The sequence below is a fragment of the Salvia splendens genome, chromosome 8 (genome assembly GCF_004379255.2).
Source record: "Salvia splendens isolate huo1 chromosome 8, SspV2, whole genome shotgun sequence".
NCBI classification, from domain to species: Eukaryota; Viridiplantae; Streptophyta; class Magnoliopsida; order Lamiales; family Lamiaceae; genus Salvia; species Salvia splendens.
This window is the reverse complement of record NC_056039.1, coordinates 32,916,452-33,037,145: the sequence shown is the minus strand read 5'-3', so window position 1 is coordinate 33,037,145 and position 120,694 is coordinate 32,916,452. Positions and strand designations below refer to the sequence as shown.

Below are 120,694 nucleotides of genomic sequence, written 5' to 3'. Positions count from 1 at the left end.
TGAGCTTTTGGGTTGAAAGAGAGTGTATTGGATGATTCTCTTTTATAGCTACATGTTCTTGGATGTGTTGCTCTTTCTTTCAATGTGGGATAAAACTCCTTATTTATTATAACTACATGATACATCTCCATCATCTTTGTTTATATTAGTTTATATCCTAACTATCTTCTATTATTATAACTTAACAACAAATATAATTATATAAAGTATTATTCTTTAATTCTTTATCATTATCGATTTGTTTGTGTATACGTTTATGTGTATATTAACTAATAAATACCATTATAATTTATACACATTGAGAGAATAATTATTATACAAATTGTATTAATCTAGTGATAACTATAATATGAAGAATTATATATCTATATACAAATCATATTACTCAATAATTGTTTATTCTTATCTATCAAGAATATATTCACAAATAATAATTTTATTTATATAAATTATACTACATCTATTAGAATAACAACTATTATACAAAATCATACTATTAGTCTACTACTAATATATAAACTATATTATACCACTAAAAAAATCATTCTTTAGTTATCTATTTTTATCATTATTATACCAATTATATTAATTGTTATTTTTTCACATTTTAATCAATATATTGAGAAAAATTAACAACATACTTACATTTAAATCCAATTATTTGAACACGTCCACATTCTATAAATATACAAATTATTAGCAACATGTAACATTCAAATTTAATTAAACTATTCTAGTTGATGCTATTATTATCTATAAATTTGTCTTAGAAAAAGAATCATAACAAAAATAAAGATAAAGTTAGTGACTAATAAAATGTAGTAACAAATAAAGAAAAGTAGAAAACAATAAAAGTTTTGTATCCCACATTGGAAAAAAGATAAATGAATGATCTAAACATTTAGTTATAAAAGAAAATACTTCAACATATTTTGTCCCACATTGAAAGTGAAATACAAAATATTCAAGTATGTCTCTATAAAAGAGAAACAACTAAGAATGGTTTTTTAGAATTCTTAAAAGTGAGCACATTTAAATCCAATTATTATTATTTGAACACATCCACATTCTATAAATATAGAAATTATGAGCAACATGCAACATTCAAATTTAATTGAACTATTCTATTTCATTCTATCATTATCTATAAATTTGTCTTAGAAAATGAATCATAACAAAAATAAAGATAAAGTTAGTGAATAAAAAAATGTAGTAAAAAATAAAGAAAAGTAGAAAACAAATGAAAGTTTTGTATCCCACATTGGAAAAAGATGAATGAATGAATGATCTAAACATGTACTTATAAGAGAAAATAATTCAACATATTTTGTCTCACATCGAAAGTGAAACATAAAATATTCAAGGATGTCTCTATAAAAGAGAAACAACCAAGAATGGTTTCTTAGAATCATAGGCCCAACAAATAAAGATGGGCTGTTATGAAATTATTGTATTTATTTATTTATGAAAATTGATTTTTATATATAAAAATTGATTTTGTAAATAATAAATTTTTTTAAATTTTATTGAACCGGCGGTTCGAACCGGTGAACCGCCGGTTACGGTTCCTGATATTTCCGAACCTGAACTGGCCCGCTTGAACCGCCGCCGCCGGTTCCAGTTCCGGTTCATGAACCAGCGGTTAACCGGTGGTCCGGTTCGGTTTGTGCATGCCTACATATGCATGTGTAAGATGTTGTCGGGTTTAGTGGTCATTGGATGTGAGATTATGGTCCCTCTTTATTTTCTGTTATTTTGAATTTCCCCATGTCTGATCGGATCTGCATTATTAATCTGTTTGTTCTTTTCAAGAAAAGGAAAAGGAGCAAATACCATATTCATATATTTTATCTTTGACTGTAATTATCAAACTGAAACCTCTTTATTAATGGCAATATTCTACTATTGTATTAATTCATATTAAATCTCAATGTTTGACACTCCTTTTTTATGCTATCAGGTACAGTAATAAATTTGCTACCTACATAAGTAGAGTACTATCAGTCTATCAACCTGTAAAATCTAAAGATAAGATAGCCTACATATAGTGATAGAAGTACAAACAAAACAAAACAAAACAAAATATAGTGATAGAAGCAACAAGTCCAAAACTTTGAAAAAAAACACATAATCTCTCAATTACAAATTAAACTCAAATATATTTCACCAAACATATTCTTTGAACGTTTGTTGTTTTGTGACTAGTGAAAAAAATGTTGCATAGAAAATATGGGAGAATCAAAGTTGAAACAATGAAGATAACTACATAGCGAATCCATAGTTGAACTTTGCAGCTTAGCCCAATGAGTTCTTATATAGGGCATCACAACCCAACCCAACCCAAATTTACAATTAGACTGTTTATATTTATCTGTCATAAAACAAGTATAAACTACTACTATGCAACAAAAAATTTAGAAACATCTGTATTATTTTTTATTAATTTTATATTTTATATTTCTAATTAAATTATGAATTTTCTAAGTTCAAATACATCATTACTTCCGATGTCCCTTTGTAGTTGAGTCGTATTCCTTTTTAGGTTGTCCCACTGTAGTTGAGTTATCTCTTCTTTTGGCAAAAAGTAAACATATTTCTCCTCTCTTACTTTATTCTATCTAATTTTATTCTCTCTTCGTCTCTTTACTTTTTTCATTTTCTACTTTATTCTCCCTACACTTAACTCACTTTTAACACAATTTCTTAAATCTCATGCTGAAATGAAACGCTTCTACTATAGAGGGACAAGTGAGTACAATTTTAAATTTACATAATAAAAATTTCAAAAATTAGTAAATTACATAATTGAAAGAAAATAAAATTGCATCATTAAATTTAATTTATACTCAACAAAAGAAGAAAACAAATACTACTATGAATGTTGTGAAATTTGGTATGACATACATATGAAGATTTCCATAGAAATAATATAGTAATTCGTATTAACGTAGTTTTTCATTAAGTAATGTAGACAGTATTGATAAAAAAGAAAAATAAAAGAAACAAAAAAGGAAAACGAATGACAAAATGGAAAAAAGGTGAAAAAAATAAAACGAACATCTATCTCCCTTTGATGCAACATCAAAAGCAAGATGCTTTTGTTGAAGAGATGTGATGGAGAAAGCAATTGATGATTGTTGATTTGATCAAAGAAAGTATAGCATCTACATGAGCTAATTTGAAACCTCTTGCACTTAGATTAGTTGACCAATGTTGATTTGATGTTGTTAAGGAACCACATAGGTGTCCTGTGAATTTGTTATGTTGATACTTGTTTCCTATATGTGAGATGACTCCCATTTAGGACACTCGTAATCGAATTTTGAAAAAAAATCTGAGTATTGTCACATGTCATACAGCTTTTTAGACGTGACGGAAAAAATCCAAAATTTAGGTTAGCCCCGCACTATTCATGGATCCACCATTATTCATGGGGCATGACGGCTTAGGGGTCCTTTTAGGCAGATTGAGTCGCGGTCCGTGGGCTAGATCTATATGCTACTACGATTCATGAACCTCGAAGCAATTCATTAAAAGTAGTAGCTAGTACAAGAATTTCATAATTTTTTTAAGACAATAGAACAATGTGTTGCGGGATTGCGGCTCATGAACCTTAGTGCGGTTCGATCTCCAACTCTATCTTCCATACGGACGATAAGCCCTCGAGTTAAGCAGGCAGGCGACTTGGCCACGGGCCGGCGTTGCTCATGCTCTTAGTCCAGTCAAATGATGTTGGCCCATGGGTTTTACTTTGTGGGTCAAATTTTATTGCACCAAATTTCGGAGGAATATTATATTAATAGGAATATTTGTTCTGTGTGGGCATAGTCAAATGATAAAAATAATAATTCAATTGGAATAGGAATATTTGATTTTTTAGCACACTTTTCCAGATTTGGAGAGGAGTAAAAATTCGACTTCTGAAAGTGAAAACTGATACGGCCAATCACATTTACGTTTAGAATGTACAGTTTCATTCATTTGAAATTATAATTGTAGAACTAATGACATCAATAATAGGAGTAATTTTTAGAGGTATTAATGTATTATATTCAAAATAAATCAAATAATGCTAGCGTAAATTAAATAATTCTCACTAATACTACTTGCATAATAGTAAGATTTCTCTCAAATTGATATCTAAGTTTTAAAATTAGTGAAAATATTAATGTGGGCAGCTAAATTTCTTCAATATATACATAGTAAATTTATTAGAAAGTGAGAACCCATAATTAATATCTAGTCAACTTCTTTATATCAATTCTTTTTAGCCACATAATTAACTTAGTTCTTATCCAAGAGACATAAATATATGTCAAATATGACAGTTGAGCTTAGTGGTACAGTTAAAATTCCATTTTTGATGGTGCAAATCGGTTTAATTTATTAATTGCTTGTTTGTTATACTAAAACTCGAAAGAAAAAAATAACGTTACTTTTCTGAAATATATTTAGTCGATATTGAAAAAATGCTTTTACAGATATTTAAAAATGTGAAAAAATCATGTCATCGGTTTAACAATTTCATCGATAAAGTTTTCCTTAAAATTAAAATATAATTTAAACTTAATCTTAGACATCCAAAAATCCTATTCTTTTACAACTTCTTGATATTAATCCAGCAGGAACAAAGAAGATCAAAAGGAAAATTAAACGAATTAACCATGACCTATCAATTTAAGATTAAACATGGGACAAATTTCTAAATTGTTAAATTTATCTAATTTCATAAAATTATTTAAATATGTATATTTAGAATTTTCCAAATAGTGGGAGATCATGGACCCCTACAAAATTACACGTACCTCCACCCTATAAACGTGAATGGGCTTAAATCTCTATCACACAAATTTCTTTTCCTTTTTCTCTATTACTATTAATTTTGTTGAAATTGTCAGAACTCATCTTTAGATCTTATTAAATTGACGTGGATAAATATCAATTGTCAGAGGTTTAATTAAACCAGCAGAGAAAAATTGCTGCAAAAAATTGGTTTAAGAAAGAAAGAAGTTTTCAGTGAAGAAAGTAAAAGAAAAAAAAGTTTACATAAGTTAGGTTATTGTATTGTACTCACAAATTTTAAAATGTACTACTAAATATATTATTGGTATGACTTTTTGTATTATTTTTATCTTTAATAAGTAATATATTATTTGACTATAAGAAAATAGACCTAATAAAGCTTGTACCAACATTTTTTTTTTCTGTGTCCACCCATGACATGTCAAGATCTGATAGTGGTGTTCGCCCCCCTGAATCCAAATTTTATTTAATTGTATATTTATAATTTAGCTGGTGGTTGATACTACTTTGTCCATAAAAAATAGTTAAATTTCGTTTTTTTTCATCCACCTAAAATAGTCTTTATCTATTTAGGGTAAATTTATCTATCTAATGAGATAATATACATTTTTCACTAAAAATAAACCACCTTTTCATTGTCTCTCCCTATTTTTTACTTTATTAATTATGTATTAAAACTTATACTGGCCACTACTAAGAATATATTTTGTGGAAGGAGGTAGTAAAACTTAAATTTGATTTTGAACTTGTTTTGCAGTTTTTTTTTTGTTTCATTTAATTTTCTCATTTTGTTAGGTGTCTTTTACTGTTCTAATAAGTAAATATTCAAGTACGGAGTACATCATGTTAATTATGAGAATGTAGATTTCAATAATTGAAATAGTTGAAGAGGAGTACCTTATAGTTATTTGTTCCTCTTACACATGCTCTTCAACTTATGATGCTTACAACTATATTTAAAATTCACATAATCTTTAATTTCCTAACAATCTATCATGTGGAAATAACAATATATTTTAAACACACCAATTTCAGAAGATAAAAAAATTTCGAACTTTTCTTAAATAATAATCAATGCTTATCCTATAATGGGAAATCAATCAACAGAACAGCTTGTTCTGTTATACTCCCTCCGTCCCGCACTACTTGCACTTATTTCCTTTCTGGGCGTCCCAAGTTATTTGCACTCTTTCCATTTTTAGTAACAATTTATACCTACAGCCGTAATTGTTGACTTTGTCTATCACTCATTCCTTAATCTCCGTGCCCAAAAGGAAAGGTGCGAGTAGTGCGGGACGGAGGGAGTACTACCAGTTTTGGAAATTTACTTCAAAACATAATTCATTCAGTATTATTACCCTAGCACACCTAAAATAGGCTAAAAGAGTTCATAAAAATAAAGATTCTCGCGTTAGGGTAGTGTCTATGTATAAATGAAAGGGTTAATATTTGTGTACGTATCAAAAATGAAAAAAAAAACGATTATTTTTATGGATGAAAGAAAGTAGATTATCAAATATAATTATACATTTGGTTATAAATAAAATGAAATAATAGACGTTTTTTTTGCTATATCAATCGAAAGCCTTATACGGATCAAATGAAAACATTTAATTTCTTGATATATATGAGTTTTATTTTGAACCATTAATCATTGTAATCAAATGATATACATATGCATAACTAAGATGGAATGGTTTACACAATTAGAAATACAAAAGGAAAAATTACAAGGAGCTCAAACCTTTACCAAGCTAAAGAATTTTTTATACTTTTTATAATATTTTAGAATATTTGACACTCCAACTTTTATGACATTGCACACAAACTTCTATTATGAAAGCAAATCATAGAAAATTTCCTTCTTACAACATTTTAAATGCGAAACTTAAAATACAGTTTTCCCCAAAAAAATTGTGCATCCGCCATTAGTAACATGTAAAAGCATATTCATCTTTACTACTCTTAGCAGATGAAATAAAGTGTAAACGACAAAATACACGCCAAGGAAAGCTTATCAGCTTAAGACTTCACCACAATTTATAAACCAAATTTCTGATCAAATCAAACCAACAAATGTCACAAAAATTATTGGCAGATATTAAAGAAAAAAAAATCAACAAAATTAGAAATCTATAGTAGTAGTATTTTTCAAGGACAACACAACATTCATCTTCATCTCTTTCCACACAATTATTTTCTGCTAAGCAATTCAATAAACATCGAATTCTTCTGCCACAAAAAAAGTAAAGCAATAAAATAAAATAACCTATTTATTAGAAGGCAAGAAATGAAGAAGAATTTCATTCACCGATGATTCTCCGCGGCTTCTTCCTCGCCGTAAATCCGAGCCGGTACGCGAAATCCGAGCTCGAAAGCGCTACGAGGCTGAGGCTGATGAAGATTCGGATCTTGATCGTGATGATTTGGTGGAATCAGAGGCCGTTGAGGCCTCTGATTCCACGTGTTTTCTGCGGCGTTGGACTGAAGTAGTTCCCTTTCAGAAAAGGAGGCGAAAACGGCGCCGCCGCTGCTCCAGTGGAAATTCCCTTGAAACGGGGCGGTGGGGTTCGCCCGGCTATCGGCCTGGAGCGTCTGAAGCGACAGGCCGAGGTCTCTCGTCTGAAAAGACGAGCCCTCAGAAGAATCATTGTCGAAACCTGCAAAACTGCTGGTTGGAAACAAGGACTTCATGGTGTTCATGAGATCGGCCTCGCCCATAAAGGACGAAGCCGAATTATTATTATTGTTGTTGTTGTTGCTGTTGTTATTTCTGCTGGTGTTGGGAGCGAAATTATATTCGCTCCTAACTTGAGACTGGTGCTGCTCCCTGGCAGCAGCAGCAGAGCTAGGGTTTGGCTCTGTTGCCGGGGAGTGGCTCCAGGCTGCGCCGTCGCCCCATCCGGGTTGTGGTGGCGGCAGTGGGAGGTCGTTGAGGTTGTCGATGGCCGTCTTGGCCTTCTTGATGAGCCAGTCCACGGCCTTGCTCGGCCGGTCGTAGCCGAGCCGGTCCTGGACGTCGTAGAATTGGATGGCCGTGTGCGCGGCCAGGCGAACACGGCGGTCCCTGGGCCCCTTGGCTGTGTAGACTTTGCTGTGGCGGTCTTTCCGCCCGGTGGCCCGGAGAATCTGGCCGCCCTCAACCTCCACGATCTCGCCTCCCTGCGCTGGATCTTTCATGTCTCCGGTTATTGACTCCGGTGCATGAGATATATTCCTTTTCGGGTTGATTGCGGCGGCGGAGAGAAGAGGGTTTGAGTTGGGAGAGAAATTGGTAAGAGAAATGAATGGAACAGTAAGTGGGGGTGGTGGTTGTGAGATAGATATATATGCTTTTATTAATATGAGGTTATTATTTTATGTAATTTAATTTAATTTAATTTTGGGTGAAATTAAATGATGTTGAATTTGTAGCCATCCATCTTTTTCACACTTGTTTGTTTTTGTAAAGAAAAAGGATGTGATGAATATTTTATTGACTTTAGTTTCTTTTTTATTCATTTATTGAGTTTTGTTCATCTTTATTTTCTTTTTGTGGGTTTTTGTGTCGTTTTCGTTTCTTGGAGGGCTCCATTCTCTTTTCCACTCATATCCAAGCTTGATGGGGATACCACAAGGCAAAAGCACTCATCTCTCTCACAACACACACACACACACACAACTAAACTATTTTTAATTGAAATTTTTTAATTTAGATTAATTTTTAGTTGACTTGAAGTCAATTTATATTTTAATTATCTTACGAATTAAGTGTTTTATTTAAATTATTCTTTTTAGTTGACTTCAAGTCAATTTTATAAATTTACCATATTTTGCAACTGTTCCATGAGTAATTTTTTGATGTTTATGTGTATTTATGTGGTCCTGATCTGAAAGAAAGTAAATTTCTATTCATTCCGTCCCAACAAAGATAATCATTTTTTTACAATATTTTACTTATATACTATATGGATAGAGAATAATATAGGTATAGTATTATTTTTATTTTTATAAATGGATCATTTTCATTTTGGACATATAAAAAAGAAAACGAGTTATTTTGTTGGACAATGGTAATAGTTTAATGATATTTTTTTTAATATTCCAATACATCTTTACAATGAAAAACAAACTTATTAGTAAGAAGAGTTAATATATGTTGCATCACTCGTGACTTGAGAAAAGTGGTGGGTCTATTGAATTAATAGACCTTTATTTTTTTATCTTTTCAATTCTATGTCCTTTCATATCACATTAATACTCCCAAATACAAATCAAAGTTTAAAATAATTAATATTTTTAATCCAAGATACAACTTAATGAATGGTACGTATAACAATTCACGAGATTACATTTTTTTAATTTTATGTACCAATTCAATGACGTGGAGGTAATTAAATCGGCGTTTTATGTTTAGCTCCTATTGAAATTACTTCATTTATTATTTAATTTCTATGTTCTTATTTTATGTTGAAGGATCTAGCCATGATTAGGTTAAGCTTATATTTCCTTTCAATAATCTTGTACGGGTAATTAAATTCATATAATTGCGTGATTATTCTCGAGTAGTCACCATTCCAACCAATAATGTACGTCGAAATCAATGAGCATTAAAAATTAAAACACGTTGCAAAAGGTTGTCGAAAATACCCCTACCTAGTTTATATTATGAAATATAGCACCAATAAAATTATGAGTAGAATTATTTAACCAGATTATAATTAATTATAAAGTTTTTTTCTAAAATGCGTAAATTGGAGTAATGTATGCACTCATTCAAATTCATTATCTTATTTACTATGCCACTATTAAATTACCAATATTTCAGACTCGCTATGCATGAGGCTAACTATTTTTGACACGATATACATATATACGAATTAATGATCCAATCAAACTAGCTTATCATTTCATTCCCCGTCTTCATCACCAATTCCTCAAGTCCACGCCTCCTCCATTCCTTGCCTTCACCACCACCACTACATTGTCGCTGGGTCATATCTCCTATGCAACACGGCTAAGTCGTTTCATGTAATTTTCGTATGATTGTCATGTTTGTGTTATTATCGTGCCTTGTCAAGACGAATATGATCGTGTTGCTAATAGATACTCGTCGTGCACGGGTCGTATTGGGATTTGAACGTAGCAGGTCAAGTTCGTATTCAGATTGAATGTTTCTTTAACATGTTGGGTCGTTCTCAGTTTGACTCGATAACAATCTAACTCGCATGATTTGTCAGCCCTAAGTTTGCAGCGTGTATATTGGGTTTGCAACGTGTATATTTACAAAATCTCGTCGTATTTGTTGCAAGCTACTTACCGTTAGTATTAATTGAATTTCGACGGTACATAAGATTGTGATCTAATAATCGAAATAAAGAGAAAAGACAGAGTTTTGAAATCAAAATGCAAACATAAATTTTCAAATGTGATATTTGGCTCGATGGGGTAATGTATATAGTATATAACTTCATATCTCTGGCATGTATGCATACAGCTTGCTAAAGTAGTCACAATAAATAACCTTTATTACAATGAAAGCACGAAAATAAAAGATTGTGTCCCACTTTGGCGTGAAGTTGTTGAAAGACTGCTATAGCTTTTGATGGATGAAATTGGCGGATAACGCTTGGATATGTGGTACTGTGGTACTGGAGTTTTTTTTTCATATTTTCTTGTGTTCGTCTATGGCTTTTTTCCATATTTATTTTATACTCCCTCCGTCCCAGATTAAGAGTCACTTTTTGTCATAAAAGTCCGTCCCAGTTTAAGAGTCACATTTAGAATTTTCCATATTTGGTCATGCAATTTTACCCCATTTTTCATCAAAATTACATAAAAATGCCATTATCTACATTAAAATAAACCAAAATAAAAATCAAACATTTAATTACACACTCAGCCATCTCACTTTATTTATTACACACTCCAAAAAGTCAAAAGGGACACACCTTCAACCAACTCACTTCATTTATTACACACTCTACCATCTCACTTCATTTATTACACACTCCATCATCTCACTTCATTTATTACACTCTTCAACTCTTTCTTAAAACCCGAGCCATAACAATAAGTGACTCCTAATCCGGGACAGAGGGAGTATTACCTAAGTATGTCATCTATTATGAGACAGGGGAGTAATATTTTTTGGCATGCATATATGTTAATTTATTTGTGGTGTTTTAGGCTATAAGTATATGTTAAGAGTTGGAGTCATCGAATGCAGCTTTTGTGTGGCCAGCAATTATTGAAATTATTTCTAATAATAGTAGTTCTTGCTTGCTTATATATATGGGGTATAAAATGATTGTAATTGGAGAAAAATAATTATAATCAAAACGCCAACGTCAAAATTAACTGGTATTTAGGTGGATGGCCGGTTCGTTAATATGAGGTCACATCATCACTCATTCTCTGAACATCTTACCTTTTAATGATTGGATATTGATGTTTTATAAAATTGGGTTTTTTAGTTTGTATACAAGTTTTGCACTATGCAATTTTGTTTTTTTTATGTAACCGACCACATGTTTTTTGCATGTACCAAAATAGTTTTATTTTTCAAGAAAATGTTTTCTATAAATGAAAATGCTACACGTAAAATTAGGTGTCGAGCGGAAAAATAAAAAAACCTCGTGGGTTAAGTGGAGATATAATTAAGTAAAAAGAGAAAAGATTGTAAAAAGACAAAATAGGAGTAAAGTAGGCAAATAATAATTGTTCGAGAATGTAAATGTGATATTTTTTTTGATAAAAATGAATGTTACTTTGTTAACGTGGAGCAAAGAGGGTATATTGTTAACAAATTATTTTTCTTCAATTGTTTTGGAAAAATATTACAAAAACAAAATTATTTATATTCGTTACTTACTAGTGTGTTTTAGTCATAAGTTTGCCTAACCAAAACAAAAATTTCAAGTGTTTTGGTAGGATAATGAAAAACGATAGGATCGAATATGAATTAATTCGATGCAGTCACCTAACTAATTAATTTACTCTTAGATTAGAGTGTACAAATGCTTTTATTAATGTGATAACAATAAATTTGTACACATTTTCTTTTCTGACCTGTCGCTAAAAGCCTGAAAGTGAGAAATTAAGTATAGTCAATTAATAGATGTTTTGTACAGTCTCTCTCAATCATCTTACATTTTGTGTAGCTATTAAATGGTAGTAATAAATTCACCTAATTCTAAAACAAATGGATCGTTATTATTTAATTAAGTGGAGTATAAGATTTTACAAAACTCCGATTCAAAATTAGTTAACTTTAATTGGATCAAAACCCTTATGGATTCAAAGATGAGAAACACTCATGAAGTCTTGGGTCATAACAATATTGCTTAAACATAATATTATTGATTAAACGTTTTGCTTAAGAATTCTTGAGTCATAACAAAATTGATTAAACGTTTACAATTTGAAATTCTAACTATCAATAGATAAATATCTGTAATAAATTTGTAGCATAACATACTACTCAACCATCTAGAGGATCGATATATAGCTCATTATTTATGACTACTATCGATACTTAGTCAACGCCGATATTTATATGCACAGACTGTGACAACAACAAGGGGAGGCGCCCTTCGATTTGAGTGGGCCAAGAATGGAATTAGACTCAAGTTGGCTTACTGGTCGATTATAGCCGATCAATAAATAATTACTTCGTATAACCGAACTTTTCCTTATACACTAACGGAATTCAACCGCAATTCTATTTTTCGATGATCAGTTCTATTAACCGGTAACGAACTATTACGGTTCGATTATCGAGGAAATTGGTAGCCAAAAACTGTTTATCAGCCCCACATATAGAGAGCTAGATATGAATCTTGGTGCCAACCATAGTAATAACTTTGTAGAAAGGTGTCGAAATATGTGTGGATGTGATTTGGAGCTAGGTAAGTAAGAAAACGATGCAATATTCTGACAGACGGCTTTAGAGGAAATTGTTAAATGAAAATAAATGAAATGTGACACTGAAGATAGGAGCGTGATCATTGAATACGCCAAATTATTCTGAAATCCGTATCTATTATTTATCCGCATGCAATATATGACTCCATAAAATGCTAACATGTCCCATTCATCTACGAAACAACTTGCATCATTTTTATTTCATCCACTAACATATTTTTTATTCATGTGTGTGTGTGCAAATATAAATACGTAACTAGATACATACATTTGTGAAAAATACTAGTAGTAGTATCTTATCATTAACTTAAATTCAATTTCATATCTGAAAAAAAACTAAAAATCAATTTGGATAGTTCATATATAATTTAGCGTTTTAATGGAGTGAAATATTAACACGGAGTATAATGTAGCACTCCATAAATATATCAGTGCACAAATCGCAGTGCACCTTCTGTGCGCATTGCGTGCATTGCATGACTCAGCGTCGTGTGTGCTGCAGTTTAAATATATTTCCTTTCATTTCTTTTTCTTTTCTTTCTTGTTTTTTCATTCTTTGGTGTATTTGTTTTTATGTTTCCAAATTTTCGTTTTATATTTCGTTTTCATTTCTTTTTTCTGCTTATTCACATAACTGAATTAATTATTAATTGCATGTCATTAATTTTGAAATTGTTTTTTTCATATAATTAAAGTAATTTTATTAGGATGAAAATATAAACTCAATAAACAAGACAAATAAATAAGTATATATGTTTAGAAGGTATTATGATGACCATGAGTCTATTAAAAAATAAGTTTTGGGATGTATTATTGACAAACTCATATTTTAATCGGTTTAATTGGTCTGTTGAAGTGCTAAATGTTGAGTTTATCACTCGAAATTGTCGTTGTCCAGCCAACTATTCTATCTTTTGGAGTTTTATGTGTTTGTTGAGTGTTTTGGGAAAAACATGTGGAAAAGAAGGCAAAATTAGGACTGTTGGTGTCATGCGGCATAATGGCGTCAAAAAGAAGCACCCGGCCGAGTGAATTGTTAGTTGAAAAATTCCACCCGACCGGGTAGAGCATTTCAGCAGTCAGAGTCCAGAGAGGTGTCGAAAATGACCACCCGGCCGGGTGGATTTCCAATGTAATAATCGTACCCGACCGGGTACAGTGAATTGACGCGTTTGTTAGCAGAAAACGCGATTTTTGACGTGGAAAAATGAGAAGAAAAAGCTAGGGTTCCAGGGGACGAAAATGATTCTCTACCCACCGCCTACCACACTCTCAAACACTCCCAAGAACACTTTGAAGAGAGATTTGAAGATTGAAGACTACAAATCGAGAGATTGAAGTTTCCATTCCATAGAATCGTTCCACAGGAGTATCTATTTGCTTTATTATGTATTTGATTGAATCCTTTGTTTTGGTTTTCATGAAGAACATGAGTAGCTAATTTATTGTGGAGTTTTGGTGAAGACTACAATGGATGTTTGTGATTAATTCAAGGACTTCTTTAGATTGCTTAGCTCTTGTAATTTCGTTGTTCACTCTTGTGCTTTTTAAATTCAATTGCTTAGCTACCAATTGGGTTTGTTTATCTAGATAGTAGTAATCGAGAGATACCTAACTAGGGATGATAAAAGAGTGAACATCACATTGATAATCTATACTCGAGAGAGGGGATCCTTTGTGAGGGCTTGGGTCTTTTGTTCCTTGGAGTTAATCTAAACATATTAGAAGGATACTTCAATATTAAGGGTTAATCAACGGGGTGAGTACACCCGATATGGGGCTCAACCTAGACTAGCGACTTTCCTAGTAATCCTAGAGACATAAAACGGGTAATCGAAATTGTTGAAATAATTGCACGACATTTCTATTGTAGTTGGATCCAAAGCTCTACTCTTCTCCTTGTGATACTCTTTCTTGTGTTTAATTCTCTTTTGTTATTTTTGTTTGCTTTTGCTTGTTATATGCTTTTAGTAGTGTTAAAACAAAACCAATTCCTATTCGATTGTCTAGATAGTAGTCAACGTTTGTTCGTGGTACTTGAGTTGATATAATCTTGTCTCTGTGGGCAGGGGCGGACGCATAAATTTTCGATAGTAGGGGCTATACTATATTCTCTCCATCCACAATAAAATATGCAATTTGAGAACGGCATAAATTTTAATACATAATTAATAAAGTAAGAGAATGAGAAAAAAATATAAAATAATATACTCCTCCGTTTCCGGTCACTTTTGCGCACCCATTTTATAAAAAACGACAATAAATAATTAAAGTGGAGAAATGGTAAAGTACTAGAGAAAATAATGTTGAGAGGATTATCATTTTTGTAAAACGAGTGCGTAAAAGTGACTGAAACTCTTAAAATTGGACGAAATAAATAACAAAACTCATAAATGATAAAAGTAAGAGTGAAATAGAAAATGTTTCCATAAATTAGTGTGCACTCCTAAATAAAAAGATGAATTTAATACGATGAACTTTTTAAAGCATCAGTTTTATTTAAAATACATTTGATTTTTCGGTTGGACTTTTAATTTAAAATAATAAGCTAATAAGTGAAATCATTTAATGCAACCGGTGTTTTATTAATAAAATAATATTATATTTTAATTTTTTAAAATTAAATCTCTTCTTCAACAAGACACAACTGCCATTGTTCTTTCTTTCTACCGCTGCAAATATTCAGTTCATGCCCTCTTCTTACTCAATTTCTGATGATTTACTCTTCAATAACCTAAATTTGGTGAGGGTTAATGACCGTTTTAAAAATAATTGCAAATTTTAGAAGTAGAGAAAACATAAAAGTAAGAATTTGGGGAAGGGCGTAAGCCCTCCCCTTTCCTTTACTGCGTCCGTCCATGTCTGTGGGATACGATACTCTTGCTTGTTAATTGCCACACTAGCCTCGTACACTTGCAGGTATTTCTTGTATTAAAATAAGTTGAGTTAATTATAGTCATAGATAAGTACAGAGTGCTTGTACAGTATAGTGCGCAGAGCACTTGCGTTGGTGATGCTGATTCAATAAATTATATCGTAAAATTCAAATATTAGGTTGAATTCGGCGTGATTGATAAAAGTAGAAACCTAAAGGGCAACTAGGTGTGCTGATATATACTATGATTGATTGCACATGCATCATCACGGGTTTGTACATCAATTAATTCAACTCTACAAATAGTAATACTTAATGATGATCTTTGAGTTCAAAAACTTGTACATCTCTCAATTAGATTTAGATAAGAGCTTCTTTCCATTTCCAATAGTAGACTGGCAATAAATTTATCAGAATAGCTATTTCATGTTTGTTTACTTTGAGAAATTGAAGCTTACTTGTCACTCTTATATTAGGTAATATATTAAATAATTTGTCCTTATTGAATTTGGCTATGAATAGAAAGAGCAACACAATATAAAGATACATAAGTGTGATCCGTATTTAAAACCCCACATATTAAAATCGTTGTATATTTCTAGGGCTCGTTTTGCTTTCTAGTTTTATCAAGGAAAAAAAAACCTTATAAGCTCAAAATATAGTTATAAATCTACAAAACATCTTAATTAGTAACTTGTTATATCAAGTCAAGTAAACCAAACGAGCCTTTAATCTTTTTTCACAAAAGGAACTTCAACTTGTGATATTTAGGGAAAAATATGTTTAGGTTTTCAAAATAATTAAAAGGGTCATTAAATGAATGGAGAATAATTGAACCTATATTGATTTTACAAAATAGTGATGTAAATTTTGCAGGAAATGAAAAGGCCCAATAATTAATAGTTGGACCATGTATCTGTGTTCTAGTCTTAGACCACTTTTGAGCGTGGGCTTTCAACTATTATTCATTTTATAAAAAGAAGAAAGAGTCTATTAGAATAAAAAGAATGAGTACTTATTTTCCAAAATGAATTAATTCTCATTATTTAGTTTTAACTTTCAATATTGTTTCCGAAGTTTTAAAGCTTAGCAAAATATTTTTTAAATGTACTTAGAAAATATATTTTGATTAACTATTTGAAAGTTATATTTATTATTTTATTTTAGTTTTATAGTCCGTAGTACATTTTGAAGTCCCAAATAATAATTAAGAATCATAATTTAATTAATTCAACGACGAAAAGACGCAACCGTAGCCGCAGCATTCTAAAAAGTCTCCACCGGCCATGTTTTCCATTTGAAGTCCCAAATAATAATTAAATTACTCAAACTTTATTTCCATCAAATTTAAGTGATACAATTATTTCCCTAAATTCGAAAATTTCAATCCCTAATTATTCAAACAATAGTATTGATTTTGATTCAAAGTCTCAATGTCAATCTCACAAAAACATTAAATGTATGTATATTTAAACTTCCCTCCAATTACCATTCCTTATAAAAACCCCAACCATTCTCACTTTCTTCACCATCACTACAATCACAATCAATGGAGGCAAAACAGATGCTGGAATAGTTTGGTTTAATTAAACTCGATCAAAATGTCGAAATATGCGTAACGCCTCATATTAAAGTTAATTAATTTACTCCATTTTACCATGATAAATTTATCAGTGTATCTAAAATGAATAGTACTAATAATTTAATTAATAAATATAGTTCCCTCCACTCTAAATAATTCAATTTCCCCCCAAACTCTAGAATTCTCGTCCCAAATTATTGAAACAAGATTCCCATTTTCATCAAACATAAAATAAAATTTTGAATTTCCCTCCAATTACCACTGCCTATAAAATTCCCAAACGCCCTCACTTTCTTCACCATCAAAAATCACAATCATCTTCAATGGAGGCGAAGAACATCTTTGTGTTGGACCATGACAACAAGGAGAATATCCCACCGTTTTCGATGTTGAAAAAGCCCGGCCCGAATGTGGGAAAGCCAAATTGCGCCTTGGTGAAGAAGATGAAAGGGAACAGAAGGCCATTGAGAGATGTCACAATTTTTTACAGAGCTGAATTGAGGGGATTGGATTCGAAAGCGCAATCCCCTGTTTCAGCCTCTATTTTTTCGAGTAGTAAAAAACGAAAGCTCGTTGAAGATGATGATGAAGAGCAGAGGACTTGCTCCAAGATTTTGAGAAGACAATATAGATAGATGAATCATATATTTAGAGAGATTAGCTTAGATAGTAGATACACATCATGTTTTTGATCATGTGAATTCTTGTTTCAATGATTAATAACGTAGAATTTTTTTATTGAATTGAAAATGATATTCAATAGTTTTATGTACTGATTCAATTTAGAATATTTTGTAATTCTTGTTTCGTATATATGAAAAAAAACAGATGATCAAATATTTGCTTGATTCAAACTCGATCGGGATATTTAAATGGTATTATTGAAAAAATAAACGGAGAATAAATTAAACTAGAATATGGTATAAAATGGTTCTGTAATTTTATGTAATTGATCAAGTAATACAATGGGTGAGTGTGACCCATATTATTTTATCTAGTTATTGAGCGTTTATTTTGATGAAAATTAGTAGTATTAACGTTTATTTTGATGAAGAATGATAAAAAAATTAGTAGTATTAAAATTAATCAATTACTATTTGTTTAATCGGTCATATATTTTATTATCAGTATTTTATCTCTCAAAACAATAACACCAAGCAATGATAACTCTACGAGCATATGTTTTGAAAATTTTGAAATATAATTAAAATAAGAGTAAAAGTCAATTTTAGTTCTAAAAATATGATACAAATACGAATTTGATTAAGAATATTTACTTTTTTTAAAAAAAAGTTCATAACAAATGAAAATGTCGCCGAAGTAGTTCTTTTTTTGTCGGTTCGTCAAAAAGTTAACGGTCAACGCTAATTGCACAGTGGCATGACCGTTAGTTTTTTGACGGAACCGTAAAAAAATGACCACTCCGACAAGAATTTCATTTGCTATGCACCTATTTTTCAAAAAGTGAATGTTTTGGACCAAATTCATATTTTAGTCATATATTTAAGACCAAAAATAACCTTTACTCTTAAAATAATCATCCTAATTTTAGATATCATAAAGTTACTATTCAATTGTGGAATTCAGTGCAACATGAATGATTTTTTCATTTTCCAAATAGTAGTTCCCACCCGCCATTTTCCATTTCAACCTTCCAAATTAATAATTTAATTACTAAATCTACTTCCCTCCACTCTAAATATTTCATTTTTTTCTCCCCAAATCAAAAACATTTCAATTTTTTTTCAAACTCCAAAATTCTAAAATCCCTCCATAAACCCGAAAATGCCCATTCCATTCACAATTCTCAATGTCAACCATAAATTTTCAAACTTCCCTCCAATTACCAATGCCTATAAAATTCCCCAAAACCCTCACTTTCTCCATCATCAAATCAATGGAGGTGAAGGGTATCTCTTCATTGGAGCATGACAACAAGGAAAACATCCCACCCTTTTCAATGTTGAAAAAGCCCGGCCCGAATGAGGAAAAGCCCAAATGCATGCCGGTGAAGAAGATGAAATGGATCAGAAGGCCTTTGAGGGATGTTACAAATTTTTACAGAGCATCTGAATTGAGGGGAGTGGATTTGAAGCTGCAATCCTCTGTTTCAGCCTCTGTTTTTTCAAGTAGTCGAAAACGAAAGCTTGTTGAAGATGATGATGGAGAGCAGAGGAAATGCTCCAATATTTTGAGAAGAAAATATAGATAGATAGATCATAGATGAATATATGATTTATTTAGAGAGATAGATTAGCGTAGATAATTATCATGTATTTAAAGTGAATTATTGGTTCTGTGATTGATAAAGTAGAATTTTTTTATTGAATAGGATGAAATTGAGATTCAATAGTTTCATGTATTGATTCATTTTAGTAGTTTAAAAAAACTGATGCTGGAATATTTGCTATAATTAAAGTCTAACGAAATATTGAAATGGTAATTTTAAGTTAAATAAATGGAGAGTATAGGTAGTAACTGGGATTATTCCATGTGGATACAACCCTACTTACTTTATAACATTCTCCGTTCCTTGTTAATTGGATCACTTCTTATTCGCACACATTTTGGAAAAATGATAAAGTTGAAAAAAAGTAAAATAAGAGATAATGATGTAAAGAAATAAATAGTTTTATCTACATTATTTTCTTTCTTATTTTATTTTATTCATTTTTTTATTATTTTTTACTTGATCTATTATTTCTCTTTCAATCTTTTACTTTATCAATTTTCATTAAAACTTGTGCCATTAACATATAAAACTATTTTTTTGGACGGAGAGAATAGTATTATTTATTTTGATGGATTAATTTAATTTGACTTTAGTCTATTAGCATTTTATATTTTAAATACTCATAATAAGTAATGTTACTCCTATAACTTAAAGAAAATCGATTTCAAACGATAAGTCATTTTTATTATTAAAATGACTCATGTTATTCATATTTTTGTCGGTGTCTAAGTTTGACTGGATATATAGAAGTAAATTATAGGATTGAATAGTTTTGTCTGTCAATTTTAACGGATTATATCAAAACACAAAAGTTAGAATAACACTACTTCTAGTACTCCTTTTAACAATCAAGCGACAATTCATGAATTTGAGACTTGAAGTCAAACAAAAGTGATACAGTAATAATTTTATTTTAATTTGGTATTTTTTGAAAATTCTATTTTTGATTGAAATATAATTAAATATTTATTTTTAGTATTCAAGTCAAACGCCATTAACATTTCACTGTAAACAACACAATCATACAAAAATGTGCCCTTCCAATAAATACCAAAATATTATTAATGTAACACTCCAGAATACTAAAAAATATCTGAACTCCATACATTAAGTTAAAGAATCTAGATTTTCAAAATAAAATTCAATGGAATATTTACTCAATAAATTTACAATGAAAAGGCGCCACCATTTCGTTACACGTAAAAAACTTGGCACCCGCCCTTTTCCATTTTTAGATTCCTATAAAATAGTTTAATTACTAATTCTAGTTCCCTCCACTCTAAACATTTCAATTTTCCCCCAAAACTCAAATTATTTCAACTTTTCCAATCTCCAAAATTCTAAAAGCCCTCCACCAACCCAAAAATGCCCAATTTTCATTCACAATTTCTCAATCCAAATCACAAATTTTCAAAATTCCCTCCAATTTTCAGTGCCTATAAAATTCCCCAAAACCGTCACTTCCTCACCACCATTGAATCAATGGAGGTGAAGACTATATCTCCATTGGAGCATGACAACAAGGAGAACATCCAGCCATTTCTGTCGTTGAAAAAGCCCGGCCCGAATGAAGAAAAGCCAAAATGCGCTTTGGTGAAAAAGAAGAAGAAGAAGTGGATCAGAAGGCCTTTGAGGGATGTCACCAATTTTTACAGAGCATCTGAATTGTGGGGATTGGATCCGGAGGCGCAATCCCCTGTTTCAGTCTCTGTTTATTCGAGTAGTCGAAAACGAAAGCTTGTTGATGATGACGACGACAGCGATGAAGATCAGAGGATTTGCTCCAAGATTTTGAGAAGAGAATATAGATAGATTGATAGCTAATCAAATATTTTATGTGAATTATGATTAATAAAGTAGAATTTGTGATTTTGAATAGAACGAAGTTGTGATTTGTATTGATTCAAATTAGCTATCAGATTCAATAAAACGATAACTTTTTTTTATGAAGTTGGGTATGATTTTTCAATGATGCGAAAATGTGCGTTCGTCGTTTAAAGATGTGCCCGGTGGACTGGATCCTCGATATCATGGCACGTGATGCTTCTTCGTTGATGGATTTTGCTTATAATAGTATTGATTTAGGTGTTGCCAAATGAAACAGAAATGAATTGGTTTTAAGATGAAACCTTATAAATTTATATGTTTACTCAAAATCAATGACTGACCCAGAAGAATATCTTGGTTTTTAAATTTGAGTAAATTTGCGGGTTTCAGGAATCATAAGCCTTGGAGGGTTCGACTCTCCACCGCGTCTTTGCTCGCTGCTGCAGCTCCGGCCCGATGACGAGAGTCGAGAGGTAAGTATATTTAGAGAATCAGTTGTTACAATTTTACAAACTTACATACTTATATGTAAAATGTTTCACTAAATCACCCGATTTAGAGCATCACATTTTGATTATGTTAAAAATGTTTGACTAAATCACTTAATTGTGATTTTGAAATATTACTTTGGAGATCAACAGAGTCCGATTATTTTTTAACACTGTCAATTAAATTATTTTCTTTTCATTATTTCCAGTTTTTTTCTCTTTCTCCTATAGCTATCTACAATTAAAAAAACTATATTAATTTTTTTCTTCTTCTATTTTACTAATTATACATACAAATTGGGGTTGCAAACTAATGATATTTGATAGCATACGAAAGGTGTATTACCAAATATGTTTCAGATCCGATTGACTCTGATCATTTTATTCATATCTCTTTGCCTACCATCCTTTCCTTTTTTATGGTCCATTAATTGGAAGATAAATTTCTATATTATTTCCGCCAATGATTGCTTAGTTTGATTTTATAATATATTTACATCAATACTAGTGCATTTGGAATTAGTATTTTATGGAGTACTTAAAACTATGTCACATGTGGATTATTGAAAGAAAGAATAGTTATGAAAAACAATAAGGAATTGATATAGTTTGCAAAATATTTTCTGACAATATCGTATTAAGTATTGATTACTGAATATTATTCAGAATTATTGTCGTATTTGGATATCAAATTTATACTATATATAACCTCTCCTAAGAAATGAATAACAAGAAAATCATTTCCAAACTTTTTTTCATTTTCTTTCACTTCTTGGTTATATAGTTGTAGTGCGGAAATCAATGGTTTCTTCAATTTCAGCTAAATTACTCTTTTCATGCTTGATACTACTTTATGTCGCTCCATTGATATTCTGTTCACGTTCTTTGGATAGCAAGACACTTTTTCATACACTAGGGTTTGATACTTCTACTCACGAAAAGGTCCATATTGATGTAGGTTCGTCGTTTCGTTCTGTTCCCAACTGTCCCGATCCAATCCATAATGCCGATCCTCCTATTCCACTTAACGCTCCGACTGATCATTTCACTAAGGAAGTGCCCAACATTGATGTAGGTTCGTCGTTTCGTTCTGATCCCAATGGATATGAGCATATCCATGATGGTGCTACCCCCCATGTGCTCCAATCCTCTCATGCTCACTATGCACCTAAACCTCTCTCATGATGAAACATTATTGAGTAGACTAGAGTATGAATTAAGGCAATTTAAACAAGGGTGAATAGTTGATAACAAAAGTTGTATTTATGGAAGGTGTTTCAGATCTGATTTGATTTCATTATTTTCGATCATGTATAGAAAATCCAAATAGGATTAGTTGGATTCTGTCTAAGTACGTGTAATGTTGAAATACAATTTTTAAAATATAATACTATTATTTTTTAAATTTGAGTTTGTTGAAGGTATACTGTACAAAGCATTTTGACATGTACTTATTTCGAAAATAGTATGTACACCGGTAATATATATTAATATCAAAATTAATGACATACGTATATATGATCTAATTGTAAATAACAACTAATTGAAACGCTAATTAACCATATATACTGAAAACAAAGAATTCAAATTATTACAACAATTTCTATACCAATTATGGAATTTTCTTAATGACTAGCCATATTTGATTATAACTTTACAATACAATAAATATAGCCTCTCCTATGAAATGAATAGCAACAAGAAAAACATGTGCGTTCTTCTTTTCAATTGCTTTCACTTCTTGGTTCAATGGCTTCTTCAATTTCTGCTAAATTACTATTTTCATGCTTGATTCTACTTTCTGCCGCTCCGTTGATATTGTCTTCACGTTCTTTGGAGAGCAAGGAACTTTTTCATAAATTAGGGTTTGATGCTTCCGTAGATGAAATCTTACCCTAGAACGATGTACATTCGTCGTTTCATGTTGTGCCCACTGGACCCAATCCGCTCTGTAATAGTGCTCCAAAATATACCTAAACTTCCTAGTGATCATTCCAGTCATGAAGTGCCCCGAATTGATATAGGTTCATCGTTTAGAACCATACCAAGTGGGCCCAATCCTCTCCATAATGACAATCAAGTACAGGGACGGAACTAGAAAAACAAATTAGCCGGTGCTGAAATTTCATACTCCCTCTGTCCACGAAAAATAGAGCTATTCCATTTTTATCCCTCGTTTTAGAAAAATGATAATAAATAGTTAAAGTGGATAGAAAGAAAAGTAAGAGAAAAAATAATATAGAGAAGTCTCTTGTCTATATTATTCTCTCTCTTATTTTTCTTTCTCTCCACTTTAACTATTTATTATCATTTTTTCAAAACGAGGGATAAAAATGGAATAGCCCTATTTTTCGTGGACGGAGGGAGTATATAATAAATAATATTATTAATATATTTAAAATAATATTAATAATATAAATTTATTATCATTTTTCCAAAACGAGGGATAAAAATGGAATAGCCCTATTTTTCGTGGACGGAGGGAGTATATAATAAATAATATTATTAATATATTTAAAATAATATTAATAATAGAATTTATAAATATATAATTCAATTCATTGTTTTATTCAAATTTTAAAAATCAAACCGAACTAAAAAGAAAAAGTATGCAATCAAATTTAGAAGAACCAATATTTTATTTGAAATCCAAATGTAAATGGGTATAGAGAAATATTCATCCGTACTTTAACAATAAAAACTAAATTCTATTTTAGTATGTCCATTATAATTATGCACTTTTAATTTTAAATTTTTTTTATCTCTTATGAGATGGGACATATTCACTAAACACAATTTTAATTAATTTCTCTTATTTTGTCAATTGTACATTAAGAATCCAAACTAATTTATTTGTTGGAATTTAGTTATTTATCTTTTAATTTGATTTTATTTCTTTAATTTAATAAAAAATAACTTAAATTATAAAATCTGTATAATTGATTATTAGATCGATGGAGAATGTATACAATTTGTAAACTAATTATAGTGTTGTACTTGAATTTTTTCTATGAAATATTAAGGTGAGGAGAATAAAATTTGAGTTTGTGCAAACTTTATACTCTTTTAAGAATTAAAATTTTGTTAGTATGGTGACAAGTGTCCACCCTTGCTTAAAAATTGAAAATAAAATGGGAAGTAAAAAAATAAATGAAAAGAAGAGAGGAAAATTGTTGAAATTTTTTTTCTCATCGGCGGCTTGCCATGTGGGGTTTAATTATTTAATCTTGAACTTATTTTCTTATAGTATTAAAATTCAATAGAAATACTAGCTAAATAAATACTAAAGGTTAAGGTCCACTAGAATATTAATTGAAGCCCAGCTACTATCATCATCTTCTTCCCTAATTTTCTGGGCGGCGCAACAAAACTGTAAATATTTTGGTTCGGTGCGGAGCGCCGGCGTGGAGGGTGACCAATGGTGGGAGTGTTCCGGGACCGGCCAAGCGGTGGCTTGGCCACTGTTATCTCCGTCCCTGATCAAGTACCCTCTTCTCCAAAGACGGGAGTATGAAAAATCTCAGTTGCTAATGATATGTTTTGAAGGATTATATGCTAAATTTGATATATCCATATTTACTGAATGGATACTATGATGTACGAATTGATTTGTATCGATATTATAATCGAGCTTTAATCGTTACTTCCGAATAGCAATATTATGTGTTTTCAACTCTATTTTTATTTTTATTTTTATTGATAAATGAACAAAAAATAAAGAATATGTCACGATGGACTCAAACTCAAAATATTTGGGTCATACATTTAACCATTATACCACTATATCAACATAGACAAATGCAAGGGAGTGCTTTCAATTGTTATTCGATCAATTATATTTGTCATTTAAAAAAAATATCATTCTTTCAACTTTAAGCTTAGTAGTATTTTTAAAAAAAATTTATTCATAAAGGTCCGCCTTTTTGAAGTTTTACACTTTTTTCTCTTTCCTTCAATCTTATTTCTTTTATTGTACATTTTTGTAATTTATTAATAAAAATTGCAGAATTTAAGTTTGTATTATATTTGAATATACTAAAAGGGTTCGGCGAGTACCAAAATGTTCAATTACCACTAGAATATGACCATTAGAGCATTCCCAACGGTGAGCAGCAGCTCACCGTCCGTCCTTGCCGCTGGCAAGGACGCGCTCCGCCACCATTGCGCTCTTGCTGCTGGCAGGGCGCTGCTCTATGCATAGAGCACGTCCGTGCCAGCGGCAAGAGCACAGCGCGTCGACGTGGCAGCTTCCGATTGGCCCGTTGATTTATCATTTTTTTATTTATTTTTTTAAAAAAATTGAAAAAATCTGAAAAATTCAAAATTAATAAAAAAAATATTGTCTCACTTCCTAATAAAATATATCCATTTTTTCCACACTTTTAATTTATTTTTTTCATTATTTTTACCCCAAAATTCATACTTTCATCTATAAATACTCTCATTTCAAACACAAAAAATGACACTATACTAAACAACTCTCTCAATCTCAATTTTTAGGATTTTAATTATGTAATTTTTAATTTTTAGGAGTTTAATTATGTAATTTTTAATTTTTAGTATTTTAATTATGTAATTTTTAATTTTTTAGGATTTTAATTATGTCTTTTTTATTTTATTTGTAATTTGTAATATTTATTGTGGTTTTTTAATGAATTTTAGTATTATGGAAATGTTATTGTTTAATTGAATTTTAAATTAATTGTGCTCGTCCTTGCGGAAGAGCACAGTTGTGGGTGTTGTGCTCTTGCCAGAGAGCAGGCATGAATAGTACCGCCCGGGCCCACAACCGTGCCGCTGGCAAGAGCACGGTTGTGGATGCTCTTAAACTCAATTGCCGAGCACAACACATTCTTTTTTTAAAAAAAATTAACTTCTATAATAAAGGAGGAAATTACAAATGAACTCTTATACTATACAAGGGAGGAAATTGTAACCGATGTCAAGAGAGCTCAAACTCGGCACCTCATACAATAATGTTTAAGCTTATTGCCGCTAGGAGCAAGCACAACTCATTCATCAAAGCTAATATTTCACTTGCAAAATGTCTTATATTCGTAAAAATAAAAAGTACTCCGTGATCAATAATTTCATTTGACTTTGACTATGCAGCAATTACCTTTGCACAACTGAACGAAGATATATAATGCTCAAAATTCATGTATGATTCCGTATATGACCTTTGAGAATCATCTTTCATTTGAAAATCCATATTAACTATATTTCACAATTTCGGATCAACTTCGATTTACACAAAATTTGTTAAAAATGATTAAAGTTTAATATCTGAATGTGCAGGAAAGCAACGGCGGACGCAGAAAAAATTATTGGTAGGGGTTGAACTGTATACTTCCTCGGTCCCCCAAAATAAAAACTCTTATGTGTCTGACCATGTATATATCTATATAATATGAATATAATACTTCCTCTGTCCCACTCAAGATAATTACATTTTCTTTTTAGTGTTTTTAAATCAAAATTTCAACCTTTTATATTTAGAAATAAATTCTACTTTCGATATCCTTATTAAAATAGTTAATTACATTTTTTATTGTACTTTATCACCTTTAACAACTCCACATAAAATCTTATGTTATTTATAAAAAATGATCATTTTAAATGGAACAAAGAAAATATATCATAAAAAACTCAAAGATATAAAAAGTATATAGATCTAATTCAATACATAAATTAAAATGTTACTACTATGTACTAACCGTAAAAGAAGGTAAACAATACTTAGAAATATCTTTCAAAATCGTTAATAGTATAATTATCAAAATTATAACTACTACTAACATAAGGTTATTTAATGTAAATTAAATTACCAATCGTTACACTCCCAAGCCTAAAACCAAAACTTAACAAATTAAAAGTGAATATGGAGCATTAGATATTTTAAAAGCAGTACGGCTGACACATCAAGTCAACATCTTATAAAGCATTATAATAATAAAAGTATATTAGTAGTAATTTTTAAAACGTGGACCCAATCTTCTTCTTCCTTTGATATCAAGAAAACCATTTTTACTTCTGCAGACTGTAATCACCTTTGCAATTTTTATTCCTAAATTCAATTCAGCCCCTCTTGCTATTGTAATTATGATGATTTTCTCTTCACTACTCTTATTTTGGTGAGGGCTGAATATAGTTTTCAAAATTTTTTAAAAAAAATTGTAGTAGAAAAAAACGAAAAAAAAATTCTTGGGAAGGGCTTAAGCCCCTCGCCCTCCCTTACTGTGTCCGCCACCGCAGGAAAGTATAGCATCCGCAATGGCGCCCGTAGGAGCTGAATTCCCACTGGCGTGCGGGAATTCCGTCGCTGACGTCCGCCATTGTGCATGCCCGCAACGGATACGGAATTCCCCCGAGGACATCGCAGGTCCGCGGCGTTAAGCGAAATTCCGCGGGGAATTCTGCCATTGCGTCGACTCCCGTAGAATTCCGCTTAATTTCATTTTTTTAATGTTTATATATACTGCTCGTTGAACTTCATTTCATTCGCACCACTTATTTTAACAAGTTTCTCTCTCTCTAAATTTCTTTTATATAATAGTAATGGCTGGTAGTGGTAGTGGTAGTGGTAGTGGCCATCCTGAAGACATAATGACTCCGATTTGGGCACGTGTGCTGGAGGCCGCAGCGAGGGAGGAACAAGCGGCCTCGGCGCCGACGGTGCCTTGACCCATCCATCGTCGCACTATAGTACCCCGCGACCAACTTGCTGCCCACCGTCGGTTGTACGAGGACTACTTTGCGCCGGACCCACGGTTTGGAGAGACCCTATTCCGACGACGGTTTAGGATGCAGCGGCCGCTGTTTATGCGTATCGTTGGCGCTTTGGAGCGTCGATACGGGTATTTCAGGGTGCGGGAGGGTGCAGCTGGTAAACTCGGCCACACGCCGATTCAGAAGTGCACTGCCGCAATCATGTAGTTGGCGTACGGAGGTGTGGCGGACATGTTCGACGAGTACCTCCACATCGGCGAGTCGACAGCCCGTGACTGCATGAAGTATTTTTGTCAGGGCGTTAGGGAGATATTCGAGGATAGGTATCTTCGGAAGCCTATCCCCGAAGATTGTCAGGCTCTGTTGGATATGCACGGGTCTCAACACGGCTTCCCGGGGATGCTGGGCAGCATAGATTGTATGCATTGGGAATGGAAGAACTGCCCCGCTGCCTGGAAATGGATGTACACTACCGGTTTCAAGGCCAATAATCCCATGATGATCCTTGAAGCGGTAGCTGACTACCGGTTGTGGATTTGACATGCCTATTTTGGAGTAGCCGGGGCGAACAACGACATCAACGTCCTCCAGTCGTCGCCCCTTTTCAACGACCAGTGCATGGGCGTTGGTCCGGTCGTCAACTTCGTCGCCAACGGCAACCAACACAACATGGGCTATTATTTGGCGGATGGGATCTACCCGATGTGGCCAGTCTTTATGGAGACGATCAGATGCCCAACGGATGCGAAGAAGGTATACTTTGCGCAACGTCAGGAGGCAGCTCGCAAGGATGTGGAGCGGGTATTTGGTGTGCTACAGGCTCGATGGGCGGCAGTGAAGGGTCCATCACGGCTGTGGTATGTTGACAGCATCGTCGATATCATGTACGCATGTATTATCATGCACAACATGATCGTCGAAGATGAAGGTCCAGCACTGACCGATTGGGCCAATGATGATGCTGATGCTGCGAGTCCAAGCCACGACGTGGCCACTAGCAATGTACGCATGGGGATACCCCATGACGACGTCGATCGAGTCCGTGCATTTGCCGACATGCGCCAAAAATAAGCCCATGTTCGACTCCATAACGATATTATTGAAGAAGTGTGGCAGCGTAGGGGTCGTCGTTGATGTAGTTTTTAATTATTGAAATGTATTTTTTTAATTTGGTGAAATGTACTTTTCTTTTTTAATGGAATTTTTTCCCTATTTGTGTCGAAATTTTAATTACGTAAATTGTTTACTTTCGGAAATTGTTTAATTTGTGAATTTGTGAATTTTTTTATTGTGGGAATTCCGTGGGGAATTCCGTGGGGAATTCCGCCATTGTGCAGTGGGAATTCCGTATGACGTGGCAGAGCAGTGGGAAGTTCTTATGACGTGGCAAGAGGTGTTTTTGGGAATTCCGCGGAGAATTCCGCCGGGACATCCGCACCACTGCGGATGTCCTAAACCCAATAGGCTTTGTCACAACCCAATCTATTTCTTTTTATGATACATGTACACTGGCATACTGTATTATTTATTATCATTGGTGGAGAGACCGTGCAAGACTAGGGGTGGGAAATTATACCGAAATACCGAAATACCAGACTTACTGTACCGGAAAAATATCGAAAATACCGATTTTTCGGTATACCACAGTTTCCAGTACGGTATAATATCGTACCACAGTGTTTCGGTACGATAACGGTATCAATTTTTCTATACCGCGGTATACCGGTATACCGATATCGAAAATTCGGTATGCCGCGGTATACCGATAGATTATTATGTATATATATTAATATTAAATATGTTATAATATATATATTATATTAAAAAAATTAAAAAAATAGAATTCTCTAAAATTTAAAAAAATTTAAATGTAATATTTTGGATATATATTATATTAAATTTAAAAAAATGTTTATTAAATTTATATATATTATATTTATAAATATTTTGGATACAATAGGTTTTTTTTGGTATACCGTTACCATACCGCATACCGTTATTACGGTATGGTAACGGTATCAAAAAGTATCATACCGAATTTTCGGTATACCGAAAATTCGGTACGATATCGGTATGGAATTTTGACATAACGTAATTTCCGGTACGGTATGCGGTATGACACGGTCCCGTACCGACCCACCCATATGCAAGACTGCGCATGCATGTGGTGTACATGTATGAAGCCAAATTTGACATCCTTGGCTATCGTGTAATGGAATTTATGATTGATTGGAATTGATGATTTGTGAAATTTTAACCTTTTGTAGTTTGGCTGCTTGTCAATGATTATATGTATATCGAATAAACAAAGAGACGTGGATTTCCTGTTTCTAAATATTCCAATAAAATACTTCATTCTTTTCAATTTAAGAGTCCTAATTTATTAGGGCATGGATTTTAAGAAATATAAAAAAAGTGAGTCTCACTTATATGGAGTATTACTTTTATAATAAAATGTGAGTGGAATAATTAAGTTGGTGGAATGTGGGGCTTAGTTACCACTTATAGTAAAAATAAAATATGACTCTTAAGTTGGAACGGACGGAAATGGCAAAACATGACTCTTAAGTTGGGACAGAAGAGTATTGTGGAGTGGAATCCTATTTAGGTGTTTCGAATCTGATAGAGTTGGATATAGTGAAAAAGGCCGTCATCAACGTTAGAATTCAGTAGTAGTGCATCAGTCGTCACTTCATGATGGATGAAGTTGTTGCACTGTAAGATAGTTGCAATTTAGTGAAATCCGAATTTAATGAAATTTTCGAACTAGGCCGGTGGTGACTGGTGCGGTTGATTGAAATCCTATCCCAATTCGATCTGCCATTTACCCTATGCTTATTGATCATAAACGTGGTCACAAATAATCAACTTTTATGATTTTGAAATATCACTGTGTAGATACTGGCATACTGCACTGCTGCACATGTGTGCATTTTGATTGGTTAAATTCATAATTTTGCAATACATGTTGGATACAGTGTTGTTAGATAACTTGACACTATTTCATTTTCACCAAAGAAAATACTACTATCAGCTTAATGATTTCAACTAATTAAATATAATGAAGCCTTTTATGATATAATCCATCTATCCTCTGAAATAGAGATTATGAGGAAAACTTATTTTAGTAGTACAAAATTGACAAAGTATAAGAGAGATTTTTTTTACTATTTAATGTCTAGTAGGATACATATATATCATTAATAGTATAATTACATGTGAAAAAGTTTTTAAAAATATGAGTAAGCTAATTTTGAGAGACTAACCAAAATAGTATAAAAAAATCTATTATCTCTATCTATAAAAAATAGTCTTAGTTGTGAATTGCACAAACTTTTAATACTACAAAAGATATACGGAGAGAAAATGGTTAAAATTTTATAGGGAAAATGAGATATCAACCTTATTAAATAAATAGTAAGAATTAGTACAATAAATAGATACTGATTAATTTTGATGAACGATTCAAAATGAAAAAATAAGGTTACTTTTTGTGGACGCGAAGCAATACTATTTTTTAGGACATAGAGAGTTTTAAATGTATAGAACAACAAAGAGACGTGGATTACTTCATTTACTTGTAATATTCTTCCAGTTAAACTTTCCAAGATCACATGTTGTCATTGCTCTCTTTATGAGCTGGCATGACAAGAATGTCTCAAAGAATTTATGCCCAATTTGATCTAGTGTAGCCGGGTAAGAACATAAAATAATTGCATACTGTCTATTCCATGTTAATCGTTTCTTAATCCTATTTGGAATATTTCAATGTACAATCTTGAATCATATATTTTGGAAATTTGAATTTGTTGAAATTCAGTGTTATAACAAACGCAATATGTTTGTGTGTTAAGTACTAGTGCATGTGAAAATTGAGTTGTAATTTTAAAATTTTCGACTTTCACAAGATAGATTAAGATGAAGTGAAGATCTTATTTCATCATATTCTATAAAATCTACTCGTAATTTGTATTAGAAAATAGAAAATGTAAAACAAAAATAACTTATGTTAAAACATTGGCATCAGATGGTGAAAATAGAAAATACTCCGTATATATTATGAATAACAATTTACAGAAAAGCAATAAAAAACATTGATGCCAAGATGGAGAAAACACAACATTAAATAGTGTGTGAAATAAATACTTAAAATCTTTAAAATTTGTTTGCCCTGTCTTTGCCGTATAATCAAAGGGCCACATTCTTAATTTATAATGATCATTTTGTCTGTTTATTTCATATACTGCCATACTTTAATAAAATCATCGATAAAAGTTACTAATATCTAAGAAAAAAAACAAAATATTACTATCATTCATAACGTTTGACCTTGACTATATAAACAACAAAATTAACTAGCTTGAATGTTCAACACAATAATTCTTTGCAGCCACACTAGCACCTTAGCCACGTCATCTATATATATATATATATACATCCCTTCATCAATTTTATGACACACTCCACAAATATGGGATCCTTACAAAACCAAGCCATGAACGAACCTCTTCTCCAATCCAAGACGGAAGCTAGCTCGGAGCTCGAACGAATTCTATCGGACGCCACCTCGCCCCCTTTGCTCCGCTACCAAAAAGCCCTTGTAATCGAGACGAGGTACCTTTTCCGGCTGGCTGGCCCCGCCGTCATAGTCTATTTACTAAACTTCGTTATGTCGATGTCGACGCAAGTATTCTGCGGCCACATCGGAAATATCGAGCTCGCCGCCGCCTCTCTCGGCAACGAGGGCGTCCAGCTCCTCGCCTACGGCCTCATGGTAATTTTAATTTAAGCAATTAACACTAATTTTAAATATAATTGCTCATATATAATGTGCGTGTTACACTAATTATTTTTATTTATTTTACGTGGCATGAGACCGGCTGTGTATGCTGGCCAGACACAGTTTAGCAATCTGAAATCTTATCATCTTGTTTCAATAATTTTTCATGACATTTTTAATCAGAATCAAATAATAATTTCTTCTAGAATAAAGAGCATAATTTTTACAAGATAAGTCAAGATTTAGAATATCTTATTTCATCATATACTCTAAAATCTAATTATATATTAATAAAAACGTGAACTAACAATTTTAAAAAGACCAAATAAAAACTATCATGGTCGTGAAAATAGAAAACATACTTTATGAATAATAATACTATTTTTTGTATAATAATTTAAACACAAACAAACACAGAACATTGATGTCAAAGGGCCACATTATTTATTTATAATGATCAGTTTTTATATACTCCATACGTCCGACATTAGGGGACCTATTTGAGTTTGACATGAGTTTTAAAAAGAAAAGTGAATGGAAAAATATAGCGAAATGTAAGACTCATTTTTGTATATTGGTTTTATAATAAAATGTGAGTGAGATATAGAATCTATCTATCGTTAGATTAAAAGTGAACCGTAACTCATAACAGAGAACAAACTAAAATTGTTAACCGAACACCTGATGGCAGACGGAGGGAGTATATTAAAATACTTCTATATTTTTAATAAATCATCGAAAATTAAATTTGATGAAAAAAAAGAAAAATATAATTTTCAAACATGACGTTTGACCATGACTACATAATAGTGCTACATAAACATCAAAATTTATTACCTTAAATATAGATTTACACTAATCCTTGACAGCCACTACCTCTATAACCACGTCATCTATATATACCCCTTCACCAATTTTGTAACATACTGTACCTCACAATTCACAAATATGGGCACCTTACAAAACCAATCCATCAACGAACCTCTTCTCCATTCCAAGACGCTGCCGTCTCCGCCGCCAGCGGCAGAGACGGAAGCCAGCTCGGAGCTCGAACGAATTCTATCCGATCCCACCCTGCCCCCTTCGCGCCGCTATCAAAAAGCCCTCGTAATCGAGATGAGGTACCTTTTCCGGCTGGCCGGCCCCGCCGTCGTAGTCTATTTGCTAAACAACATTACTTCCATGTCCACTCAAATATTCTGCGGCCACCTCGGTAATATCGAGCTCGCTGCCGTCTCCCTCGGCAACGAGGGCATCCAGCTCCTCACCTACGGCCTCTTGGTAATTGTAATTAACGTGACACCAGTATTTGCGTGTCACGCTAATTATTTAATTTAATTTATATTGTACCAAACAGACTGTGCTTGTTTATATACAGGCACAGTCTGTTTGGCCATAAAAGCTATTACTAATAAGTGCAGTTTAGTCTCATTCGTTGAAACTTACCTGATGAAATATTAATTATGAATGCAGCTGGGAATGGGGAGCGCGGTGGAGACCCTGTGCGGGCAGGCGTACGGGGCCCACCAGTACGGGATGCTGGGGATATATATGCAGAGATCGACGGTTCTACTGATGCTGACGGGGATTCCGCTGACGGTGGTTTACGTCTTCTCGGAGCCGATCCTGCTCTTCCTGGGGCAGGCGCCGGAGCTGGCGGCGGCGGCGGCGCTGTTCGTGTACGGGCTGATCCCGCAGATCTTCGCGTACGCGGCCAACTTCGCGATACAGAAGTTCCTGCAGGCGCAGAGCATCGTGAACCCGAGCGCATACATATCGGTGGCGGCGCTGGTGGCGCACATCGTGCTGACGTGGGCGGCGCTGTTCGTGTTCGGGTGGGGCCTGCTGGGGGCGTCGCTGGTGCTGAGCTTCTCGTGGTGGGTGATCGCGGGGGCGCAGTTCGTGTACATATTGAAGTCAGAGAGGTGCCGGATGACGTGGACCGGGTTCAGCCCGGCCGCGTTCTCTGGGTTGTGGGATTTTTTTAAGCTGTCGGCCGCGTCGGCCGTCATGCTCTGCCTTGAGACGTGGTATTTTCAAGTGCTGGTGCTCGTCGCCGGCTTGCTTCCCGACCCGGAAATCGCATTGGACTCTCTAGCTATATGGTAATTATTTTTGGTATTTCAGGACCGAAAAACTCTATTAAATTTGATTTTCAAAACTGGCCAACTATTTTTTGCGGATAACCACGTAGATCTCTGTCCAAGTATTTTGGACAAAGAGTAATTAATCAATGGAATTAGATTTTTATTTATGAGAATAAAATTTGTGTGTTAAAAGAAGTAGTATTTTGGAGAAAGAATAATTAATCAATGGAATTTTCTTTTATCTTCTACGTTTGAGATGATTTGATGCAATTCTTGAGTAGGCCATTTGATTCGTGTAGCAATCAGACAGATATGTCTTTTTTTTTTATGATGACAAAAATTGATGCATAGATATGCGTATGTTCACATCAGAGTAATCATATAGTAGTAAATGTCTAAAAATAACTTTTATTTATTTATTCTTTAGTATGGATATATATCCAATAGAAAACATATATCATTATATATTTTTTAAAATTTAGTAATTATAATTTGTTATGGTTATAAATTATTAAATGCAGTGGGACGCTTCTTGGATGGGTTTTCATGGTGTCAGTAGGCTTCAACGCTGCAGTAAGGTTTGTACTTTGTCTTAGATTGCCTGTTTATATCTATTTTTCAAATAAATATTATAGTTTTTTTTTTCACTTTTCATATGTTAAAATGCTTCTGTATTGCTACTCTGTTTGCTTTTGTATAATAGCGTGAGGGTTAGCAATGAACTTGGCGCCGGGCACCCAAGATCCGCGGCTTTTAGCGTGGTGGTGGCGACCGGAACATCACTACTCGTGGCGGCGGTATTTGCCATTGTCACTTTTTTCCTCCGCCACAAAATCAGCTATGCATTCACCTCTGGAGAAGTTGTGTCCAACGCTGTCGCGGACCTTACGCCAATCCTCGCCGGCGCCATCGTGCTCAACGGAATCCAGCCAGTTTTATCTGGTAAATATTAATCCTAAATCATCTTAGTCTTGGTCATGCATTGAATTTAATTCAATTTTTTATAACAACTTGCTAGCTTTGTGATTTCTGTAGAAGAATTTTAGTCTCAATCGATATAGACTATAAGATCTCTATATACATAGAGAAATAAAAATGTTATACAGCCTATTTTATATGAGCATTTTTAATTAAGAATTGCAAAAAAACTATTAATCTAAATTAATAATCAAAACTCTGTTTAATCTGTTCTTCATTTTTACGATATTAGAATGAAAATAAATGTGTAAAAACTAACAATATGCATCATAATATTTCTCTGTTCTTTTTCTCTCTCTATCTATATGGCTAATGCTGGAAATTATTTTTCAATATTTGAGTTAAGATTTCTATATATAGAACCCTAGGTTTCACATTTCATGAAAAAGGTATCTATGTAGAGATCTCAATAATTGACACTGGGATACATTATCTTACTTTATCAAATCTTAGATACTGAATTTGTTATATAGTAGTATTATATATAGTGTGTCGTGTGTGAGTGTGGAACTGCTAGCTCTAGTTTTAATTTTAAAAATACTACTCGTAGTAAATAATCTTCATGCACCTAACACATACCTTTATATATATATATATATATATATATATATATATAATATATATATATATATATATATATATATATATATATATATATATATATATATATTTTAAAATAATGTCGCTTTCATTTACATTTATATAGAGTCCAGAATTTCAGAGTCATTAACTTTGCACTAATTAATAGCTCAACAAGTTATATTTGTCGGGGAATATTAATATCTTAGTACTTTTATTTTGAGTCCCCAATCCAGTATCTTATTTAATACCGTATAAAAGATTAAAGCCATTAATTTGTGACATTGTATTTAATCACCAGTGTACTTGAATATTTAATTAATGAACATGTGTGACAGCCAGAACATAGAATTCACTGATTTCAAATCATGTATGCCTAAATAGAGTAATCAATCAATAATTGAAATATGCGACATGTATTGAGATATGATACGACAATCACTTTTATACAACTTAATCTATTATAGTGATAAAATAAAAATAAACCCAATCTCATGAGAGTTGAGACATATTGATTAGATATTAGTACTAATAATCTATTTTCCACTGCTTTTCTTCTATATAGTAGTTTTTTAATATTTATTATTGTTTATATATACGTTATTAATTATCTGAATCATCTAATTAGATGAAATATTTATATTAATATTTATAAAAATATTTTTTTCAAATAGAAGACATCATAACATCTAACGAGTAGTGATCTAACAATATATTTTGCCCCCATCTGTCATCCATTTCCGCACGCCTCTAACTTGTGAAGGTGAATACAATTTTTATTAACTCTCACAAATTTGAAAGGGTGGAATCTCAATTTAACAAAAGGTTTAAATGTTTATCTTGTTTTTATAGTGATTTTTTTAAAAATTAACTCCTATATAAGGGAGGAAATTACAACGAATGTCAAGAGAGCTCGAACTAGCACCTCATACAATAATGTCTAAGTTTATTGCCACTAGGACAAAGGCTCTGGACTAATTTTTTTTATAGTGATTTTGAGTACAATGTTTGTTTATATCTTGATCTCGTTGTTGTTTTTTTTCTTTCTATTTTAAAATGCTCTTGTACAACTATTTGTGGCACGTTTTATTTTTGAATCAAGCATATTATATTGTACAAATATTAACATATATGGTTGTGTTCATTTATAAAGGGGTAGCTGTTGGGTGTGGATGGCAAGCATTTGTTGCTTATGTAAATGTGGGTTGTTACTATTTTGTCGGTATCACTGTCGGAGCAGTTCTTGGCTTCACTTTCAACCTTGGTGCCAAGGTAATTAATTATTTTACTTTTTATGCTTTTTCATATTTAAGTTTATTATTAGAAAATTATATACTTATTTCAACATTTCTGAATTTACTTTTTATTAGAGAGCATACTTCAAATGGAGGCTTGTATTAAAAAAATGCTCCTAGTATATTTTATATCAAGATTTCTCGATAAATTGGATTTAATTTCAGTAGCATTGTAGAGTAATATAGTAGATAAAACCACGTGAAATAAAGATAATTACAAGCTAATATTACAGGTGGGGTAGGGGTCGACCCATCTCATCGAAAACTCTATTAAATTTGATCTTTGGAACCGCCACAAGCCCACAACCCTTCTGATTGAGATTCACTTTTATTTTTTTTATGTCCCCATTAGTGGCTTGAAGTGTTTAGGGCCTTTGAGCGCCCAAAACTTATTTTTTAAAATTTTATTTAATAGAGTTTTGAAATTTATCCAAATTATACATGAATTTTTATGCAAAAACCACTATCATTATTTAAATTTTGATTTTGCAGGGAATATGGTCAGGGATGCTAGGAGGCACGCTCATGCAAACATTGATTTTGATTTGGGTGACCGCTCGTACCGACTGGGACAAGGAGGTAATTAATTTATATCATTGCATTCTTCCAATTTCTTTATAAAAGAAATCCTCAATAATAAATATTTTTCACGGTTTGCACAAATAAATTAATCCTGAGTATTTTCTCTTAGTCCTAACTTTGATTTTTAAACATTATTCCTCAAATATGTTGATGATGCAAGAGTTATAAATAAAAAATTCTTGTTGAAAAATATTGATTATGAGATCATTTCGAATTCCTTTTCACAAAAATAGAAATTCGAAGTTGGTGAGTTTCATTATTTGTCGTACTCATAAAGTGGGGTTGGTATCGATTGAACCTTTTTTCAATCAAATCAATGAAGCGAAAATAATTTCTCTTTGTCGTTTGCTGTTACCTATTGAAAAATGAATGTTTAAACTTCAAAGCTAGACGTCAGTCACTTATATTGAATTATTTTAGGTTTCATTAAATGAATGACACCTTTACTTATTAACATGGAATTGCCTTTGATTGGAAATCACTATTATTTTTGGGAATAATTATTTGAGTGCTACTTTTAACCACCACCTCAGTATAAAGCTATATAATTCTACCCTTTTTTTAAGATAGATATCACACTTTACCGACGACACAAGATTTTAGGAACAATAAAATTGTTCTTCAAATTTTTTTAGAATTGATAAATATTTAAATAGAACACTAAAATTGTTGTTCAATATTTGCCTCTAAATTATTTTGTTAAGAAGAATGCAGAGAAATAAATCAATAATCAGAATTAGTGGGAGATGATAAGTATGTAAATGCATTTGAACATTAATTAGAATATTAATTCATTATTATTTTCATGAATATGTACTTATAACTTTATATGACTAGCTATAATGCGCCTGCATAGTTTTATTGATTGTTTATGGTATCTTAAACTAATTGTCAATTTGTGTTGAATTTCTTGAAATTTCCAGGTGGAGAAAGCTAGCGATCGAATAGATAAATGGAATAATACGAAGGAGAGATTTTTCAGTTGAATGATTAGATATATGTGATATATATTTTGTGGGATTGTAATTGTCATGTCAATTTGTCTCGAGGAATTAATTGTTTATGTTATCTACCATATGTTTATATTTGTAGACATTAAATTCTTTTTACTTATTCATGTGAGGCTTGAACCATAAGTGTCAAACGAGTGGTGAGGGAAATCTGTGTATTATTCGTTGTTTCACAAACGTACAGAGTACAACGTTATATAGGCTAGAGAATTCTACATAAGGTAACCCTAATTTACAAATAAATACTATGCTACAATTATGGAACAATATATTCCTACATTAATTCCATATATTTCCCTTGATTTTGTGTAATCTTCGTGTATCTTCTAACAATAAGAGTATATTCCATCGGTCCCAAAAGAGTATACATTGTTTCATTTTTAGTTTGTCCTACAAAAGTAATGCACTTGTTAATTTTAAAAAATATTATCGAGATGGAGCCCATAAACACCGATATAATAAATAGGAGTAGCAAATTAGAGAAAAAGTTTGTTACGGACTCAATTCCCATATCGGTTGTGAGAACAACTGATGTGGGGTATATAGACTAAATGGACTCTCTCTCCTAACAGGCTAGTCTTTTGGGATGAGTTCTCATGTTTGGTCTGTATCAGAGTTCGACATAAACACCCACATAATAAATAAGAACGCAACAAAAAGAAAACTCCTACGACGGCACAACAACATAAAAAGGGGGGCCTCCCCAAGCCTCAACCTTGGTGGAAAAACATTTCCTAAGCAAAGAAAATCAAGAACAAAAAATCTACATGGTGAGGAACAACCATTCTCAATTTCAACAACATAGTGGGAATAATAAGTTGATCATCCATGTTTCCACTTTGATCACTTTGAGGATGATGTAATTGTAAAGTAATGATGTAGTTGAATACCAAATACACACTTGTATCTTGGATTCAAGAAAAATCTATCCACATAACTTGAACAATAGGACATATATATAGTGTTACAAATTTAACGAGTAGCAAAGTCACAGTATATAAGCAGTGCAAAATAGGTAAACAAACGTTCTGCTGAAAACCAGTAGTACTACAGAAGAACTGCTGCCGACGAAGATAGGAAAATATAAATACATGGATAATATACACATTCTCATCCAACCAAATGATCTAATAAGTAATCACCACATATAGTAAAAACGGAAAAGCATGAAACATGACTTATTTCTGAAATTTCTATAATTCCAATTAATCTTTATTTCCACCCTTAGCTATCCTATATAGATTGTTAGCTATTTACATAACATTATTCATAGCAAACATGCAATCATGTAATTAACGTATTAAAATTGCTTATACTCCATCCGTCCCCCAAATATCGTCACGGTTTGACCGGGCACAAGTTTTAAGAAATGTAATGGAAAGTGGGTTGAAAAAGTTGGTAGGATGTGTATCCTACTTTTAAAGCATTAGTTTTATAACAAAATGTGTATCTCTACAAAAGATTCCTTTTCCTCTTTGATTTTGTTGAGATGTATCCTAACCAATTTTGTGTTTGTGTTGGCAGATTGTAGGAGAGACCTTGCTATATCTCTAGGAGGCTAAAAGAGTATGTGATCTCAGCCTCTGTCCTTGGAGCTTTGAGGAAAAGAAAGGGTTTGGCATTTTGTGGGTTGTAGCAGCCGAGAGAGATGTATAGGAGATTTCATGTAGATTTAGCAAATCCCACCTTTGTCTGATTCATTGAAGTGTACCTGATATGAATTTTTAACTGCAACTTTGACTGCAGTTGGGAATGGGAAGTGCGGTGGAGACCCTGTGCGGGCAGGCGTACGGGGCCCACTAGTACGAGATGCTGGGGATATATATGCAGCGATCGACGGTTCTACTGATGCTGATGGGGATTCCGCTGACGCTGGTTTACGTCTTCTCAGAGCCGATCCTGCTCTTCATGCGGCAGGCGCCGGAGCTGGAGGCGTCGGCGGCGTTGTTCGTGTACGGGCTGATCCCGTAGATCTTCGCATACACGGCCAACGTCGCGATGCAGAAGTTCCTGCAAGTGCAGAGCATCGTGAACCCGAGCGCGTACATATCGGCGGCGGCGCTGGCGTCGCACATTGTGCTGACATGGGCGGCGCTTTACGTGTTCCGGTGGGGGCGGCGCTGGTGCAGAGCCTGTCGTGGTGGGTGATCGCGGGGGCGCAGTTCGTGTACATCGTGAGGTCGGAGAGGTGCCGGAGGATGTGGACCGGGTTCAGCCCGGGTGCGTTTTCCGGGCTGTGGGAGTTTTTCAAACTGTCGGCCTCGTCCGCCATCATGCTCTGCCTTGAGACGTGGTATTTTCAGGTGATGGTGCTCATCGCCGGCTTGCTTCCCGACCCGGAAATCGCATTGGCCTCTGTAGCTATATGGTAATGTATTCTGTATCCCGGTATGATATGGCCGAAAAACTCTATCAAATTTGGGTTTTATACTAGCCAACTATACCATAGGTATGCATATAGAGATATTGAGTATAACTTAGCTAAATTTGGATCACTAGTTAATTTTTAACCTGATAAAATTACCATTCGATTAACTCACAATCTGAATAGGGCTGACCTGGAATCTGATGGGTTAAACTTAGGTGCAACTATTGTTTATTGTTCATTATGTTTGACCCTTAGTTCGACACTTTATTGTAGTTTTTTACTATAATAGTATAAATCTAAACAAAAATATAGCCTTCAGTTTTTCATATATACTTTAGATTTTATTAATATAAGTAACAGATAAATAGATTAAAATTTTGATATTCATTATAAAGCGGAGTATATTTTAATTTCTAAAACATATTTCAAAAATGCTCGTGATATGTTAATGTTTTATTTTATTTGTACAAGTCTTAAATTAATATTTAATCATGTTTGAATTTAAGTACATATATCATAATTGAATGTTTTATAATTTATAAATATGAATAATTTTTTTTTAAACCTGTTGGCCTAACCCCGGCCCACTGACATCTTATATACTTACACGCACATCAAAGTGATCTTATAAATGTCTAAAAATAACTTTTATTTATTTATTTGTGTGATGTATATATCCAATAGAAAAATATTTATATTTGTTTAGAATTCAGTAGTATAATTTTGTTGTGGTTATAAATTATCAAATTCAGTAGTATAATTGTTTAGAAGGAGCTATATTCAACGCCGCAGTAAGGTGGATATGAGTATATGTATTTTTCAAATAATCATACTACTTTCTTATGTTTATTTGTTAAACTGCAATTAATTGTACTAGTACTACTATGTTGTTAATTTCTCAATTAATTGTACTAGTACTATATAGAGTATTATGTTACCTTCTTTCTCTTTATTTATTATGTTTGCTTTTGTATAATAGTGTGAGGGTTAGCAATGAACTCGGCGCCGGGCACCCAAGATCCGCGGCTTTTAGCGTCGTGGTGGTGACGGGAACATCGCTACTCGTGGCGACGTTATTTGCTGTCGTCACTATCTTCCTCCGTCACAAAATCAGCTACGCATTCACCTCTAGCGAAGTTGTGTCCAATGCCGTCGTGGACCGTATGCCCTTCCTCGCAGGCGCCATCGTGCTCGACGGAATCCAGCCTGTTTTATCTGGTAATATTACTCTCTCTGTCCCTGAAAAATATGAACATTTGATTTCTCTTCATTATTTTCTCTCTTATTTTACTTTATCTATATTTTAACTATTATTACTATCCTCGTCCCCTAAAAATAGAAATTCCTTCCTTATTGAGTTGTCCCTAAAAATAGAAACTTTCATTTGAAGAAAATTTCTTTCTCTACAGTGAAGTGAGATCTATTTGCCACTAACACAATTTTCTATCTATCTCTCTCTTACTTACCAATTTTGCATTAAAACACGTGTCTTTTTAAATGTTTCTATTTTTAAGGGATGAATGTCGTATTATTTTTCCAAAACGAGTGCAGAAAATAAAATGTTTCTATTAAGGAAGAATGGGGGGAGTATTTATTTTAAAAAAATCAAACTCAATTTAATATGTTCTTCATTTATTTAAAGTTATAAAAAATTAATAACTCATATTTATGTGTAATATTTTTTATTTTTCGATGTTAATTCTCTTTCTCCTATATATGGCTAATGCTGGCAATTAGTATATTTCAATAATTGAGTAAAAGATTTCTATATAAAGAACCCTAGGTTTCATTTTCACATTTCATGAAAATGGAATCTCTATGAAGAGATCTCAATGATTGACACTGGATATGTGATCTTACTTCATTAAATCTTAGATTCTAAATTTGTTTTTATATGTAAGTGTGTACAGAGTCCAATCCTGAATCTTAGTCATTACTTAGTAAACAGCTAGCTCAACAATTAATATATGTCGAGGAATATTACTAATATTACTTATATATTGGGTCACCAATCCAGTATCATTCTTTAATACAGTATAAAAGACTAAAACCCATTGTGTGGCATTGATAAAAATATAATTTCAGTAATCAGTGTACTATTTAATAAACATGTGTGACAACCAGAACATAGAAATCATTATTTCAAGTTCATGTATGTTAAAATCGATTACTCAATCAATAATTCAAATTCGAAATTTATTGAGATATGTTACAACAACCACTTTATGTTAAAACTAAAATTTCCTATTACAAGGATTAAAAAAAAACCCAATCTCATGTAACATACTGTATTAATTATTAACCTTCATAAAATTTATAAACACAATTATCTTGTATTGATACTATATAAAGTAACATATCAGTATATGTTATTTACCTTCATAAAATTTATAAACACAATCATCTTGTATTGATACTATATAAAGTAACATATCAGTATATGTTATTAACCTTCATAATTTTTTTAAGAAGGTGGAATCTCAACTTAACAAAGGTCTAGTTGCTAATTATTTTATTTCTGCTGTTATAAAGTAACATATCAGTATATGTTATTAAAACTCCATTAAATTCGGTCACCTAAAAATATATTTTCAACTAAAATTTAGAAAATTAAGTACCTAACTCGCTCGGGTCTTTCGACTATTGCCCACAGAATCTCTAACTTTCGACTCCGTCCGATCGACTATTTTCAGGGGATATGGTCTGGGATGCTAGTAGGCACGCTCATGCAGACATTAATTTTGATTTGGGTGATTGCTCGTACCGATGGAATAAGGAGGTAATTAATTTATATTGGTGCATTTTTTTAAAAAATTTTATAAAAAGAAATCCTTGGTAATAATCAAATGTTGGTAACAGTTTACACAAATAAATTAATCTTGAGTATATAATCTTAGTTAATCCTAATTTTGCTTTAAAAACTGTTGCTCAATATTGTTGATGATAGCAAGAGTCATCTATGATCTTTCGATAAATTCTTGTTGAAAAAGGTTGATTATTCTATATGAGATCATTATTGTGAAATTACTTTTACAAAAATATAGTACTCCGTAATTTTCCAAGTTGTTGGTAGGTTTGATTATTGTTTTACTCTTTCATATAAATACATTCACTCATGTGTTTTATTGTACTCATAAAGTGGGGTTCGATTGAACCTTTTTTTCAATCAAATCAATGAAGCAAAAATAATTTGTAGTTGTCGTTTGCTTCTACTATTGAAAAAAGGTCTGTTTAAAGCTCGGCGTCACTTCCGGTTTATATATTTTTATTTATTAAATTTTCTGGTTTTCTTAAATGAATGACACCCATACATATAACATGGAATTGCCCTTGATTGGATATCACTATTTTAGAGAGAGAGAGGAGGATAATAATTTGAGAGTGACTTTTAAGTTTTAAACCACCACCCCAATAAAAAGCTTCTACTCCTATATTAATTGACTTGTAATAAATGGACATATATCGGGATAATAATAGAATGTGAGAGTCATTTTCTACTTCTAAATTGTCAATATTTATGTGACTGTATATGTGAAAAATAAAATACTAGTGCATTAGGAGTACCATTTAGGTTAGTTTATTTAGGGTAAAAATTACTAGCAAGTTTTGTATGAGAAATATAAAATTCAAAAGTAATCGTATTTTTACCTTATCTAGCTAGTTTCATAATCATATGTTGGCATGCACCAAGGAACTTTTTTGGTCGTGCATGAATGAGTATTGGAAAGTCAGTGTAGCTTTATATAGCTAAATAATTTACAGCACTTCTCTGGTTTCCAACTTAATGCTATAACGAGTTACGAGTGATGGTAAACAGTTAATTGCTCGAATACCTCAAAAATAAATATGCAAAAATAAAAATCTTACAATTTTATTTTTTTTAGATTTTATTTTTGTAAAATAAAATTTAAATATTTAGATTTTAAACAATTGATAAATATTAAAAATTGAACAGTAAAATTGTTGTTCAGTTTTTGTCTCTAAATAATTTTCATGAGAAGAATGGATAGAAATAAATCAATAGTAATATTTAATCGGAATTAGTGGGAGATGATAAATTCTCCATGTAAATGCATTTGAATGTTATTTAGAATATTTATTCATGATTATTTTTATGACTATATATGTCAATTTCTTAAGGAATTTATTATTTAGTTATCTACCATTTGTTTATATTAATTTCTAACCATCGAGTTTTGTTTACTTTTATTTTCGAGGTTTGAACCATAAACTTCTACGCTACAATTTACAACCTTACATTAATATTTTTATCCGGTCTCAACTCATATAAACAAATAAAAATAGAAAGAATTAGATATAAACATTGAAATAACACATACTATAAGATAAAGTTGGAGACAAATACCAAACACAACACAAAATAAAGCTACTACGACAACATAAAAAGGGGGGCCTCCCCAAGCCGCAACCTTGTAGAAAAACAACATCGCGTAAGCAAAGGAAATCAAGCACAAAAAAACCGACATGATGAGTAACAACCATTCTCAATTTCAACTATACATAGTGGGAATAATAAGTTGATCCATGTTTCCACTTTGAGGATGATGTAAAGTCATGATGTAGTTGAATTCCAAATACATACTTCTATCTTGGAATTAAATAAACAATAGATATATGTGATCAAATTTTATACAACTAAAAACTGATTTATTTGAGAAAAAAATAGTAGTTTATTTTTGCATTTAATTAAAATATCTTAACGATGGTAATCGAGAGTTAGGCGACTCATAGGGCAATTCAGAGTAGAAAAGATGTTTGGAGAAGATGATTGTTATTATGTTTTTTTTTATGGTTGTAACACACGGTTCTTTCCCTTACTTAAAGGGAGAATTACAATGTAATTTAGGTAATAGATCATTCTATTCTAGGACTATGTATTGCACATTAATTCCATATCAATTACATATCATCTTCCACTAATTACTTCTCTTCCTTTGGTAAGTCTTGACTTTGGTATATTTGACACTCCCCCTCAAGTTGAGCAATGATATCTCCAATGCTTAACTTGGTCAATACTTCTTTAAAGACTTTCGGGTGAACCGCCTTGGTTAGTATGTCTGCAAGTTGCTCTTCCGAATGGACAAATGAGAACTCAATAATTCCTCCTTCCAATTTTTCTTTAATGAAGTGTCGATCAACTTCCACGTGCTTTGTTCTGTCATGTTGCACTGGATTTTCAGAGATGCTAATCGCAGCCTTGTTATCACAGAACAATTGACTCTTTCGAGTAGGTGGGAAGCCAATTTCTGTAAGTAGCCTTCTTAGCCATAGGATTTTCATGAGTCCACTTTTCATTCCTCGAAACTCGGCCTCGGCACTGGATAGAGCCACCACTTTTTGTTTCTTACTCCTCCACGTAACCAAGTTTCCCCCTATGAAAGTGAAGTAGCCCCCTGTAGATTTTTTAGAATCATAAAATGTAATTAATACATATTTTAATTCAAATTTGAAAATCAATAAAGAGGCGATTCAAATATTAAAAAAATTGAAAATGAGGCTGGAGGCTAATCACATCTTTTTAACTTATCCACTAACTATATTTATTATTTTAATACATAATTAATATATCAAATTACTAATAGCATAACCTTTTTTTATTGTACAAATTTTGGTTGTTTATCATCATTCAATTGTGGTACCGTGAGTGTCAGTAGTTCACAATGTCAGAATTTAATGAACTAAATTTCCGACTTTCATTGGGTGATCCATCCTCCTTGTCTCATTTGAATATGCTATTTAACTGTATTAGATCACTTAGTTATCACACCATTATGTTAGTGTTAGGCTAACCATGCTTTTGACTTTGTGTAAATCTCCATTTTATGCGGTGGAACTTATCCTTTCATGACGATCTTATACAAGAAACATAGAACTAACATGGTGGAGTCAAATTGATGTGAGTATAGACGATTATCCAAAGAAAAAAAATATAGCTATAATCAAAATAATAAATTCAAACGTATAGAAACAAACTAAAAACAAAAAGAAATAAAAGAACAGAACAAAATCACGTTCTATCCACTTTGCAATGTTCCCTATTTTCCTACTATTCTCTATCCTATAAATACCATGCAACAAATTGATCCATCATCCATGCATCTTCATTTAAATTCATTTCTCTTAGCTTTATCTTCCTCCATTTTCCAAATTTGTAAATGGCTTGCTCAAGATTGATCATCTTTTTCTTCTTCTTATTCTTCCTCTTTTTTACTTCGTACGGGGTTGCTGTGACTCCAGCCAAGCTCAATAGCAAACATTTTGGGCGGAAAATGGGGTTCACCGTTGCTGAGTTCAAGCATTACTACCAAAAGAGATCACTTGGGACAGTTCATGAAGATAGAGCCGTTCCTGATGGCCCTGATCCTCATCATCACTATTCTCTGTCGTCTATAAGTTTTACACCAGATCCTTTATTATGAATAGTGTTTGTTTTATGAGTCGATATTGACTATCATGATACACTTGTACAAAAATTGGACTTGTTAAGGTGTGCCTTTGGTATATTAATGTTGCTTGAATAAGATATGGTAGAGGGTATTGTGTTTTATGGTATTTTTCATGAATAATTTTAGGAAAATGTTCGAATGAGAGTCATGCTTTCATGAAGTTGATATTTATAGATTCTATTTGCTTAAAAATTCACTTTTATGAGCTTTTTTGTTGTTGTGGATGAAAATGGCATACGATGATGGCATATATAGAAATAAAAGCACATGATACTTTGATTTGGTAAATGAAATAGACAAGATAGATGAATTAGAGGATGGTTAACTTATTGATAATGGTTGAACATTTACAAATTGAACGTACATAAAGCTACTTAATAAGGAACGTTATAATTATTAATAAAAGTTGTTTAAAATGATAAACAATGATGGAATTAGATCATCAGAATGTGAGTAAAGTTTTCTATAATAAGTGAAATCATTCAAACTAAATATTTCTTCCCGTCCCATAGAAATAGATAAATTGGGAATGCCATAAGTTTTAATGTGTAATTAGTAAAATAAAGGAAAATAAGAAAAAATAATTGAAATAATATAGCGAGTAATAATAGTAGAATCCATTAATAATAAAATAAAAAAAATAAAAAGATTTCCACGGATGAAAAAGAAATTCAATCTATTTCAAAGACGGGAAGGAATATTAGATTAAATAAATTATTTGATCAATTCTTACAATCTAAAAATGGAATCCAATTCACCAAAAGGCCAATACCGGACACAGCCGTAATTCCTGCCCCCGAATCTGGAGATTCCCACGCGCCACCACCGAGCGTGGGACCTTCTTATCCTGGGTGGTGAAGGTTATATCCATGAAACGCCACAGTATCAATCCCAATCGTCCATCTTCAATTCACAACTAAAACAATACAATCGAAGCCGTTGAAAGGCTCGTGATCTCCACGCTCTATCTATCCGCGTGGACTTCCGATTACTCGCTCACCTCCCTTCTTTCTGCAGAGATAAGGGAAAATCTATGTAGAGTAAGGCAGACCTGCAAAGAGGGGAAAAAAATCTTCGAAAAGGTATGTTCGAAACCCTAATTAACTTCTACTGATTACGTTTGTATACGGCGGTGGCTAATTGTAGTAGAACCGAAGAAACTGTGTGTTAATTGAACAAGCGGAGCTGTTAGTGTGTGTTTCTCCATGATTGTGTGGATTGACTAGGGTTTGATTTCGCGTTGAAATTTCGAGAAATTGAGCTGGTGTGTGATCTGTGTGTCTCTCTACAATCAATTGGTTGAGCTTTGGTGCAATGTTGGGGGGTGGGAATGAGGGATCTGAGGAGGATAAGTTGAGGGAGCGTAAGGTTTACAGTAGGAGGCCGTCGTTCAAAGGGCTTGAAAACAGTCACAGCAGTACTAATTTGTTGATAGATCATCATCAGCAGCAGCAGCAGCAGCTGAAATCTCAAGATATGGTTTCGGATGGGTTGAATTCTGTGAAAAGGATGCATAATTCTGGTGTTGATGTGGGAGGGCCTCTGAGGCAGGATAAGGTTAGGATAAGTCTGTCGAAGAAGTCGAAACGCGATGCTTTGGAGCTGAGGAGGAAGCTGGAGAGCGAGAGGGATATGGTGCGGAGCTTGATAGGGAGGATTGAGTCGAATGAGGGGCTGGAGAATGGAGGTAAAGGGATTGATGGTAGAGATGGGGATAAGGTGGGGACGCCTCGGATGGTGAAGCCGCTGAATCCATTGAGTGTGTTGGTGAATGAGAATAGCAAGCCAGGGAATGATGTTGTGGAGAAGGAGAAAAGGACGCCAAAGGCAAATAAATTGTACAGAAATACGGATTTTTTGCTAGCGAAGGACAAGATTCTGCTAGGTGAAAGTAACAAGAAGTTGAAGTCGAACGGGAAGAAGGGAGGAGGAGGAGGAAGTGGGGTGGGGATGGAGAATTTCCCCAGTCATATTTTGAAGAGCTGTAATGTGCTCTTAGAAAGGTTGATGAAGCACAAGCATGGTTGGGTGTTTAACAAGCCAGTTGATACAGTTGCTCTTGGTTTGCATGACTATTTTGAAATTATTCGAAACCCTATGGACCTCGGTACTGTGAAAGGCAGGTTAAATCAGAATTGGTACAAGTCCCCGATGGAGTTTGCTGAGGATGTCGTGCGTACGTTTCAAAATGCTATGACGTATAACCCAAAGGGGCAAGATGTTTATGTGATGGCCGAACAGCTGTGCAAAATATTTGAGGATAAATGGGCTCCCATAGAGGCTGAGTATAAACGTGGGATGAAGCTACCTGCAGATTATGATGTGGGGCCACCAACGCCTACATCTCGGAAGGCTCCTCAGAAGTCTAGGGAACGGCCTGATATGAAAAGACCTTTAGATGGACCTGCAATGGGCTCAAGTGATCCAAAAAGAAAGAAACCCAGTAGTGCACAGTCGGGAAAGGTTCATGCACCAAAGAAGCCAAAGGCAAAGGATCCGAATAAAAGGGAGATGACATATGATGAAAAACAAAAACTCAGCGTAAACTTACAGCAGTTACCTTCTGAGAAGCTTGAAAATGTTGTTCAGATCATTAAGAAGAGGAATCCGTCTGTTTCTCAGGAAGATGATGAGATTGAGGTTGACATCGACAGTGTTGATACGGAAACCCTTTGGGAGCTTGATAGGTTCATTACAAATTATAAGAAGAATTTGAGCAAGAACAAAAGAAAGGCAGAAATTGTCAGCAATTTAATAGCTAGTCAAGAGCAGAACCTCAATGATAAGGTAGTTAAGTTACTGTAATATCTCGGTTATTTTTAGCTTAGGCCTTAGAACATTAGATTTTGATTAATGCATTGCATCTTGGTGTTTTTCTCGGCAGGTTGCTACCTCTGTTGTAACGGAAACCCCACAAGCAAGTAAAACAGGTAAAGGTTTCATTGAGTAAAATAGAAATTTTGAATGCTTCGAAATTATTTATACCTAAATACAATTGTCTACTCGTAATCTTCAGCCGATGAAGAGAAAAACACCTCACCTCCAGTTGAAGTAGAAGAGCCAGAGGTAGAGCGTAGTGATAAGAATCAAGGAGCCAGCCAAAAAAGCTCTAGCTCTGACTCGGGATCTTCTTCAAGTGGTAGTAATTGATGGTTATCTTTTGTTGTTTCATACACAGCTCATTTCCCTGTTTTAATGCATTTAATGCATATTTCTTGGATAGATTCCTCAAACACATTCTCTTATTTTATATTTTTATAGATTCTGACGGAGAAAGTTCTTCAGCAGATGGCTCTGATGGCGAACACTCACCTAAGAATTGAGTCCTTGAGGTACTACAGTGTTCTGTTATTAAGCGGTCAACATTCTTGCCTTTGCAGATTGTGGTTTGACTTTTCAGATAGCAACCCTTTTCTTTGATGCCTTCTTATCTGTGTACTCATGTCTATTTAGTCAGATAAAACTTGAATAAATATAATTTTTAGAAGATTGGGATCTTTGTACGATTCAGAATAAAGGGCTCTTGGGACGAAAATATTTATATGCTTGTAAAAACATTCCTTAAACAAACAAATATCTTTTACATGTGGGCATAATTAGAAAATCTTACATGTGGGCATAATTAGAAAATATTTATAACACACCCCTCTTCTGCAAAGTTCTTTTCATTTGCTGATCTTGCACGTTAAATGAAATGCCATTTCAAGCACGATATACACGTGTTTTCTGTAGTCCATAGCTTGTTATTTACTGTATTTTATAGGAATCTAGAAGCAAATATGAATGCCTAGTCTAGAAAAGTATTATTTCTTAATCCGTGGAAGTATAGCATTCCCTGTACATGTCATCTAGACTTTTGTTCGCATATTAAACTGGTTCACGCCTTGATTAGAGATTCAAAAAGTTGAATTTCCTAAGTAGTTCTATATATTTACAAAATCAGCATTACAGTTTCTTTAGTTTTTGAAGATTGGATGGCTTGTGGTGATACAGTAACACATTGGCCGATTCTAGAAGTTACTAAGAGAATTGAGCTGGCTGGATGTATGGCGGAGTGCATATGAATACAAAATCATAAATGGCCTCTAAAATTGAAATAAATTGTTTATAATCTTTAAATGAACTTCGACAAAAAGATTAGGGCAGTAGAGATAAGAATGTTTAAATGGATGTGCCATCAAGCTATATTGGTTAGAATTGGTAATCATGATTGTTATTGTTTTTACCTTATCTGTGTAGAATAAAAAGTACCCTCATAGAATTAGTTACGAATGCGACATGAAGAAACAATCCCTGAATATATAGATCAGTAAATGCATTTCAAAGTCTCCTTGACAGACATTCATTAGGCTCATTAACATTCCTTTTTCTTACTCGGAAGGCAAGACTAGAAGTATCTTGGTTTATTCTCAACTTAGATTTGCTTACTGGTCACAAGGTGTTTGATGATTATTTTACCACGTCAATTTGCAGATATTGGCGAATCTCGTGCTGACAATAAGGCTAGTAGTGTACTTGAATGATAGATGCACCATTTGACTGTTCGTTTGTGGATCCACAAGGAATTCTTGGTCATTCGCTCAATTTGTAAATACCTGTAGTGGGTGATAACTGTAGATTTGTCTTAAGTAGATGTGTGTGGTAATCATCTCCGTCTCGTAGAGGTACGTTGCTGACAGGTAGTTGTTTGTATGATATGAACTCTTGATCTGTAATTACATGAAAGCACCGTCTTCTTCTGTAAGTTGTGTACGAACCAGACGTTGTTCATGTATGTTATTTCCAGATGTCTGTGATATGTTCCAATGGTGCCTGGTTATTAGTTCTCTCGTCCGAATCATCTTCTTACGGCTTGTCTAGATCCTCTGTTTCTTGTGTGTGTTTGTTCCAGGAGACGCAAACCTAGGTTTTATTTATCAATTGAATCGTGCTTCGTTTGGGAACTAAGTGTGATAAATTATCAAATACTATAAAGAGCATGAAATCGAATCAAACTAGATGAATTCGTAACCTTTCATTTCACCAATTGAGGCTAAAACAATGAACTAGTTTACATTCAAACTACCACCACCATTCTTATTAAATAACTTTCACATCAAATCTATACTATAAAATTAGAAAGAAAGAAAATGAATTTCCTCTCCTCTATCAACACAATACGAACCAATGACATAAAATTACTCTTACGACACTAAAACACAACATCAAAACATCAGCCACGCCCCTCAGCCAATGAGGGCCGTGTAGAGGAGCTGGTTCCACGTGTCGGGAAGGCCCGGGAGACACCAATGGCTGCAGTCCAAGCCATTGTGGAGGCTATGCACATTGGGGTGTGCATCTTTTCTATATTGAGAGAGAAGTGTGATATCAAGCAAATAAACAGGTTTCTTGATTCTGCTCAATACTTTGTTCACTACAACTGCAGCTGGTGGTGTGTTTGCTGGATACTTCAATCCAAAATATGGTTGTGTCTCACTTTTACATGATTTTGTTGGCTCATTCCAATCTTTTCCCCTGAGATATTTTTGGTCAAAGATTAGATTTCGATCGGTCGTGAATGCAATAAAAGATGTTGCGCAATTATGAAATAGATGATCTGGCTTTAATATGCTCATTTTATCCCGACCGATGTTTTAAACAGGCTTGTGGTTCAATCTATCGGAACAGTTTGACCACTGGTCGTGTCAAAATATTGTACTTATCACATATATCAAATCCTAATAGACAAAAATTACAACTATTTTTAGAGGACAAAAACCAATCAAACCACTAGCTGGTTCGAACTAGTTGGTTTTCCAGTTCAAGATTAATCAATTTATACATTGGTTTTTTGTATGAATTGGACCGGAAAATATGTCGATTTATAGTCGAACCTGTCGATATGGCTTTATTTCTAAAGTAAGTATGTTATTTCATTGTAATACACTTCACTCAAATGTCACTACCAAATTATTATAGTATCATACTTTGATTTATATTCCACTACCATTTTTTATTCAAGTATAGTACTTATTAATTCATAAGTGAGGCCGAGTGAGTAATAAATTAGTGTGAAAAAAACAAAGAAAGTTCTTACTCATAATGTGTGGGAGAGATTCCTTGAAAATAGACTTTGGTTTTTGAAGGATCTATGTTTCGATTGATCCATCTTGCCCAAGTAGTCAACCCTTTGTAGTATGCTATCAGCCGATTCGTGTCCTTGTATAATTTCCCTCCTTCCTCAATGTAATCCCATCTATATATTCATACAAATCAAATCAAATCAAATTAAATTAAATTAAACGAAACATAGTTTCGTATATGATGGTACAATTATGAAAAAATAAATTTTGTTTACAAACCTTACGACACTAATCAGAATTTGATTAAATTTTATAAATTAAATGAACGTACGGCTGAGAACTTCCGGTGTGGGTCCACCAATGCCACGTGTTGAAGATCAGGACGTCCATTCCTAGCCATGCGTCGCCGCTGCGGATCGAATCCAGCTTCAAGACCCGACCCACTTTTTGGGTCTCCATATCAACTAGGTATGGGGTGCGATACAATAGCAATTTTACCCCATAATCCTGAATATGTTTCCCATGCAATATTATTATAAAGACCATTTTTCTATATTTCCAAAATAAATAAATAATTGACATGGCAATTTGAAAATTCAAATGTAATTAACCATAAAAGTACATAAATTGTCTGTATATATAACGCGTCTAGATTTTAAATGGAACCTAATTTATTTTATTTTAACTAATTATATTATTTATTTTAACTAATTATGTTAAATTTTTATTAAATTACCTCTATTGTATTTTTTTAAAAATAAAAATATTTGATTTTATTAATTTATTATAATTTCATAAGTACATGATTTTCAGTTAATTTGTAAATAATTATGCACATATTCAATGAAAAATAAAAGGTCATTATCAGACTTCGGAACTCGGAGGCTTCCCCGTAGAATCGGCATCAACTGTGAAGCTTGAATTAGCTAGAGTGACCTCTCTTATTACCACACCTAAATCAGCCATAGCCCATCCTAGTTTTTGTTTAGTTGAATAGGGGTCCTTTTACTTATGTCTAGGACATTGGTGATTCCAATATTGTCAAGTTGCCCCCATGTGTGGTGGAACTATGTTGACAATGCCAAAAGATTTAATTAAGAACTAGTATGTAATTTCACTTATGTCGTCAAAATTTATATTTCAAGCTTCCGAATTAATCATTGATAGTTGATAGTTAGGCTTGGACCTTAAGCTATAATCTTAGAAATATAATTTCTATAAATAATAATGAGAACATATATTGCTATATCCTAAACTATAGTCGTGTGTTCTGGTCTAACTCAAACATAAAGCTTCGATTTTAGAAAACGACTATAGTGTGTAATTTAATGCTCCAATATTTTTTTATTCATAAAAAATCGATGCAAAAAAATCGAAGCAGAAGGAAAAAAATGAATTTAATTAAATGTACTTACTCAGTCGCAATAATTGTACTCCCCTATTTATTGTAGTATTGAAATTGTTACAAAATACTGCTGTGAACTATAATGAGGGGGGTGAGACTTTTTGTTTACTACTCCATATGTTATAATTATATTGTAATCTGTACAATAAAATCTAAGATTTAAGATTTTAATAAATTATTGTAATAAATCAATTAAATAGTATTTGAGCACTAATTTTTGTAAAAAGTCTCGTGTAAGGATTCATTTGGTTCTCTCTAGCTAATTATCATATTGAACTTTATTTCTAAAAAACTAAAAAGATTTGGACAAAGTGGAGTTCGGTAAAATCAATTATTGGCTGTCAATTTTTTCAAAAATAATCATCAGTTCATCACATAAAGTCCTCATTTGATTTTCAGTTGTTAGTCAAATTACGTTATCTTGATTGACACACACATATATACTATATGTATGCGCAATTATGCAAAAATTTCATGATGACACAATTTGGTATATTTCTTGATTTTTGCATGAATCGTCAAACATATATAAGCAATCATATTTTAATTGCTTTTATGATGGATTTTTAACCTACCCTTTTGTATTTTCTTTATATACTGTTTGAACTACATAATATGTCATCGTCACTATATAGTAGAATGTATATGACAAATATAAACAAATATAGTAAAATGACTTCACATGTACTCCCTTCGTCCCGCACTACTTGCACTTATTTCCTTTCTGGGCGTCCCAAGTTATTTGCACTCTTTCCATTTTTAGTAACAATTTATACCTACAGCCGTAATTGTTGACTTTGTCTATCACTCATTCCTTAATCTCCGTGCCCAAAAGGAAAGGTGCGAGTAGTGCAGGACGGAGGGAGTATATAAGTATGATAAGTATTATAGCAAAAATTTAGTAGTCCGAACATTTTGTCAGAAGGAGATGATTATTCTCTTGAAAGAATAATAGAGTGTCCAAATTGCCTCTATTTGGTCATAAAAAGGGAAGATGGAATCTTGTGTTATTTTTTTCAATATCAAGTTATAAATATAATATTCAAACAGAAAAAAGAGAAATTAAAATTGGCTATGTTAATCTAAAGTTTGGAATCTTTTTCCTTTTTCTATTATAAATCTAAAATTGGTTACTAGACTTGCAATAATACTTTGTAATATTATACTTTATTATACTTTGTCTTATATTTATAATAAGATAAAATATACATGCATATTTGGATATTTTGGGTGTAGGCTCTATTGGAATATGAAAACGATGATACTTTATTTAGGAAATTGTAAGTCATTCAAAGCTATCTCATCCTTGTTGGTTTATTTTTGGTAAATGAAAAATGTCCACCTATGTCTATTCAATTTACTTCATGATGATTGATGGTTATAAGATCATGTAAAATACTAATATAAGTAGTAAAAAGACTAAAACTGTAATTTTGAATACTCATATCTCCACAATTTTGAGTATTAATTGTTCGCTTTTTTTATGTGCTTTTTTTTATTTTATTTTTATCATCGTTTCGAATTGGATATTCTTTTGGATTGCAACTTTCTTGCTCTTCGTTTTTTTAATGTTTCGTAACACATAAAACAGTTAATTCCAAAAAATCCCAAAATTAAAGTTAAAACGATGCATGGATGAAAGGTAAAAAAAAGTGGGGTAAATTAAAGAGAAAAAAACTGACCAGGAAAGCGAGTTGACTCAGTCCTTGGCGCTCAACGAGTGAAGTCCTGGCGTTGGGCACCCACGCGTGAATCATACAACTCAGCGATTCCCACATGTTCAGACTCAGTGAGTCGCCCACAAACATGATCTTCTTCCCCTTCATCCTCTCCAAAAAATTCAACCCATTAAACCTGCAAAATTTTTTCCAAAATCAAAATCAAAATCAAAATCGCCGCCGATCTCTCAACATTATATTCAACAATGGCGGCGGAATTCGACCTGGCTAGGTTGCATGAGGAAGGCTGCCATCGGTACTTGAGGTAGCTCCGATCGGGGCGGTTGTATTTGAGGCAGTTGAATTGGTCGTCGATGAAGGGGCATTTGGAGAAGTCGTAGAGCGGGTAGGAGGCGTCGTAGAGCCATTTGCCGCGAAAGATATTGCACCCGCCGGCGCCGGCGAGGGCGCGGCGGGTGGCGTTGAGCTCCGCGGCGGCTGGATTTGGGGAGAGAGAGGAGAAGAAAAGGAGTGCTAATAATAGCAGCCCCATTTCTTCAATTGGAGTTGGAAATTTGAATGAGATTGATGGAGGCTACTTATACTGTAGAGAGTTTGTTTATGTAATAGTTTGAGATACTGTAGAGAGTTTGTTTATGTAATAATTTGAGATTCGAGTTATCATGATCAGAGGCGGACGCAGAAAATTTTTCTTGTAAGGGCTTCGTTGCACACATATTTTATATAGTCAATATATATAATTTTCTCTACTTGAGTGTCATTTTTCACTAATTGTACTTCAACTACATTTTTTCTTTATTTTTCTATCACTTTACTATTTTTAAAGAGTAGGAATGTATTTTATGGACGGAAAATACAATCAACAAAACTATAGATGTACATAAATATTTTATAGTACATTAAACTAGTATAACATATATCTAACCTAAAGAATAAAACAAATAATCATCATGCTTCTAATTTGGAGGTTTTTAACTTGAAGAAGAACGAGTTTAAGTTAAAGTAGTCATGTAATTATCTTTAACTTATAGTAATAAAAAAAGGATTAGTTTTTAAAAAGATACTCGTCTCTATAAAAATTTTGAAGCTATAAAAAATTCTCTGTCTACGCTTTACACTTATAGTCTATACCCTATACTTATTTAGCCTTAAAAAGTGCTAGTAGTCTGCTAAATAGGACTAGTAATATTATATTACTAATATTCAATACTCTTCTTCTTCGTTTCAAGTTTTCAACATACAACTGCCATTGTTTTTTCTTTAAGCATTTTCAGATACTCAAACTCAGCCCTTTTCTTTTATTTATACTCGACGATATAGTCTTTAGTGGGTTATTTTAGTAAGGGCTATAGATGACTTCTGAAAATTTCAAAAATTATACCGGTGGAAAAAAATGAAAAATAACATTTGGGTAAGGGCTTAAGCCCCACCATTTGCCTTAGTGTGTCCGCCCTTGATCATGATCTTTGTTTAGAAAGAAAAATCCGATTAGTTTCGTGAGATACGGTTATGGTTATGGTTCTGGTTCTGGTTGTTATAGGAAATTTTGGATAAAAAACCAGAACGACTGATCTTATTTCGGATTGATGAGGATTCCGATTTAACCATATATACGTCCCGTTAAAATAATTTATCCTTCCTTAAAAAACTTATCACTTTAATTAATACATTATCTCTAAAGTTGTTTTCGGCCGAAAAAGAGAAATTGCAAGTTTGCAAAACGCAAAAAATCAACCAAAGTCAAGTTGACGGCGGTGGACCAAACTATAAGAATATAATCCCTATGGTTTAGAGTAGGTCGATTGTCCTAATCAAAATTATTGGCGCTGTCTAACATGTTAATAGAATTAAAGTGACATGCATAATTCCTACTATATTATTTTTCACAATTTACAATTTTGGCCTTACTTTAAAAATGTTGAGCTCGGCTTAAAATAGGAGTAATATACAGTGTTATGATTTAGATGATAATCATATCAATTAAAATTAAAAATATATAGTATGTGTTGAAGTGCATTGTAAGAATCAGATTCATGAAAAGTTCAGATTTTTGGTAGATAGCCACTTTCATTTTTCTGCAATTAGGAAAAAGTGCAAGTAATTAATTGATTCCAACCTTTGTTTTAATGAATGAAATATCACTTTTTAACAGAAAAAGTGATGTTATCAACGTCGTGTACACGTTTAATCAATTTATTTCTTGGTTAATTAATGGTAGATTGGTAGTAAAGAATATATGCTATACGTGAAAGGTTTCAAATCAAAATTAAATTAATAGGAAATTGAGAGTTATTTTCAATATTTAGATAAGATGGGTGTGTGTATTTTTTTATTGGATGAATAACATCATAGTTCCAATCTTATATGGGTGAATTTTCATTTAATTTCATTTTTATGTATAATTAATTTAATTGTGAATACCGCGGCATTATTAGCTTTAATAATATAAATGTTTTTTAGCTAAATATGAATGAAATAATTGAGTACAAATTAATCACACAAGAGGAAGAAATTTCATTTTTTTCGAGTACAATTAATTTTATTGTGATTGTAGTGACTCTATAAGTTCTTAGTATTTCTAGTGTTTCTAATTTTTTTTGTAAAATGAGTTTTTATATTAATCAACTTGTATATACTTATAGATCAACAGTGTTCACCAGCTAATTTATAATTAATCACTACTATACTAATTTTGATAGTGTGCATATAGCTACTATCTGCTAACCATCTATATATTTAAACTATCATCCTAGCTACAGTATATACTATTATTATGCATGAATTATCGAGTATAAAAAAGTAGAAAATTGAACTAAATGAAGCCATTAAGATGGCATTTCATGTGATTTGTCAATCTCATATTCCATCATGTTCATACATTTATTAGTTTAAATATTTCTCTGCCATTAATGCTTTTAAGAATGAGCACAGACCAAATGAATGCAATATGTTAAACCATTCTGTGTATCTTATGAAATATTTGAAAATATTGGTATAATTAATGGATCGGCACATTGTCAGAAGATTAAATTGAATAATGACACATGAAAAAATCACATAAAAGTTAATGAATGTCACATGACGATAATGATATTATAATATATAGCGTAAATTAATAAATTAAAACATAATTATTTGCTTAAAATTGTTAATTATTTGTATTGTTGCAGATTTGCAGTTCTGCTTATATCTATGGCAGTACTATTTTCGTCTTATTAGGTGGTGTTCGGTTTGCAAGATTGTATCCTGAGGTTAAATATGTAGTGTGTTTGGTTCATGAGATTCAATCCCACAACTCAATCATAGATGGATAATCATGAGATAATTAGTCATAGCTAACCCTCCATGACTAAAATAAACTCACAACTCAATCTTAGATTATATCTTGATACTATTTTATCTAAGAAACTCAACACCACCTTAATGAATTAATTAAATTTTATTGTCTTATTTTGGCCGAATTGTGAAATGTCTAGGCTTTTAAAGTACACCCCCAAATCTCCTATCTTTAAAAATAGTTGTATTTATGACTTGGGACATTTTTTTTCTGATATCGAAAATTTAGGCCATTTTGTCACATTATAGTAAATTTGTTAGAAGTTTGTGATTAAAAAGGCAAGAGATATAATTTATAGCTTTGCAATTTATCTCATATTTACTCCATAACTTTAGAAAAGTACTTTTTTCTTTGGCTTATTTTACAGGTAGGAATACTATTTTTGCAACTCAGCATTCTAAAAATAGGGTCTTGTCATGTCTCATATTTGTGTGCTTTATATATACTACACACAGCCATATGTATCTAAAAATATTTAAATTTTAATCATTAACATCATTCATATTTATAAATTTTCTCTTGTTTTTGTTTAATTATATATTATACTCTCTCCGTCCCCAAAGAATATGCACTTTGGGTTCAGCTCGGATTTTAACAGAAAATTAGAAAAGTAAGAGAGATATAGAGAGAAAAGGTAATTAAAGTATTGTTAGTGGAGAATGAGTCTCACCTCATTAGAGAGAAAAGAGTTTCCAAAATTGAAAAGTGCATATTGTTGTGGGACGGACTAAAAAGGAAAGAGTGCATATTCTTGCGGGACGGAGAGAGTAGTAATTAAGATTTCCTGATAAAATAAATATTCAAGATTTTATTACAATTAAAATTACATACCGAAGTCGAGAAAATCTGAAGTACTCTAAGAAATTAGAGCGTGAGAATTATAGTGGTTCTATATATAGAAGAGGAAAAAGGAAAAAAAATAAAATAATTGTTTGTAAATTATATATAGTCCAATTGCTATCTTAATTCTTTTATATTAAAATATGATTTCAAAAAAATGGATGGTTAGCACCTAAGTACACATGAGCGGGCTTAATGGAATCACGTGCTTAGCACCTAAGTACACATGAGCGTGCTTAACGCAACCGCTAACCACACAAATGCAGATACATTGAAAGGGTGACTTGTGGCTAATGACACCACTAGTTTCAAATTAAATTAAAATGCTATATATAAGGATAGGATGGAGAGTTAATAAGCCATGAATTGAAACAAAAATCTTCAAAAATTACTAATTTTTATTTTTATTTTTTTGTTTTGAGGAAATTCAAATTACTATTGTTCTTTTGATCTTTTCTCATTTTGTCGCTTTTGTTGACTGTGGGCTTAGATAACACTGCAAGAATTCAACCACTCCATTTGTGAATCTGATATTTTTTGGCCACATGATTTCAGGGACCCATTAATTCTCAAATAAAATGTTATACTATAAACTTTTATTTGTTAAATATCCCGATAACGACTTTTAAATATATAATTCATTGATTAATCATCATGAAGGTTTTGATTCTTCTACATATTAATTCTCCAAATTTTATATTTATACGTCTCCATCAACATTTCTAAATTTTCTAACTGTCATCGTGAGAAATGATTGTCAAATTACTAGTTTTTTTTATATAAAGGTAAAAGAGCAAGAAACAATGTCATCACGACCACTCTCTAAAATTAGTTCTATTATTTTTAAAATCAATATAAAATCTAATTTGGTAGTATTAATTAGGTGGCATTTCATTAGTATTTCACATATTATGCACTATTTGTTTTATTATATTGACCACACTATACTTGGTACTAGTATATATTAATAGACCTAAGGGTCAATAAGAACATAACATGCTAGTAGTACTAAACTAGAATTTCCACGAGAAATAAACAAAAATTATCACAAGAAATTAATTTATGTGGAAATTTATCTGAAATCTGAAATATGTGAATGGAAAGATGATAGAGAAACAATATGAGTGCAGTCTTGAATTCGAAGCATTGGAAATGGCCGACATCATGTGATGGATGTAGCCATGTTTCCATAACATGCATGCATGGATTAATTTTAATTAAAATCAAGCTGGATTTGTTAACTGCAGATTATCAAACTATTGCAATTTAATTAAATTTTAAGAGTTTTAATTATTATAAACTAGAATAATTAAATATTAGTATTACTTTGTACATTGATTAAATTTAATGATTTATGTGTATTTACTATAAATAAGTTATGGTCAACATAATGTGATTGCATAGATTTATTTCAATCATATATGAATACTAGAAGCCATAATTATTGTATATTTATCATTATTTCACTTTTTTGACAGAATCCTAATACTTAATATTTTCTTTTTCTTTTTTCGAACTAAAGGAACCCTAATTATTATAGATTGATATTCTGGATTAGCACTTCATGTTTCATGCAAAAATGACTTCTTTATAGTTTGTTGCACTCTGTTCATATTCCTTGATTTGTATTTTCCGTTCTTCGTCCGTCATTCGTTGCTACTTGCTAGTAGTGCCCACATCGCTCTTCTAATACCATCTGCGACTTCTTTGTTATATTCAACTCCATAAGTTCTATACTTATTTTCTTTCTATTCTATTATTTGATGAATCGGTTAGGTGAGAAGCTAATAATATGACATAAATTAACCACCATATTCACATTACAAGTGCACTTCAATTTCGGAATTGCTTTTGTATTTTCCAACACTCATAATATTTTTCGATTATTTCAGCATTATTACAACCAATTTCTACTTCTAAAGCAACAAAAAGCTCATTTCAATGATCAATTTGGCACAAGTTGTTTAGTTTATGGGGTTAATAATGAAGTGATAACGAAAATTTAATTGGACTACACCTATATATAAAATTAATTGTTTCCACAAAAAGGAAAAAATGGCCCATTGGCTCCTTTGCAAAGTTGTTATGAAGGTCACTTCTACAACAAGCATGATTAATAAAATCTCTCAACAATATTTATTTGGCAGTATCTTTTTGTCCTGCCCAAAATAGCATTACTTATTATATAAGCTTGTTAAAAAAATCAATTTGGCCACATTTACCTAACTTTAAATAATAAAAGGGACTCAGCTACTTGAAGCCAACTCAATCATGGGTTACTCTATTTCTATGGATAAACCAATATTCATTATGGATTGCTTAGCTTAAAATTACTCGATTGGTAGCAAACCTTTAGAGATTAAAGATTAATTTAAACTCCAACCACCTTCACTTTATGCTAATCAGGTAATGGTTCAATCATAACATTTAAAACAAACCATATTATCTGAGGCTTTGATATGAGAATGTGTGACCTATCAAACATTAGTCACTTTCCTTAAAACAAATTCGTAATAAATGAAGTGGGAAATAAGTTCATTATTTCAAGGAATATTCTCTCCTTTTTTGTGCCTAAAATTATGGCATAATCCATTGCTGTGATTACTGCATGTCAGTCTATAGATTTTCATAACCTGAAAATGATGAAACCTATTCACTAAGCAACTGAAATGATAGTAGTTTTTTTTTTATATATTTGGAATGTCCCACTTGTTTTGTTCTAGTATTTCATTAATTAAAGCGGCTCTCATATTTTATATGACACTCTGTTTATCACTAATTATGTGAAGGGGACCAGCCGCCTGAGAACTTTAGCAACGTCTGGAGCTCATCACCGATGACATCATTTGCTTACGGAATCTTTAACGTTGTCCGTGATTCGCGCAAATCAGTGTGCGCACAAACACGCACGTGTCATACACCATTGGAGCACACGCGCAACTTATTACATAGTTGTGCTTGTAACTTTTTGGGTGCGTCGCTGCTGCTCACAGGCCTTGCCGCATCGGCCAAATACATGGTACACATGCAGCACACAAATTTTAATGCATAAATGATAAAGTAAGATAGATTGAAATAATGAGTATAGAACTTTCAAATATTGAATCAAAATATATTTCCATGCATATAAAAAACTACCTTTTGTGAGTTTGAAGAAAAGAAGCAAATTTTAAAACTAAATACTCCTATGAAGCTCGGGTTAATCTCAGGTCAGCCCTATTGGATTGCAGGACATGGTAAATCGAGATTGAATTTTTTCGGATTATGAAATTTCAACTCTAACTCAATCGAATTGTCAGACTATTCTACACGCTCTCTGGTACACAACATATCATCTATCAAAAACTAAAAAACTAAGTACCCAGGCACTGAAGGTAAGTAAGTGTAGCAAAAAGCAATATATAAAATGCATCAGTTTGATAAAGACAAAAACGAATATTCACAACACAAGACTTCTACAAGCACAAGTGTACCAGCAGTATTGGAAGGTGAACCACACCGCCAAGATCGTGCTCTCTCAAGATTAGCTGGGTGAATCTCCGATAACCAAGTTAAACGTAAAGAACAAGGATTGGTATTATTCAAGTACAAGCAAGCCTCTCTAATCATCCCCACTACCTGGCTGCTTGAAAATCCCCAAAATCATCATCTGGTCCATTGTGTTGTTCTTTCTTTTCGGTGGCTTCTGCTTCTTCTTCTTGATGTTCTTCCACTCCAGAAGGGATAACTCTCGGGGTAATTCCTAATGGAGACCTCTCCGAAGCATCAACGGGTGAGAGGGGTGCGGAAGGAGGAGGGAGCAATTTGATACTTACTGCACCTTCTTTGTTTTTACCCTTATAGTCCAAAGAGAGATTACTCAATTTCTGCTCGAAAAACTTGGATCTTTTGCTGCCACCTTCTTTCTGTTTCGTAGAAAACGAGAAACGGGATAAGATGAGCATACGCAATTGTTATAGAGTAATAAGATGGATCCATGAGATCTTACTTTCTTGAGCTGAAGCACTAAAGTCTCCCCATCCTTCAAACTATAATCTACTGAAGAAGAATGCTGGTATCGGTGCTCCATCTCTTCTGCAGTTTTCTTCTTATTCAGATACCTATAGATTGAATAAAATAATTCAATAGAGTTTCGGCAGCAGAGGGTTTTAAGGCCATTGTACTTCAGACAACGGGCCAAACCGCTCTAAAGTCTTAAAAGATGGTTACTAAAGGGAGTAGGAGATGAAGTACTTCATATGGTCATGAAGAGCAGCTTGGAAGTCATATGCTTCTGATCTTTCTCGAAATCCTATACCAATGAAAGCATGGCGAAGGCGCCCATCTGCATGAATCGTAATGAAACGGTATCAATTCTGATTATGTACACGTGAAAATGAATCGATAAAAATTAGTTTATATTAAAAGCTAACGTTGAAAATCAACAATGCTATGCAGTCTGCAAATGATAGTCACAACTTAAGAAGGAAGAAAGAACCCAAATTGAGTCATTACAGAAAACATACAGATGAAGTGAGTCAACCAGACTTAAAGATTCAGAGCAATATGATTTTGCAATTGTTCTAGCCCTATATGTGCCTTTTTAAGTTGGAAATGTAAAAACCTGCTATATAAACATTTGCAAATTGTTGGTACTTGGTAATGCATCAACCCTGATATGTGGTGGACCTCTAACTAGGCTAACCAGATTAGCACTTAAATGGCAAGTGAAACAGTTCTTATAGTTTGAACTAGAAAAAGTTTGGGAAACTTCCTCGACCCAGATGCAATGAGGTAGCAACTATATATATCGAGCATGTTTAATATCGTCACCTTCAACATGTGTGCAAATGATTGAAAAAGATGAACAAGATATCAGGCATGTAGTTAGGCTATTAATATAAATCACATTAGTAACTTATTCTGACCCTGAATGTATGTTATATGTCTCCAGATGAATAAAGCTTTGCAAATAATTGAAAGATCAAAACAAGATGCTCGAGAAAGTGCACAAAGATTCCTGGTTATATATGACCTCAATCCCTACTGCAATGTCTATTATCTATTCAGAGTGCAGAAACACAGGATAAGACGCATTATATTAGTGGAAAAGTTCTTAACAATAGATTGCATGTAGATACTAATTAGCCCGAATTTTAGTTGGTTTTCTAAAGGTTATATCAACAACCATGGCCATTGAAAAAGAAAAGAAGAAACATAATCACTTATTCAATGTAGATCAAAACCCTGATCATTTGAAGAATAACTATAGAAGCTAATATTATAGAAGATTGAAGTTCTGTAAATTACCAATGTTCTCTTCGACCCGAAGAACGAAATATCTGCAAAGGAACCAATAGCAGTCTTATAAGTTGAACCACATCGTTTTAACATTAACGATATTTCTCAAGCAGGTGGCATCAATTGTGACCAATTTCTTTACCTGCTGCTATCAATAACAGCCTCGACAGGATGCAGTTCCCCATCTCTCAAAAATGCCCGAGCATACAGCTCACCTATTACATAGACAATAGTGATTTGAGGAGACAGAAACTTGATGAAAATGGATAGTTAATGAACACCGCTACCCAGTAGAAAGTCAAGAAAATTCACCTGTTGTCTTGTCATCCAACCGGATAATGCATTCTTCTCCTTTACTAATAACTTTCAAATTACCTTCCCATGTCCATTTATTGACATCCCATTCATCAGCCCTACAAGAAGAAAGAATTTCATTTTTGAATTATTTCATCCATCAAATGAGTGCTGAGAAATTACATTTTCATTTCTAATTCACAAGCTTTCTTCTAAATTAAGATTATGGAACTGCTCATCAACAAGTAGTTTAGGGGAATACCTGTAAGAAGCTGCAGATATCCGTGGAGGTATCTGCAATATTAGAACCAGAACATTAGAATATCCCCCAAAAAAAACAACTATTGGACAATATAGTTTATGCCAAAGTAACTTAGAAACCAAAATCCAAAGCTATAAGTGAAATGTCTTCAGAATGAAATGCAACATCTTTAAGATTAACTGTTGTTGGAATTCAGAGCGAATTTCAGGAGAATATTATAATGTCCAAAATAAGAACTGGCTTGATTTTCATGTGGAATTAAAAGCATTGCAAATTAGAAATGCAACATTTGCTATATAATTTTGGAGTAGTACTTCAGCCAAAGCAACTCAACCCAAGCTCATCGTATGTTAATCAACGAGAATGTGCGAGTAGGATATCATTCCTTTTCATCCAGAACATAATACAGTTACATTTCCTTATTTCTAACTCTAAAACAAATAATGATTCTTAATTTGATCCACTTTTTCATCTTTGGGTACACATAGCCATAAAAATTATTAGCTGTATCACATGTAAATGCACTGTATTCATTCAACCATCCACAGACAAACTGAATTTCAAAACTAGTTAAGACAAAACTAGCTTATCTCCTTCATATTGCAGTTTGAATAAATATAATAGAATTGGCAGCTCTTGAATATTTCAAAGATCGGTTAACAATGCAAAAACAACAAATGATGGGAGAACAGTTGTAGAACAATGGTTCCAATTTGCAAAAACAATATACATACCAAAATGCATAGTACAATAAATCAAGCTAGATCACACACGCAGAAATGAATTTCTACAATTCAAATAAAAAAACCTCAAACAATGAGAGGAAAAGGAAAAAAAATCACCAGCGCATTTATTAATCGAAACAGAATATTGAAAATTACCATGTAAACATAGCATTCCGAGACTTGAAACAGAACCATCTCAACTGCGTCTGCTTCTTCTCCTTCTTCTTCTTCTTCTTCTTCCACTACTCGCTCTTTTTCTGCTGTAATATTGTCTTTCTCCATATGATCGTTCAAAATGCAATCGCAATTAACTATCCAAATACAATATATATCCCCAATTGAATTCGATCGTTTTAAATCCCAATCAAAAATCAAATTTTAACCTAAATGAATTGAATTTTAGAGGAATGTTGCTACAAACAAGCAATCGTCTCTGATCTAGAGAGGGATTGCAGTTAGTTCCACAAATCAAATGTTTGAGGACAGGATTGGAATTTTGAAATATTATGGTTTGCCTTCTTAGAATTTACTTAGTAATCATTGGAAAATGAAGGGAGTATATTTTCTTGTCAACCCTTATTTTACTTTTGTATTTTTCTTATAATAATTTAACATTTTGTTGTTGTTAGATATGGAAATGTTTTGTTTTTAAGATAATCGAAAGCAAACAAGGATATAAATGTGGTTGAGGGTCGACCGATATTACTATCATTCTATGAAAGCTGAAAATCATATTAAATTCAGTCTTTAAAATTTTATCAGTTTTACTTTATATGGATGGAAGTGCAAAGATTAGATATGAGCCACACCAAATTAGAGTGAATTATTGGTATATGGATGGAAGTGCAAAGATTAGATATGAGCCACACCAAATTAGAGTGAATTATTGGTATATGGTTAGCACAAATAGAAATATACGTATATAGAAATGCATAAATTAAAGGCTATCACATTTTTCTTGTAAAAAAACTAAATAGAAAAGCATTTTAAAGGAAAGTACAAATGTTTGGTAAAGGTTGGTTTGATTTGTTTATTTATTGATCTATTTATTTTTGCTTCAAAATATTACACACATTTCCATTCAATGCACATGACATTTTTTTTTTGTTTAGGTACTAATTACTATTCACTCCGTCCAGCTTAAAATGACACATTTTCCTTTTTAGCTTGTCCCACCTAAGATGACACATTTCTTTTTTTGGAAACTTTCTCTCTTCAATTAATACACCCAACCACTTTCTCTCTCCTATTAAAATATCCATCTTTCTTTCTCTCTCTATTTTAATACTTACACCCACGTTTCCTCTCTCCAATTAAATACTTTAACCAACAACTCTTAAAATCTCGTGCCGGCCAAGAAATGTGTTATCTTAGCCGGGACAGAGGGGTAGTAAACATGCTGCATGTACTAAAAAGACATTTAACACTTGGGCTAAGTCCAGTCACACCATTTTAATTGAGTTGGGCCTTAACACTAGGTTCTGAATTTTTGGGTTTGGATTACATGAGATTTTTTTTTGGTCAAAACTTGAATATTCAATTCAGTTCTAATTGATTTTTTAAAACTAAAAATTCCAAAACTTCAAACTATATTTAAATATATATTAAATAAATAATTAAAAATTTAGAGTTACTGTACTATTTTTTTCAATTTTTCGTTCGGTTCGATTCGATTCGATTAAGAATGTAGTTGTGAAATTTTCGAATCAAATCAAAATCTCAATGATTACCAACTTTTTGTGCAAGTCTCACGTGTAGGATCGACACGTGCGCCGCCGAGCAGCCGTGTTGGTGTTGGATTCTTTTATTTTATTTCCGTACATCAACTCTCTACACTAAAAATTATTTCCGTACTATAAATATTACGAGTAATATATTTGTGACTTGTATTTTTGTTATTATATCTTGATTGGTTAGTCTACCTCAGTATACACGTCCACCTAAATAATAGCCGGACGTTACCGGTCAATTATAATTAAGAGAGTGTTGTAGTGGGATTGAGATTCCCTGCTGTGTAAAATGCCACAGCAGGGGTGCTGTGGTGATCCACACCACAAATTAAATTCTCATACTTGTATTTAGGGATGTCAATCGGGCCGGCCCGTCGGGTTTCGGGCCAACCATACTCGGGTTGCGGGTCAATCGGGTGCGGGTTAATCGGGTTGTGATTTCTTTCGGGTCATAAAAGCTCAGCCCTAACACTAAAAGCTCGGGTTTCGGGCTAGCCCAGCGGGTTAATCGGGTTGCTACCGATAATATTAACATGCGATCAATCCAATAAATAATAATTAAAATTACTAATATTCATACAATGTAAAACATTTAATTATGATATATTTGAGATATATGCTTAAACTCAATCATAAACATGATCAAATACTAATATTTGAGATATTTCGTAGAATTTTAATGCGTGTTTTTTAGAAATTTAAATATTTTTTTTGTGAATTTGAAGTTTTTAATTTATTTATCAATTATTATATTAATAAAAATTCAATATATAATTTGTATATTTAATATAAAATTGAAAGTTATTTTTTAGGTAAAATTAATCAATGAAATGTCGAATTAGGAGTAAAAAATAGAATAATAGAAATTTTATCGGGTTTTCGGGCCAGCCCGTCGGGTTTTCGGGTCTGGCCCTAATGGGTTGCGGGTTAATCGGGTGCGGGCTAATCGGGTTTTGATTTTATCGGGCTAAAAATTTCCAACCCTAACCCTATAAATTTGGCGGGCTATTCGGGCCAGCCCACGGGTTACGGGTTACATTGACATCCCTACTTGTATTATTATTTTTCATTCCCAAAATGAATGGTGTGGATCACCACAGCACCCCTGCTGTGGCATTTTGCACAGCAGAGGATCTCAATCCGTTGTAGTGTCGCAACTACAAATAAAAATAAAATATTCTTATGTCCAATGGAAGATGATCCATTTATTTGTAAATCAAGTTCAAATATAGTACAAAACACCTAGTATATTAATATCTATTGCATATGATGAACCTCCGTAATATCAAAATCATTGAATAAACAGCATATTCTTTTTGCACTAGGAAAAGAAAATTATTGAAAACTTTAATTTTCCCTATAATTACTAGCTGTAGTAAAAGTGTAAAACTGTCACTTTCACTCTTCAATTTTCAAATACCCACGAAACACACATACCAAATCTTTCTAGTCAGGATGGTGCGAAGACAAGAAAGACTAATTTTTAAAAATAAAAATATTATTATCTTGTTTAGTACGTATAGATATAAACATATTCGTTGCTTATTTAGTTTTATTTAAGCATTAAAATACTATGTGTTTTACTAGTATTAATTATCTCAATTTAATGCTCAATCTTTACATTATTCAAACTTCGACCGGCTTCCTATGTTTTCTAAAATTAGAAATTCTTTTCATTTTTAGTCAGTTTCCTAAAAATAAAAATTTTCTATTTTAAACATATTTTCATGTCCACTATATAAGGGAATGTAGCTGAAACACAAACCCTATCTCACTCATCTGAGCTCTGTCGGCTGTCACACATTTTTCTCTCACTCCCTTCGCGCACTCGAAAAGCCACACTCACCATGGCGGCCGCCGCCCCCTCCTCTCTCTCCACCTCCCCCACTTCCACCGCAGCTCTCAATCCTCCTACCATAGCTCCAGCCGCATCCCTCGGCTTCCTTTTCACATCCTCCCCTTCTCTCAAGCCGCTCCGCTCCGCCGCTTCTTCCAGAGCCACCACCGGCTCCGCCTCGGCCGCTCGCATGGTCTCTGTTCCCGCCATCAAGCCTCAGGAGTCTCTCGATTTCCAGACCTCCGTCTTCAAAAAGGAGAAGGTCAACCTCGCCGGTCACGAGGAGGTATATATTTAGGGTTAATTGCTAAATGTGTTTGGTGGATTTGGGGGAAATGTTGCTGCGATAGTTTATGCTGTTTATTTCTGTTCCGATTAAATAAATCTGAGGTTGATTAATTTATTACGGTTGGTAGCTGTGTAGATATAGATAGATCTGCTCTTTTTTTTGTTACTAATATTTAATTTGTATTAACAAGTGAGTAATAAATAATGAAAAGTGAGCTAATGTACTAATATGTTTGTATTAAGCTATCACTAATCTGCTGGTCATTTAGAGTTTGAATTTGTGCGATTGCTGATGCTGTTGTATTGTATGCACTGTGCAGTACATTGTGAGAGGAGGAAGGGATCTGTTCAAGCTGCTGCCAGATGCATTTAAGGGAATTAAGCAGATTGGGGTGATTGGTTGGGGCTCACAGGTACTTTTTTATATCACTGAGAATGTTGGTGTTAGTTGAGATATACTGTACGTCTTATCCAGCATCTGGTATTTGTTAAGTTGTCTTGTTGTGGCATTTCAGATAATTAGCTTTATGCTTCTCTTTTCAAGAATATATTGTGTTGACTGGTTGTTGTTATAAGTGAAGTCTTGTTTTTGGTGTAGGGACCTGCTCAAGCTCAGAACTTGAGGGATTCTCTTGCTGAAGTGAAATCTGGTATTGTTGTTAAGGTAATCTTGTGTTTTATTACTTGGCTCGTAATGTGGATGAGGCATGTTCTGATCTTTTTTGAAGTGAGTGGTTTATTTTTATGTTGACTTTCATGTAGATTGGTTTGAGAAAGGGTTCTAGTTCATTTGCTGAGGCTCGTGCTGCTGGGTTTACAGAAGAAAGTGGGACACTTGGAGACATATATGAAACCATATCCGGCAGTGATTTGGTGATGCTCTTGATATCGGACTCAGCTCAGGTGACAATTGCCTTGAACCTTCATTGAGGCCTTTGATTAAATCCTCATTATGTGTCAACTACTTTATTCACTCTGATACATGTTGGTTTTCGTATGAGCAATGCGCGATGATCAATTAAATATGAAAATGAACAATGACACCAAGATTTACGTGGTTCGACGTAAAAAGTCTACATCCACGGGAAGAACTCTCAATCTTATTCACTACTCGATCATACAATGATTAGATGGAATCTAAGTGTATATCTACAAACACAAAAAGATGACCCTCACAAAACTCGATGTGAAACAACAACTCACTCAATGAACTCTCAAGGATCTCGAGTGATGATCGATCTCTCTCTTCACTTGTTTGTTACTGCTTTCGGTTAACCCTCATGCAACAGAGCAATAGCCTCTTTATACACAAAGCATGCGGCTTGGATCACTTCATTATTAGCTCATCAACTCAGCCGTTCACTCCATAACTAACTCCAACTGTATTTTGAAACTAGCCGTTAGCAAACTCAACTTCAATCTGAGAGCAATTCTGTGGCCATCCGATCTCAACAATACATCTTTCCGAGTCTTGTGGCATTGTTATGATGCGCAAAGAAGTTTATACCAATAAATTATCATTTCAAGTATTGTGTTTTTCTTTGTTGGATGTGTCTTTTTTCTAATTTGTTCAATGTTGCAGGCTGATAATTATGAGAAAGTGTTCTCACACATGAAACCAAACAGTATCCTTGGACTTTCCCATGGGTTCCTGTTGGGACATCTGCAGTCTGTGGGTCTCGACTTCCCCAAGAACATTAGTGTAATAGCTGTATGTCCCAAGGGGATGGGTCCTTCTGTGAGAAGGTTATATGTGCAAGGGAAAGAAGTGAATGGTGCTGGTATCAATTCAAGTTTTGCCGTTCACCAGGTACCCATCATGTTTATATGTGTTTATATCCAATGACAGGATTTACGTATATAGGTTACTCTGTGTTGTGGTGTGAATGTTTGATGTGTTTCTCTTTCTTTCTTGAAGGATGTTGATGGCAGAGCTACTGATGTTGCCCTTGGATGGTCAGTCGCCCTTGGTTCACCTTTTACTTTTGCCACTACCTTGGAGCAGGAGTATAAAAGTGATATCTTTGGGGAGAGAGGTAAGAATGTCTCCTGAGGTTGCTTGTGCCATGTTGGCTCGGAAATTCTCTAAATCACCTTTCGATCATCAGGTATTTTGCTTGGTGCTGTGCATGGTGTTGTGGAGTGCTTATTTAGAAGGTACACTGAAAATGGGATGAGTGAAGATCTTGCTTACAAGAACACAGTTGAGAGCATTACAGGGACAATATCGAAGACCATATCAACAAAGGTTAGTCAAAGTGTTGATTTATTTTCATATCTTTGCCACCCTTACATATTTTGGCTCAAGGTGCATGAAGATTACTGTTTTTCTTTGTTCTTGTAAGTACACTTCGTAATAAACTAATTTGGTGTCTGAAATTGTTACAGGGTATGCTAGCTGTCTATAATGCCTTAGATGCACAAGGCAAAAAGGACTTTGAGACAGCGTATAGTGTTTCATACTATCCCTGCATGGACATCCTGTACGAATGCTATGAAGACGTCGCCAGTTGCAGTGAGATCAGGAGTGTTGTCTTGGCTGGGCGTCGATTTTATGTATGTCTACCAGTGATTCATTTTGATGAGACCAGTTGTGTTTCCTATTTCTTCAACCGATATTTATCAATATGTTTTTCTCCTTCAGGATAAGGAAGGCCTACCTGCCTTCCCTATGGGTAAAATCGATCAGACCCGGATGTGGAAAGTTGGTGAGCGTGTGAGAGCCCAACGCCCAGCAGGTGACTTGGGACCTCTGTATCCTTTCACCGCAGGAGTCTTTGTGGCCCTGATGATGGCCCAGGTGCGTTCTCTCTTTCCCTATGAAGCAAGCTTTAAATGATTTGGTGTCAGAAGTCTCTGATGGTTATGTGATTTTGTTCTGTTTAGTTGATGGTTCCTCTAATCTAACTGTATGTTCTTAAATTTGCTTTTGGACAACTCAGATTGAGATCTTGAGGAAGAAGGGGCACTCATACTCTGAGATTATAAACGAGAGTGTGATCGAGTCTGTGGACTCATTGAATCCTTTCATGCACGCTCGTGGTGTATCATTCATGGTTGACAACTGCTCGACAACAGCCCGGTTGGGATCAAGGAAATGGGCCCCGAGATTTGATTACATCCTCACCCAGCAGGCCCTTGTAGCTGTGGACAACGGCTCCCCCATCAACCAGGACCTCTTGAGCAACTTCCTCTCGGATCCTGTGCACGGCGCGATCAAAGTATGTGCCCAGCTGAGGCCCACCGTCGACATCTCAGTGCCTGCTGATGCGGATTTCGTCCGCCCAGAGCTGCGACAATCTGGCAACTGAAGACATAGCAAGTCTTCATCCTCCTATACTCAGTTTGAGCTGAGCTTTAGATATTAAGAAATGTGTGAGTGCTGCATAGCCCAGTAGGCTGCTCTGGTTGAACCCTAGGATCCTGTTTTTCTTATTTATGTTTTGTATGACGGTATGGCATAAGGTTGTTCTGCTAGTTGGTAATAATATGATGGTGTTTGTTGTTCTAATTCCTCTTAATATGCACCAGATTGTTTGAACCAACTTCAGTCGTATAAGTTTGTGAAATTCATCTACTCTGGACTAATTTAAAAGCATTTGAATATGGATCAACACTTGAGTTGACCTGATCAGTGATATTTATTTAATTGGTTAGGTAAATTACAGGTGATCAATCCCAATCATTCAGACACCAATTATAGTTAGAAGGCAAACTCTATAGTGGCATCCGCAACACCCAAGAGCCACATACCTCATTCTCTCACACAAACACACACACTCATGATAATAGTTTCATTACCACGTTGAGTTATTGACTCTTACATACATATACTGATCAACTACTAAACGCTTCTTTTTAAAGAAATGGAAACAACAGGAGGAATCAAACTTTGTAGAGTGTTAGCAAAATACTTTTATCTCAAAGATTTGTATGGTTTTCTAGCTCTAACAATCAGCAAATTAAGATGGATCATTTCAAAAGTTTTGAAGGGAACTACTTTAGGTTCTGAGGCGTGGCAAGAGATATTAATGGAGCATCATCAGCATCGTCATCGTCATCGTCATTGCTTCTAAGCAATGAGAGAGGAGAAATCATTATGAAGCCAAGACAAAAGATGGGTGATGCAGACAAGGCTTCAATTGCTTTGAGGAATCACTGCGACGCTGAAAGGCGAAGAAGGGAGAGAATCAATCGCCATTTGGCTACTCTTAGAACACTAACTCATGGAACTACCAAAGTATGTATTATCATTTTCATGTCTTCCTACTTATAGTAACTACTGTTTTCCACCATATACAGCTAGTGTATAAATTTTGAGTTCTTGGTGGTTCTACTTCTTATTCCTTATCTACCTGAGTTCTTGGTAGTTCTTAGCTTCTTACAAAATCGACCTTATTATAACTTCAATTTCCTCGTAACAAAATAGAAGTTACCCAAAATGGTATCTGCACAATCAGGCTTATACTTTCATAGATAATCGCTTGACTTTGCGTAGTAATAACTTTGTAGACCACTTCATTGGGTGAATCTAACATAAAGTCATTTATATACACCACCCTTAGAAGGTTATATTGGACCGTAATATAATGTTTCAATATTTAAAACCAACAATATGGATATGTTTGGATTGGTTAATGATTTGCATTTATCATGAATCAAATGGACAAAGCAGGGTTACTTGGTGAAGTTATTAATCAAGTGAAGCTACTAAGGCAGAGGGCGGCTGAAGCTACTAAAGGAGCGGCGGTGCCGAGCGATATCGGTGAAGTGAGAGTGGAAGAAGAGGAGGACCCAAACGACAACGCTTCAACCTCGATCCGAGCTTCCCTCTGTTGCGATTTCGAGTACAAGCTCCTCCGCGATTTGAGAGAAGCTGTGGGGGCTCTGCCCCTCAAATCTGTGAGGGCTGAGATTTCTACATTGGGAACTAGAATGGTCAATGTTTTCGTGATCACGGGACTAAAAGGTCAGGTTCATCCCCTTGTCGATTTGATTCTTCAAGTTCTTCGTTCTGTCCTCGACAAGCTCTACGCATCGGACGAGTTCTCCTCGAGAAATAGTCCGAGCAAGAGGCGCAGAGTGTCTTCGTTCTTCGCCTCTTCTAGCTTGTCTTTGGGTTTGTTACGATGAAATTAATTGAGTCGAGCCATGGTGGCATATGGCTTGGCATGCATACTTGTAAAAGGGGTGTGCATGCTTTATCATATGACACCTTTCTTCTTTTAACTCTTCCTTTCAGCGTTCTACATTTGATACAATCATATCGATATTACTATGTGACACTTAAATAGTTAATATTTCAAAGTGATGTTTATTTATTTCCGTAGAAAATCTCACAAGGCCTATATTATACCTATATATAACAATTTATTATACTATTTACAGAGAATATATATGGTGCATATGCATAACATTTTTTCTTCTATAGTGCGATATGGTGTAAGTATATAAGAAAAGCCTTAAGCCTTACACTGGAATGCAAGGCGTTCTATCCTACTATCTATCACCTCATGCACCGGTTGCATATAAGCGTGTCCATTCCTTTGCTGCAACAAAATAAAAAACATCGTGCTTAGCTGATAGACTAACACAAATATCGTCACCAGGGAGTAGTCGTATAAAGCAACTGATGTTACTGATGGATGAGCAGAATCATACCCGTTTCGACAGCTTCACTTTCATTGGCCGTCCAGTGTTTGGCAACATTATCAGAGAGTGGATCGTCGGGATTTGGTGCACTGACAAGTGCTTGTATGCTGTGCCAATGAAAAACAGATGCGGTTAAGCATCAAAAGTGGCAAGCTTCTTCTAACTGGCTCGATTCAATTTTTGCATATCTACGAGTGCTAAAATCAAGTGTGTATATGGGTACAAGAATCACAAGGAAATAACAATTGCGAGAGGGGATATTGAACTCTAATGGTGAGGGTACATTCAGTGAAGAGTACAATCTGTCGTTGAAATAATTCGAACTTTTGTAACAAGAATATGTCCGGTTCTGTAGTTTGAGAGAACATAGTTTACCTCAGTAGTACGGTTCGTATCTGGAGGGCCGGACTCCATTTATCTTTCAGAATATCCAGGCAAATCCTACCAAGCTGCATAGATAAGGCCATTTACAACCCACCAACAAATTGTTTCAAAATGTATAACAAATGAAAACAAAAACAAAGCAACATCACAGAAAATATAAAATTTAATACTCACCTTGTCAACGTTGGGATGATAAATTTTTGTAAGAAATCGCACCTGTCGAAAAGTAGCAATAACTATTTGAGTTGCGAAACTCAGAACATGATAACTGTACATAAAATTCACGCTGTCGCAATGCAATTGGAGTTGAGCAGCAGCGAATGCTCGAAAACACTGATGGCGCAGAACATGAAAATTACCTTTGGAGGTGCCATGGGATAATCTTCAGGAAGAAACAACTCAAGCTTGAATACACCTCCTTCAACGAATACAAGGGATGAAAAGTTTAAAATGTGAAACAGTGGATATGTACATAGCAGTCTCCTTTCATGTGGTTCATTTTCCATGATAAAGTGAAGCATATTTATAAGTGAGAGCACAATATCAAAATTCACACTATGTATGGAAGGAAATCGAACACGCACACCAGTAGATTCAAATTTCAATATGTGTAGAAACAATAAACCAAACCAGATATATTACCTTCGTACGGAGATTGGGAAGGACCAAGTATAATCACATTGAAATAGCGCATGTTATCTTCTGAAGGGGAAGCACTAATCCCAGGAGCTATTTGAACATATAAAAAACATCAGAAGTAAAAACAGAGATGCAGCCACTAAGAACAAAAACTCATCAAATCAATAAAATTTCCACATTATGAATCACAATCTATTTTCAACAAGAACATAAACAAAACATTATAATAGTAACACTATCCTAACTGAACAATTACACTTTCTGTGTTAAAAAATGATGAGACAATTTTCGATTCGATTAACAGCCTCAGGACGAATTCAGTACAGATAATCATATTTTAACTAAATCATGATTCATGAGAGCTAGAAACTCTAATCCAAATCAAAAACCGAAATCCAAACCATGAAAGTTGAAGTATAAGGAAAAATCGTGAAAGAGGCGAAGATCATACTGAAAACTGCAGCAGCTGAATTCAACCTAAAACTCGAGCAGCGGTATATCACAAAACCAAAAAAACAAATAGATATTTTGATAGCTGATGTCATCAATCTTCAAATGGAATTAAAACTAAACTGAGAAGCGAAATCCTGAGATGAAAACAATGAAGAAAAAAGTAGACCTGGTTCATTGAGGAGCCGCTGCGTTTCCTGCAACCAGAAATTTTATTTCACAGAATTAAACTACGAATCAAAGAAATTTTGCAAAAAGAGAAATAAACCTTGATGATTCGCCTTGGTAAATCGCTGATCGCCATTTCAGATGATCTTCTGTTGCAGGAACTATAGTTTGAATTTGAAGAATTGGAGAAGAAGAAAACATAACAAGTGTAAAGCAAAGGCAAAAGAGCTAGATATAATATAATCACTTATTTTATTCGAAAAATGTTAAATATTTGACGCTTCGCCACGTTGTCAAATGATTTTTCGTATCATATTCTTTACTGTATTTTGATTACTGGTTTGCAAAATCAGAATTTTGTTTAACAAATAATTTCGTCAAATTCAATAAATTATTAAGAATTTCGACTGTTCAATTGATTTTTTCATTACAATAGCACTAACAAGTTTATGATATTTTACTTTAAATATTGCAGGTCAAAAACTTATGATTCAGATCAAGTTAATTATGACTTCTTGGTTAGTAAATAAGTTTGACTTCAAGGATTTTACTAATATATAAAGTTATCTCGTTTTGTTTTATTTGCTATCTTTTTAAGGAAGATGTTGGACGTCTGATGTAGAATTTGATATATTTAAAAGTGTTATGTTGTACTGTAATTAATTATTGAACTATTCATACTTTCAAATAAAAAATTTACAAGACATAAGATCATACTATTTCTACAAGATATAAGATCGTCACACTATTGGGACGTAAATAATTTACCATATCTTCATGTTAAAATTCGAATAATATGAACTTGCTTTCAAATATTTAATAGATATGGGAGAGATAATTCAATTCAAACACTGAAACAAAAACATTTTGCAAATAAATACATGAAGAAAATTAACAAAAATCTACACACATCCCCCAGGTACAAGCTTGCCATAAGAGGAGCCAATAACATGTGAACAAAGGGCCGTGGCCCGTCTCCCCGGACCCTCGTACGCAAGGTCTATGTCGATGAGCTTCACATTCTTGCACGGCATAGCCTCGCTGCACTGCAAATTCAACGCAACCTCCGTGCTCGACACCCCTCTAATATTCTTAAATGTCACATCTTCTATTTGCACATCCGAGCTTGATTTTCCCTATATATAAATATATAATCAATTTGAATTTTATTAAAAATAAAAATTGAATTTTAGTTACCTGCATATAGCAATGTGGTGAGGGGCAGTAGTACTGATCAATCACAACTGGATTTTTGGAATTTTTCATAATAATATTTTCGAAAACTAAATTGGAAGCCTTGCTATATGAAGAGGGCGACCATGTTTTGATCCTAACGCCGTTTTCGGAGGCGATGAAGGTGCAGTTCGCAACGGTTATATCCTCGACATACTCGCGCTCGTGGCCCCTCCCTAGGCTCCCGATGCTTATGCCGTGGCCGGGCCCACAGACGACGTCGTTCACCTTGATGTCTTGGCTGCCGGAGACCATGGACACGCAGTCGTCTCCCGTGCCAATGAGGGAGTTTGTTATCGTGACGCTTCTCGAGCTGCCAATGTGGATTCCGTCGGTGTTGGGGCTGTCTGCGGGCGCAGAGAGCTTCACGTGGCTTATGGTTAGGTTTTCGCAGGCGAAAACGTTGAAATGGGAGCTCTTGCTGTTGACTGATTCGATGTTTTGGACCCTCGAGTTCCTCACAAAGTCGAATCGCAATGTCTGCACGGATGCAGATAAACCCTAAACCCGAAACCCTAACTAAACATATTAAGAGAGAGTAAATAAAGTAAGAGAGAGACTGACGACTGGGAGAGGCTTGCAGTGAGGGTTGCTTTGGCAATCGTTGAGATGCCAGGCGGAATGGCCTTGGCCATCGAGGGAGCCACCGCCTTTCACAGCTAGGGCGGACACGTAGCGAAAGGCGATCCACGTGTCGGTGAAGGAGGAGGGGTCGGTGGGGGCCACGAGGCTCCCTTTGAGGAGAAATGCCATTGAGCCATTGCATGAGCCTTCAAATGAGACTGAGCTTAACAAGAATCTCCCATTTGGGATCCAAACCCTACTCCTTCCCTTATATGCACATGCATCTTTCCATGCTTTCACAAATGCCTAAAATTAAACAGCTTACAAATATTAAAATTTTATGTTTCGAAGTGAAAATCAATTTATTGCTCGAACTCAAACACGAACACGAATACGAACCTGGGAGTTGTCGGTGGTGCCATCTCCGATAGCTCCGTAGCGAACAACGTTGAAGAATTTTGGCGGGAAGGTGTGACTTGTAACAACTAGTGCAATGCACGAGAACAAGAGAGTTGCTAGTGACCAAGAAATGTTTAAAATTGCCATTTTTAGAGGGATTTAACTCATTGCAACAATGGAAACTGTATTTATATATGGTTTAGGATGAAAATGAGAAGTCATGAAGATGGTCAAGCGTAATAAATTGGAATTTATTTACAATTAAATCTTGGCTATTAGTACTATTACTCTTATTATAAGGATATCTCTAAAATTAAATATGGCGATATAGGAATTAGGAAACCGGTCAAAATCCATCCAATATTTGGTTGATTTACCAATCAATTGAGAGAAGTTAGTATTCATAACGATTATTTTTCCAACTGTCGTCGTTCCACATTTGCCCACGTACGGGTATGCATGATGAATTATTTAAGACAATATATTTTGTGATGTTTCTAATTTTATTTTTCAAATTTGTAAATAGTAAATCAGGTCACCTTATGTCAGTTATCTAGATTTATGTAGTAAATATCCAGATATTTGTTGAGGAGTTATCTAGATTTATATAGTAGTAAAAGATATAACCTAGATATTGTAGAGAAATATTTAGATAATTAGAATATAAAAAAATTGAGTAGAGAGTTCTAGAACACCCTAAGTAAGTATATAAATATAGAGGTATGAGATCATTTGTATAAGTTGAGAAATTGGGAAGTGAATGAAAGTTTTTTAATTGTGCTAAACAAATGTTGAAAATTGCTTTGTTAATTTCTATTATTTAGAATTGGAATTTTCGATAGAACAAAAGACCTACTTGAAAATACATTAATTTGTTCATACGAATGTTGATGAAGTTATTTCTATCGAAAATATAATTTAGATTCTCCTTGTCAAAAATTTCCGTTACCTATTTCAAGTTTTATCGTTAAAATACATAATAATTTATTTTACTATTTTAATTTATAATGAAGGATATATATAAGTAATAATATTGATAGCACAAAAATGGATATGGACATTCAGTTCCAAAACTCACCAATAAGTTATCATTTGTTTCGCTCACTCTATTGTTTTCGTATTTAATTCGCTCGATTTCTTTTGTTAACATATCAGAGCATGGCTCCTCACTCCTAGTGTAGACGTCAACCACCTCCTCGTCATTAACAATGTTTATTTTTAAAATATAATAACATCAATTAATGGCTTTGTCAATTTTTGGCAAAAAAACTAAGCAATTCATATTTAGGACATAATATTTTGAAAAAAAAAGAGTAAAATATTCATATGTTTAGAATCAAAACAGACCTTAGTCGCATGTTTAAGTATTTAACTGATAAGTGTTTAGGTTACTAACTGGTTCAAAATCATTTTGACCATTAAATTTCATGGCATTGTCACTTTTTTAGTTTTTTGGCCAGAAAATTTATCAATTCATACTACTAGCACCTAAAGCTATCAAACTTAATGTTCTGCACCAAAATCATAAAATGATTAAGGTTCGGAAATGGACTTCAGTCAAATAAAAACTTAATTTAATCTTTTATTTGTTCAATTTTTAGATTCCAATTTTTGACCGCACAAGTAATATTAAGTGGTTGTTTGATTTGTTAGATAAAATATCATGAGATGTAGTACGATTAATTGTGAGATAATTTTAGTTGGAGAAAGTGGTTATAATTAATTATCAAATGATTGTCAATCTAAAATTGAGTTGTGAGATTTAATCTCATGAACCAAACATAATACATATTCAATCCCGCGATATAATAATCTTATAAACCGAACAACCCCAAATGTATATCACTACTTACATCGTGCCATGGAGCCTTGTCTTGTCTGGATTAGAATTAGAGTCTGGATATGCAGGAATTCTCGTCCGTTTAGAATATCTTTTATTAGATTTTTTTTCTCTCATTAGATTTTTTTTTGCAAATTTATGTCTAGTGAAATATTTATATCTTGATAGCACCTAGAGACGAATTAGGTTTTTTAATGATTGCGTACGTGTTACTACTATTTTCTAACATATCTCATAGCAAGTGTAATCTATGAGGAAAATGCTATTAAAAGTATAATACATAAAACAAATGACAAATTAGAAAACATTAGGAAATACCGAAATAGAGACATCAAGCTCCTCTATGATTAAATTAAACATCAAAATATGAAATCAACACTTCCAATTATTTGGTCCCTTTTATTTGAACAAAAAAACATGTTTTATAGACAAGAAAATAGAAAATAAACTAAATAAGCCGTATCTTTTTTCAACATTCAAATAATTTATGAGAAAATTCAGGCAAATCTAAAGCAGCATCAGCTGTCACTTTGTCTTCATCAACAATCTCTGGGCTGTTAAACATATTCCCCTGCATCAAATATTTCGAATGAATCATCAGGATATCGGGTGCTAGAAGCGAGCATCGATATCTAGAGGAGACTTGAAAAACAAAGACATCGACAAGTGCCAAACTAAAGTAGCAAGTATATCGAAAATAAGTTTCTTTTTACCAGACTGCATGATCTTCGTAGGTAGCCCACGAGCAGCAACTGTATCTCCTTGTCGTGACTTGCAACATGTTCTACATCGAGCAGACATGGTTGCTGCGTCAAAAGAAGTCACACGGAGGTGTTAAGAGGTAGCCCAAATTACAGAACTGACATGATCTCGAGTAATGGGCAAAAGTGTAGAATAAAAAAAGAGGCATGTTGGAATGTATCAACAGAATTTGGAGCCTAACTTCAAAATCTTGACCAAGATCTGATTAAAAGCATCTTAACTAGAGTGTGACAGGAACCGAATTAAATATCATTGAGGAAATAAAGTTATATATGCATCTGGCTTCTCTATCTGTGTAGAAAGTATGAAGAAGGAACATATTAAGTATTAACGGGAAGATCTGACGAAGTATATGCATCATCCAAATGCTATTTAGAATAACAGCCTTCGAGATGCTGATTACAGCCTTCGAGATGACTAAAAGTACTCACGATTGTTTTCTTAGAAGAGATGCTGATTACAGCCTTCGAGACCTGCCCATCTAATTTGGCCCAGCCGATGTATAGTCCCCATATTTGACTCGGAAGGTCAGTCAATCCATTATCTGGATCATCACAATGTTTATCAAAGTTGTAGAAAAAGGTTATCGAAGAATAAATTAAATATTTGGAAGAGAAGGCGTGGTATTAGCATAGTGCATCAATAAAAAGAAACCTTCAGAGGACTATAAGAACGTAAATGAAATAGAGTATTCAACCTGAGTGTGCCTGAAAAAGCCCGTTGGTAAGGACACCCGTGAGAAGAATAGGTTCTGTAGGCAAAGCATTATCAACCCCTGCAATCATTAAATCAGAAAGTCATGCATCTACTCAAGCAAGGAATGGGAACATGCAGAGTGTAACTGACGAAAGCAGGAGGCAGTACAATCATCAAACTCGGGAAGACCCCAATGTTCTGGCTGAAACTCTAGGAGTGAGTGCAGTATTGAGTCAGCGATTGAATACGAATCAGATTCATTTTCAAGTGATGGCACAGCTACAACCTTCATTTTAGCAGCCTTGCCTGCTTTGACACCAACACTGTGAAGGACAAGACATGGGACAAATTACAGATTCTTGTAGAGAAAAAAAATACTACATGTCACAGCAACAAAGTTAGAGTAAACTTATATATGTTACGGCAACGAAGGCGAAAATCGTCATGTTGATTATGATGCACTGGTGAACTTACATAGAGTCTTCGATCACAAGACAGCATGAAGGATCCATTTCCATTCTTTTTGCAGCTTCCAGAAATCTGTGCAGCAGCAACATTGAATATATATTCAAATTAAAAATACAAGATAGAAAACCATGTTTAACAATATATGATGCTATAACATCAGAAATGGTATAAACTGATGTTATACTTATATGAGATTCTACAGTATTTACTTTCAATTGAAGTCAATCCGATCTCTTCATCTGGAATTGAATTATTGGATAAATACTTACAAGCACGTAACAGAGAGAGAGATATATAAGAATGATAAAATCATTTACAACCACACATTATAAAATCAAGCAAAAGCACAAACATGTCACGAAGAAATGCAAAAATCTGTCTTACAAGTCTGGAGCAGGCTTTCCTGATTTCACCTCATCACTTCCAAGAATGACACTGAAGTTATCCTTCCAACCTATACACAAAAATTATTATAAAGATATCGAGGCAGAATCTAAAGAAGCATCTGTCCACTGAAAAAAAGGCAAAAAGAGGGCTTTGAAATGACAATCAGTTGGATCGACGAGGCAGGACTATATATATTATGCGACAAAACTAAAGACACAATGTCACCAGAAACACCCAAAACAACCAACGTGAAGACCTGATATTAATACGAAACAACTTGAGGATACCATCATAGAGACAAGTTCCATATTAGGACACATATATAAGCACCTTGTCCCAAGTTATTATCATGAACAAGATAACTAAGTTTAACTGAGGATTTCTGAATGACTAGTATGTTCATGGCATGGTACTCATAATTTCTATAAGATAAACTGAGGAAAGTAAGTGGCTACCATCATGGTGAGATATTTTCCCCTCGATATTCTTCCTCAAAGAATTTGAAGCGAGTCCAAATGGCACACCGTGCTTGTGCAGATGTCTCATGAGACGGTTAGCCCCAGGAAGTGGTTTGGCCAATAGCCACCTACACCGAGCAGATCACAAGACAACATCATTGAGACATCCAATGCAATCTTCTCCATAGACAACAAAACAAGCTAATAAACAACACCAATTACATAACTAAGAGTCACTCTACCGAAAAGCATAGACGCTGAGCTTTTCCTAAACATATTAGAACCAATACTCCCACAAACACATATACAGCTTTCAGATGTGTTGAATTAAGCTAAATAGTGGTATCAAATCACTCGACATAAAACACCATACTCATAAAGATATGATTTTTAGAACTGATAACCCTAAACTCGAAGCGAAAACTCACGTTCCCTGGTACATTGGCAAGATTTCGTTCACGTATTCCTCGGTGGTGAGAGGGAGATCATAGTCATCGACAATTGTAAGAGACGATTCCTTGAAAGTCATCCCCAATCGCTTCTTCTCCTTCTCACTATCCTGCACCCTCCCGTATTTCGCCAAGAAATTCTTCAACACATTCTTCGTAACATCCTCTGACAGCACAGAAACAGCAGCGCACTCCCTCACAATCAATCAATCGATCCAACAATGAAATCGAGAGAAACGGGAAGAAATCAATACCTGTGTTCAAAAGGGTGCCGTCCAAATCGAAAATGACGGCGGAAATTTGGGGATCGGAGCTCGAATTCTCCGCAGCGGAGCCCATAGGCTGTGAATGCGGTTTTGTGAGGGTGTTGTGTGGATTGGAGGAGAGAGAAAGGAGGAGCGTTGGGATTGAAATAAAGAGGGATAGATTCTCATCGCAATAGGGTTTATGGTGGCTGGAGAATGGAATTGGTATATGATTTGAGTTCTATGTGAATTCAACATTGAAGCACTATTCTAACTGAATATGGAATTCTGAAGAGGGAATTGTTCTTGGCATATGCCACCTCATTCCCTTCCAAAATTAGAACTTTCGCATATTCATGTAATAGTAGTAGTACTAGTATGGATGTCAATCGGGTCGGCTCATCGGGTTTTGGACCAACCCTATCAGGTTGTGGGTCAATCGGGTGCGAGCTAGTCGGGTTGTGATTTTTTTCGGGTTATAAAAGTTCGACCATAACCCTAAAAGCTCGGGTTTCGGGCTTAATCGGGTTGCTACCGATAAAATCAAGATGCGATCAATCCATTAAATCACGATGAAATTAGTTATATTTATAAATATAAAATATTTAATTATGATAAATTTGAGATTTATGCTTAAACTCAATCATAAACTTGATCAAATACTAATATTTGAGATATTTCGTGAAATTTTAATGCATGTTTTAGAAATTTAAATATTCTTTTAGTGAGTTTAATTTATTTATAAATTATTATATCAATAAATATTCAATATATAATTTGTATATTTAATATAAAATTAAAAGTTATATTTTTAGTTATCCATATCATAAAATTAGTCAATGAAGTGTTGAATTAGGAGTAAAAAAAATAGAATAATAGAAATTTTATCTGGTTTTCGGGCCTAGCCCTAACGGGTTGCGGGTTAATCGGGTGCAGGCTTATCGGGTTTTAATTTTATCGGGCTAGAAATTTCCAACCCTAACCCTAGAAATTCAGCGGGCTAGCCCACGGGTTGTGGGCTACACTCACATCCCTAAGTACTAGGAGTATATTTTAATAGTATTTGAAATTATTATTATTATTATAATAAAATTATAGTATCTTTTCAAATTTTCACAACTATTCATCTTAATATGATAAATTAAATATGACTTGACAATAAAATAAACCGATGTTCTTTAACTACCACTCAAAATAGAATATTGTCAACCATTCGACCCCATTTTGTTATTACGTTAGTTTCATGTTATATTTAATTTTGAAAATGATGATATATTTTAGTTTTAGAACTTATGATATTAATCAAAAGTCAATAAAAAATTATAATTTCAATAACATTTATCTCTAGTTGACATATTATTTGACATAGAATAAATATTTAATTGTAAGAGTTACCTAACGTCTCAATTTGGACTTAAAATCTCCCATGAAATATCCAGACCAAATTGCCCCCCTGCAGTTTAAAAAAGGTGTTGAAATATTCCGGGCAATTTGGAATGAAATTTCTGTGGCATGATCATATGAGATTGAGACATTTTTATTTAAACGTTTAATGAAAAAATCAAATATTTACCGATGAATATATTAAATGCATTTAATATGTTTTTTCAAAAGGATGCCTATTTGTTTGGCATGCATGAGAAAATGGATTAGTGAGTTAAATTACTTAGAATCAATTTATATTAGTATGTCATTCCCACTTCGTCCAAATTTAGTTGATAAATTTAATTTAAATACAAAATTTAAGAAATTAATATTTAAAATTTAAAAGAATAGAAAATAAAATAAAAAAGAGAGGTAATAAAGTTTTTGCCTAACGACTAATTCAAATAGCAACTTAATTGGTTAAAGGTTTCTTCTACACCGAAGACATGTTAGTAACTTAGAATGCAGGAGAATAATTCAAATGAAAAGTTTGGTGGAGACGAAAATAATATGTTAAGAGTTAATTCAAATAAACACATCTAGGCTAAGGTAGTCACTAAAATTAAACCACCTATACGCCACAACATAAAACAAGCCACAAGCCAACAGCATCATTCACAACCACTGAACAAAGTATCAATACACAAACATAAACACACAGTATCTACTTCGACCCCATACAAGCATACCTCCTCGACAAATCACCGATCTTTCACTGCAATGTACATATAAAAAGAGTGCGGTTGGGACTTGCGTGAACAGCTAATTTGTAAGAAATATAGTACTAATAACTAAGTAAAAGGAGACGGGCGAAAAAAAACTCACCTTAGCAAGTGCACCTTCGCCTCCTGCCTTGGAGGTAGCATCCAGCTTTTGTGCTTCGTCTGCAAGCAAGGGATAAGAGATTAGTTGTTACGGAGTAAAGACTACCCACACAAAGAAGCACAAGATGTGCTGAATATACTGGAATAAAGGAAAAGGAACGGAGATTATTATTGCTGGAAATATGGAAGAACTAGAAAACAATCCTCGCGAGGAGGCCCTACGACAAAAGTCGTCCAATTGTGATCACGTCCAGAGATGCATTCTCTCTGCCCGTTCTCTCTATTTATAGACTTCTATCTCAGCTACTTGAAATTCAAAATACAAGAAAACAGGAACTAACTTAACAACCTAACAACCTGAGAAATTGATGCTAACAAATTAATTTGAAATCTTCTCTCTTGCTGTTGCTACTTAGTCGGCCATATCACTTCTCTTTCTCCCCTCTTATACGTTCTCCACTCTTTAACTGTATCAACTGGCCCATCCGTCAAAACAGCCTTGTCCTCAAGGCTGAAAAAAGGAAACTGCCCACAAACATCAGCTTCATCCATCCAAGTCGCCTCCTCAATGTCTAGCCCATCCCATTTTAGCAGGACCTGCTTTACCTGCTCTCCGTCTTGGTCCAACACCCGTCTGTCCAGGACCCGCTCCGGTAAGATTGGGGGTTCGTAATCGGTCAGTCCCTCCGGCAACGTTGGTTCAGCTGTTTCTTCCCCAATGGCTCGTTTCAACAAGGAGACATGGAAAACCGGGTGAATTCGAGCGGAGGTGGGGAGCTCCAAACGGTACGCAGAGCCGCCAATGCGTGCCCTGATCCGGAATGGGCCGAAGTAGCGCGGTGCTAGCTTCCTATTTCGCACAGTAAAGAGTGTGGACTGGCGGTGCGGTCGAAATTTCAGGTAGACCATGTCGCCGATGTTGAAGTGAACATCGCGACGGCGCTTGTTAGCCGCGACAATCATCCGATTTTGAGCACGTTGAAGGTGGTGGCGCAGGAGTTCCAGGGCGTCGTTGCGAGCTTGGAGTGTGTCGACAACCGCCTGAGCTCTGATTTCACCGGGTAGGAAATCATGGATGGTCGGGGGCGGTCGGCCGTAAACCACCTCGAAAGGCGTCGTTCCCGCGGAAGAATGGGCACTCGTGTTATAGCAGAATTCAGCCCAAGATAGCCACTTGTGCCATTGCTTCGGTCTATCTGATGAGAAACAACGGAGGTAAGTTTGCAGGCACCGATTTAGTACCTCCGTTTGGCCATCAGTTTCGGGGTGGTATGCCGAGCTCATCTTCAGCTTAGTTCCCATCGCGCGGAAAAGCTCTCTCCAGAAGGAGCTCAAGAAAAGCGGATCTCGATCCGACACGATGGAACGAGGGATGCCATGGAGGCGTACAACTTCCCTTGTGAATGTATCAGCCACTTGTCGAGCCGAAAATGGGTGCCTCAAGCCCATGAAGTGTGCATATTTGGATAAACGGTCGACGACGACGAAGATGCAGTCGAACCCCCCCGCCTTAGGTAGTCCGGAGATGAAATCCATGCTTATATCCTCCCAAACTCGTTCCGGGATTGGCAAGGGTTGTAAGAGACCCGCCGGCGCCTTGGTGTCGGACTTGTGTCGCTGGCAGATTGCGCATGCCGCAACAAAGGCAGTGACCTGCCGCATCATCCCAGGCCAATACACGTTCGATGCGAGCCGGCGGTAAGTGCGATAGGCCCCGGAGTGGCCCCCGGTTGGTGTGGTGTGAAACTCGGCAATCAATTTCTGAATCCATGGTGATTGTGGAGGCACCACGATCCGTCCCTTGTAGAAAAGAGTCCCGTGAATCAGCTCGTAGTGGAGAGATGAAGGACGCCCTGCCTCCAAGTCAGCTTTGATTCTAGCCAGAGTCGGGTCGGCGGGAATGGTGGATTGGACGGTGGACCATTCCGGCCAGGATGGTCTCGACACAGCTGCGAGTTGTAGTGTTGTTTCATCGCGACGGGAGAGAGCGTCGGCAGCTTTATTGGAGGCGGCCTTCCTTGTAAACGATCGTAAAATCGTAGCCCAACAGTTTCGCAGCCCAGTTCTGTTGAGCCGGAGTAGCCAATGGGTGGGCCAAGAGTTGACGTAGGCTCCGTTGATCCGTGTGGACGACAAAGCGGCGGCCGAGTAGGTAGGGGCGCCAATGATGGATTGATAAAACTAGGGCCATCAGCTCTTTCTCGTAGGCCGACTTTGCGAGCCATCGGGGGGACAGTGTTTTGCTGAAGTAGGCAACCGGTTGGCGCTCTTGCATTAGGACCGCGCCCAGTCCCCGACCCGAGGCGTCACATTCGATAACGAAATCTTTAGTAAAATCTGGCGTACGGAGTAGAGGTGCCGACGTCAGTGCTTCCTTAAGAGATTCGAATGCGGCGGCTGCGTCGGTTGGCCATGTCCAGGCCCGTTTGGCGGTTGGGTCTATCGGCTTCTGTAGAAGGGCGGTGAGGGGGGCTGCTATCTTGCCATAATCACGAATGAAACGGCGGTAGTAGCCGGTTAAACCGAGGAAACCCCTGACACCTTTCAAGTTCGAGGGCGTCGGCCACCGTAGCACGGCAGAAACCTTCGCTGGGTCCATCTTCACCCCTTCGTAGGACACGATATGACCAAGGTATTCCACACTATGGTGTCCCAACAAACATTTCTTGGGATTGACCACGAGGGAGTGGGCGTGGAGGGCCTGAAAAACATGTTGAAGATGCTGCAGATGTGCCTCCCAAGATGTGCTATAAATGAGGATATCGTCAAAGAAAACTAGGACGAACTTTCGCAAGGCTGGCCGGAAAATGTCATTCATCAAGCCTTGAAATGTGGCCGGGGCGTTGGTGAGGCCGAACGGCATCACCAAAAACTCATAATGGCCTGAATGCGTGCGAAATGCGGTCTTGTGAACGTCCTTGGCAGCCACTCGAATTTGGTGGTATCCTGACTTCAAGTCAATCTTGCTGAACCATCTCGCGCAATGTAATTCGTCGAGGAGCTCCTGAATGACCGGAATGGGGTACTTATCGGGGACCGTCCGCTTGTTCAATTCCCTGTAATCGACGCAGAAACGCCACGAACCGTCTTTCTTTCGTACAAGTAGGACCGGGCTGGAGTAGGGGCTGGTACTTGGCTGGATCACTCCGGAAGCCAGCATTTCTGCTACTAGCTTCTCCATTTCATCCTTCTGTGCGTGGTTATAGCGGTAAGGTCGAACCGAGACCGGCTCTGTACCTGGTAGGAGCGGAATTTGATGGTCGATGCTGCGACTCGGTGGCAGACCCCCGGCTGAATCGGTGACTGCTGGAAAAGCGGTTAAGAGTTGTAGTAGCTGGGAGCGTGCAGCCTGTGACAGGTCTGTGCCTATGCCAAAAGAGACCGCCGTTGACTCCTTTTCCACTGATCGAAGGAACCAGCAGCAATCCCCGTCCTCCAGGGAGCGTAGGTCCTGTGTTGAGCACGCGCGCCGCATAAGGGTCGGGTCGCCTTTGATAGACACGGGTCGACCCTCGACCGAGAAATCCATCGAGGAGTGCTGCCAATTTGCCAAGACATACCCCAGGGTTTCGAGCCATGATACCCCTAGGATGACGTCGATGTTGCGGAGAGGAAACACATAGCATGATACCGCAAAGCTCTCCCTGTCCAAAACCAAGGGCACCCTCCGGCAGAGCCCCGCGGCTTGACGTGACGTTCCATCGCCCAATATTACAGAGTAGGGCTTGGTTGGCGTGATTGGTAACTGTAGTTGTATTGCCAATTGCTCTGAGATAAAGCAATGACTAGCTCCACTATCCACCATGACTTTGATCCTATGTGAATCAATTTCTCCAAATAGCTTCATCGTTTTTGACGTGTCCAGACCATTCAGCGATAATTCCGAGATCTGCAGCTCGACGTCCTCAGCAGCCCCCTCGAATTCCTCCTCCGTGAAAACCTCGTCGTCATTCTCGCAGACCAGCACATTGAGAGTTTTGGGCGGACACCGATGAGTCGGCCCGAATTTCAGCCCGCATCTGAAACATGTACCTGCCGCGATATGTTTCCTATACTCCTCTTGTGACATGCTTCGAAAGCGTTGGTTCCCCGGTCGAGAAGAGGCTGTCGATGATAAGTGGGAGGTCGCCGTGGAAGGACCCCTGGCACCCGGCCGGGATGATTGGGCGGGCGACATGGCCGCCGGCGTGAATGATTGACCAACTGGTGGTTTAGGGGAGTGGGTCGTAGCCATCAAGTCAATATCGAGGGCTAGTTCAACCGCGTCCTCGTAGGTGGTGATCTTTGCTGCTTTCATCTGGAGGCGTACCTCCGGGCGAAGGGCTGCCATAAAGAACCCGAGATACTGATGGGAAGCGATATCCGGAACCTGCGCGAGGCGTGCCTCGAACGCCGCGACGTAGTCAGCTAGAGAGCCGGTGTGACGAACCGCAGCGAACGCTTCATATTCATCCAACGCCCCGTTTCCACCAAATCGCTTCATCAACTCCCGCGCAAATCGAGTCCACGAGAGGTTTGGAACTCGTTGACGCAATAACTGGTACCATGGAAGGGCCCGGCCTGCCAAGGCTACCATTGCTACGCCTACCCGTTTCTCGGTTGGTGTTTCCGAGATTAGGAAGTACTGCTCTGCCCTGGCCAACCATGCGAGGGCATCTGTCCCGTCGAAAGTCGGCATGGGTGACTATGGTTTGTACCCCCCAGCCACTGAATTGGACTCCAGATTTTCAGAGGCTGCGTCGGCCTCCGGGGGTATTTTGGAACCTGGAGTGAGGGACGCAAAACCCGCGCGCATCTCGGTTATCATGGAATCGAGTTTGGATTCCAACGCCAAGACCCTATCATCAGTCTGTTGGGCATGGGCGTTGAGGTTGTCGATAGCCTTCTCCACACCGTCTAGGTGTGAATCGCCCCTAGAGTTAACCATCGTTCACCGCACCAATTGTTACGGAGTAAAGACTACCCACACAAAGAAGCACAAGATGTGCTGAATATACTGGAATAAAGGAAAAGGAACGGAGATTATTATTGCTGGAAATATGGAAGAACTAGAAAACAATCCTCGCGAGGAGGCCCTACGACAAAAGTCGTCCAATTGTGATCACGTCCAGAGATGCATTCTCTCTGCCCGTTCTCTCTATTTATAGACTTCTATCTCAGCTACTTGAAATTCAAAATACAAGAAAACAGGAACTAACTTAACAACCTAACAACCTGAGAAATTGATGCTAACAAATTAATTTGAAATCTTCTCTCTTGCTGTTGCTACTTAGTCGGCCATATCACTTCTCTTTCTCCCCTCTTATACGTTCTCCACTCTTTAACTGTATCATTAGTACATACTTTCAGAAGAATGAGAGAGAATCTTGGAGGATAGGTGCCCTAAGGTTTTTCGATAATTTCCCACTGGACATGATTGATTTTCCACAAACAAGTGGCAGGCAACAGATGTTGTCACATTTGGTGAGTTTCTACTTTAAAATATGATGGAAATCCAATGGAAAGAATATGCTTTGATAAGGGTTTATTCTTGAATGATGATGCATAGTTCTCTTATTATAATTCATAAAGTCTTCACTACTAAAGATGCACTTATAATAATATAACAGCAGCACATCTTAAAGCCTAATATGGTCAACCTCAGCAAGGCATGTAGGAAATTCATAGCATAGGGATATGAGAAGAACAGATATGTTTTGTGAATTTGGTTATGGGGAATACAAGCGACTGACCATAACCAATTTGCAAAGGTAGTAAGTACTCTGAATAACAAATAAAAGGAACATCAGGAATAGAAATGGCATGTTATGTTTTGGCACCAAACATTTAGATGTAAAAATTTCAGAAGATTCTGAGTTGCTATGAAGAAAGCCAACTGGAAAGGAAAGGAATATATGCAGAGCTTTATGTCCTTACCCGCTAAAATTTAACAACAGCTAAATAATTTGGTTTTCGCTATTTCTAATGGCTGTCAGGTAAGGTTACCTCCATCCTCTGGAATGTCAGAAGTCCACAGTGTGAGGTTGTCCCTAAGCAGTTGCAGAATTAAGGTGCTATCCTTGTACGATTCTTCGTTCAAGGTATCAAGCTCAGAGATAGCTTCATCAAAAGCTTGCTTTGCAAGATGGCACGCCCTGGAACGTATAGATAAGGAAGTTGAGATGAATTTTAAGTGACTGGATAGTATCTTAGAATCATCAGTATTGCTGAGAAGACATACCTTTCAGGGGAATTCAAAATTTCATAGTAAAAGACTGAAAAATTCAAAGCCAGCCCCAAGCGAATAGGATGTGTTGGAGGCAGTTCCGTCTCAGCAGATTTAGTAGCCAACTTTAAACAAATTCAAAGAAGAATAGTAAGTATAAAACGAAACTGAAATAGGTAGGTTGTTAAGCCACTAGAGTCAGTATCAGGATTACAACTCGAAATAGTAAGTAAATGCACAAACAACAGATAATATGTCATTATCGTTTACTGCAAAGAAAATCTTCTTCAGGTGCACATTAAGATCCAGGTTATCATTCACAAGTAAAAAAAAATCAGGTTATCATTCACAAGTAAAAAAAATTCAGGTTATCACAAGTAAAAAAAAGTCAGGTTATCACACATTGAGATTAAGTTATTAACCATTGCTGTATGAATTCTTGGATCATTTGTAAACGGAAACATCGCTTATGACAAACAAGGATCAGTAAGCATTACGAAATCCTATCCTTCCTTTGCGGGTGGGGAGAGCATGGCGGAAACCTTATTCATAAACTGTGAATTGAAAAAGAAACCCAACATATACCTCATATGCTTTCAGTGACTGATCAGCAACGTCATTCCTGTCATTACCTGCCTTAAATTCAGCCAAATACCTATAGTAATCCCCTTTCCTGAGAAGGTGAAAGACACTCAAGTAAGCAGCAAAAAGGACAAAAAAACGAAAAATAATAAATCCATAATTTGTCAATAACAGAGTAACGTCTTACATCTTATAGTAAAACACAGTTGATTCACCAGCTGTGCAGGAAGGAATAAGATGCTCATCAACGACAGTCATGATATCACTACAAATATTAGTGAGCTCTAACTCAACCTTCTGGCGATACTCCTTGATCCGCTTAGCATTCTGCTCATTTCCTCTGGACTCTTCCTTCTGCTCAATTGAAGATAATATTCTCCATGAAGCTCTTCTAGACCCGATCACATTCTTGTACCCAACGGATAGCAAGTTCCTCTCTTCGATTGTTAACTCCACATCCATTTTAGCCACATTTTTCATTGATTCCACCATCTCTGCAAAATTACCCCAATTTTTCGAATCATCAGCCAAATTACTACGTCAACTTCTGTTAAATCAAAATAATAACGTAAAACCAAATTTCTCTAGATCAGGATTATCAAAACCAGAATCAGTTGAACTGAACAGGTAAAACACTATCCAGTTATTTAAAACATAAAATAAAACTTGAAGACACATAACCAAAAAAAAAACACAATAGGAAAGTTCGCTAAACACTAAGAAACATAGTATATACTATCAGAAAGCATTTAAGCAGAAATTTCAATCTCCAACCTTCTAACATAGCTGCAACAACATCAAGCAACGCAGTAAAACAAGCAGAAGCCAATAGTTTACTACTTCAAGCTCCCCAAAATTTAGTACAGAGTTAGGCAAAGCTCAAGCAGAGACGAGATCGATATTCATGCTACCTAATCAATCCATGTAAGATAAGCCAAATTTAGTCGGAGCGAGGGAGTGTTTACCGTCGTATCGCTCGGCTTGCTCGGCGAGTTTAGCGACATAAACAGCGGTTTCGCGATCTGAAGAGGAAGCCATCGCCGATCCAAAGGTACTCGCTCTCTTTCTCTAGGTTTTTTACACCTGCCGACTTTTTTTTGCGAGTCGATTTTCACAACAACAAAAGGGGAAAGTAGAAATAGAGTGAAGACTGAAAAAAAGAGATAGAAAGTGGTTGGAAAATTTTTAGAGAAATGATTGATTATTTGATTGACTGACCAACTGCTCCCTCCTGTGATTTTCATTCAGTTCCCTACGGTTTCTACGCTAGCAAAGTGGGGCAATATTCTTGGACTTTTAGTAAAAATTGAGAAATTGTGTTTAATAATTAAAATAAAAATAAATACAATAGGAATGAGGAAAAAAAGTAGAGATAAGAGAAAGTAAAATCATGATAAAATAAAATAATATTTTATCCGTCTAGGAATAGAATGTTGGAATAATCGAGTGAACAATTACTTGAAGCGCTCTATGATGATTAACCAAGAACAACAAGAAGGAGCACAAACTGTAGAGCGGAAGCGTACCTTGATCCATAATGAATTGAAATGCGGAATTCGTTTGCAGCGGCTATTAATCTTCCAAACGATCAGAGACGTTCTTCACAATAGTCTGTAGATGGAGTACAGAGATATCGAATCGTTCTTCTGACGTTTTGGGGCCATAAGAGTGTCCACAATAGGTATGACGCATTGGTGGACAAGCCACTTTTATTTGTCCACAACCACAAAAAAAAGTATCCACAACAATAGTGGACACTTTTTATTTGGACACATTTTAATTTTCAATTGTTTGTATATTTTAATTCAATGTGAATAAAAATTATTGAAAAGAAAATAAATTGTGGAAGGGAGTATTTATTAAAAACAAACGAAAATTAAAAATATATATATATATAAGTTGTCCAGCGCCGCGGCGCCGGATCTGTGCAATAGACCGCCGCGGCTCACCACACCCCGCCGCGTCCAGGCCGACTAGTCGGCCTTGTGCTGTCCGCCGCCACCCGCCGCGCCTCATGTGTCCACCACTATAAGGAGGCACGGCGCCGTCGACTCCGCGGCGGCCGCCGTGTCCTCCCTATTGTGGACACTCTAACCTGATCTTATATTTATAATATAAGATCATTTATTTTCTATTCAGTCCCTCAACAAATAGAAAATCACAAAATGATATCTACACTTATTTCCATAACAAATAAATACACTTTAGCCCAAACTTTAATTTTTATAGGATCACTTTATTTGGCAACTGAAAGATAGTCATACACATTAAATTAGTCATGTGGAAGCTCAAATTTCTAACATAGAAGTCTCGTTTTTTTAGTCCGTCTGTGAATAGTAGTCCCGATTCATTTTTACTATAAATGGTAATAGGTGTCACATTCTATTGGTTCATTTTACTCACATTTCATTTGCAACTATTATATACAAGTGAGACTCATATTTTACTAAAAAAATTATTCACTTTTCGTAATATTCTTAGAACTCGTACCGATAAGAAATGAGAGTCCTAATTATGGACGAAGGGTGTAGAGATTAGAAGAAAATCATTTTATCAAAAAAGAAAATGACTCGACTTTATTGGAACATCTCAAAAAAATACGATTCAATTAAGTTGGGACGAATAAAATATTTTCTAAATAAAATGATGTACTAGTACTACTTAAAACAAAATTCAAATAAGTAAATAACAACTCCGTCCGTTCTTGTTCTTAAAAATAGAGACTTTAAAAGTAATAGTAAGAATTTTAATTGATAAAAAATTTAAGAATAAGAAAATAATACTATTAATGAATAATGAGATCAAGTGCAAAGTATATGGTGAAAATAATTCTAAAAAAATGAGTAATTTTGTGATACGGATCAAACTAGCAAAATTAGATTGCTTTTTTTAGAGCAGCGGGAGGATATTAAAATAAAATTCAAATTATTGACTATCCAACAAAAATATTTTAAAACAACCGGTGATTAGATTTATGTATGAATGCATGGTTATAGTTACTACTTATATTTTAAAACAACCGGTGTTTCTGTTTTGATTGAGAATTGACGAAGACGCGAAGTATCTATATCACTATATGGTAATTATAGATACTACTTATATACTACTTCAATTCATATCATTGCAAAAAACAAACAAATAAATAAATTTATATAATTTCCACTTATTTATTGAAATTTAGTTCAAAACCGAAGCAATCTACTTGATACTTGTTTCTTTGTAAAAAAGAAATAATGTAACTTAATTTCAATTTAATTGGATGATGGTAAAACTATTTTACGAAATTTAAGCATACCTATTTACTATTCATTTTTCTCAATACAAGAGCACTTCATAGTTACTATACATTTTTCTTAGTTCTTATTTTACTAATTATTCATTGTGTGTAAATTATTAATTAAATTGGTATATAATTAATTATAAGTACAATTTTCATTTTAATTAAAATTACATAATTAATAGCTGGAAATTATATAATTAAAAGTTGAAAATGGTCCGATTTTTGCCATGCATTGCAACGCCGATTGGCCGTGCTGGGCGAGTGGCATGCACGACAGGCAAGGACGAGTGACGCGCAATGTGCGTGCACAAGCGCGATGAGCATGCTAGACAAACCGTCGAAGATCGATGCCCTAATTAAGCTGCCACATGACATAATGGTAACATTTCTGAAATAATCCACAAAGTAATAGCAGTTTGGGCACAATTATTATTGGCCTCAAATAATCTAAGTTGGCTCCTCAAATTAACAGAGCTAACATCAAACACCAAAAGTTACAAGTTGATAGCATAAAAACAGACACCAAGTACTATTATCATCACTACACTTATTTCTTTTCTTCAATGCCTCCTCTCTTCCCAACAGTAGGAAGGGAGAATCCAGCAAAAGAATCATCTCCCAACTCAGCCACGGCAACCCGACTAGCCGGTGTTCTGCAGCCCGGCCGCGATACCCTTCATGGTGAGGATGAGCGTGTCCTCCAACCCCGGGGCGTACTCGCTCGTGGGGTTCAGCTTCACCAGCTCATCCGCCGGCTTGCTCGTGTCCATCTCCATGATCTCCTTCGACAGATGAGGGCCCACCTTCACGCTGTAGGTGGGGTCACGGATGCGCTTCAACGTGTAGATCTGGCACACGTTGAGGACCGTGATGTACGGGTCACGGAGCCTCAGCCTCTGCCTCAGGTAGGGGTCTCCTTCCAGGATCTCCTTGTGTCCAGCAACCTGCGAGCGAACGAGTGAGTATACACCCGTTTCTCGATGCATCGTGCTCGTTTCTTGCTATCAAGAACCTTGCAAGTGTTTATAAACAATGACAGAATTGACATCTCACCTGAAGGATCATGTCCTGAGTCGCGTGATAGTTGGCGCGGAGCTGCTCTCCGAAGGCCCAAAGATCCTCGGAGACGAGGAGCTTGTCGCACAGAGCACCGATCTTGGGGTCGCCCTTGGCGAAGACCATCTCGATCAAGTCAATCGTCACTCTAAAGAATGGCCACCCGTTGTACATGTCCCGTAGCATCTGCAGATTCTTGATGTCTTTGCGGATTATCTCGTTCATCGCGGCCCCAAAACCGAGCCAGACTGGGAGATGGAACCGCGTCTGGGTCCACGCAAATATCCATGGGATTGCTCTGAGGGACTCTATGCCACCACTCGGTTTTCTCTTAGACGGACGGCTCCCAATGTTCATCCGGCCATACTCCAGCTCGGGCGTCGCCTGAAGAACAAGGCCAACGAGACACGAAGAGGTAAATGCAAGCTACACGTTAAGAGAAATGACAATCTAACGAAGCATTAGTACTTACGAGACGAAAGTATTCAACGAATCGAGGCTCTTGGAAGACAACAGAGCGGTATTCTTTCGTGGCGATAACAGCCATCTCGTCCATGAGGGCGCGCCACTCGGGCTTTGGGGCGATCGGGGGGTGCATTCCATGCTCGAGCGTGGCAGCGGTGAATCTCTGGAGCGTTCTGAAACACAAGTGCTCCTCTCCGAATGACTGCTCGATGACTTCTCCCTGAACCGTGACACGAAGAGAGCCGTGAATGGTGTCCGGCGGCTGAGACAATATGGCAAGGTGGGTCGGCCCGCCTCCTCGCCCGACAGTCCCTCCTCGGCCATGGAACATCGTGAGCTTCACCCCGAATTCCTTAGCCACCTTGATGAGATCCTCCTGAGCCTTATACAGCTGCCACGCAGCAGAAAGCCGACCAGCGTCCTTCCCCGAGTCCGAGTATCCGATCATGACCTCTTGCTTCCCGTTGATCCTTTCGCGGTACCAATCTATGGAGAAGAGGCGAGCCACGGCCGCGGGAGCGGCCTCAAGATCAGCCAGTTTTTCGAACAGGGGAACCACTCTTAGAGGGGTCTTGACGTGGCACTCGCGTTGCAAAAGCTCAACGGCGAGCACATCAGACGGGGAAGTCGCCATCGAGATAATGTAGGCACCAAAGCTGTCCGAGGGGAGCTCAGCAAGGACATGGAACGTGTCGAGGACATCGGCTATCTCCTCTGTTTTCGGAAGGTCTGGGCCGAACAACGGGCGCTTGCCACTAAGTTCGGATAAAAGCCACTCTTGACGACGCTCCTCGGGCCATTCCTTGTAGGATCCAATCTCGAGGTGCCTCGTGATAGCATCCATAACATCGGTGTGCCTATCCGACTCTTGCCTGATGTCAAGCCTCACAAGCGAGAGTCCAAACGTCGAAACTTGTCGTAGGAAATCGAGAAGGCTCCCATCAGCAATTGCTCGATCACCGGAAGCACAGAGCGATCGGTAGCACAACTCGAGAGGCTCCAGAAACTGAACATAAAACACATTACATATCTAAACACAACAATTTTATTTTCAAGAAACAAATTAATGTTTTCATCATCAAACCTCTTCTGTATTGGTGAAGGTTAACTCATCAGGAATATCGGAGGTTCCGTTTGTAAGCAACTGGCGAGCACGTTCGCGTGTTTGAGAGAGCTTGTCCCTTACGTCTCCGAGAATAACACGATAAGGCTCATTCACGGGAACTTGCTTCCAAAATTCTGATGAAAAGAGTTCAGAAGAGACGAATGAGTTTTTATCGAGCAAACAAGGTGTAATCATGGTCTCGAATCAAACATATTAGCATACCGATGTAATGTTTAGCGTCCCTCTTGGAAGAGCTGTGGAGTTCTTCTGCACGCACGTGAAGTTCATCGCTGCAGCGCCACATTGAAAGCTGCCAAGGACAACATACAGAAGGGTCGTGGCCCGTTAGAAATTCGGAGATTTGAAGAGACTAAACTGATAACAGTTTTAAGGCCAGTTTCTCACCTCGAACATAAGATCTTCGATCTGTGAGAAGTATAAGTTAGCAGCCATCATCCTTGCCAATAGGCATACATCTCTTGTAACTTCGGGAGTCACCCGAGGATTGCCTACAACAACGTAGCGTACATCTCAGCTTCAACTCAGTGACATTTTCAAAACTTATGTTATGGCGGTTAGCTATAAACATGAAAGTATTGAAGAAGGGCGATACCATCGCGATCTCCACCCATCCAGGAGGAGAATTGAATAAGAGGGGCGTTGTAAGGAACACGCTCGTTTATACCGATGTTCTTCAGAGCAGTGTCCACGCGCCGCAAGAATTTTGGCACTCCCTTCCATATGGTCTCGTGGAAGTAACTCATTCCAGCCCTCATCTCATCTTGAGGAGTCGGGGGGTTTCTCCTGATCTCGTCAGTACGAAATGCAGCTTGTATCTGAACGAACCCGCAAAACAAACGTGTTTAGAATATGTTCGCTTTCGCTAGATCATTGCAACTATAAACAATGTACAATTATCATTGAGTTACCTCTCTTTGCAATGCCTCATCAAGCTCCTGCTTATCATCGGGAGTGATGTCCTTTGCGTTTAGCTGAGTCAAGTAGTCACGAATCCTGGGAAAAGTCGAACACAAGATGTGAGCGCTCTTCCTACTTAACCAAATCATAATAGATCAAGCCGTGTGACAAACCTTGCGTGTTTTTGAAGCAAAGATCTGCGAACAGACTGAGTGGGATGAGCGGTAAAGACCAAGTCGACAGTTTGGTTTTTCAAAGCCTCAAAAACTTCTTCGGGCGTCTTGTTCAGCTCCCCAACCAGCCTCTTGAGAGTCTCCTCGATGTCAGATTCAGTCGTTGCAGAGGCCTCATCTGAGAAGTCGTTCTTCTTCAATTTATTCCTGCGTCTGTAAGCAATCTGGACCTCCTCAGCAAGGTTGGCTAAGTTGAGCATGTGGGAGAAAGACTTTGCAATGACAATGGAGTCCCCTGCATCCAAACTCGTGAGGACTCGTCCCAGCTCTTCCAGTTTCTGAGGGTCGCGTTGGCCCTCATACTCAGCAGAGATCTCGTAGGAGTCTTGAACCTGCTCCACGTTTCATTACCAAAAACATACGCTTCAGCAAAACGTCGTAAACATCACTCCAACTTTCCCACATTCCATCATCTACTTAGACCAATAGCCGCAGCCTCAACAAAGAGGCTAATTAAGAAGGCAGTAAGTTCCCAAGAAATCCATATTATACCATGAACACGCATTCGATTTGGCAAAAGCGCAAAGCTCAAACAGATCCAAAACAAGCACAGCAGTAATGTAACAACACACAACTGCATTATCTTAAAAGGCCTCTCCAAATCAATAAGTTTACCCACATTCAGTCATCTACTTATACCAATAACCGCGACCTCAACGAAGAGGGATAATTCAGAAGGAGTAAGCTCAGCTCCACATTATACATGAACACATGCTCAATTTGACAAAAGCCTAAAATTCAAACAGATCCAAAACAAGCACAGCAGTAATGTAACAACAAGCAACTGCATTATCTAAAAAGGCCTCTCCAAAAATGTAAGTTTTACAGTACCAATTTCACCTATATTGACCAAACACTATGATGGGGTACGTACTAAACAAGCCCAATAGCAGTGACAGCTCGGCCAGACCAAAGCAGGAGTATGAGTTCGGCATTACCAAAGAGTTCGGCCTCAGCCTACAGCTCGGTAAAAGCCATCCAATCAAGCTCTGCTCTCAGGTCGGCATCAAGCTCTACTCTCAGATCGGCAACCAAAGCAGTTCGGTCTCAGTATTCGACCGAACAAGGAGTTAGTGGACCCATACAGGATGTCCAACACACCAACTACCACGTGGTGTCAACTCAGGCCACGATCGTAGGCCATGACCTACGCTACATCCACGATCTTAGGCCATGACCTACACGACATCCACGACTTAGGGTGGTGATGCAAGCCACGATCTTAGTCCAAGATATAAATAGAACTTAGATCTGATAGAAGAGGTTAGAATCTCTCTAGAGAAACAATCATATAGCAAGTCTGTGTTGTAAGCTGTATTTTGGCAGATCAAGCAATACAATCTTGCCCTCCCTTTTTCCCGTGGACGTAGATTTACTTCAGTAAATCGAACCACGTAAATTCTTTGTCTGTATTTTCATTCTCTACCAGCATTTGCTAACATCAAAAATTCGCGGAACCATCACTGGCGCCGTCTGTGGGAAACGAAGAACAAAATTTGTGATAAAACGAATTTTTGATCCATTTTTTCCACCCAAAAAATGCATACCAGATCGCAGAATACCCGCATTCCTGCCCGTGAGAACCCGGAGGAAGCCAATCCATCCCATAGGTCTGGAAAACAGCCTAGGGATAAATCCACCACCAGTTCTCATGGCGAAGGAACAGGCCGCTCCAAAAATCGTCCCACTGAGTCTTCCCAGCAGCCTGATCTGAATGAGGCTGTCAAGCTGTTCTTGGCTGAGAAGCAGGATGAGTTCTTAGCCTTCCTGCAAAAGAGCCAAGAGCCGAAGACGAAAACGGAGGATTCTCCTTCCTCATCCAGACATGAAAGTCACTACCGCAGTAGTGCCGTGTCTTCCAGGAAGAAGAATCCTCAACCCCGACATATTCCTGATCTTCCTCGGTACCGGAATCACAGGAGAACTCAATCTCCTCCATACCGACGAGATATCGGATTCGCCGTGTACGGAGCACTGAAGACTCCGTTCTCGGACGACATCACCCGAACTCCCCTACCACAGAACTACCGAACTCCGTCGATGACTTACGACGGGCTCGTGGACCCTCACGATTTCCTGGGGCGCTATCAATATAACATGGCGAACCAGGGTCTCAACGAGGTCCACATGTGCAAGCTATTTCCCGAGCTGCTCATCGGGAACGCGAGAAGGTGGTTCGATAGCCTCCCCCAGGGCAGCATCAGATCTTACCGAGATCTAATGGATGCCTTCCACAGGAGGTTCTTTCAGAAAGCGGAAGCCCGAATCACTTCGGCTCAGCTGCTTTCCATTCGTCAAGGTCGCGACGAAAAAATCAGCGACTTTATGACAAGATTCCACAAGGAATGCCTGCAAGTAGACGATCTCAACGATCTGCTTGTCATCTCGGCATTCCAAAATGGAATCCTGCCCGGAGCTCTCTACAGGAAGCTCGTTGAGTGCGGTCCGCAGACAGCTCAGGAAATGTGGGACATTGCGGACCAGTACTCCCGGGCCGATGAGGCAGACCGTCGCAAACGGTCGTTAGACAGCTCATCGTCCCGAGGAGACAGGAGGAAGCCCGATCATAGCGATCAGGGGCATCCTCGCCGGACTCCTTTTGGCGATCAGGGACATCCTCGCCGAACTCCCTTTGAAAGGATTCAAAGGACTCCGGTGCAAGACAGATTGGGACCCCGTCTCAATCCCGAGAAGCCGCCCGCTCAGTTCGTACCGCTGAACAAGCCGAGAGCGGAAATTTTCGAACTGCACTCTGACCTGTTCGAAAAGCCAAAGCGGATGACGAAATCAGCCGCGCGCCGACCCCAGGATAACTACTGCTCCTACCATCAAGACCACGGTCACGATACCGAGGAGTGCAGAAACTTGGCTGCAGGTATCGATGTTCTTGTGAGGGCAGGGACATTGAAAAAATACCAAAGCAAGCAGTCAAAGAAGAATAAGAAGCAGAGAGGGGCGAACTGCGCTCCTCAGGATCCGAAAAGGCAGCCGGATCCCGAAGACGATGACGAGCCGCAATATGATGGAGTAATCCTGACTATTGACGCTCTCCCTGCCGGGAAGACCAAGTCGTCCCTGAAGTCAGAGCGCAGGGGCTCCAATCGAGAGGAGCCAACGCATAAAAGGCTGAAGCAGGACGAAGTGATTACGTTCTCGGATGCTGATCCCGTCCCGGCCATCTCTCCTCACCAAGACGCCATTGTCATCCAAGCCGGAGTGGCAAACAAACTGATCCACAGGGTGTTTGTGGATACAGGAGCGTCAGTCAGCATTCTTTTTAAAGAGTGCTTCGACAAACTAGAAGTGGACCCAGCTCGGCTCAGCCCGGCTCCGCTTCCCCTGAAGAGCTTCGCCCAGGAGGACACCCGCCCTGAAGGTATTATCAGCCTTCCGATCACGGTGGGGAAAGCGCCTACTAGCTCCAGTACGATGATTGAGTTTTTCGTGGTGAAAGCTCGGTCCCCGTACAACGTCATCCTGGGAAGAGACTGGCTCAACACAGTTCGGGCCATTTGCTCCACTTATCACCTCACCATCAAGATCCCTACTAAAGGAGGGATAGCGGTCATCCGAGGTGACCAAAAGAGAGCAAAGGAATGTCTGCAAATTGCGCTTAGAAGTGCCGAGCAGTCAGATCGGCACCACCAAGCATAGCAATCACAGCAGCCGGAGTCAGAGGCGATGACCGAAGTCATACATGAGCCGAACTCGATGACAGTTCAGCTGTACGAAGACGACCCATCCAGAACGGTTAAGATCGGCTTCGCGGGAACGCCTCTACTTCGGGAAAAAACCATCCAGCTCCTCAAGGAGTACAAAGACGTCTTTGCATGGTCTCCGTTGGACATGACCGGAGTGCCCCCCGAGGTAATCACTCATCGTTTAAATATTGATCCTTCGGTCCGGCCGATAAAACAGAAGCAAAGACTCTTTGCGGCAGAACGAAGTCAAGTCATCCATGACGAAGTCCGTCAATTATTGAAGGCGGATGTGTTATTCGAAGTGAAGTACCCTTCGTGGGTGGCCAATCCTGTCATGATCAAGAAAAAGGAAGGAGGATGGCGGATGTGCATAGATTTCACCGATCTAAATAAGCACTGTCCCAAAGATTGCTATCCCCTTCCGAACATAGATAAAAAAGTAGAAGCTCTGATAGGCTTTGAAATTTTTTGTTTTCTTGATCTATACAAAGGATACCATCAGGTTTTAATGGATGAGATTGACGCTTCAAAAACGGCCTTCATTACTGATTTCGGCATTTTCGCTTATAAAAAGATGCCATTCGGTTTAAAGAATGCCGGAGCCACTTATCAAAGGATGGTAGACAAGCTTTTTCGGCACCTGATTGGAAAGGAAGTCGAAGTATATGTTGACGATATAGTCGTCAAGAGCAAAAGCACCTCGGAGTACGAGCACAACCTCAAGTCCACTCTCAACGTGCTCAAGAAAGCCAACCTCAAACTTAATCCCCAAAAGTGTACCTTTTTGGTAGATTCGGGAAAGTTTCTGGGTTGTTGGGTTTCAAAAGACGGACTCAAGGCAAACCCCTCAAAAGTTCAAGTCGTTCAGAACATGGCAATGCCGAAGTCCATACATGACGTGCAAAGGCTAACCGGATGTCTAGCCGCACTGAGTCGATTCCTTTCCCAAGCAGCCGAAAAGCAACTGCCGTTCTTCAAGGTGTTGAAAAAGGCACCAAAGTTCGAGTGGGGAGCCGAGCAGAAAAAGGCCTTTGACGAGCTCAAAAGTTATCTAGCCGAGCTTCCTATTCTCTCTGCTCCAGCCGAAGCCGAAGTACTATTCTTATACTTAGCGGCATCGGATCAAACCATCAGCGCGGTGCTTGTACGAGAAGAAGGCCTAAAGCAGTTTCCCATCTACTTTACAAGCCGAGCATTAAGAGGTCCAGAAACAAGGTATCAACCTCTGGAAAAAATTGCTCTGGCGTTAGTAAATGCAGCAAGGAGACTGCGGCCATACTTCTATGCTCACAAGGTATGCGTCTTAACCGATCTACCTCTTCGGCAAGTTTTGACCAAGCCAGAAGCATCAGGCAGAATCGCCAAGTGGGCTATAGAGTTGGGAGAGCACACAATTGAATATCTACCTCGGAAAGCCATCAAGGGACAAGCCTTGGCAGATTTTCTTGCAGAAGCGAAGTTCGATCAAGCAATTCCTATTATTGCCGAACAGAAGAATTCTGCCAATGCCGAACTAGCACAGCCCTTGGAATCCGAAGTAGAGCCGCCGGACTGCTGGAGCGGATTCGTAGATGGAGCTTCAAACAAGATGGGAAGTGGAGCTGGTATTTTACTTGTCGCTCCCGACGGACACGAGGTAACCTACTCACTTCGTTTCCTATTCCCCACTACTAATAATGAAGCCGAGTACGAAGCCCTCCTGGCCGGACTCCAGTTAGCGCAAAGTCTACTCGTCAAATCTCTCAAAGTCCATTGTGATTCACAAGTCATAGTAAATCACATGTTGGGTACAAGTGAAGCCCGTGACGAGAGAATGAAGAAGTATTTGGACAAAGCGCAAAGCATCAGCCGAAGTTTCTCCTATTTCCGGATAATCCGCATTCCCAGAGCGGAAAATAGCCGAGCAGATACCTTAAGTAAGTTGGCCTCAGATCCGAGCTCAAAGGCGGAAGAATTAATGCATCGAAGCATTGATGAAGCCGAGGTACATTCTGTATCCAGCTCGCCGAACTGGATGACGCCGATCTTGCAGTATCTGGATCAAGGACAATTGCCCGAGGATAAGAGAGAAGCTCGGAAGATCACGTGCCGAGCTCTTCGGTACGAACTTCATGAAGGAGTCCTCTTTAGAAAGTCTTACCTCCAGCCGTTATTGCGGTGCGTAGGACCAGAAGAGACGGACTACATCCTCAGAGAAGTTCATGAAGGATCGTGCGGTAGCCACATCGGAGCCAGAGCTTTAGCTAAAAAAGTTCTGAGATGGGGATATTATTGGCCAACCATGGTACAAGAGGCAGTGCAGCTCGTCAAGAAGTGTACGAAGTGCCAAATTCATGCAAATGTCCCAAGGATGCCGCAGACCGATCTATACACTATGCAAAGCCCTTGGCCTTTCATGCAATGGGGCATAGACATAGTGGGACCACTTCCTCAAGCTCCTCGGCAAATGAAATTCCTTATCGTTGCCGTGGACTACTTCACGAAGTGGGTGGAGGCTGAACCTTTAGCTACGATAACGAGCTCAAAGGCATTGGACTTCGTCTGGAAGAACATAGTGTGCCGATTTGGCATACCCCACATCCTCATCTCGGATAATGGGACTCAGTTCACCGACAAGACGTTCAAGAATTGGTGCCAAGAGCTGAACATTCAACAGCGGTTCACTTCGGTCTCCCATCCCCAAGCAAACGGACAAACGGAAGTAACGAACCGGATTCTGGTGAAAGGGTTAAAAGCTCGGTTAGAACAAGCCAAAGGACAATGGGTAGAAAATCTCCCTCAAGTCCTATGGTCCTACCGAACTACACCCAAAACCTCCAACGGTGAAACTCCGTATAGCCTGGTGTACGGCACTGAAGCCGTAATTCCGGTGGAGATCGGCGTACCCAGTCCCCGAACCCTAAATTTCTCCTCAGAAATGAATGACGACGGACTGAGAGCAGAACTAGATCTCGCCGAAGAAAGAAGAGAATTGGCGTGCATAAAAGCAGCCAAGTATAAGGAGCAAGTAGCCCGGTATTATAACCAAAGGGTGAAAAAGCTTCAATTTCAAGTGGGAGATCTCGTCTTGAGAAACAACGAAGTAAGCCGAGCAGAAAAGCTGGGCAAACTCGAACCCACATGGGAGGGTCCATATCGGGTGTCAGAAGTCCTCGGCAAAGGGTCTTATAAATTGACTCACATGTCAGGAGAACAAGTACCCCGAACATGGCACGTCTCCAACCTCAAGAAGTTCCACTTGTAAGAGACAAGTCCGGTCAGTCCGTCTCGTGTCTAGTTCGGTCATAGGGGTATGTGTTTTTATTTGTTTGTTTTTTACTTGTACCTTTTACTTGTCGTTTTATAAAAAGTTTAAAGTTTTTTCTTTCGTCTTTTTCATTTTTTCTCTGTGTGTTTTGTCCCTATGTGCTTGTCGTCTCTTACAAATGGTACCAAGGTATATCGTTCTTTAAAGACTGATCCCCTTTTTAGATCGATTATTAAAGACTATTGTGAGTCCAAGCTTCTAAGGAGGATATAAGACCACAATTCAGCTTAACAAGCAGTCCGTCTGAAACGAACTGCAATAAGCCAACGATTGTGAGTCCAAGCTTCCAAGGAGGATACAAGACCGCAATTCAGCTTAATAAGCACTTCGTCTGAAACGAACTGCAATAAGGGAAAGTCCGATCCACGCGATAAACCTCGCCGAATTAGGACGACCAAGTTCGGTCAAAGAAGTTTACCTCATAAGACCGGGGACGACCATGTCTAGTCAAAGAGGTTTACTGCATAAGACCACTTCGGTTAACTGGGAAAGTCCGATCCACGCGATAAAACTCGCCGAATTAGGACAAGGGAAAGTTCGATCCCGGCGACAAAAATCGCCAAATTAGAACACAAACCAAGTCCGGTCAAAGATGTTTATTTCATCAGACCAAAGACGAGTCCGGTCGAAGATGTTTATTTCATCAGACCAAAGACGAGTCCGGTCAAAGATGTTTATTTCATCAGACCAAAGACGAGTCCGGTCTAAGATGTTTATTTCATCAGACCAAAGACGAGTCCGGTCAAAGATGTTTATTTCATCAGACCAAGGACCAAGTCCGGTCAAAGAAGTTTACTTCATAAGACCGAGGACAAGTACGATGAAATTTTTTCGCTAAGCTGTAAATACAGTGTTAGAAGCGAAAACAAAATTTCATTTATCAAATCTTGTTCGGCATACAACTCCGCTACCCTACAAAATGGCGTTACGCTATTACAAAGGACTATTCTACTGTCCAGGGTTGCTGAAGTTAAGCCACCTATCTGCAAAATCCTCTGGAAGCCGAGTTCGGTTGTTCCGAGCAGATGAAGAATAAGCAGGTCGACGAGATGCTATCCTCGACCCAACGCCTCTTCCCCGAGCCCGAGAAGTCCTAACACCTCGGCGATGAAGAGTCTCTGCAATAAGCATCTGCTGATCTTGCTCGCTCATAGTCACAACTCCTCGGCGAATTTCAGTCCGTCCCCGTCTTGACGATTCCGGTTGCTCCTGAGCCCGTTCTCGTCTTGACGTTTCCGGCTGTTCCGGAGTTCGTTGTTGGCTGGGAGTAGGATTTTGAACAAGGGAACCAGAGGTTTGATCTGGAGTGCGAGCATCTGTTGGCACGATATGCCGAAGGAATCTTTCTATGGAGGGGCGCCGAGAAAGAACAATGTCGTACCGAGAAGCCCAGCGCCGTAATGATTTCACAACTTGTTGGCAAGCCGAGCTCTCCAGCGCATTGTTCCTCCGGAGTACAAGATATTCCTCCCACAGTTCGTCAACTCGACTCTGAACATCTGAGATGGTCAATCCCCCGCGCACACGGATGTAATCCTCGTACGCAGTCCTCTCAGCAATGGTCGTATTCAGCTCGGCCTCCAGATCCTTCTTATCGGACTCTAAGTCCTTATTATCGGCCTCCAGCTTCACTAAACGAGCCAGAAGCTCGTCATTCTTCGTCTGATCGGCTATAGCTCTTCTCTCAGCTTCGTCTAAAGCCGAAGAGTACAGCCGTTTCCAGTGAAGTATCTCCATCTCCTTGAGTACAAAGCAGCTATATTAGTTCGGCAGCTGTACCGAGCAGATAGTAAAATACAACAGGAGTAAAGGCGAGTACGAAAAGCTATACGAAGACAAATGTAGAGAATTTTTCATTCACAAGGAAAATTTTTTACACTAGGGCTTCAAGGCCATTTTACAAGGAAGAAACTAGACTAAGAGAAGGGAGACGAAATCATACTCCGCCTGCTTCGTCTCCGGCTCCTCGGTCTGGTACAGCTTCCTTCTCCTGGGCTACCTCAGCCTCGGCCTCGCCTCCTGCCGGCCTCGCCTCCGCCTCCTGATCGGCCTCCTTCTCCGGATGCCCGGCCTGATCGACTTCGGCCTCCCGCTCCAGCGGCTCGGCCTCACCCTCTCCGTTGTAAGTCGAAGCGGGTGAAACGGGTCCCACGGAGGCAAAGATAGCCTCCAGGTTCTCGTCCCGATCAGCTCGACAACTCCGGACTCGGTCTGCAGAAAGCAGGACCGAGGATGAAGCGAGCTCCTCAAGGAGCGGCAGATTCTGAAGCCGAGCAGCTATCTCTCGGCTGTACAGAGGCAGCACGACGTCGGGCCCCTGCTCGCCCTTATCGGCAATTAGCCTTACCAGACTACCGACAAAGGCCGAGAACTGGCTGCTCAAAAAGAGTCTCTCCGTGTAGGCACGGAGACCCTCTCCTTGGGCAACCACGGCGGCAGCATCCCTCCGTTTCGTCTGCTCTCGCTGGATGACGAGCTGGTTTTTGGCAAACTGAGCTTCATCCTGGGCCGAAATCCTAGCAGCCCTGGCTTTCTCAAAGTTTGCCTCTGCCTGCTCGGCCCGGTGACAAGCAGCCGCCAATTTCCTCTGCATCTCGGCATAGTCGTTGGACGCTTTGGAGAGTTCGACGGCGACGAGCTTGGAGAGCATATCATTCCTCTGAAAATGGATAAGGAAAAAAGTTAACAGAGGGCACCAAAAATACAAGACAAGCCAAGCCAAGGAATCAGGAAGACAATTCACCTCGGCGAAGTCCGTGGGCCATAAAAATGGCTCACAGATATGCTCCGAAGGAGGCGCCAAGACCACGTCTTTCTCTGGCGCCCTTGGGGGCTTCTGGGTCTTCCCCTTCTTGCTTGCCGAAGTCGACTCCGGCTTCTTTGGACCCGAAGAGGTCTTTTGCCTCTTCGGATTCTTCTCGGCATCAGGCGCCGAGCTGGTAGCCTTCTCTCTCTCCGGCTCCACAAGCTCGGAGGACTTTCTGATAGCCTTATTCAACATGAACACTGCCAAAAAGCAAGAAAGCAAAGTCAGATTTTCTTCGTTAAAGCAGTAGAGCATAAAGATAAAGAGAAATCCTCACCCTCGGCCTCTTCGTCCGAAGACGAGATGTCGAACACGACGTCGCCCTTGACGAGCTCAGACTCCGTGTATTGTTTCCTAACTATGGGAATCTTGTTGAGCTCGCCATCGAGCTCGTCCAACGGTTCAGGCCGAGGGTGACGGATAACGGACTCCGGCCCTCTCCAGGGAAAACTAGGAGCCGCGGTCCTATCATAGTAGAAGAAGCGATTTTGCCACTTCGGCCACTTCGTTTTACAAAAGGCCCTAAAGGGCTGTAAAGGGATCAAGTAAAACCAAGACCCCTTCCTCTTAAATTGAAAGAATTTAAGGATCGCCTTCAAAGACAAATCCCTTCCTAACCTACGGAGTTCGGCAGCGAAGGCCGACAAGTGCCTCCAAGAGTTCGGAGTCACCTGGCCTAAAGGAAGCTGAAAAAAATCTAGTAAATCTATAAAGGCAGAAGGGAGGGGGAAACGAAGCCCGCATTCTAAGCAGGCCTCATACACGGTGACGTAACCCTCCGGCGGGGAGTCAGCCCTGTGATCACCGTCAGGTACCACCGCCTTCCCCCAGGAAAAGAGTATTTTTCGTAAAGGGATATCACAGTATCCTTACTCAAGATACTGTGAAAATACTCTACGGTCTTCTCCCCGGATTCTTTCCGGCTAGAAGACCCCTTACCCCCTTTCCTAACGCTACCCGACTCCGAAGAAGAAGAAGAAGACATTTTTCTTACTTTTTGAAGGTGAAGGTAGTCTGAAGAAATTTTTGAAAGCGGAAGGAAATTTTTCACGCAGAAGATAGAGAGTGCAGAAGAAGCCAATAGCAAAGGTGTTCAAATGATGAAGAAAGACGGTATTTATCAGATTTGGAAAAGATTTCAAATCATCGCACCGTTTCATATCCCACCTTTTCAGGATTCAACGGCCGGATTTTACTGTCGCATTTAATGCCGCATTTAATGCAGTCACGCGCAGGGCACGTCCCCTGACTTCAGCCTCCCCCGTACCCTTTTCCAGAATGCCGAAGTGACTCGCTTCGCCGAAGTGAATCACTTCGCTTTTCGGGGGGGGTAGTGATGGGGTACGTACTAAACAAGCCCAATAGCAGTGACAGCTCGGCCAGACCAAAGCAGGAGTATGAGTTCGGCATTACCAAAGAGTTCGGCCTCAGCCTACAGCTCGGTAAAAGCCATCCAATCAAGCTCTGCTCTCAGGTCGGCATCAAGCTCTACTCTCAGATCGGCAACCAAAGCAGTTCGGTCTCAGTATTCGACCGAACAAGGAGTTAGTGGACCCATACAGGATGTCCAACACACCAACTACCACGTGGTGTCAACTCAGGCCACGATCGTAGGCCATGACCTACGCTACATCCACGATCTTAGGCCATGACCTACACGACATCCACGACTTAGGGTGGTGATGCAAGCCACGATCTTAGTCCAAGATATAAATAGAACTTAGATCTGATAGAAGAGGTTAGAATCTCTCTAGAGAAACAATCATATAGCAAGTCTGTGTTGTAAGCTGTATTTTGGCAGATCAAGCAATACAATCTTGCCCTCCCTTTTTCCCGTGGACGTAGATTTACTTCAGTAAATCGAACCACGTAAATTCTTTGTCTGTATTTTCATTCTCTACCAGCATTTGCTAACATCAAAAATTCGCGGAACCATCACACTACACTATCTATGAAGGGATTTTGAAATAAAATTGGTGGTAGAAAAACAAACAACTCTACAAGAACTAATCCTGACTTCAACTTAGACCAACTGGAAAAGCACATACATTCAACAACTCTTCAAAGTCAAGACATAAACAAACACAAAAATTTTCAAAACATAAAAGCAATTCACAAATAATTCCAATCTAACACAACTTACTTCACAGTCCACAATCAAGAACAGCAAAAAAACGACTCAAAATCCCAAAAAAACGGATAAAAACAAAGCTTCATACCGTTTCTCTGATCTCCTCTCCATGCAAGTCTTGGAGAATATCAAGAAAACGGTCCAAGAGAAGAGCATCATACTCCACCAGCTTATCATCCTCAGACACCTTCCCAGGCGCCAACAGCCTCAATTGTGCATCAATTGATGCCATTTTCTCTATCTTCTTACTCATCTTTCTCTCCCTATATATAGCCTCTCAAGTAAAGATGCAGTCTTTCTCCCCTCCCACCTGTCTCCCACCTCTCAAATCTCAATTCAAGGCGGGAGAAGCTAAAGGGCCACGGGAATTTTGAGTGGTTTAGATTAGACAAGTGTCACGGATGATCGAATTGCAGTTGAGAAATCAGAAGAAAAGTCACGAAAAAGAGTGTGTGAGAGAGAGGATGGTTTCAGGCAGAGGTAATGGACTAATGGTGGAGATCCTCTGGTTTTATAGACGAAATTTTTGCAATTAGAAATATGGATTTGGATTTTTCCGAAGATTAAGGAGTTAATCCTCTGGTTTTATGACTTCAACGAGAATTTTCAACTGCTTCGACACTGGTGCTGTCTCTTTTGGAATTTTTAAGGTTTTCTATGCCTTTTTATTCTTTTCTTTTTTGTGATCAATAATATTCTACTATTTGGAATTTCATTTCTTACGTTTGTTTTTTATAATTTTTTATAGTATGTGTTTTTATAGCTTATATCGTGTGAATAGATTAATTACATTGATTAATTAGCTTCTATTTGAGACTGAATACATTTAATGATTATTTTTTGTTTTTTGTATACGAAGTCGATAAAAAAGTATTAAGTTTTGGATAATATTCATGAATTCGAATTCTTTGAGAGATAATTTAAATAGTACGGTTTATGAGATAATTTCAAATAAACTATCGAAATGAAATTAAATACTAGCAAAATTGCAAAATACAGTAACTACTTTTTCGAGTGTGATGTGTGACGCAACAAATATTTATTGTTGATATTGTTTTCGGATCCTTCTAGATTATTGATTCTCGTAATAGAATTTGTCGGATCACTAACTGATAAAAAAAGGGGAATATTTTTTCTCTCAAATACTTGTAAGTAATTAATCTTTTTTAAGAAAGAAGGTGATAAATCACTACTAATAAATTTATTTATTTATTATACAAGCAAATGCATTGGATCTGGGTATATGAAAGGGACTCACATGACAACATGTGTCACGCTGAAGTAGTAGGTAATTAAAAAATGGGGTTAATTTCAAATTTTCAATGATTAGTAATGGTGTGATTGTTGGCATGTGTTATATACCAGTATTGATAAGGAAAAGTTAATTAAAAAATAGTTTACTTCTGATTAATAATGCCATTAAATATATATCAGTGGTGTGCTGATTAATCTTGATCTTGGTTGTCATCTTGTCATGTTTGGGGAGACTTAAGTATAATTAAAAAATTTAAACCAATTATTGAAACACAAAATGGATGTTCAGTGTTCACGTTTATGTCCATTTTCTCTATAATTTCAAAAAATTAAATAAGATAAGATAAAAGTTTGTTAGCAGATAATTTATAAAATTAATGATGCATGTCAATAAAATTTAAAATATTACAGTATAGTTCATTGACTTACTGTAGAGTATATTATATTATAAATAAATGGCTAAAAAAATCAGATAATATTGCCGTTTTTGATAGAAAAACATGTATGTGGTCTAGAACAATCTATAGATGAAAAAAATCATCCGACAGTATGTATGTTTGAATCCATTCATGATTATGACAAGTTCATAGCATCGAAGTATCAAATATTGAGAATTATCGATCTTTCATATGTGGACATCTTAGTTACACAACAAAGAAAATATATGTGACAACAAACAAGAAATTAAGTGAAGTAGGGAATAGAGAGTGATGAAGAAGAAGAAGTTGTCTTTACAATAGCATGAGAGGTCAATTCTTAGCTTTAGCTCTTGAAACACTTCAACATCTTTAGCTTGAAGAGGCAAACAAAATTTGGAAATCTGCTTTTCAAGAATCCATACAAATTTTTTGCAAGTGTAAACTAGATAGAATCCAATTAGATACGTGTGGTGCTCAAAATTTCAATATATGGACACTCTACTAATTAATAAGTTTTGGTTTGTTCTGATGTGAGAAAAGTAAATAGACAAATCAAAAGAGGTTGAGAAATAATAATATAAGGGATATTGTATGTGGTTGTGTGTCGATTCAATTTTCGACTTTTGATATGAAGTAAGTTTAAATCTGTTGAGTCATTATTCCATCTTTGAGCATACTACAAATCATTAGGATGATTGAACACGAGAAAGTATTCCATGGTCTCGACATACCAAGTTGGCAATATGATTTGGTGTGACCAACTAATAGTTTTTTGACAAGTGTTATCAATAATCATGTGTATTATGGAAACTAAATACACCTAATACATGGAAGATTACATCAATTTATTGGCCTTTATTTCTTTCATTTGAATTTTTTTATGCATATAAATTTTATTTCTTATTTTAATTTTTTATATTATACTATTAAAAATTGAAATTAATTAATTTGAACTTCATTAGTATATTTTATAACATGTAAAAATAATTTAAAAAAAAATATATATTAATAGTGTAAGAACACTTACATTTGTTATGCAACGGAACAAATTTATATGCATAAAAAATTCAATAACATAAAATGTTAAAGATGGAAGAAAACTTATTTTTTGATGAATATTAATTAATCAATATTCCAAAAAAATTAAACTGTAGTGATAATAAAGTAATATACTAAAATGATACTTTATTTTTTATAAAAAATCTATATAAGTAGTGATGAAATGTGATAATTTGAACTCTTTTAGCATATTGATTGATAACATATAAAAAGTAAATAAAAATATTAAAGGTGGGAGAAAACTTTAATTTTATTTTTACTGAAAAATAAACTTAATATGCATCAAAATATTTAGTCGAAGAAATAAAAGCATAAAAATGCGAATAGTACGTTAGATGCATTTAGTTTCAATATTATATATAATTACTCTTGTTAGCATATTTTTATAAATTAATTCCAATATTTAATATTTCAATAGTATACTATAAAAAAAATTAAAACAAGAAATAAATTTATATGCATAAAAAATTTCAAACAAAAGAAATAAAAGCCAATAAATTGATGATATCTTCCATATATTAGGTGTATTTAGTTTCCATAATACACATGGTTATTAATAACACTTGTCAAAAAACTATTAGTTGGTCACACCAAGTCATATTGCCAACTTGGTATGGCAAGACTATGGAATATTTTCTCGATTGAACACTTCAAACACTTATGGTAATCATGGTTTTGAAATAAAAAAGAGATTGAGGAACACCAAAAAAACCGAGGAATACAAGATGGTGAGAGCATTAGTTTTTGGAAACACTGATAAATATTCTATTATTGGATAAAGGAGAAACGTATTATCGACTAAGATTGCATAACATCTTCAATTCCTATACTCCAACCATCTTCAATCTCCTATTTTTTATTTATAAAAAAAACATGTATACAAAAATATATGTAAGAGGTTTTGAAGAAGCCACGCCATCTAGAAAGCTATTGTCATCTCATGACCATGTGAAATACATACAATATTTATTAATCATCAAAACGTTACTATGCTTTAAAATAATCATCAAATTTTTATTTTGCTTTAAAATAATCATCAAAACTTTATTTTGCTTCACGTAGACAATTTTTAAATTTTCAAAATATTAACAATTAATTAACTAATAATAATTATATATAGGCCTAATTTTGATAAAATCACTCATCTAAAACTAACAATTAGCAACTCTTCAAATATTATTTTTCACGTTTATAGAAAAATCAAATTAATCCCAAATATTAAGTGGGAATGAGAGTTTCGATTGGAAATACAAATGAAATGAGGCCCAACTATCCACGCACTATCTACTATTTCTAGGTGTGATTCATTATAAATAATTACCAGTGTGTTTTTAATAATGTTCAGATGAAATGTGTAGTTTTTTTTTATCAAAAAAAGTATCCGTCTATTAGTGCTAATTTTATCTTGTATGACTTTTTATGAGCTAAACCACTCCATCTAGTTTTTTTATTTTAATAAAAATGTAAAATATTTTTTTAGTTATGAAAGAGTGAGGGATTTATCTGTTTTGATTTTGAGTAATTGGTGTGTTTGTAAAAATACAAAAAAAAAATAAAAATATTATGTATATCATGTGTAGTCTAATTATGTACATTTGTACATTCTAAACTTCTCTCAAAAAATATATATGGTGTATGGTACAGTCTTAAAATATTATTTACTATATCAATATTATTTTCGACTTCTACGGCCTAGTTTTTTTTATTTCAAGCCCAAATAAATTCGGGCCGAGAAAGTTGGATCGGCGCCTATATTTTCATATAGCATCCTAGACGGGGCCCGTTAATGTTATTACTTCGAATTTGTCAAATTTTGTTTTGTATTAAAAATTACCACGAGCTCTAAAATATTGAGAAAAAGACAACAACTTGCAATTTTAAATTTATACAGAGACAAACATTATGGCACATGCTTGATGTGAAAATCGTTTTTGGTATAGTTCATTCTGGCATTATCTCAATAATGGTATTTTATACAATTCCTTGGATTCTAATACCTAAAATTTATGTCATTAATTCGATAAATTACTTGCAAATTAAAGCTCGAATTGATTATTTTCTCAATAACTCCTAATAAATAAATAAAATATATTATCATAGTTTTTATTTCACATGAATAATAAACTACTAAACCTTATCTCTGGGGGAGCTGATTTTCAAAAATCAGCTTATAATGGAATATCTTAGGATCCAAGGAAATTTGAACATGCTTTCTCCTAATAGACTTTTCTCTTAATTAAATTAAGTGTGATTTAATCAAAGTGTAGGAATATTGATTAGTGACACTATCATTATCAATTTTAATTAGTGAAATATGAATTTCTTTTTAATTTCATGAATTTATTTTGTTTAAGTTATTGTATGTGCATTAGTAATCAAGCTTGTTAATGTTTAGCTCAATATAAGTAATTTATTCAATAAGAGTGCTAGAAGTCAGAACGATGAAATCATTATTTTTTATTATTTAAAAAATACATTCTAACTAGATAAGTTTCTCTGCAATAAAACTTTGTTCATAATATTTATGGGAACAATATTATCTCTGATGCACCGAGACATGATTCTTTGAAATAAAAATACTAGACATTCTTGTATATTGGTGATCAACAAGTTCAAGTAGTGTATAAATTATTATTGTAAGCTCAATTTAGAAATAAATAACACCAAGACCTTGTAATTGGTTCAACTAGATTGAAGTACTTATCTAATTGATCCAATTCAATGTTATATGACACTCTGGTGTCATCTAAGATAGGAAACAACTTTAGATAGACACTGACAATCGTTTATGATGTATTGTCCA

The 120,694-nt window shown here is 36.1% G+C and overlaps 12 protein-coding genes and 1 pseudogene across 13 annotated transcripts; 5 read left to right on the top strand and 8 right to left on the bottom strand.

The window, feature by feature from the left end:
• Positions 1-6,919: 6,919 nt before the first annotated feature.
• On the bottom strand, positions 6,920-8,101 carry LOC121743244 (transcription factor PCF5-like). Its single transcript, XM_042136490.1, has one exon. The coding sequence runs from the start codon at positions 7,981-7,983 to the stop codon at positions 7,111-7,113; it is 873 nt and encodes a 290-aa protein (XP_041992424.1). The 5' UTR covers positions 7,984-8,101; the 3' UTR covers positions 6,920-7,110.
• Positions 8,102-32,886: 24,785 nt separating this feature from the next.
• LOC121744693 (protein DETOXIFICATION 40-like) lies at positions 32,887-39,879 on the top strand. Of its 2 annotated transcripts, none has more exons than XM_042138281.1 (7): positions 32,887-33,216; positions 34,696-35,327; positions 35,831-35,887; positions 36,013-36,251; positions 38,020-38,138; positions 38,654-38,740; positions 39,667-39,879. In XM_042138281.1, the coding sequence occupies exons 1-7, from the start codon at positions 32,896-32,898 to the stop codon at positions 39,727-39,729; spliced, it is 1,518 nt and encodes a 505-aa protein (XP_041994215.1). In that variant the 5' UTR covers positions 32,887-32,895; the 3' UTR covers positions 39,730-39,879. The 2 variants fall into 2 exon arrangements, with proteins under 2 accessions (XP_041994215.1, XP_041994214.1); XM_042138280.1 differs by lacking the exon at positions 32,887-33,216 and adding an exon at positions 33,288-34,503.
• A 1,380-nt stretch (positions 39,880-41,259) lies between these two features.
• Positions 41,260-44,962, top strand: LOC121743832 (annotated as a pseudogene).
• A 4,374-nt stretch (positions 44,963-49,336) lies between these two features.
• Positions 49,337-53,386, top strand: LOC121745241 (transcription factor GTE4-like). Its single transcript, XM_042139062.1, has 5 exons — positions 49,337-51,375; positions 51,473-51,518; positions 51,605-51,727; positions 51,850-51,920; positions 53,062-53,386. Exons 1-4 carry the CDS (start codon positions 49,903-49,905, stop codon positions 51,909-51,911), a joined length of 1,704 nt encoding a protein of 567 aa, XP_041994996.1. The 5' UTR covers positions 49,337-49,902; the 3' UTR covers positions 51,912-51,920; positions 53,062-53,386.
• A 197-nt stretch (positions 53,387-53,583) lies between these two features.
• Positions 53,584-58,339, bottom strand: LOC121742989 (protein trichome birefringence-like 39). Its single transcript, XM_042136153.1, has 5 exons — positions 57,998-58,339; positions 57,738-57,909; positions 54,982-55,157; positions 54,665-54,823; positions 53,584-54,102 (listed from the first exon to the last, which is right to left on the bottom strand). Exons 1-5 carry the CDS (start codon positions 58,264-58,266, stop codon positions 53,814-53,816), a joined length of 1,065 nt encoding a protein of 354 aa, XP_041992087.1. The 5' UTR covers positions 58,267-58,339; the 3' UTR covers positions 53,584-53,813.
• Positions 58,340-65,286: 6,947 nt separating this feature from the next.
• LOC121742925 (uncharacterized protein At1g03900-like) lies at positions 65,287-69,008 on the bottom strand. Its single transcript, XM_042136061.1, has 8 exons — positions 68,629-69,008; positions 67,748-67,779; positions 67,504-67,604; positions 67,334-67,406; positions 67,201-67,232; positions 66,145-66,235; positions 65,900-66,011; positions 65,287-65,816 (listed from the first exon to the last, which is right to left on the bottom strand). Exons 1-8 carry the CDS (start codon positions 68,752-68,754, stop codon positions 65,526-65,528), a joined length of 858 nt encoding a protein of 285 aa, XP_041991995.1. The 5' UTR covers positions 68,755-69,008; the 3' UTR covers positions 65,287-65,525.
• A 2,948-nt stretch (positions 69,009-71,956) lies between these two features.
• On the top strand, positions 71,957-75,838 carry LOC121745475 (ketol-acid reductoisomerase, chloroplastic-like). The gene is made up of 10 exons (XM_042139400.1): positions 71,957-72,325; positions 72,648-72,740; positions 72,926-72,991; positions 73,090-73,230; positions 73,910-74,137; positions 74,246-74,363; positions 74,436-74,575; positions 74,716-74,883; positions 74,972-75,127; positions 75,270-75,838. The coding sequence occupies exons 1-10, from the start codon at positions 72,050-72,052 to the stop codon at positions 75,636-75,638; spliced, it is 1,755 nt and encodes a 584-aa protein (XP_041995334.1). The 5' UTR covers positions 71,957-72,049; the 3' UTR covers positions 75,639-75,838.
• Positions 75,839-76,193: 355 nt separating this feature from the next.
• Positions 76,194-77,488, top strand: LOC121746117 (transcription factor bHLH30-like). Its single transcript, XM_042140034.1, has 3 exons — positions 76,194-76,258; positions 76,351-76,565; positions 76,988-77,488. Exons 1-3 carry the CDS (start codon positions 76,194-76,196, stop codon positions 77,458-77,460), a joined length of 753 nt encoding a protein of 250 aa, XP_041995968.1. The 3' UTR covers positions 77,461-77,488.
• Positions 77,489-77,621: 133 nt separating this feature from the next.
• LOC121745630 (ubiquitin-conjugating enzyme E2 36-like) lies at positions 77,622-79,853 on the bottom strand. Its single transcript, XM_042139612.1, has 8 exons — positions 79,721-79,853; positions 79,622-79,649; positions 79,006-79,092; positions 78,723-78,781; positions 78,538-78,579; positions 78,355-78,428; positions 77,989-78,086; positions 77,622-77,876 (listed from the first exon to the last, which is right to left on the bottom strand). Exons 1-8 carry the CDS (start codon positions 79,754-79,756, stop codon positions 77,839-77,841), a joined length of 462 nt encoding a protein of 153 aa, XP_041995546.1. The 5' UTR covers positions 79,757-79,853; the 3' UTR covers positions 77,622-77,838.
• Positions 79,854-80,522: 669 nt separating this feature from the next.
• LOC121746116 (exopolygalacturonase-like) lies at positions 80,523-81,963 on the bottom strand. Its single transcript, XM_042140033.1, has 4 exons — positions 81,817-81,963; positions 81,418-81,723; positions 80,818-81,333; positions 80,523-80,756 (listed from the first exon to the last, which is right to left on the bottom strand). Exons 1-4 carry the CDS (start codon positions 81,961-81,963, stop codon positions 80,523-80,525), a joined length of 1,203 nt encoding a protein of 400 aa, XP_041995967.1.
• Positions 81,964-84,035: 2,072 nt separating this feature from the next.
• On the bottom strand, positions 84,036-87,450 carry LOC121743470 (bifunctional riboflavin kinase/FMN phosphatase-like). Its single transcript, XM_042136773.1, has 10 exons — positions 87,131-87,450; positions 86,856-87,042; positions 86,425-86,555; positions 85,967-86,036; positions 85,589-85,654; positions 85,283-85,437; positions 85,116-85,193; positions 84,850-84,962; positions 84,370-84,462; positions 84,036-84,227 (listed from the first exon to the last, which is right to left on the bottom strand). Exons 1-10 carry the CDS (start codon positions 87,213-87,215, stop codon positions 84,126-84,128), a joined length of 1,080 nt encoding a protein of 359 aa, XP_041992707.1. The 5' UTR covers positions 87,216-87,450; the 3' UTR covers positions 84,036-84,125.
• Positions 87,451-89,019: 1,569 nt separating this feature from the next.
• Positions 89,020-97,344, bottom strand: LOC121743471 (14-3-3 protein 9). The gene is made up of 7 exons (XM_042136774.1): positions 97,123-97,344; positions 96,345-96,651; positions 96,161-96,248; positions 95,591-95,700; positions 95,356-95,504; positions 89,372-89,430; positions 89,020-89,261 (listed from the first exon to the last, which is right to left on the bottom strand). Exons 1-7 carry the CDS (start codon positions 97,193-97,195, stop codon positions 89,259-89,261), a joined length of 789 nt encoding a protein of 262 aa, XP_041992708.1. The 5' UTR covers positions 97,196-97,344; the 3' UTR covers positions 89,020-89,258.
• Positions 97,345-99,806: 2,462 nt separating this feature from the next.
• LOC121744283 (phosphoenolpyruvate carboxylase 2-like) lies at positions 99,807-115,775 on the bottom strand. Its single transcript, XM_042137767.1, has 10 exons — positions 115,248-115,775; positions 103,155-103,546; positions 102,993-103,077; positions 102,677-102,899; positions 102,469-102,572; positions 102,286-102,373; positions 102,043-102,197; positions 100,966-101,964; positions 100,491-100,877; positions 99,807-100,381 (listed from the first exon to the last, which is right to left on the bottom strand). The coding sequence occupies exons 1-10, from the start codon at positions 115,410-115,412 to the stop codon at positions 100,079-100,081; spliced, it is 2,901 nt and encodes a 966-aa protein (XP_041993701.1). The 5' UTR covers positions 115,413-115,775; the 3' UTR covers positions 99,807-100,078.
• Positions 115,776-120,694: the final 4,919 nt, after the last annotated feature.

Bases quoted from the DNA above. Each gene is read 5' to 3' on its own strand.
- LOC121743244 (XM_042136490.1), bottom strand. From the start codon at position 7,983: ATGAAAGATCCAGCGCAGGGAGGCGAGATCGTGGAGGTTGAGGGCGGC.
- LOC121744693 (XM_042138280.1), top strand. From the start codon at position 34,171: ATGGGCACCTTACAAAACCAATCCATCAACGAACCTCTTCTCCATTCC. The intron at 38,139-38,653 runs GTAATTAATTAT...TTGATTTTGCAG, and splicing joins CTTTCAACCTTGGTGCCAAG to GGAATATGGTCAGGGATGCT. The intron at 38,741-39,666 runs GTAATTAATTTA...TGAAATTTCCAG, and splicing joins GTACCGACTGGGACAAGGAG to GTGGAGAAAGCTAGCGATCG.
- LOC121745241 (XM_042139062.1), top strand. From the start codon at position 49,903: ATGTTGGGGGGTGGGAATGAGGGATCTGAGGAGGATAAGTTGAGGGAG. The intron at 51,519-51,604 runs GTAAAGGTTTCA...CGTAATCTTCAG, and splicing joins CCCACAAGCAAGTAAAACAG to CCGATGAAGAGAAAAACACC. The intron at 51,728-51,849 runs GTAGTAATTGAT...ATATTTTTATAG, and splicing joins CTCGGGATCTTCTTCAAGTG to ATTCTGACGGAGAAAGTTCT.
- LOC121742989 (XM_042136153.1), bottom strand. From the start codon at position 58,266: ATGGGGCTGCTATTATTAGCACTCCTTTTCTTCTCCTCTCTCTCCCCA. The intron at 54,824-54,981 runs GTACGTTCATTT...ATGAATATATAG, and splicing joins CACACCGGAAGTTCTCAGCC to ATGGGATTACATTGAGGAAG. The intron at 54,103-54,664 runs GTAAGAACTTTC...AAAATATCTCAG, and splicing joins ATCTCTCCCACACATTATGA to GGGAAAAGATTGGAATGAGC.
- LOC121742925 (XM_042136061.1), bottom strand. From the start codon at position 68,754: ATGGAGAAAGACAATATTACAGCAGAAAAAGAGCGAGTAGTGGAAGAA. The intron at 67,780-68,628 runs GTAATTTTCAAT...CTAATATTGCAG, and splicing joins CGGAATGCTATGTTTACATG to ATACCTCCACGGATATCTGC. The intron at 66,012-66,144 runs GTACTTCATCTC...TTCAATCTATAG, and splicing joins GCTCTTCATGACCATATGAA to GTATCTGAATAAGAAGAAAA.
- LOC121745475 (XM_042139400.1), top strand. From the start codon at position 72,050: ATGGCGGCCGCCGCCCCCTCCTCTCTCTCCACCTCCCCCACTTCCACC. The intron at 72,741-72,925 runs GTACTTTTTTAT...TTTTTGGTGTAG, and splicing joins TGATTGGTTGGGGCTCACAG to GGACCTGCTCAAGCTCAGAA. The intron at 74,138-74,245 runs GTACCCATCATG...TCTTTCTTGAAG, and splicing joins CAAGTTTTGCCGTTCACCAG to GATGTTGATGGCAGAGCTAC.
- LOC121746117 (XM_042140034.1), top strand. From the start codon at position 76,194: ATGGAAACAACAGGAGGAATCAAACTTTGTAGAGTGTTAGCAAAATAC. The intron at 76,259-76,350 runs GTATGGTTTTCT...AGGCGTGGCAAG, and splicing joins TACTTTTATCTCAAAGATTT to AGATATTAATGGAGCATCAT. The intron at 76,566-76,987 runs AAGTATGTATTA...TTATCATGAATC, and splicing joins ACTAACTCATGGAACTACCA to AAATGGACAAAGCAGGGTTA.
- LOC121745630 (XM_042139612.1), bottom strand. From the start codon at position 79,756: ATGGCGATCAGCGATTTACCAAGGCGAATCATCAAG. The intron at 79,093-79,621 runs GTCTACTTTTTT...ATGTTCAAATAG, and splicing joins GCGGCTCCTCAATGAACCAG to CTCCTGGGATTAGTGCTTCC. The intron at 77,877-77,988 runs GTATGATTCTGC...ATTTTGTTGCAG, and splicing joins AAGTGAAGCTGTCGAAACGG to CAAAGGAATGGACACGCTTA.
- LOC121746116 (XM_042140033.1), bottom strand. From the start codon at position 81,963: ATGGCAATTTTAAACATTTCTTGGTCACTAGCAACTCTCTTGTTCTCG. The intron at 81,724-81,816 runs GTTCGTATTCGT...GTTTAATTTTAG, and splicing joins GCACCACCGACAACTCCCAG to GCATTTGTGAAAGCATGGAA. The intron at 80,757-80,817 runs GTAACTAAAATT...ATTTATATATAG, and splicing joins CACCACATTGCTATATGCAG to GGAAAATCAAGCTCGGATGT.
- LOC121743470 (XM_042136773.1), bottom strand. From the start codon at position 87,215: ATGGGCTCCGCTGCGGAGAATTCGAGCTCCGATCCCCAAATTTCCGCC. The intron at 86,556-86,855 runs GTGAGTTTTCGC...TGCTCGGTGTAG, and splicing joins TTGCCAATGTACCAGGGAAC to GTGGCTATTGGCCAAACCAC. The intron at 85,655-85,966 runs GTAAGACAGATT...GCTGCTGCACAG, and splicing joins GGAAAGCCTGCTCCAGACTT to ATTTCTGGAAGCTGCAAAAA.
- LOC121743471 (XM_042136774.1), bottom strand. From the start codon at position 97,195: ATGGCTTCCTCTTCAGATCGCGAAACCGCTGTTTATGTCGCTAAACTC. The intron at 96,249-96,344 runs GTAAGACGTTAC...TCACCTTCTCAG, and splicing joins ACTGTGTTTTACTATAAGAT to GAAAGGGGATTACTATAGGT. The intron at 89,431-95,355 runs GTAACCTTACCT...CCTTGCTTGCAG, and splicing joins TGACATTCCAGAGGATGGAG to ACGAAGCACAAAAGCTGGAT.
- LOC121744283 (XM_042137767.1), bottom strand. From the start codon at position 115,412: ATGAGTAAGAAGATAGAGAAAATGGCATCAATTGATGCACAATTGAGG. The intron at 103,078-103,154 runs GTTTGTCACACG...GACTTTTCCCAG, and splicing joins TTGCTTCAAAAACACGCAAG to GATTCGTGACTACTTGACTC. The intron at 102,198-102,285 runs GTATGCTAATAT...TCTTTTCATCAG, and splicing joins GGACGCTAAACATTACATCG to AATTTTGGAAGCAAGTTCCC.